This window comes from Sturnira hondurensis, unplaced genomic scaffold (assembly GCF_014824575.4).
Source record: "Sturnira hondurensis isolate 20B ecotype Veracruz unplaced genomic scaffold, ASM1482457v3 Scaffold0008196, whole genome shotgun sequence".
NCBI lineage: Eukaryota > Metazoa > Chordata > Mammalia > Chiroptera > Phyllostomidae > Sturnira > Sturnira hondurensis.
In genome coordinates, this window is record NW_028080827.1 from 11,761,772 (window position 1) to 11,905,950 (window position 144,179).

The 144,179-nt window shown below is 40.0% G+C and overlaps 1 protein-coding gene across 1 annotated transcript; it reads right to left on the reverse strand.

The window, feature by feature from the left end:
• Window positions 1-10,313: 10,313 nt before the first annotated feature.
• On the reverse strand, window positions 10,314-107,667 carry ALDH1A2 (aldehyde dehydrogenase 1 family member A2). Its single transcript, XM_037053982.1, has 13 exons — window positions 107,024-107,667; window positions 66,625-66,729; window positions 66,353-66,493; window positions 63,310-63,439; window positions 51,292-51,353; window positions 49,147-49,275; window positions 48,907-49,020; window positions 23,023-23,125; window positions 20,931-21,115; window positions 19,432-19,596; window positions 18,672-18,829; window positions 18,283-18,357; window positions 10,314-12,140 (listed from the first exon to the last, which is right to left on the reverse strand). The coding sequence occupies exons 1-13, from the start codon at window positions 107,138-107,140 to the stop codon at window positions 12,068-12,070; spliced, it is 1,557 nt and encodes a 518-aa protein (XP_036909877.1). The 5' UTR covers window positions 107,141-107,667; the 3' UTR covers window positions 10,314-12,067.
• Between the last annotated feature and the right edge of the window lie 36,512 nt (window positions 107,668-144,179).

Here is a 144,179-nt window from a genome sequence, read left to right on the forward strand (position 1 = left end):
TCCCCTTGGATTCCAGCAGAGCAGCTTCACATCACTTGCCAGCCTGGGACGCTAGGGAAGCCTTGATGGGAATCAGGAACTTAAGGTCACAGAGCAAAGGAAAAGTGGATCCTGGTGTTGAGTTTATCTTCAAGAGCATGGCCCCTCCACCTCTCTGTGAGGTCCATTCAGAATTTCAGAGGAGAGCAGCATAGTGGTGCCCACCTGCTGTCTCAGATTCCCCGTCGCCATCCTCTCCCTCCCTGCCAGCACCTCACTGTTTGTTACCCCCCTGACTGATAGATGTGTTCCCCTTGCGGCTGATTCCAGGTACTTCTTTTGTTGCTTACACCTGCACGTTTCTTTATTCCCTAGAAGCTACTGTGCTGGAGGGAGTCAGTAGGACTTGTGTTAAGTAAGGTTCTGCGCTTTGAGTATGACTTCAAATGTTCTAGCTGTGTGCCCCCAGGCAAGTACAAAAATGCCCGATATGTGGTGGGCTTTCATAACAAATCATAATGCTCTCAATCTCTGATCCTGACCCTATATTGGGCCTTCTAAAATCCTTTTTTTTGGAAGTGGGAAGGTATTTAAAAATGCAAATGACACCTTCTCGATAAAATTTTTCCCAAACTAGCCCCAGACCCTGCTCCCCTGTCCAAATTGATCACTTCCTTCCTCAGCCTTCCCACTGTAGCTTTTCCAAGTTCAGCACTCACAACGTTAGAGTGGTTTATTTGTTTCCCTGTCCCCTCCGTTAGACTGTGAGCTCCAGAGGCCCAACACACCTCACTCTCTAGGTCTCTGAGAACCTGGTGCCGACATTGAACATGGGGAGATCATCCTGCTGCAAGTATGAAGCGGGAGTGGGGCTGGGTTTGGGGAGGGAAAGTTGGTACCAGTGAGCAGAGAGGGGGAACAATGTGAAATGGGTGAGCTGGGGCTGGAGGAGGAGATGTATGGAAAGTGGAGAGCAGTAATGGAGATGTGTGGTGGGACGGAGGCTGAGGATTGGGGTCCCATCGCCTGCACCGATGCTCTGCCTGAATGCTGGGAGAAGTCTGGGCTGCAGCTCTGCACTGCCTCTCAAACCCCTTTGCCATCAACGAAATGAGATTCCTCATGCATCTCGCTCAGGCAGGAACAATGTAACGTGAAGACACTGCATGAATGAGGCACCAGCATGAGGAGAGGAAGTTGGCCCTGAGTGCCTGCAGTCAGCACACAGCTGGGACCAGAACCCAGGTGCCTGGACTCCTGCTAGGCCCCCTCTCGCCACATAGGGCCACCCCCACAGGGTCTCTAAAGGGAGGAACGTGGATTTTAAGTAACCCAAAGGAATGCTTCGTAGGATCACACACAAAGCCCAGATTCACGGCCAGCTCCGAGGCCAGCCAATTGGATGTTGAGAAACAGGAAACAACCAAGCTATGAAGTAAACTGACCCAAGTGTTGAAAAGATAATTTGTCCAAAACCTGGCCTGTGGTGAAGCTTCACTGTTATTTATTAGCTGAGGGCAGGAGTATGTGGAAAAGAAGGTTGCTTCGACCATTACTAGACGATCTTTAAGGCCATTACTGACTCGAGTATCAGGAATGAAGACTCTTTGCTCTCTCACATTTCCAGCTCCTTTTCTGAGAAGGTTTTATTGATATGTAATTGGTCAGCTTTGGGAAACAATCTCTGAGTTGTGGCACTTCTGATGCCACAAAGGACAGGGAGAGGAGGCAAAGACGCAATACCCATGGTGAAGTTCACACCTCTCCAGGGGCCAGGGGCCAGAGAGGCCTGTTTTCTTTTGCCAAGCTTCCTTCTAAGACCCGGCTCTGGGCTTGCACAGTCACGCATCCAGCTATCCTGACCCCTGCCAGGGGGCCACTCCGAGTGCAGAAGCCCTTCCTGACACAGTGCCACACCAAGGGGAGAAGTCAGCTATCTGCCCCCTCTGTAGACCAGAGAGGTTCTGGGGGTGAATGCACCACAGCCCTCCAGCCCGGATGAGCAGTGGCCCTCAACAAGACAATGGCAACAGCAAAACAGGCTGGTTGCCTTGGCACCTGGAGCGGAAAGCTAGGGGCACTATGTATCGGAGCTGCTGTCGTTGCCCAAACACTCTGTGAGGCATAGTTTTGACGTCTCTAAGCCACTGTTCCCTCATCTTCAGGACCAGAAAACTCTAGAGCAGACACCCAAACACCTATCTTGAGATCAGATGCAGCACAACCACTTGGGCTACGTGCCAAAAACGTCGATGACCCCTTTGGAAAGAGACCAAGAAACTGATACTGGGTCTGCTCGGTAAAGTGGGTCTGCTCAGACGGCGTGAATGACTGGGGTTGAGGACAAGGTGTCGGAAGGAAATCTTCCAATATACAAACACTCTTCTTTCTTTTGGCTTTTGAATTTTGAGCCTAGAGCATGTCATTGACTATTCAAAAAAACTAAAATAATTCATATTTAAAATAAGATGAATCACAAACATAGTGATCACACCCAGCCCAGTTGAATCAAAATATCCAGACAGGAAATGAGGCAGTGTTTTTAACCAATTCTCTAAAGTGACTCTGATACCAGGTTCACAGACCCCTGCCTGCCCTTGAGGACAACACCGCCCTCCCTACAAGGAAAGCTCTTTTACAGATAAGCAAACTGACCTCTGAGGGGTCCAAGTCCCACTCTTGCTTAGAAACAGAACAGAAAAGCTACTAAAACCTGGGTTTCCAGTGCCCAGATCCCCCAACCATGCTATTCTCTCCTTTTCCCCGCTGCGGCTCCCAGAAGGCTCCCCTCTCCATTCTGCAGAAGGACTTCCCTTGTCTCGGGTCACTTGCCCTGCAAACCCTGCTTTCTTCAAGCTAATCTGGGAAACTGGGCGATGATGTGTTTAGTGGGTACTGATGGGTTAACGGGCTCTGTTAAAAGACACTGCTTCCACCCTTCTGGAAACATGTGCAATTAGTGACTGGGTTTTACTCCTGTTAAGTAATATGGGGGATTCAAGACAACAATTTCCCCTAAATTCTATCCCAGGAGGCAAAGGAGAAAAAGCTTTGGACTAACCTGTGGAACTCATTTCTCTTTTTGGATTATTTTCTCTACCTATAAAATGAGAGCATTGGAGAAAATAATTGTAAAGGTACTCTTTAACTCTAAATATTCTATTTTATAATCCCTAACTCTGTCTTTTCCGTTTCAATGTATATTTTCCATGGTAGGCACTGGAAGATTCCGTTGTCCTTCGGAAAAGAGTTCCTGGTGACCCACACACGGATCTCCGTGCAGCTCTGAGCCCCAGCAGCGCGGTGGTCGCCACTTCAGGGTTAGGCGGGAGGGGAAGGAACCCATTCAGTGCAAACGTCAGCCTTGGTCACAAGAAAGAAGAAGAGCTTGGGATTCACTGCAAGAAACCGAAACCAAGTGAGAGTTTACGGTGGAAAAAAGCCTTTTGGAACTGAAGAGGACCCAGCACAGGAGATGTGTGCCCAACACCCCAGGCTTTCCTTTCGGGGTTGGGAGGGCCTGGCTCAGCGTGTGCGGTGGCCTGCAGAACGTTTCCCTCCCAAGCCTGGACCTTCCCGCCTCCTCAGCGGAGGGCACGGATGTGAGATTCAAACCCATGTAGGAGCACCTCTGCTGAAGTCTGAACGACCTTCAAAATAGGAAAGAATTTAATTGGAGGCTATGGGAACCTGTCTCCTAGAGCAGGGATTTAAAGGTTACCAAAACATTTCTGAACAATGTGTTGAATAGACAAGACTAAAACTGTCATTTAGTTTTCTGAAAAGAATTCCTGACAGGCTTATTTATTACAAAGCCCTTGATATCACTGAGGGTAAGTGGGGGGAAAAAAGACAAGTGTTTCCAATATGTATGTGGCTTTGTGCATTCGATTATTTGTTATCTTTGAGAAGAAAAAGGGAAAAAAAGCCGGATCAGAATCCCGGGTCATCATGCACCAAGCCAAACACTCGTGATAAAATCAGAGTGGTTTTATTTTCCCCAGGTTTTTTAAGGTTATTGATTCTTCTTGTGGGCAAGCCTTGTAACTGGGTTGTAAGAATAACAATTGCTTGTGGGAATGAAACAGGACAAAGACGACAGATGCAGGTGTCCTGAGCATTTTTAAGCGTTGCTCTCTGTGGTCCCTCGGGTTAGGCTGATTTTACCAGACCCCTGCCTGGGAGAGTGTTCCTATTTTCAACATCCAGGCCAGAGCAGCCCTGCCCCTCCGAAAGGGCCGAGAGCTTGCGGATGGCCACCCTCTGTAGCTCTGGGGAGAGCAGGCGCCTTTCTAGAATGTGCCTTCTCCAGGGGTGTTATGGCCCCCTTTCTGAGAGTCTCTACCGGGCTTCAGTTTAAATATTCAAACCAGGGAAGTGACTCCCCCACTAGGCAAAAAGGCTACCATGTTCTTGGACCGAGGTAACAACAATAACACAATAAAACAATAACCTCAACACCACTAACATCTATCTGGTAAAGTGGCAAAACCCCTCTTTTAAGTTAGCATTTCTCTCCCTCACCAATTCGCCCTGTATTACTTCTTCTTTATTCGTACGAGGGCCAGGACATCTTCTGGGTGAAGAGATCTCTAACACTCAGTGACTCCGAAGAACAGACGGGGCACAGACCTGGGATCGGTCATCGTCCTTCCAATCTCCCAGCATTCACAGGAGTTCCTGGCTCCAGTCCGCTAAGACAACCTCTGTTGCTATTAATTTATTTTCCAATTACAGTGACATATAATATGGTAGTCATTTCAGGTGTACAATGTAGTGATTAGACATTTGTGTGTCTCAAGGCGAGGCTGCCCTGGTAGGTCTAGTGCCCCTCTGGCACCGAATGTGGTCACCCCGGTACTGTTGACTATATGCCTTCTGCTGTACTTCCCATCCCCGTGACTGTTCTGTAACTACCGACTTGTACTTGCTCATCCCTTTACCTTTGTCACCCAGCCCCCTAACCTCTCTTCCTTCTGACAACCATCGGTCTGTTCTCTCTAGCTATGAGTCTGTTTCTGTTTTGTTTGTTCATTTATATTGTTTTTAAAGATTCCGCATGTAAGTGAGATCATCCAGGATTTGTCTTTGTCTGACTTATTTCACTCAGTGTAGTGCTGTCTAGGTTCATCCACGTTGTTGCAAATGTAAGGCCACCTTAATGAAGGTGTCCTGCCTGGCTTCTGTCTGCATGGGAACCCAAAGCCACACATGTGCTAGTCCAACCCCCAGGGAATGTGAGATTTACAACCCCTGTGTGACTACAGCTCTAGTGAACAATGATTTATTTATTCATTTTTATTAATTGCTACCATATTACTGAGCTCTTACCATGGGAATGATTACGCACGTTACACACAGTTTCTTATTCTACTCTCATGACAACTGTGTGAGGGAGGTCATTTTATCACCCCATTTTACCGGTGAGGAAAACTGAGGGTTTGAATGGCTCATTTTCCAAGGGCACACACACAGCTACTGGACAGTGAAATACTCTCAAATTCTGCTCCTTTGTCCATTGGGGAAGGTCTTTATGTTCCTAACAGGTTTCTCTTTCTGGAATTAGTGTGTCAGATCTGAACTTAAAAGACATGTGACGGGTGGACAACCCTATACACACACGGTCCCCGGCCTTTGCCTGACAAACCCCTGCCCCCATGCCCCCTTGGCAGGGCAAAGCACTTTTTAGCACACACAGTTACGGGCTGGGAGGGGACATTGCTTCAGGCTCTGAGACTGTTTGTGGCCATTACACCTCCCTCAGAGCCACTAGGGAGCATGAGCTAATTGTATTAACAAGTGACATCTGGAATTTATTCAATTTTACACGAATCCTGTGTTGTTTATGAATGAACCTAACTTGGGAAATGGAGACTGGGATCTCAGCTGTTTAACAAACAGACCCTGCCCATGGGTTTGCTGACCTCTGGCTAGGGAAGGACCGTGGGTTCTCGTTCATTGCGACTTGGCTATCCCCATGGAAGGCTCGAGGGTTCCTACTCTAGCTTACTAAACAAGAGAAACAGAAAAGCTCTATAGGATCCTTCTATAAATTGGACATAGCTGCATGGAATCGAAAACAGAGGGGTCTTGACAGTGTCCTGAAATCACTGTTTGGCTCCAGACGGGGCAGAGGTTGGAGGGATTCTATTCTCGGCAGCCCTGGACTGCTTAGGCTGGTGAGCTTTTTATCCTGTTCAGAGTATAAAATATGAAACCAGATGCCCATCATGACGAACAGAGTGCAGACACTGTGTTGTAGATGAAATGAGGCAACTGAAGCCTGTTTGATAAATAACATCTATTTCATATGAAAGGGAAAAAGGACAGGGACCAGCTCTTGAGAAACAAACAACAAAAGCAGAGCCTGAAGACCTTGAAACCATTACGAGGCGCTCATGCTTCCGCAGGAGTGGGGCCCAGGCCACGCTGGTTTCAGGTTCCCCTTCGCTACAGAGATAAATGGCCAGCGGAAACATTATCCGAGCAGTTTCACATCAAAGGCTAAATGGCAAGCTGATCTTCCTTTTAACCTGGCCAATGACCAAGTGAGAATTAGACAATGTACATGCTTAGGAAAGAGGGCTTCGGGCTGTTCCAGAGTGGATTTCCTGTGCTCCCATTCCATTCAGTCTCCACTGAGGAGAACTTGCTGTGTGAGACACTCAGGGTGGATGACAGCCGGATGGAGCCTTCGGGTCTTGTAACCACCCCACAGGGTGTCTGGAAGGCGTGTTGGATAAACAGGACCTAGGGAAGCATGGGAGCTGCATTCATCCCCCCTACCCCTAGCTGTCTCGAGGAATTCTGGTGGGGTCCACCTCACTGGGAACCCACAGGAAACCTACGCTGGAGAGTCAGGGTCTACCTGATGGCCGCAAAGCTGGGGGAGAAACAATGAATTCTCATGTCCTACAGACTGACCAGCAAAGCAACAGGATCATTTGGTTTTTACTTTTTGTAGTTGTCTAGAGCTGAGTGTGTGCAGCATGATGTCACAGACCAGCTGGAGAAATGTGTCGACCATGACGTGTATTGATCCTCACACAACTTTGTGAGGTAGGCAGGGCAGAAACGAGCATCGTGATCCCACGGAGGAAGCGGAGGCCCACTGAAGTTAAGTGACACACGGCTTGTAAATGGCCAGTAAGGGACTCCAAGTGAGGACTTCTGATCACCTTTCTGACCCCCTGATGCAGTGTGCTTGTCACTGTGCCACAGTGCTAGTCAGCTACCTCTGTGGGTGAAGTCATTTCTTCTGGATTACGGACTGAGAGGACGTGGGAAAGGTTCTGTGTTATTCTTCCATAAACTGCATGTCAGCGCCTGGCGAGGCGTTTTACAGTGAGACAGCAAAGAAAGCCCCTGACTCTTGGCTGTGAGTGATCACATTAAGCTCCGAGCTTTACAAGGGTGGGAGCTGCGCCTGGCTCCCAGCACCTGTATCCCAGCTCCTGTGCCAGCACCTGCAGAGTGAACATTTGTGGAGGGAGGGAAGGGGAGACGAAGCAAAGGCAGGAGGAAGGTTACGTTCTTAGGATCACTGATCTGCTCTTCCCTCATCAGATAAGAAGAGTGATGGAACTTTGTAGAATCTGTGTTTCAGCCTCATTCTGGCTGCATTAGTTTCCAAACTTTGTTCTTTCTTTTAAAAACCCCACTTTTAATTCATATAATTTTTTGTTTGTATTGTTCCTGTTATATTTTAAGCATTCCTGTGACTGACTTTAAATATTTCTGGGATATCAGTCAACCAAAAGAAAAAACCCTAGAAAAGCACTGAATGACTGTATAAATACATATTACTGGCAATAAGCACTTCTGTTCTGATCGCAGCTGCACCCCTTCCCCAGCCAAGAAGGCAGCCCACACGGCATGCACAAATTCTGTGTAAAGATTTTTTTCTCCCGCAGTCTCTCTCTCTCTCCTCCTGACACCTTTCTGAATTCTACTCACTCTTCAACACTTATTCCAAAGTGATTTCCCTCCTCCCTGACCTCAGCCAGCTAATCCAGCTCTAGTTTCTTCTAACATAATGTGGCATGCATTAATTGTGAGTTCATGTCCTTTCTTGCCATGGGGCTCTGAGGTGAGTACTGGTGTATTGCAGAGGCATTTGCACCATGGCTCTGGGGCGGCTGTTGCTGAGATGGTGCAGCCCTGTAAAAGCCTCCTGGCTCAGCTAAAGCACGCTCATGGTGGTGGTTGCTGGCACCTCCCTCAGCCAACAGACACCAGCAGGCTCTACTTCCTAACTGAACAAACTCAGAATCTCCTAAAGCAGGGTCTTCCCAGATCATCCCCATTCCCTCCACCTCTTCGCTGCCCGCCCTCCTGAGCTCTCTCCTGGGTGTCTGTGGGGCACAGCTGACGTGACTTCCTCCAATCTCTCTCACTACAGCCTCCATTTCTTTTGCTCCGCTCCCTCTCCTTGGCCCTGGTTTTGGCTTTACGCTTGCACTGAGCCATCCCTTTTCTGCTCACACCGTAGCCCGGTCAACTGGGCCTGGTTCCAATCCCTGTCTCTAAATGCCCACTGGGGATTTCTCTCTGGGTGTCTCTCTTACCACTCTCAAATTCACATGTGCAAAGCCTGAAGGTGACAATCTCTCCCCAAAAGTTTGTTCCACATTTCAACTTCTGTGGCAGTGGACCTGCCATCTCTCACTCAGCTGGACCTGAATGCTCACTCATTTAGTTTTCATTCTTTCAAACTCTTCCATCAAATTCTGGCGATTTCTCCACTGGTTTGTATCCTTCCTTTCCATCCCCACAACCCAAGCAAGCATTCCACCAAATCAGTCCTTTTCTCTTTCCATCTGCTCCGCTCCACACCAGAGTACTCTGGCCACTGCTTCATCACTCTCCAGCTCAGAATTCACTGGAGACACCCTGTATTCTGTGACATGGACATGGACCAGCAGCTGACCCCACAGTCCTCTGCAAGCTGACCAACTGCCAGCTCAGGACGCCTGCGCCAACCAGTCTCTCTCCTCACGATCACATAAAGGTGCCTTGGCCTCACCTCTAGCTTTGCAGCTTACTCCTTTTAACCTGAAATGCCTTCTTCTTGCTCCCTGGCCTATTGAAATTACATCCCTTTCAGTTCAAAATCAACCTCTTCTACTAACTTCTCTTCGTTCTCTTTTCCTGTTTTATCACAGACCAATAGATTCTCTTTCTGTTGTTTAGTTCTACATTATAATATTCTTTCCCTTTATTAGTTAAAGTGTCATGGAAAAGAATAAAATCATCAGTATGAGTGCTCTGAGGATGTTGGGGAGAAAAGGTGCAATGGATGTCTCCGGGGTTAAATATATAGTGCTGATGACAAATAACCAGTGTCTCTGTTTCATTTATGACATTTGTAACGCTGCCTTCATCTTCCTTCATGTCAAAATCACAAAGGGATAAAGTCTGAGGAGCTTTGTGCTTTGAGGAAGAATGTATCTCTACCTTATTCCAATTCCTGCTACAAAGAAGCTCTACAAAGGCACCCACCCAAAGGACTTTTAAATGAGTAGTGTGTGCTCATCTCCTTCTCCCTTCATTCCTGAACATGAGGGAGATCCGCAGGAAGTCCACCTCTCACATAGGGAGTTGAATCCAGCAGCCCGGGGACCACCCTCCCCACCCTACACACACACCATCTGCTCCCCTGAGGGACGCAATGTAGCAGTTGGACCACTGAGTCCCACTGCTCAGGAATACGTGTCTCCAAGTCCGGTTTCCTCTGTGGCCAAGTCATCGGTTTTTGTTCTTGTCTCACTGGACAGGACCTGGATGGAGCTTCCAAGGGTTGGGAGACGGGGATGTGCAGGTCTAAAGGGTGGACACCACTCCCCCAAAGCTCAACTCTGAGAATACTGTGAGAGCAAATAAGCTGTAGCTGGTTGTGCAGTCACCCCATAGCTTCCTCTTTACAGCTAAGTATTACAGCAAAAATACTAAGGTTGTCAGCTTTGACTTCATTTTGTTTTGGTAAATAAAAGCGAAGCCACCGCTAAATGCCATCAGCAATGTCTGCTCTCACTGTGCAGCCCCTGTTTGGGAGGAACAGGCCTCCCAAACTCTGCTACAGTTATTTTGAGTGAAAATGGTCATTTCATGGGTTTCATTGATTGTTATAAAACTGTATGCATACACAGTTTTTAAATACTGTCAGAAAATAAGGGTCTCGTCCACCTTACTGCGCTCTGTAAGAACATTCTCCCAGGCTTGTGCTCCCTCCCTGGAGAGGGCAACACAGCAGATCACCCATCACTGAGAGAAGGGCTCAGATGTGCTTGGTATGATGCAGAGACTCAGACACACAGCCAAACAGTCCCAAGGAGTACACAATATAAATGCTTTATTGCTAGCACAGAGGTTTCTTTTTAAGTAAATTAAAAGAAATAAATCTTCATTTTCACATTCTATATTGCAGTTCGAAGGTAACTAGCTGGTTAATGGATATGTTCACTTGGACACACACTATAAGGGGTCAGCATGACATTCACATGGAAAAATTCAGATGTGTGGCATCTCTCAAGGCATCAGGCCACTGAACGCACTGTCGTCTATAAGTAACAGCAAGTGGAGATTCCTTCAAAACGTTGTGAATAGACAAGGGTTAGAAACAGACAACCAGTATGGTTAGAAGGCAGAAAACAGTTAACTACAGAAGGCTATATACGTGTTGCACATCTTCCATACACTCTAGGTTAGGTTTGGCACTTTTAAATAAATGACCTTCCTTTTGGTTAGAGATCGAATTGGATTCGGCGGCTGGGGAGAGGGAGCAGGGAAAGACAGCTGACACTGCTCCCATCACACTGGCAGGTTCACTGGGAAGAAGAGGGGTGTGGGGGTGGGAGGAGAGGGAGCCAGCCTGCTTGTCACCTCCCCTCCGGAGGGCGGAGGCAAGACGGGTGTGCGCAGAAGCCACTGCCCGCTGCGGAGCAGCTCTGACAAGACGTGGCAGTTGTGGCACACTGGGACTCGGCAAATGGAAATGAAAACCTCTGGGCTTGGCCAGATTTTCCAAGGTTATTGCCAGTGGAATTGGGGCATTTTAAGGTATAATAGACCAAAGAAACACCCACAGCACTGGGAGTAGCAGATGTTGGTGCAGCGGGGACGGGTGGGGCAGATGAAGCTGTGGATCCGAATGCAGAGATAATTCACTTAGTTAAAAATTGTCAGAGTATTGCAAACGAAATTATTTCTACAAGGCACACAGCATTACCTTTTTCCAAATCCTCAAGCTTACTCAGATTGTTTTTTGGTTGATTTTAATTATAAGATTTGGAGACGATCTCATTAATCTATAAAAACAACCCACCCCCTTACTTATTCTGGAACCAGGAAGGAATGCAATGGCTGTTCATGCGCGCATGCGCACACCTCCAAAACACGCAGCAAACACGGAAGCTGCGAACCAGACATGATCTCTGCAGCTCTGGCTTCCTGGTCTTTCCCTCGTATTATTTATGGATGTAACCAGATTGCGTCTGGAGTATCCCAAGTTCTTAGTTACTTCCTAGTGTATCTGCAGCATACCAGCTTCTGGCATTTTCAGTCTGGCCTGGATCTAACTAAAACCATTTCATGTTTTGCTTTGAAGAAATGGATAACATGAAACGGTAATTTGGCAGCAAACCCTTGGAAAATTGTTCCCGGCCCAAACATCTGCCCCAAATGAGCTCAGCCAAGGTCTCCTTGGGGGAGCAGAGGATGAGAAGGGAAAGCCTGGAAGGGGGAAATGAAGACAATGGAAAGGCGACCTTTCCTTACCGGAAAGTTTTCTGTGACAAAAGGCATCAGAGAGTACAGCTCTCTGATTCATCAGAAAGAGGACTGGATGCGCCCTTGCCCCTTACCTTTGTCCCAGTATTTGGTGTCATAAGGTGACCCCTTACAGAGTGCCAAGAAACCGTGCCCACTGGTTTGCTTTAGCTATGCAGTGACTGGCCCAGCCTACTTGTCATCATCTGAATCTTTAAATAAAGACTGAGTATCAACTTTGGATTCCTGAGAGCTGGGCCCCACAGGGAAAGCAGAGAGGGAGGGTCGTGCAGGCAGGCCTCCACCTTCCTTCTTGGCCTTCTTAGGAGTTCTTCTGGGGGATCTTGACCGTCACAGTCTTAACTTCAGAGTACTCTCGCAAACCGAATTCTCCCCTGAAAAGCAGAAAGACAGTGTCAGACACCGGAGGCCCGAGCGGTCTGACCTGAGCAACGGTAAGAGTCCCGAGAAGGTGCAGGTCCTGTGGGTTCATGTAAAAATCCCTAATGGAAGCGCTGCCGTTATCTGAGAGGCTGGAAAAGCTGTTATCTTATGAACAGTCGCTGTTTCTTAAACGTAAAGGATGATTTTCCTTCACAATATTGCACAGAAAGGCCACAATTCCCACCTACTCAGAGAAACAGGCCCAGAGGTTTGCCTAGGCTAGCAGTCACCCAGAAACGCTGGCTGTGCCTGCATGGGCACCACGGTGAGCGGGAGACCCTGGCCTCGAACACTGGGCTGAGCTCCCGCCCCAGGCAAACTGGCAACTCAGGGCCAAGTGTGCTCTCCTCTTCACGAACCTGGTCCTGCCACCGGACACTCAGGACGCACTGGTGCTCTGCGGGAGAGCTGGTCAACTCAGAAAACCCTGAGATTCCCAGGCTACAAGGTGTCTCAGTTTGGGATTTGAAATTCCTTCTCATAGGTCCTTAGACTGAATAAATGTAAATGAACACTGAAAGGCCTACCTCACAAGAGCAGAAATCACCTGAAATGCCTTAAAAACAATCCTGAATAAACAACTGTCCACAGCACTCACAGTAGTCAAAATGACTGATGGAAAAAGAATTGGGAAGCGCTAGTAACCTGCTCCCCCCACTCCCCATCCCAGACTCTCCTTTGGCCATTTTCCTTCCTGGCTCTCTGAGGCCTCTGGGATCTTGCTTATAGAGGAAGGATTGTCCATTCATTTGGTAAACAAACATAATTGAGCTATTACTATGGGCAGCACTCTTCTGGGTTGGGCAAAGGAGAAACTAAATAATGGGTCCCAGCCTCTGAGGAGCTTGCAGGTGGTTGGGCTGAGACAGAGGGACTGGGAGCCGGGTCACCTGTCTAGGTGGCTACAGCAGACTGGGGCAGCCCTTCCCAGCTCTCTGGACATCTCATGGCATTTCCCAGCCACTGTTTTGAGGATGCTGGGGTGCACTACAACCTTGTGGCTACGATGCTCTTTTTCTCCATTTTCTCTTCTCTAGGCCCTTTCATTTTTACCTCTCTTTAATTGCTTTTTCCCTTTTCTCTACTTCACTATAAAATCAAATATGTCCTATTTATTCTTTAAAATACTTGAATTTATTTCCCTTTCTAGTCTGTAAAGTCACTCTTCCATGAAGCTTTTCCTGAAGCAGCTCCCCTTCTCTGTGTTTGCAGAGCACTGTGGACCCTCCTCTACCCCTGCCTGTCACACTGGGGGCCGCTTGCCCATGTTGTCTCCCCCACGGACTTGAATCTCACTGCCCAAGCTTTCTGCCCCCCATGAAGCCTCAAGCACAACCTGTAGCGTCAGGCTCACAGAGGGCACTTGACAACTGTGCAAGGGAGGGAGGGAGGGAGGCTTCTTCCCATGCTGGCTTCCTTAGTTCTACCCTACTGACATACCATCTCTGCTAGGAAAAATGTAGCAAAAGAGCACTTGGAGGTGTTTTTGAGTAAGAAAGGATTAAGAGAGGCTGCCTTTTAAAACAGTCCTGTATAAAGAATAGGAAGTTAACAACACTGGGCTTCGCCATGCAGGCCTGCTGTAAAGGATTCCTTCCGCTTCCGTCCAGGAATCCCCGCATCCCTGCACAAGGCTCCAGTCCTCTGCCAGCAGGTCCTCTGAGCACCAGAGGCACCTGAGTTGACATGCCTGCTGCTGCCAGGACATCAGAGGGTTGCCAAGGAGTGACTGGGATGAGCGTGCTGCTCTTTCTCCGGCATTGGCCACTTTGTTTACAGGAATAAGAGGAATGAATTTGGAATAACCTCACTTGGTATTCCATTTCCTCATTAGCTCTATCCAGGCTCTGAGTTTCTATTATCAGCTCCACTTTGGCTCTCTCTGTACTTTTTCCTGACCTTGGGCAATTCTGAATGTGTCTCTTCATCACAGATATCATTTGCCTCCTGTTTGAAGTGGGGTTACTCCCCTCTTGTTTCCTGGCTTGTGCTCACACTTGGGGTAGACCCTGAACCACTTTCCTCCTGCTCAGATCTCCGGCAAGGTTGTGAGAAGTGTAAGGACTCTACAGGGTCGGAAGTCTACAGAAAGCAGACAGGAGCCCACAGAAAGTGAGCAGGGCTACTTCTAAGTGTGACTGTTGGATCCTGCCATCTTTAGGCACAAAAGCAAGGGGAATCCTGTTGGACTGGAGGTGCTCCCAGTGGGGGTCCCAGGCAGCCATCTGCCACCTCGGCCTGCTCTGAGACAGGAGTGGACTCAAGTGCGCCACAGAAAAGAACACTGCCCAAGGACCCAGGGCATCAGAGAAAGCCAGTGAGAGGTCCCAGGGCAATGGACACAGAGCAGAAAAAATACTGGAGCAGGGGGTCGGCAGACAGGACTGGCACCTGGGCTCTGCCATTCACGGGCTGTCTGACTCCAGCGAAGTCACCCCCATCCTCTTGGTACCCCCCCTCCCCTCTCAGGCCGTACCCCTGAACATCAGCACACCTAAGTACCACCCATGAAGCTTGCTTCAGGTATAGATTCCTGAACACCACACCAAAGATTCGGTTTCTCTAGGTCCAGGAGGAACCGTGAGACCCTGACACAGGTGTCAGTGGCTCGCCCTTTGAGAAACACAGCTGTGAGGTCTCTGAAGGCCTGAAGTTCAGGCTCCAGCCATTTTGCCATTTCATTCCAAGGTCTTTCTCTCAAATCTACTTAAATTCAAGTTAATCCAATGAAATTCTATAGTACATCCAGTTCCACAAAGAGGAACTCCACTACCACCTGAAAGGCAGATACATTATTATTAATGTGTCCCAATGTCTTTTCCTGGTCGCCTCATAGCTAGACACAGGTACACTTAGAAGCCTATTCGTGTTTCTCAGCCAGGCTAAGTTATATTCCTTAAGATGACCCAAACCTGGCTTACCCACAGATAAAGTAAGGTGTTAGATTGTGGTATCTCTCAGCCAGTCGTCTAAGTAAATCAGTCACACTCACTTAATAACCAAATAGGGATTTCTGCTTAGGGTGTGTCTTTCCCTGCCTCTTTCTTTGGCTCACAGCAGCATTTCTCAGAGCAGGGTCCCCAGACCACCTGCATCAGAATGATTCCAGAGACTTGTTTAAAAATGCAGATCCTGGGCCCTAGCCCAGATCTGCTAAATCAGAACCTCTGAGAGTGGGTCCCCAGATAGACACGCTTAGCAAAGCCCTCTTCTAGACCGCAGGGGACTTTCTGTGCAATGCATACCATGCAGGAGCACATATGCACAATACACGTGTGCACACCTGTGATCTTGAGATGCCCTTATTTAGAGTATCCTAATAATGCTTCTCATCTTCAAAGCTTGTGTCCTTCATTTTTAAATGCTAAGGTTCACAGCTTTCTATTCCCTTGATTGTGACACACATTTTATAGCTTGGGCTCAGAGGAGCCTAAATGAGGAGGGGAAAGGATGGGACAAGTGAAACAGACAGAATTAGCTGAACAGGCAGAACTGAGAGAAACGCAGCCCAAGTCTCTGACCCCAGGAGTCAGGGGCCAGCTCATCAGGTAACCTGTAGAGGGCAGCCCTCTCCACAGGCTGTCTCTGGAGGGGATCTCAGAGGCTCCCCAACCTTCTGAGGAGCTTATTTCTAGAAAGTGCTATTTTCTGTCCCTGTTCCTCTTAGAGGTGGGCAGGGAGATGTCAGGGACCAAAGCTGCGTGGAGTCTGTAGGCCATGAGAGAAACAATTTCTTCTACGTGCTGTGTGAAGGGGAGTTTCTTGGATTATATTACATGAGAAAAAAGAGTGGGGGCCCAGATAAGGCAGGTTCTTTATGTGAAGGGTTTTCTGCCACTCCCGGTTATTCAAGGAAGAGAAAACATATATTTGGGGGCAAGTGAGGACAAAAAAGCACACAACATAGACAAGATGAAGTGAGTCTGTTTCCTGATTGTCCTCTAACCACCCTGGGAAGGCCAAATCACTGTAGCGCCTACAAGACAAGTCAAGAGGCTGTTCTTCAGTATCTCAGGCTGCTGTTCTGGGTGGTTTTGACACAGCCAAACGGTCACCTGGGCCATCTTCCTAGACAAGGGGAATGTTTCTGACAGGCACGGGCTAGACTTGGACTATGTCACAGCCCAAGTCAAGGCAGGAGGCTTGACCGTGATGAAGGACCAGAGCAAGCCTGGGGTCAGGAGCTATCAACCAGCACTTATCTATTACGAGTATATTTTATGCCCAGGATTCATCCTGTGAGTGACTGCAACAGGGAAGGTGATGTGAGCAGCACTTCCAGAACCAAGGCTTGCTCCAACCCAGGGACCGGGGGAGCACAAGTACACTGGCAGGAAATGAAAGGACAAGGTGAATACAGTGTGACAAGTGGAAGAAAAGTAAGGCCATGTGCCAGTTAAGAAGAGATACCTGGAGTGTATGAAGACTCTATAAAAGCTGAGGAATATCAATAACTGAGCAAACAGGATCCAGGTTGGTTCTGGCTGTAAAGCAAGTGAGAGGCACTGAAGGGCAGAAGCAGAGGTTCAAGCACAAGCATCATGCTTCCCACACAGCATATGCTTAGGACCTGTTAGCAGACTGACTATAAACTATGCATCTGCTCTAAAAAAATGCATTCAGTAATGGCAGAAAGAAAGGGCAGGGAATATGTTTCCTCTTGTGAGTCACAGGATTTAGAAAACATAGATCCAACTCCTTTCAAAATAAAGGAAAAACATTTAGGGATTGAGAGGGTGGGTGTCAGCTCAAGAAGGCCCCAGGTGTCATTAATCCTTTGAGTGCCGCTCAAAAAGTCCATTCATACATGAAGCCTGAAAATAAAGTCCCTCTTAAGTCTAGATTTCCTCTGCCACAGTCCCCTTTTTCAGGCCCTTAACATTGCAGGACCCTGCCCGATCCTGTCCCTGCAGCTTCCTTGGTCTGTGTATTATGGGAACCAAGTGCATTTGGAGTCACTGAAACCTATGTTAAAATCTCAGATCTGCCTCTTACAGGCTGCATGACTTAGGCAAAGTATGTAACCCTTTTAACTCTTAGGTCTTCCTCTGAACTATGTGTAATATAAAGGTAAGTATTTATCCTATAGTATCATTGTGAAAATCAAATCAGACAATGTTAGGAGAGAAGTTGGCATAAAGCAAAACACAGATCAGGCATTTAATTAATGGCATCGTTATTGTTATTGCAAATTACTTCTGGTGGGTCTTCCTCCTATAATCTCTGCCAAAACATCCTCTACATGCCAGAAATCTTGGCCTTAAAACCTCTGGGGTCTCCTCAGCTCCCACAGAATGCCCCTTAAAGCCTTTTGATATTGGGTTGAAACCCCTCATTCATCCCATGGCCTTATGCTGCATTCCCACGCTCACAGAACCTACAGGTGCTAAGCAAGTAACCGCAGTGAGTGAATCACGTACGTGTAAATAAATGACGACCACCATTCAGGCCCCGAAACCAACAGGAAGGGTGGGGAAAAGACGAACTGCAGAGCTCACACAGCAGCAGGTCTGCTATCCAGGATGAAAATGAGTGAGGGATGTGGATTTTATTCAGAGCCTCCTTATTTTTGAATTGCAGGTTAAGATTTTTAAACGTGAGTCAAGACATAACATCTCTGCAGGCCAGCTTTGTCCCTGGGCTAGCGTAGCGGTTGGTGACCTGTGTTTTAAGTACACCAAACTCTCCTTTGTTCCTGACTATTCTATGTTTGTTGTTCCTTCACGCCTTTGTTCTTGCTATTCTCTCTGCCTCAAACGCCTGCTCCTAAAAAACTGGTACGTTATTTTCTCTGTGAAGTCTACTCTGACCCCATCAGGCAAAATTAATTGGTTTGCCTTATAAGAGGTTTGACAGACTTCTCTAGCAGCCCTTGTTATATGGAATTATTGCTACGTTAACTTTTCTCCATTGCTGCCTAAGGTAAGAGAATTGTGTTTGTTGTTCATCTTTGTAACATGCACAGCACAGTGCTTGGCTTACAATGATATATGTTTAACTGAATGTTTGTTTAATGAATGAATAAGAGAACGAAAGCAATCCTTTGTGCTGCTATTCACAATCCCCTTTTCATCAGCAACTTTGGACACTTACATTTCTCTTCCATTTCCAGACATCTTGAATCCCCCAAAGGGGCTCTGGGCATTTAAGGCATTGTAACAATTGATCCTGAAAGACAAAAACAGTAATGCTGTTAGTGTGGATTCTGCTTGCACAGAAATGATCCCACAGGCATGATACCTTTTGTAAGTTTTAGTTTTTCTTTCTTTTTTTCCCAGATGAAAAATTTATAATTTACTTTGATTTCCTTATCTGTCCAGGAAAGACTGCACCACCCCTCAGGGTGAGGTCTAGTTGCATTTGGTCTCCCCAAACTCCCAGAAGCTATGTGTGTACTTTACCCAGGCTCTGGAGAATTACGAGGCCCCGACACCACCCATGGGATGTGTTATGACCAGAACAATGGCACAGACTGATCTTACCAAACAGTCCCAGCCTGCATCGCAGAAGATACCGTGAGGGCCTTGTTGATGTCATTGGTGAAGACAGCCGCCACAAGTCCAAAGTCAGAGTTATTGGCTCTTTCGATAACTTCATCCATAGTCTTAAACCTCAGAATTTCCTGAACGGGGCCAAAGATCTGTAACAAAGTAGTTCGATCCAACATGGTCACTTTGCCGTTCCTTCACCGGCTTTCCACATTTCAAAGCATGTGTTCTCTGCCTTTCTTATGTAAATAATGTTTAAGTTTAGCAGCACAAAACTGTCAAATATCCCAAACTTTCCCAGAATAAGATTACATGGGAGTCTATCCTTTGAGTTTAATACCCCCACGGCCCAGCCTCCCAGGCATCCATTAATTCCACGGGGTGCACTGCAGCTGCGTGCCCTTGAGCCCCAGGCAGGACAGGAAGGACAACTCCTGCTGCAGGCTCATCAGCACTGTTCCTGCATGAACTCGAAGATGAGAGCATGTTTTTTCTGTCCTGGTTAACAGCCCGGTGACCCACCGACTGCCTATTCTGACGTTTTTTTTGGCTAATAACAATTGCAATCAGACAGCATGTCACCCAGCTTTCCTTCCTTTTTTTTCTTGAAACAAAGTTTTTCATAGCCATGTTTATTGCTATAGTACAATGCACACAAAACAGAAATCATTTTAACTCCGATACCATTTACTAGAAATGCTCCAAAAACCATCCTAAGAAAATGCGGCTTTTGTTAGGACCCCGTATTTGATACCTCCTCCTTGGCAATGCGCATGTCATCGGTGACGTTGGAGAACACCGTGGGTTCGATGAAAAACCCTTTCCGGCCCAGCCCTTTGCCGCCACATTCCAGCTTGGCGCCCTCAGCCACACCACTCTGGATGAGTTCCAGGATCTTGTTGTACTGTTTCTTATCGATCTACAGAAAAAATTATTTAATGACTCCAAGTAAAACCTTCTATGAAAAAGGAAATAAGCATGTTCTCAAGAATCATTTGTGATTTTTTTCAAAGCTTCCTAGGCAAATCATATGAAATACTGTTACTTAAAATATTTTTGACCCATGAAAAATGGCAATTCTTTATCATTCAAACTAACATACCAAGAATTCCAATAAATGAACAGTTCTCTAAGTGAAAAACACCAGTTGAAGATTTAAACATTTCTAAATGATGGAGATATTGGTGAACTGATTATTCTCTTTGTGGGGAAAAACTGACCTCCATAACCAAGTGAAAAGTTTCACAAGTTGTACCAATACTAAAAGGACAAAAGCAACAGATGAGCTAATGCGCAACCTCTTTACATGGATCCTGCTGAGGTCAATTTTTAATGGAACTACTATCTCTTTAGAGGAAAGGGTTAAGTTTAAAGAGTGGGGGCTAGCCTCCTACTCCATAAAATGAGGTCAGTATTCTTTCCATAAGTTATAGGTCTATCACTCAATTATTATGGTAAATAATATAAAAACTTACATTCACCTGAGTTTGAAATGCTCGGCAAGAATGTCAGTCTTCTCTCAAATGGCCCTAAAACTTAGGAAGTGTTGTTTCTCACTAGAAAAACTCAGGCTCTAGGGATCCAGATGAGATCTGGTCCACGTATTCCTTTAAACATTCTCAGATTTTCTCTACAGTTTAAAACCAGAATGCCTTCTGGAAATGCACCCTGATGACTGTGCTGAAGAGCGCAGGCTGAGGGGACTTTCGTGGCCTCCCCACCCCACCACAGTGCACGAAGCACTGAGTAGGAGACACCTGTACAGCACAGGAAGGTAGACAGCCCTTCACGGCCTGTTCACAACCTGCAAATGATCTCCCAGGTGGCCTGGGGTGGTGGAGAGGATCCTCTGCAGCTGGAAAAAGAATGACTGGCTTCTGTGGGTGAGAGGGCCCACCTCCCTGACCTTGGCATCCGCAGGGATGTCTGAGGCCCAGTGGTTGCGGCTGTGTCTGGCCACTAACGTCAAGATCCACCCTGTCATGACTAGGTCTACAAAGACCAACTTACTTCCTAAATTCAGAGTATCCTAAGGTAACCCTAATCCTTTAGTTTTTCAGAAATAAAATTTAGAAATGGAAAGAGAATTGTAAGCTGTAAGCAATGCCTCACTGGCTACACTTCCAGTGAGGTAGAGGAGTACAGAGGCAGTGGGAAAAAGAAAGATGGTGCTTTGCTGGCTCCCACTTGAGTGTCCGCTTTCTGTGCTCACCAGGATTGAGTAAAGAAAGGAAATGCTTGTGATTGCTCTACCTGGGGTCCCTGCTCAGTGGTGGGGTCAAAAGGACTCCCCACTGTGCGTCTCTTGGCCCGCTCCACACTTCTTCTCACGAACTCCTCGTAGATGGACTCCTCCACAAAGATGCGAGACCCCGCAGTGCAGCACTGGCCTTGGTTGAAGAACACACCCTGGTGAGCCTGCTCCACAGCATAGTCCACTACGAGAGGAAACAGTCATGTTCTCACGCTGCTGCACCTGGGGAGGGCCCTGGTTAGAGAGCCACCTCTCTGCCCTCTCCAAAGGCCCAGGTACCATGTCCTGCTCACTGCAGAGCACACGAGTAACAGGGCTGAGAATGTGACTTAGTTCCGGTTCTAACGAGACCCGGATGTTACTCGCTATGTTAACATGGACATCTTCACTTCTTTGAATCTCTTTCTTCTTCTGTAAAAAAAGGATGGGAGCACATCATCTGTAACAGGAGTCTCAAGCCCCAATATTCAGAGGGCCTGGGCAGATAACGTAATGCTGTGAATCTGCCAGGTAGTGAAACAGTGTGATGGAGGCTCAGAAGGAAAACCACTACACTTGGCTGTTGCTGTGCATATATATAAGCCCATGGTTGCCAGATTTCCAATTTTAAGACAGAAATCAATATTTTAATGTATAGTTTTTTAAGCACTGTGTAATATTTTGACATATAAATGTGGTTATACCCAGCATTTGGCCTATGATGGCCAATGTGCAACCCTAATCTGTAAGGCCTTGTTACTGTTATTTCCTTTCTTCCTTCCTTTTTTTATTGATCCAGAGAAAGGGGAAGAGAGGGAGAAAGAGAAGGAGACAGAAACATCGATGTGGGAAAGAAACATGGATCAGCTGCCTCTTGCACACACCCCAACCAGGGACTGAACCTGCAACCCCGGCATGTGCGACTGGGAACTGACCTCCTGACCTTTCAGTCTATGGGACGATGCCTAACCAACTGAGCCACACCTGCCAGGCTGTGGCTGTTGTGTTTACTTAGTATTTTGGTGAACTGATCTATAACAGCAATGCCTTTTGTTTGAAGCTATTAAATTTCTTCTATATTCACATGAAATTGCATAATAGCACATGATAACTTACATTTTCATCTCTTATACTTCAAGATAATATTAATAAGCATGGTGTGTGCTAGTTGCTAAATGACTGACTGACTCAATCCATCAACATCATGTCAATGAGGCGCCTATTCCTCAGGAGGATTTAGGCATAAGAATTCTTATCCCCTTGACAACTAGTATAAAGCTGAAGCTGAACTCTGCAAATTCCAAACTGGGGCTGGAAACCAGGAAATCTGCTTTCTGTTCTCTCCAGTGGTGAAATCAGGGAAACAGCTCTGCCTGGCAGGATGTGAAGAAGAAAAAGGATGACTGAAAGAGATGTGGGAATTTCATTCCCTGGGAAGTTTTTCAAAACAGAGAGACCACACCTGTGCAGAGTGAACTAGACAGCATCCTGCCTGGAGACATGGGGTTTCCTAGGTTACTGCCTCCAGCCTCCCTGAAGTCCTACTGCCAAGGCGTAATCACCTCCAATTTAGGTCTATTCATACAGAACTGACCATGGTGTGTGGTCAGCCTGACCGAAAGTCATGGGAACAACAGAAAGGACTTGGAATGACTAAACAGAGAAGGGGGTGTGCATCTGGGAAAATGTTGGCAGGGCCAGTAAAGGAGAATTTTTTTAATGATCCACTAGGCACACTTGAGAAGTTTCCGGTTTCTTGAACCCGGGCAGGGAGGTTATATTTCAGGTGTTCAGATGCTTAAAGCTGGTCTTTGTTGGTCTTTGCACTTCAGAGCACTCACCCGGCCTTCACTCCTCTACCCTCATCTACATCACCACACCGTTCAAATGGCTTAGTGCCGCCTAGAAAATGAACCCCATTCAGTTCCCAATTGACGTGTCCTTTCCCAATATTGAACTATTTCCCCCTTAGAATGAAGGGTCCATATTCTTCTTCTGGAATGTTCCTTAGTTTCGGAGATCTTTTTCCTAGTGTCCTGTCAAAAGTAGAGATATGAGAGAGTGCCAAAGGACAGTGTGCTGGAACATGTGTGAGACTTGTGGTTGACTTACAATCGGCATCTGCAAAAATAATATTGGGACTTTTGCCTCCAAGTTCCAGAGTTACTCGCTTCAAATTGCTTCTTCCAGCTGCTTCTTGGATAAGCTTTCCGACCTGAAAGGAAATGGAGAGAGGTTTTGCACAGTGTGCAGTTGAGATGGTCAATGGCCAGAGCCAGTCTGGGGAAACAGCGGCATGCAGCACTAATGGATCCTGCAAAGCAAACCCACCTACTGGAGGACCCGGGAACAGCTCCTGTGGTCAACCCGTGTGGACCAGATATAAGTCATTGCCTCAGTGACTGTTAGTGCTGTTAGCTTCTTCAGAGGCTGCCTCAGCTAAAAAGAGCTCTCTTGTCCAAGAAGAGACCCTCCCCTGGGTGTCCCACACCCACCCACTGATGATGGCAGGGGTCTTGGGGCCCCACCCTTTCGGCCCACCACAAGACAACTCTGAGACCACATATGTTCCACCAGCCCACACGTGGTTGGCTGAGGTCATCAGGCCTGTACTGCAGCTCGATTTCCCATGTCCATTCCCCTTCAGCAGAGAAATCTAGTGAGTGGTCTGCATGCCAAAGGCATCTCAGAGACGTCTCCTGGAGAACCTGACCACTAACCAAGGGCTGCTCCACCGGAGGGCAGAGGCCATTTTATGGAAAACGCTGAGCCACTGTGGAGACCAGATAGGCAGTTTGCTCTTGAGATGAAAAGTGCTACTTGTGCCTGAATCCTACCAAAAGTTAAGTATTTTAAAAGTCCAGTGAAGAGAAATGCTGAATTTCCCCACCCCCTGTTGAGATCCTCTGGTAGGACTAATCATTCCCCAGGCAATATAGAGTCGTGGTTAAGAGAAAAGGCTCTGGAGCTTGAATTTTTTTTAATTTTACTGATTCTACCACTTACTGTTTGATCTTGAGAAATTTATTTAGCTTCTCTGAGCCTCAGAGTTCCCTCCTTTGTAAATGAAGCTAAAAATAGTGTCCACCTCAGTATTTAGTTGTCCTGGGGATTGACTGATTCAAGATATATGGCCCTTATAACCAGACCTGGCACACAGTGACTACACATGTTAACCACATGAAGGTACGAGAAGCCAGAACGCTTCTTCCTCCAACTTCCATGCAGAGAAAGGGAGGCGATGGTAAGGGGAGGTACCCAGACCTTCTATAGCAGGTCTCATCTTGCATCTCCGAACTGTTTCAGGCAACACTGAGGAAACTGTTTCTCTGACTTCCCCCTCAGTCTCCAGTACTACTCATTAGCTACGTTAACTGCTTTGTGTTTTTATTAGAACCCGATCCCATGGCTAGAAATTTTAGAAAATATACTCTTATTCTGAGGAAACCTAACTTTGAGGTAAAATTAGCATCTCTTAGTTTGCAGAACAATGTTACTTACCAAGGGGTTGAGACACACTAACATCTGACCCGAAAGATGAATGGGCAGATGTCAACCCACCAGCTACACTGCCTCCTCCCTCCCTTGCCAGTTCCTCTCTCTTCTACCACAAGGTAAACTCCCTAAGAAGACAGGCTAGCAGAGGCCTTGTTCTCAAACATGCTCTCTCTCTTTCAAGAAGAAAATACATGAACACAAAGGAAAGGAGAATCTGGCCCTCTGTTCTGCCAAGAGAATGTCAACCAGGTGAAAATTGTGACTGTAGCCTAAGACCCATAGTGACGGAGGGAAACCAGCACTTACAGGCAGCTAGGGCAACACTACCATGGCACATCCCCAAGAAAGCTGTGTCTACGACCACCTATTCTGAGGAATCTTAGTGTATGTGTGTAGTGTTCTCTGCCCTGAAAAAAACACATTAATTGATGGGGACTCCCGGTCAAGATGGAGGCATACCTAGATACACTCTGCCTCCTCGCACAACCAAAAGAACAACAACAGATTTAAAAAGAAAAAAACAACCAGAACATCCAGAAAACCAAACTTCATGGAAGTCTATAAAGCAAGGAGTTAAAGAAGAAACATTCATTCAGACTGATAGGAGGGGTGGAGATGGGCAGCCTGGGAAGAAAGGACTCCCAGCAAGGTGGCGGCTGGAAGACTGGGCAGGTGAGGTGGTGGTTGGTAAACTGGGTAGTCCCATGTTTGCGTGTGGATAAACTGGGAGGAACAACTGGGGAGTGAGACAGACCATGCAACCAAGGGTTCCAGGATGGGGAAATTTACCCTCAAAACTGCACTGCAGTGGGAGAAACTCCCAGATTCACAGGAGAGTTCTTTGGAGAGACCCACAGAGTCCTAGACTGTACACAAACCCACTCACCTGGGAATCAGCATCAGAAGGGCTCAGTTTGCTTGTGGATAGCAGAGGAAATGACTGAAAGCTGGCAGAAAGCTGAGCAAGCACCACTGTTCCCTCTCAGACCCCTCCCCCACATAGAGCACCATAACCCAGGGATGTGGGTTGCCCTGCCCTGGAGAATACCTAAGGCTCCATCCACCCCTTACTACATAACAGGTGCACCAAAACAAAAAAAAAGTGACCCAAATGAAAGAACAGAGCAAAGCTCCAAAAAAATACAACTAAGTGACATAGCCTACCTATCAGATGCAGAGTTCGAAACACTGGTAATCAGGATGCTCACAGAAATGGTTGAGTATGGTTGCAAAATAGAAGAAGAAGTACAGGGCATAAAAAGAGAAATAAAGGAAAATACACAGGGAACCAACAGTGAAGGGAAGGAAACCTGGACTCAAATCAACAATTTGGAGCAGAAAGAAGAAATAAACATTCAACCAGAACAGTATGAAGAAACAAGAATTCAAAAAAAAAAAATGAGGACAGGCTTAGGAACCTCCAGGACATCTTTAAACATTCCAGCATCCAAATCATAGGGGTGCCAGAAGGAGAAGAGGGAGAGCAAGAAATTGAAAACTTATTTAAAAAAAACTGAAGGAAAACTTCCCCAGTCTGGCAAAGAATGTCCAGGAAGCTCAGAGAATCCCAAAGAAGTTGGGCCCAAGGAAACACACACCAAGGCACATCATAATTACATTACCCAAGGTTAAAAATAAGAAAAGAATCTTAAAAGCATCAAGAGGAAAGAAGACAGTTACCTACAAGGAAATTCCCATAGGACCATCAGCTGATTTCTCAAAAGAAACCTTGCAGGCAAGAAGGGGCTGGAAAAAAGTATTCCAAGTCATGAAAGACAAGGACCTACATCCACGATTACTCCATCCAGCAAGGCTATCATTTAGAATAGAAGGACAGATAAAGTGCTTCCCAGATAAGGTCAAGTTAAAGGAGTTAATCATCACCAAGCCCTTATTATATGAAATGTTAAAGAGACTTAGATCTAAGAAAAAGAAGGTGATCGTAAATATGAACAGTAAAATGACACAAACTAACAACTATCAACAACCAAACCTAAAAAAACAAAACCAAAAATGAACTAAGCAAACAACTAGAACAATAACAGAATCACAAAAATGGAGATCACATGGAAGGCTATCAGCAGGGATGGGAAGGGGAGAATGAGGGAAAAGGTACAGGGAATAAGAAGCACAAATGGTAGGCACAAAATACACAGGGAAGTTAAGAATAGTATGGGAAATGTAGACGCCAAAGAACGTATATGTACAACACATGGACATGAACTAAAGGGAGGGGGAATGAGGGCAGGGGTTGGTAAAGGGAGAGAAATAAAGGGGGCAAAAATGGGACAACTGTAATAGCATAATCAATAAAATATATTTTTAAAAAATTGATGAGGCCCTGGCTGGTGTAGCTCAGTGGACTGAGCACAGGCCTGCGAACCAGAGGATCACAGTTTGATTCCCAGTCAGGGCACATGCCTGGGTTGCAGGCTGGTTCCCTGCAGGCCAACTCCCAGCAGGGGATGCACAAAAGGCAACCATACACTGATGTTTCTCTACCTCTCCCCTTCCCCTTTAAAGATACATAAATAAATAAAATCTTAAAAAAAATTGATGAGAACTCATTTTAAAGTCTAGCAAGATAAATGCTTTCTCAAAGGTGATAATCCCTGGAAGTCCTGAACATTATTATTCATTGTATTCAAAAACTAGTATCAAACTAAAAATTTTTGCACAGCAAAGGAAATAATCGGCAAAATGAAAAAAGACAACTAGTATTTATTGAGTTGATCTGTACCAGACATTTATATGCATTCACTCATTTAAGGCTCTCAAAAAACATTAAAAAGTAGGTACTATCTCATTTTAAAGGTGAGCAAAGTCAAGAGTTAGAAGTCAATGGATATTAGCAGGTTACCCAGCTGGTTCCAAGCAGAACCTGTCAGACTCTGTGCAGGCTGAATTGAGAACACAAGTGTGAGCTCACTCCCTCTCCTTCCCTCCCTCCCAAGATTCTTCCCTTGGCACCTTCCTTTCTTACATACTGAACACCTGATATGTATGTCATACCACCAACACCTCATCCTTGAACTCCAAACTAATTTCAAAGTGAGGAGAAACATCACCTTTTGTAGACATAAATGATGATCACAAATCAGTCAGAAAGATATTCTGCCTTCAGACAGACATTTAAAAAATAAGAAGTGAGAAGAAATCGCAGATTTTATACATTGCAAAATGTGCAAACATGTAATAAACGTTTGGAGTTGGTAAAGAGAGTGTTGGCCCTGGTGGCATTGTATTTCTGTTAGCCCTACCCCCTGACCTTCCTCGAACCCTCTATGGGCTGATACGTATATCCACTAGGAATGTTGTCCAGTGATTATTTTCATGGCTACAGTAATGATACAAAAATCTTGCTCAGTCTGTGGACATCAGAGAAGAATACTTAAGAATAATTTTTCCCATATCAGCACTTTGCCAGCTTTTCCTTAGAAACCACATTTGTGCTAAACACTGCAAAGTAAATCTCAGATGAACAATGAATGCCTTTCATTTTCATCTTCGGAGGAAGGTCAAGTTGCACCCAGTCTCAAGAAAGAATTGGATATGTTAGGTGATGGGAGAACCACTTCCATTTGGAGTAGCCTCAGGACAGGACACTCTGAAAAGCCTGATTTCACCAATCTCCTTCATTCAACACATGCTTCTGGTTCTCCTACTGTATGCTGGGTGCAATTTGGGCACAGTCCCTCAGTGACAAGCAACTCACAGCTAAGAGGACTCCATGCAAACCCAGCAGGTGCTCAGTAAGTGCAGTTTTGCAGTCGCCTTAGAGGAAAATATGGGTCTGGTTAATATTAGATCTAAACAGATGAAATTATGGTTTTGTAGCACTTCATTATGACCCAGAGTCAGACCACTCTAGGCCCTACCCATTAAATTGGGCTAGGATGCAACAATCTTCATTAATTACGGAATCAGGCACTATGTGCCTTCCCATGACATTCTCAGTTTCCAGGTCAGACTCTCGTTGGAGAATATATTACTACTCATGAATTCTCCCTGCCAGTGGAGCAAGGCTAAGTGACCCCAAACGGAGGCATGCCTCATTATCATTATCATGAGGGGGAGAGGTGATGGGAAGGAGAGCAGATGCAAATCCAAAGTAAGTAACTGTTAATAGGAAAGAGTAATATTTAAAAGCAATGAGTTCTAGTGAGAAATGACTCTGTGTCTGCTTGTAAAACATGGCAGGTCCTATGCAAACTATCACTTATACAAACACTATGCAAACATTTCCCAAATTAAAACCTATGGGGTCAAAAAGTCTAAGGACAAACGAAACAACAGGCATCAAACAACTGCACCAAACAACAGCCTGGGATTCACTGGGCCATCTTAAGTGGAAATGTAATAGGTGGGATTCCTTGGGGACACGTGCTACACTGGTCATACTGAACCCCCTAATACAACTCATGGTTAGAAGATGAAAGTGCCTGGTGAGATGAACATCTGACTGGACCTTCAGGTCTTCTGAGCAGTTACAAGTCAAGTCAACAGGGATGGACTTAATAAAACCAAGCCCTATTCTGATCAAACAGGTTGATCTGTAAGATAAAACAAATAAACATACAGTTTGGGAAACATACAGTAAGTGCATATAGATTAAACAAGAGAAAGGAATAGAGACCAAATTTAGAATTCAACATTATTTATTCCCCAATCAGCAAAGATTTCACAATATACCCTTATTATACCTCCTGCCCTATCTCTGACAAGCCAGCTAATTATAACCATGATCTGGCTTATGGACTATCATTTAGCCCATAGGAGTCGGAAGACCTAGGTACCACAAACGCTGGCTTGGCTCCTAACACATAACCCATCTTCAGTTTGGGAAAGCCACTTCTGCTCCTTGGGCCTCAGTTTCTTCATCTGATGAACAAAGGCACAAGCCAAACACTCCATCTGTCCCTCAGGCATCTGGTTTGTTGGGGTTAAACAAAGGCACAGAGGGCTCCTGGGGCCTCTGCTCACTCTGGGAGTCAGTCCACAATTCTGCATCTTCTAGCCTCATGGAGCAGTCCTTTCATAGAAGCACCACTGAATGGTAGAAAAATCTGCTCTTTTTTTAGTTTCTCACATACAGCTCATCATGAAAAAGTGACAGTGCTCCCGTCATGTGGTTTCCTAACTTTGCACTCCCTTCGAAGTCTCTCAGCTGTATCTACGAACCCCAAACAGGCAAGGGCAGGGAACTGGGGCTACCCCACACATCACAGAACTGGGCTAATTCTCAGCAGGAATGTTGGCACAGACCAACTCTGACTCCCATCCTAGTTTTGAACAGTCTTCAAGACTGATATCAGAAGTATCCCTGGACCAGCCAGAACATACCGGAATCGTGCTCACGGCAATGCAACAGGCTGGAAATGCAGCCTGGCACTTTGCATGGAAAGTGATTAGTTACACAGGATTAAAGAGAACACTGATTGCTTTCCACACCTTGCATTCGAGGCTATTTCCCCCTGAACAGAGTTTCTAAAGTTGGGTAAAATTTTACTTTTTGTTAATTAACTACCCATACAAGGATGAATTTATTCTCAAAGATACTTCTTTTTCTTAATTAGTTAATTATGTACATTAGGGTGAATCACCCCAGAGATACTCCACTTTTTTTATAAATAGAAAAATCTGTAGTCAAGATCTCAATATACTGGTTGAAGACGCCTGCTTTCCACAATATATTTTCATTTCTTAAAGGCCAAACAGATTGACTCTATTCTTCTACCTTCCTCTCCTTTCTTAATTTTCATTGTTGTGCTCACTGCTTCCCACTATGATGGAAACAGAAATGCCAAACGTGTGTATTATCGGATATTGCTTGTCTCTCTGAAATACTCAGCAATAACAGTCCAAATCCATCTGCTTACATTTCCACCAGAAAGTAACAGGACCATGGCATCTAAGTAGGTCCTTAAGTTGTAATAGCAATTCCAGAACTATACTGTGAAATTCAGATTACGAAAACCAATATAGCCACTAATTACAATCCAGCCTCTTTCCTACTAATCCCAGCACCATACACCCATTACTCCAGCCACATAAAACCTCTGGCCCCTCCCAGAATATGCTGGTCTCTGCATAAGCTGTTTCATCTGAAATGACTTTCCTCCTCTTGTTTACTTGATAAGCTGATTTTTTTCAGACCTACCTCTGTCACCTCACCCAAAAAGCTTCCCAGACCCACCCTCCCCGCGGGGTTTGGTGCCCCAGCTCCGCTGCCTGATCCCACGTAACCAACACACTGTTTTTGTTTAACAGCTGTCTTCCCCTGCGGGCTGACTTTGTGGCGGAGAGACTATACACACACACACAGTTTTCAACAACATTTGGTGAGCCAGTGGGCCTGAACATGACAGCTGCTCCTGAGGTCTCTGGAAGTCAGAGAACAAGAAGTCATCAGAGAAACAGAAGGGAGAGACTGGAACACGGGATGCTACTTCCAAGGCTTAGTTTTGCCCCAACTAGCAGCATGGTTTTTAGCTTTCCTCTTCTTCCCTTTGGCTTAAACGTCTGCATTGTTAATGAAGGCATGGCGTTGGGGTTCTGATTCCACACTGGAGTTCCCACGACTTAAAAGCTTTTTCGATGTCTGGGCCGTACACAGAGATTCTGATCTTCGCCCGGAGTGGGGCACTCAGGTGTGGGTATTATTTTTTAATTCCCAAGAACATTTCAATGTGCTGCCAGGGTTAAGAACCATGACATTAAGGATTCTTTAAGGGCATTTCTCAAATGCTGTCTCTAACCTTTCATTGTTGGTTCTATTTTCTAACTGTTTAACATGATTGTTTATTGAGCACCAATTGTCTGCTGCTTGTTCTCACAAACATTATATAATCTTCATGACAACCTTGTGAGGCAAGAATCATTACCTCATTTTAGAGCTGAAAAACAAATCGAAACAAAACAAACAAACCACAACCCAGAGAGGTCAAGAAATGACTTGCTGACAGGCGCCCAGCGAGTGTCAGAGCCAAGAGTGGCCTCTGAGGCCCTCACCAAGCCTCAGGCTCTTCGCCCCACGACTGCTTCCCTCTGTGGTTCCCACTTCTCTTCTCCAGATGTTCTCCTGGAGGCTAGGACCCCTCTGCTACAATCAGAATTCTGATAGCTAAACACACTACCCACAGCTCATAGACACTCTACATCTCCTGCCCTGCATGCCTAGCCGTTCTTCTGTTACACATGACTCTCCCTTCCTATTTCAGATACATTTTTAAAAATCAAGTTTGGATTTTTTTCAAGAAGTCTGGTGAGTAATGCTCAAGTCAAAGGTACTTCCTGTGAGTCCCACTAACTAGGTGAACTGCAGGGTGCACATCATAGGGCCTATTCATGCTCGGCCTGAGCTCTGAGGGGAGAAACCTGCATACACGCAAGGAATGAGACTGCGGCAGAGACTGCGGCACACTTTCTCTCATTCTCCAGTACTCAAGTTTAGATCACAGTATTAAAAGAAAGCCAATGATTTAAAGACTGTATATCCAATGTACTGACACATCAAACTGGCATATTTGATTCAAATGCTGGATATTTAATACGATACAACCTTAGAAAGAGGCCCATTTGCTGTTTTAAAAAAGTAGCTAAAACTGGAGCACACTGCTTCCCCACCTACACAGAGGGAGAGGCTGCACAGAGGAGAGACTGACCTGATTCACTCCTCCCGCAGCGGAGAGGGCGTCCGTACCATGCACTTAGGAAATGAAAGGAGAGCCCCAGCTGCGTAAATTAGAATCAGTGATAATACAGCTGTTAGCTACAAACATTTGTTTGGCATGAATCAATCTGGACTCTCCTGTAGTTTGCTTTGATGGTCTCTCTACTATCTTGTTGACTAATGATGAAATCATGGTTTGTTAATCTAACTGAATAAAGAAAACACCATACAAGGCAAAATGCAAACTGTTCTCCTATACTTCACTGAGGTTGTTTATTGACTCTGTGTTTGTTAGAGCCCTTTCATAGTCACTTATTAAATATTTACATGTATTGCCTATGCATTTAGCTGCATAAGTAGAAATTAATTCTGTCTTTAATCTGAGTAACTTTGTTTGCTTTTTAAAGGCCTTTTGCTAAAGTAAATGGAAAGCAGCCACCTGAAATAAGCTTCTTGTTGCTCACTGTTACGGACATCTTGTGATGGACCAATAGGTCCCCTTCCCCTAGAGTATCATATGAGGGGCCACGTTTAAATCCACACTTAAGTGACATGTTCCCCCTGAAAACATCTCTACAATTTCCCAAGTAGCCTACAAAATTAAGAAAGGACAGATGGATAAAGAAGTCAAAAATACATAAGCTGAAAAGGGATTTGAGGATTATGTGATCATTTGATTGGCTTGGGAAAGTTGTCCCTCTGACACCATTAATGTGGATAATTATGGGTTGGCTTTCGTATTCTAGACAAATGCTTCTCCCTTGGGCCCCCTATTGTTTGTCAGTGATACCATTCCAGAGAAGAAACTAAGAGATATTCCAGAGGCCACAGGATTGGTTCTCATCCAAGTGAATGTAAGCCTCTCTAGAGAGGGAAATATCAAATGTAGACTCTGTCAGAAAACTTTAGCTGAAACTTCCTCTATTCACACTGCTATATGCCACCTCACTGTGTGAATAGTCCCAACAGCAAAACACTTCATAGGATCACCTTCCACCTCATTCTCTTTGTCAAATTTTCTCTTTTCTCTTTTTCTATAAGTTCCCCCATTTAATACCTGTATCTTTGAAGATTGCATATTTAGTTTTTACTGTTCTTCTTAGTGAAGATAAAAATTCCTCTATTATATTATATAAAGCTCCAGTGAGCTTTATATAATACAATACATTATACACTTATTAGAATGGCTAAAATCAAAGACCAACCATACGAAATGCTGGCAAGTGTGTGAGGAGCTGGAAGTCTTATACATTGCTGCTATTAATGCAAACTGGTTCACTTGCTTTGGAAAACAATTTTGCAGTTTCTTAACCTAATATGATCTAGCCCTTTCATTCCCAGATTTTTGCCCAAGCAAAAAGGACATGTACACACAAATTTGTACATGAAATATTCTTAGGAGCTTTTATTTGTTGTAGTCCCAACCCAGAAACAATCTGAATGTCCTAAATGTCCATCAACAGGTTATTGGATAAACAAATTGTGATATAGCCATAAAATGGAATGCTACCTAGCAAAGAAAGAAATGAAGGAATGAAGTATTAATACACACAACAACATGGATAGATCGTAAAACAGTAGTATAAATAAAATGATTGAATAATTAAATTTTAAAATAATTAGAGCTGAAAAGGAAAGAGAACAAGTGAGGAGGGGGGAAAGAAACAAAGAAAATCAAAAGATGGTGAAGATAAAGAACATATCAGAGGCCAATAAAAGATATGATTGGAACTAAAAGGAGGCAGCATTTGAGAGTATGAATCTAAACAAGAATAAAGTGTTGTCCTCATTATAGAAGTTAGCCAGTTCTCATTCATCTGCACAGAAGGTGGAACAAAATCACTGAGCTAAGGACTCACTAAGTAGGTGGGAAGGGAGGTCATTTCTGGCAAGAGAAATAGTATTTGCAAAGTCACAGAACTGTGAGGAGGGATGGCAAGCAGTGTGATAAAGCTACATAGCAGGAGAGGGTGCAAGGGCAAGATCACGAATCAACTTGTCTGCTGCCTTGAGGAATCTCCACATCCATCTAGAGGTGTCTACTCTGCAGTTAGTCATAGAAGTCTGGAGCTCAAAAGAGGGGCTAATAACAACAAGTGAGCTATTTCAGGGAAATATTCTAAATGAAATATTAGTGTTGACTTACTCATTGATTACTTTCATATTGGTAAATAAAAAATTTATTTGTAAAAAATTGTTTTTACCAATATTGGTAAAAAAAATCAAACAGATTGATCAGGTTACTTCAGGTGGAAAATCTTCTATACTGATGGTTTTATACAGAAGAGAGTTGGAGGAAAAAATAGTAGTTAATTTGTTTAGAAACCAATAGTTAGACAGAAATAAACTTTGGACCTTGTCTTAGGAATAGTGCTTTTATGCAGATAAGAACTGAGTGACCAAAATTTGCTTATAGGAAGAAAATCTTACCAGCTAAGCCTAGAAGATAAAAATTTCTATAAATTTGTCAGAATTTTCTACAAATCTCTTTCCTTCATTCAACAGCCCCTCCACATACTGGGGCTGAGGACATAATGGTGCCGTGCAGTGGCATTAGGTATGTGCTAAACCTATGAAATTCTCTGGGGAACACACCTGGAGCACAGAAGAAGTAGAGAAGAGAGAGAGAAATAAGCCCATGAAGAACTCAGTTCTATTTAGCAAGAATCAATGCTATGCTCATATACTGAGTGAAGCCCTGAGTTGTTACATTTGTAAATTGAGGAGTGACTTAAGGATATTTTCTCCAGTGCTCAGCACACAGAAGGAAATCAATGGGATGAAACAGGAATCTTAGTTCTAAGTTCTAAAATGATCAGTCATCTCTCTTTTGGAGCCAGCCAGCCCGTGAGTGCCCTTCTGGGTTCTCAAGCTGCCCCAGTGCACAAGGGGCAGGGGCATGGGAAAATGTAATCAACTACACACAGACTGCAAAGTGGCAAAGAACTGCTTGTTCATGAGGTGTGGCTTGTTTAGAAACAAGCCTGAGAACTTGACAATTGCACTGTGTGAGAGCCTCTCTCTGAGAAATACAGTCAAAGCAGAACTGCTCACATGGCAATGAGTTCCCTGTGTTCAGTCGGCTGTTTTCCCAGATCACCAATACTGTATATATAGTTTCACAGTATGTCTAAACTTTGGGCAATATTTGTAAACGTTTAATAAAATGCTGGCATTTTTTCTTGTTTCTTTGTTAAGTGGTTTAAGGATGTAGGGAACGCTTTGGAGCATGTTTTCGCTTTGCTAAACTGATTTTGAATTAATTTCTTCTTTCCTTCAGGTGCTTGGGTGAGAGATTACTGGTAGAATGGAGACTACAGACACAGCAGACAACATGAGTGGTATCTATCAGTTTTCATTTTACTTTAGCACAGATTAATAAACTCAGAGCTGTAGTTTGTTTTTTTTTTCCTTAAATGGGCCTGGAAATGTATGACCCAACTACTTAAATTGCATATGAACTAGTGGTTCTTGAATGTTAATGAACACAACAATCACTAAAAACCCTTAATAAAATCAGAATTCCTGGACCCCACTTCCAAAGGTTCTGAGAAGATCCTGGGTGATGCCAAGAAATCTGCATTTCAATAAGCCCCCCTCACCAGCTCCACCCCCTCTCCATCACTGTAGGTGCGGTAGTCCTCGAACGGTAGTCCTCGAACAACTATGGGAAAAAATGGTGACGACATTACACTTTACTGCAAAGGAGTATCTCCCCACCCTAGACTTCAGTTCTGGCAAACTCAGTGGAAGGAGCGGCCCCCTAGCCTAGGCCATAGCAGAATCATAAGCGAGTTTCTTAATAGCTTCGGAGTGTCCTCATCCAGCACCATCTCTAAACCCAGCACTCTATACCACTTAAAGCGAAGGGTTCCAGTCAGTTTATACAAGCAAGCACCTGGGCAAGCTTCCAAAAAGTGAAAGAGAAGAGCAAAAACAGAAACAAAAAAACCCAAACATTTACTAGAAGACAGAAATATTTGTAAAATATTTATAAAAGCTATAAAACAAACAAAAGGAAAGTAAAACTGCTAGAGGCAGGCAGGAATTAGGTTTTGATAGACATATTCTTTACAAATGGAAGTTTCAAATTCAGCTAATATTTACTGAGTTTTTATAATGTGCCAAGCAACAGAACTGGAACTTTCAAATACATTACCTCAATTAATCCACAAGTAATCCTACAAGGACTTATTCAGAGCCTCACTTAATGGATGAAGAAATGAGAGATTGAAAAAATTAAATAATTTGCCAAGGTCCCAAAGCAGGAGAGATGTGTGTGATCCAAGGTCAGTTGAATCCAACCCCCTTCTATTATTACACCACACTTTCCTAAGCATAAATTGTTCTATAAATTTCACTTAAAAATAAACAAACAACAATAACAGCTGATGTTTACTGACACTTTGCTAAGAACCAGGCCCTGTTCTAAACACTGGAGATAGCCTAGCTTATTTCATCCTCACAATCCATGAATTAGGTATAATCACCCCTTATCTATAGACAGAAAAGCTGAAAACCGGAAAAATTAAATATTAATAACATGTACGGTGAACAAGTCCACACAATCATCGTAGAAGTTTGAATTATGTCTAAAGTTCTGACAAATACGACATAATTAATCTTGACTACTTTTAGTATAATTTGAAGATGGTGTTTTGGAATTTTTTATTGAAAAAGTGATGATTTCCTCTATTTTTTTTAAATAGAAGAGTATGGTGTGATGCAACATTCTTTTAAGCTTCATTTGTGCAAAAAAATAAAGAGCTCTTTATTTTTCTTTAGTAGCCTCTAAATAAAGGATTAAAAAAATTAAGCTGAACTACATTAAAGCTCTTAACTTCCTAAATTCATTAAAATTCTATGAGGTCTTTGTTGATAATTAGATTGATAATTAACTGTTCAGCTCGGTTATGATAAGCCACTTGTAGATGAAAATTAACTTGGCCTGAATGTAGGTGAGAGTAATACAAATTTGAGGATTATAAAATAATTTAAAACACAGCTATGGGGGAAAACCTGATATTTTACCTAAGTTTTGCACAATTTCATGTCCCTTAAATATTAAATACTTTTGCTACAACACTGGGATTACGTGTGTAGCCATCACTGAACACCTGGGGTCCAGTGCTGGCTCAGTCTACCAAGTGTCCGGGGCACTAGGAAATCAGACACACATTAACTCCTCAACATGCCCCATCTGTCATGATTTAGGTCCTTAAGGCTTTTCCCCCCAACCTCTATAAGGCTTTTTACTTCCAGAAGGAATTTTTAAGAATATACACTGTGTCAATATCCAATCTACAGCTCTGGAATTCAAATGGCTGTTAAACGTGGAGCTGCCTGAAATGACAAAAAATGAAAACTGCATTTGTTATTAAGAGGCAACAGTGAAACCTAATCTCCCATTCCAGCCAAATATGTATCCAGCTTTTTGACAGTGCTGGTCCTTAACATCAGACAAGGGAACTGATTCTGAGAATTGAGGGATACCAGTATTTATTGATTACCTCCCAATATCAAGCAACATATTACTCACAAGCCCGCTCCCCCCTGCTGGGGTTCCTCCAAGTCCTTTTGGCATTTTGGTTCCCACATCTCTACAACTTCATTTTCTCCAAAGAGAAAAAGAAATAGATCTATACTTTCCAACTTGTGAGTATTAACAACTGTAGAATTAAAGAAGCAGAATTATCTTTTTCCTAAATATTGTTATCTTTGCATGAAGTAGCTTTTCATTTAAATTTAAATATCTTCAGCTAGCAATACCTCTCCTTAATGCGCAGATACATTTGAAAAGCACGTTGAGCAAGAGAATTTTTGTTTTAGCCTTGATCTTAGAAAACATTTTCAAAATCAGAAAATTTTTAAGTAAAGTGGTGAAGTATTTTTCTCTTCCTTCACATTCCCATACACACTACACAATATTACCAGTAGTTAATGTTCACAGTATCTAATATTCACTCACCTGCATTAGACTGAATTACACAAATAAATTCTCTAAGATCTAGCATAGTATTTGATATTTAATAAGTGCTCAATAATGTTTGTGAAATTGACTCTCGATAGTTTAGGTTTAAAGCTTTAGGTCCTATATTGCAGAATATCAGATGGGAGCATAATATAGAGATTAAAATTTAAAGATGCAATTTAAAATAAATTTTAGGGGAAAACTGAGTTAAAATGGTAACCCTTCAGAATCAGATACCTGTGGCCATATTTTGAACAAACATGTTCCAATGGGAGATTATGCTTCCTAAATACCCAGTTTGCTATGCGACTCTTGGTTTTTAATGGCGTCCTCCTCCTAGGGGAGGGCGCACAGCCTCTCTGCAGAGAGGCAGTGCAGCACTGTGATTTGGAGCACGGCTCTCCAAATCACAAATCTCTGATTTGGGTATGACTCTCTCAGACCTACAACTTACAGCATGTGACCACAGGCTAGTAACCGAACCTCTCCCAAGCTCACCTGGAAAGATGCAGCGAGATGATATATGCAAAGCACTTAACAGGTATTTGGCATGCAGTAAGTGCTCAATCAATATTGGCTATTAATAACCACAATTAAAGCCTTAAATGCTTTTTTTAAATCACCCATTTAATAGCTTTATTGAGATATAATTCATATCCCATAAAAGCCCCTTCTACACATACAATTCAGTGGTTTTTGGTATATTCAGAGAACTATGTGACAGACTGTCACTATTACTGCAATCCAATTCCAGAACATTTCATTGCTCCAAAAATAAACTCCATATCTATTAGCAGTCCTTCCCGTTCTCCCCTTGTTTCAGCCTCGGGCAACCACTAATGTTCTTACTGTCTATAAATTTGCCTATTCTGGACATTCCCTATAAATAGGATCATATAATATGTGGTCTTTTATTACTGGTTTCTTTCATTTGGCATAATGTTTTAAAAGTTCATCTATGTTGCAGAATGTATGATTACTTCATTCCTTTTTTATGGCTGATTGATATCCTAATGTATGGATATAGATATACTACAATCTGTTTATCAACTACCATTTGATGGACATGTGGGGCATTTGTAGTTTTTGGCAATTAAGAATAACATTTCTGTAAAAGTTTCCATGTGGTGTTAAGATTTTGTCAAATGCTTTTTTCCACGTATGGAGATGGTTGTGTGATTTTTGTCCTTTATTCTACCAAGATGGAGTATTACACTGATTTCTGGATGTTAAACCAACATTGTATTCTTGGGATAAATATTACTTGGTCATGGGGTATAATCCTTTTTATATGTCATTGAATTCTGTTTGCTGGCATTTTTGTGTCTATAATTAACACAGAATATTGATGTATAGTTTTCATGTAATATCTTTGTTGAAAAGGGCTCTACACTTGAACCTTCATTTTTTAACCAAGAATTCTTTTCAGAGGCTTGACTTACAGCATCTTACTTTCAAGTTCATCTGCCGCCCCATCCCCTTCCCAATACCCACTCTGTCCTACTAAGAGCTTCTATACTCTCCAGCCTCTAGTTGTTTACTAATACTGCTCCTTTTCCCCCAGTTCACTCTACACATCCATACTCTGTGGGACTCATCTCAAATCCCTTTTTCTCTTTAAGCCTTGACAGACCATCCAATCCCCCAGAAACTCTCCCTTTCTGGGATGCTGATGTCATATTACAAACTAACATTTGGTTATTACTTACAGTATACAAAACTCATATTTCATTTAGTTTTCATAACCCTGAGAAATTTATGTACTTTCTATAAGCCAATTTTGTACAGAATCAGGTGACTGGTCCGTAATTGTGTAGCTACAAAGTGAAAGAGATTAAACCTTAAGCTTTTGGCGGTAGGAAGAAAGAAAAGAAAAGTGCTCTATTTGATGTATCGCCTTCCAGCTCTGGACTAAGCATCTATTTCTCAGATTCAGTCTTTCCTCCATGCAGCTAACGCATATCTATAAAGCATGTTGACTACACAGCCTGCACTACTTGAGCTAGTGAGAAGAACGCCTGCAGAGCAGACTCTGGAGAGATGACTACTCTGCCCCCAATTCCCCTACATGACCCAAAACTGCTGAAACTAAAGCTAAAAAAATCAATACTAAACTGATAAGCAAACTAGCTCACCCAAAGAGATTAAAAATAGGTTACTTATTGGACAAGGTGTTTTATTTTATTGTTATATTATCTTTATTGTATATTTTCCACTACTATTTACCTTCTCTATACCTTCTTCCACCTCTACCCATCCCCCTTCCTAAGGTATTGTAGGTATTTAGTACCTTATAATACTACGGTATTTTAAAGTACTCTATACCAAACCAATCAAAGACTTTGCTGAATCTAAATGTCTTTAGAGTTGTATTCTTAAGACTTTAATTACATAAACTGAAGTAAATAAATTTGTAACCTCATTGACTATATGAGTAAATCTCATCCAGTATGAGTCAATAATAAACCATGAGGGTAAGTAATTACCTGAAACCTAGAGAAAGAAATCAAAGAATAATATCAAAAGTAATAAAACAATGCAATAGGTCTTCTGCTTCTGGTCATTGTGGAGTAAATGGCAATGGGCTTGCTCTTTCACTGTGAACAACTGGAAAAGTAGATGAATTTCTTTCTTCAAACGGGACATCAAGCAATATGGGACTGTAATTCCAAAGATAAGAGAAACAAATAAAGAAAGACAGTTCTGCCAAAAGACTTCCTAGATTGCACCATGAGGTAGCTGAGGTGGATAAAATGTAAAGAGCTTAGTACCAGCAGGAATGAGGTCCAGAAATCTGTGTCGGAGTCCCCTTGAGTCTCTAGCTAAAAGCTAAGCAGGGAATACATAGGGTGAGGCTCTATGAGACTAGATAAAAAACAAAGACCAGGACTTCCAGCCAAGATGGAGGCACAGGTAGACTCACTGGGTCTCCTCACACAACCAAAAGAAGGACAACAACAAATTTAAAAACAAAAACCAACCAGACTGACAGAAAATCGAACTGTATGGAAGTCTGACAACCAAGGAGTTAAAGAAGAAACATCCATCCAGACTGGTAGGGGGGTGGAGATGGGCAGCCAGGTAGAGAGGATGCAAGGCAAGGCTGGCAGACCCAGCAAGGTGGCAGATTGCAGACTGGACAGTCCCAAATTTGCGTGCAGATAAACTGGAAGAAACAACTGAGGAACAAGACAGATGGCGCAACCCAGGATTCCAGCATGAGGAAATAAAGTCTCAAACTTCTGACTAAAAACACCTGTGGGGGTTGAGGCAGCAGCAGGAGAAACTCTCAGCCTCACAGGAGAGTTCGTTGGAGAGACCCACAGGGTCCTAGAACCCACTGAGAATCAGCACCCAAGTTGATTGTGGGTAGCAGGGGAAGTGACTGAAAGCCAGCAGAGAGCTGTGCAAGCAGCACTGTTCCCTCTCAAACCCCTCCCCCACATACAGAGCCACAACTCAGTGATATGGGCTGCCCCGCCCTAGTGAACACCTAAGGCTCTGCCCCTTACTAGTAACAGATGCTGGAGGAAAAGCAAGAAATTGAAAACTTATTTGAAAAAATAGTGAAGGAAAACTTTCCCAATCTGGCAAAGGAAATAGACTTCCAGGAACTCTAAGGGATTTGTCTAAGAAAGAGAAGGTAAAAATATGAAGAGTAAAATGATAACAAGCTCACAGCTATTACCAAACAAACCTAAAAAAAAACACTAAGCAAATAACTAGAACAGGAACAGAATCACAGAAATGGAGACCACATGTAGAGTTATCCGCAAGGGAGGGGATAGAGGGGGGAAAGGTATAGAGAATAAGTAGCAGAAATGGTAGCTAAAAAATAGACAGGGGGAAGTTAAGAATAGTATAGGAAATGTAGAAAGCAAAGAACTTATATGTACAACCCACGAACATGAACCAAAGGTAGGGAATGTAGGTGGGAGGGTGTGTGCAGGACAGACTGAAATACGGGGGTGGGGGGAATGGAAAAACTGTAATAGGATAATCAATAAAATATATTTAAAAAAAACAAAAACAAAAACCAGGGAGTCTGTATGCTGAATAATTCCCAGAGCTCACGCGGAGCTGGGAGACATTTGAGTTCTGACCAGCAGGAATGGAAAACACCTTGTTGAACACTGGGAGCATTCAGCAGAAACACTGGAAGGATCTCAACTTAGTAATCTTAGTAAATTTTTGTGTTAGTAAAAGATAAACTAGTCCTAACAAAGTTTAAAATTAGGTGTCATAAAAGTCAAGTTGTACTTAATCACTTGTTAGGGGAGAAAAACCCTAGCACCCTTTAAAGAATAACAACAAAACTGATTTCTGGTCAAAATGGAGGTATAGGTAGATATACTTTGCCTCCTTGCACAACCATAGAAAGAATTACAAATAGACTTCAAAACAAATAACACCAAGAACCATCAGAAAATGGAGCTATATGGAAGTCCATAAACCAAGGATTTAAAGAAGTCACATTCATCCAAATGGGTAGGAGGGGTGGAGTAATGGAGATGGGCAGAGACGGGTGGAGACATGGTTGTGGTAGCAGAACAGATGATCACACATTCATGTGTGGTGAATAAAAATTGGGAGGGATGCCTTGTGAACAAGTGAGTCCCGCTCCAGGCCAGACTGCATAGCCTAGGGTCCCAGTGCTGGGGAGATAAATCCCCATAACTTCTGGCTATAAAAACCAGTGGGGGTGGGGCAGGGGCAGAAACTGCTATATTTTCAGGACACTTAGCTTAAAGGGGCCAGCACAGACTCAGAACATACTCGAATTCATCTACTCTGGGACTGACCACTAAGACAACAGCTGGAAGAGTACCAGCTGCATACAAGGAGTGGGTGAAGTGACTAGAAATGGAGTAAGTGCAGGCAAACTTCCAGAAGCGAGGCAGCAGCACTGTCCCCTCTCTGAGTCCTTCCTACACACAGAGCCACAAAGCAGTGAAGCGTTGCCCCACCTTGGTGATTCCCTAATCCTCTGCCCCACACAATCTGCAGGTGCCTCTTCTACCATAGGCCATGCTACTAAGACCTGGAGTCAAAGCAGCTCTACCTAACACACAGAAACAGACACAGGGAGGCTGCCAAATTGAGGAGACAAAGAAATACAACTTAAATGAAAGAACAGAACAAAACCCCATAAAAATGGCTACATGAAATGGAGATAGCCAACCCATCAGATGCAGAGTTCAAAACACTGGTGATCAGGAAGCTCAAAGAATTCATTGAGTACAACAACAACATAAGGGAAGAAGGGAAGGTTACACAAAATGAAATAAAGAAAAATCTACAGAGAACCATCAATGGAGAGGATGAAGCCAGAATTCAAATCAACAATTTGGAACACAAGGAAGAAATAAGCATTCAACCAGAACAGCAAGAAGAAAAAAATTTAAAAAAAAAAACAAGTATAGTACCAATATCCAAATAACAGGAATGCCAGAAGGAGAAGAGGAAGAGTGAGAAACTGAAAAGCTATTTGAAAAAATAATGAAAGAAAACCTGCCTAATTTGACAAAGGGAATGGGCATACAAGTCCAGGAAGCACAGAGTCCCAAACTAGTTGGACCCAAACAGGACCACACCTGAACACATCATAATTAAAATGCTAAAAGTTAACGATAAAGAGAAAATCTTAAAAGCAGCAAGAGAAAAGCAGAGAGTTACCTACAAACAGGTTCCCACAAGACTACCAGCTAATTTCTCAAAAGAAAATTTGCAGGCAAAAAGTACTGGCAGGAAGTATTCAAGTGAATACTTGGATGAAAAGCAGGGACCTACGATGTAGATTACTCTAGCCAGCAAAGCTATCATTTAGAATGGGAGGGCAGATAAAGTGCTACCCAGACAAGGGTAAGCTAAAGGAGTTCATCATCATCAAGTATTTATTATATGAAATGTGCAAGGATATATTATAGAAAAAGAAGATGAAACTTATGAACATTAAAATGGCAACAAATTCACACCTATCAACAACTGAATATAAAAAAACAAACTAAGCAAAACAACCAGAACAGGAACAGAATCGTGGATATAGAGATCATCTGGAGGGTTATCAGCAGGGAGGGGGATAGGAGAGGGTGGGGGAAAAGGTGGGGAGATTAAAAAGCATAACTGGGTAGGTACAAAATAGACAGGAGGATGTTAAGAATAGTATAGAAAATGGAGAAACCAAAGAACTTATACGTATGGCCCATGGACATGAACTAAGTGAGGGGATTACTGGAGGAAAGGAGGTACCAGGAGGAAAAGGGCCAAGGGGGAAAAATTGGGACAACTGTAACAGCATAATCAATAAAATATATTTTTAAAAAAGAACAAAATCACATGTTCAATAATGTAACTGTCACAATGTACATGAAAAAAGAATATAGATATGCAGGAAATAATGGCCAAAGTTTTCCAAATTTGGTGAAAACTATAAACTCGTATATCCGCCTATAAACTCACAGCCTCAAGAATTTTCAATGAATCTCAATTAGTAAAAAATGAAAAACTAAATTTCACAGAACCATGTTGTAATAAAATTGTTGAAAACCAGTAAAATAGAATATCTTAAAAGCAACCAGAGAACAAACTTTATGTACTGTAAAACAAAAATGAGAATGCTAACTTTTCATTAAAAATAGTGTAAGTAAAAAAAAACCCAGAATGACAAGTAGAAAAAAATCAATCAATAGGATATTTAAATGAAACCATGTCAATAATTCATTAAATATTAGACAACCAAAAATGGACACAGAAGAGTCATATTGTATGATTCCACTTGTATGAAATTTTAGAATGGACAAAATTAATACAAAGAAGTGCTAGCTGCCTGGGACCAAGGGTGTCAGCCACAAACAGACATGAGAAGTCTTTTTAAGTTATGGAAAAATTCTGTATCTTAATCTGGATGATGGTTACATTAGTGTATACATATGGTACTTAAATGTGTGCATTTTGTTGTATGTAAATCAAACTTCAAAAAAGTCTTTTTAAAAGTTAAAAATATACGTTAAATGTCAAAACAGAGTTTTGAATCCAAGCAGCCTGGAAACACTATGCCTGCTGTGTCTGGTCTGCCCTGAAAAACCAGATCACCCATTCAATTAAGTTTCCAATACACGATATTGTGACTTTTAAAAAAAGGCACTCAGTTTTTAGACTGAAATATCCTTGGACAAAGAAGTTAAATGCCTAGAATTTAATTTACCCAGATTTGTGCAAGGCCAGGAAGTGATGAAGGTGACAAGACAAACTAGAGTTACACCATGTTCTTAAGTGAGGAGCCGATCTTGTAGAGAAAGCACTTACCCTCAGCTCAGTACAGACAGGTAATGCAACACCAATCCAAATGCCAATGCAGATGTTTTGGGAAGAAAAGGTGATTAGAAAATGGATTTGAAATTTTATCCGAAAGAATGGGCATGAAGAGCCAAAAGTTTCTGAAAAACCAAATAGCAAGGTATCTTGCCTACCACATTGCAACACATCTTTTAAAAACTAGTAATTAAAGCAATCTGGCACTAGTGAAAGAACAGACAGATAAAATTTTGAGTCTCAAAGCAGAAATGTGTGCTTATAGAAACTTATCATATAAGGTTAATGTTTTATTCAAATGAGCTGCAAAGGGGGACATCATTTAATATATGATGTGGAAATAACTGAACACTCATTTAGAAGAAATAAACGTAGGCCTCATCTTTCATTTTCATTAAAACAAATTCCAACCAGATTAAAGACTTAAACAAAAACAAAACTATAAAGGTACTGAAAGAAAATGTTAAGGACCATTTGTATAATCTTGAAGAGATTGCTTTAAAGATGATAGAAAACCCAGAAGCCATTAAGAGAAAGACTTGTGCATGACAAGCCCATTTTTTACAAAAATCAGAAAGCAAAGAACAAACTGGGAATATTTGCAAATTCCAAAACAAAAAGAAGACTGATATACTTAATACATAAAGAGAGTGTAAAAACAAAACCATCACTCTGATGCATTCTTGGTGATAAGCAAGTTAATATATAATTATTTGTTTTGCAAATCCACTTCTAATCCATAGCCAACGGAATAACATATGTGTGTGTGCATGCTTGCATGTACATATTTGGATCTCCAAGAATTTTTATTTCAATAGTCTGTGTTATAGGGGAAATGATGAAAAAAATATGAAGTGTACATGAATGAGGATTGAACTATGACACACTGATGCAAGAATATTCCATTCAGCTATCAAAAAGAGAGAAGGTGATCTACAGAGACTGACTTACAAAGTTTGGTATCTCAATTTATATATTATGATCCCATTTTTATTAGAGAATATTATACAGTCCAAGCCTCTCAACCGATTGAAGCAGGACCACTAGTTGGTTAACGGAAAAAAGGCTGAAGTATGGGAAGATACTTTAAGAACTTCATTCTAGTTTTAAAAATATGTACATTCATTCTCCAGTCTTTGGATACAGGACCAAGGACTTTTCTTTAATTATGGGTCCACCCTGTCCTCTCTGATTAAACCATACCCTTAGAATAGTGTTTACAATTTCTAGTTTCAGTTTCTTTAGAATGGAGTGAGGACTTAAAAACATTTGCAAAGCGATCCAGGTGCATGCTCTAACTAGATTTATATTTTTTATCCAACCTTTCACAATTGCCTTGCTCACTCTATATTGATTGTAGTTTTTGTTGGCATCTAGCCCTTAGCAAATCCTTTCAAAGCATTAGATTTAATTTAAATAGGAACAATAATTCTCTTTTATGCTCACATTTTGGTTTACATGTTTCACTGGAATTTCCAAAGCAGTACTACTAAAATAAAAGATTTGGAAACAAGCAAGTTAACTCTTAACAAACATAAAGCATAATAATCTGTAACTATAAATTAACACTCGGGCTTATTAATCTCTTATGAAATATCTTAACATAAGTCATTTTAACTAAGTATTATTAACCGTATATAATCAAGTCCAGAGACCTGTGCTGTCCAACATAGAACACTTGAAAAGGTGAAATGTGAATTGAGATGTGCTGTAAATGTAAAATATGTACCAGTTTTGGGAACTTCATATTGAAAAAAGAATACTGATCATAATTTGAAATGATATTTGAAATGAATTTTATATCGATCATAATTTGAAATGATAATATGGAAATGCCAAATTAAATAAAATGTATTACTAAAATTAATTCACTCAAATTTTTTAATGTGGCTAATAGCCAACTTTAAATTACAAATGTTGTAATTTATTCTATTTCTATTAGGTAGCACTGTTCTAAACCTGCGGACAGCCTTTGTCCATGACGATGGCGTCTGTGAAGTTCCACTTGACAAAGTGGTTTAGATTCTCTTTTTTTATCACCTGTGTTTCTTCAACCCAAGACATGCTGGATAACATTTTGTGAGAACCCTCTCTAAGCGGACTTGTGACTCCGTATCAGGGATCAGTAAACTACAGCTCAGGGGCTAACTTTGGCCTGCTGCCTATTTAGTATAGCCTACAAGCTAACAATAGTTTTTGTGTTTTTAAATGGTTGGGGGAAAACAAAAGAAGATTATTATTTTTGTGAGGCATAAAAAATATATGAAATTCAAATTTCAGTGTCTTTCCAAAAATGCTTTCTGAGCCTGTGGCCATGCTCAGTTCATGCAATACTTACGGCTACTCAGTGTCACAGGGGCGTAGGTAAATAGCTGCATCAGAGACCATGTTGCCTGCAAAGTCTACACTATTTAATTACCTGACCTTACAGAGAAAAGCTTGCTGACCATGCCTTTATATCATCCCTTATGACCCATCTGCATAGTTAGCTGCCGATTGCTTCTGCAGGATCTGGTTTCCACCAAATAGGAAGAACGCTTCCCATTTTCACCCCTACCAGAGATTAGTTTAATTCCCAGCTCTTTAATTTGCTTCTGCCATACTGTTTGTGAGTCAAGAAAGTGTTCAGAGGCCCGGTCATTGGAAATTCTCTTCTGAAATAGTTTTTTTTGTGTGTTTTTTAAAAATATATATATTTTATTGATTATACCATTACAGTTGTTCTATTCCCCCCTTCATTCCTCTCCACCCTGCACACCCCCTCCCCCACCATTCTCCCCCCTTAGTTTATAACCACGTCTCAAGTTCTTTAGATTCTGTATTTCCCCTACTATTCTTGCCCTCCCCCTATCTATTTTCTACCTACCCTCTGTGCTATTTTCTGTACCTTCTCCCCCCTTCTCCTCCTCCCACTCCCCTGTTGCTAACCTTCCATGTGTTCTTCATTTCTATGGTTCCACTCCTGATCTAGCTGTCCTCTTGGTTTGCTTTTGTTTCAGGTGTGGTTGTTAATAACTGTGAGTTTGCTGTCCTTTCACTGTTCATAGTTTTATCTTCTTTTTCTTATATAAGTCCCTTTAGCATTTCATATAATAAGGGCTTGGTGATGATGAACTCCTTGAACTTGACCTTATCTAAGAAGCACTTTATCTGTCCTTCCATTCTAAATGAAAACTTTGCTGGATAAAGCAATCTTGGCTGTAGGTCTTTGGATTTCATGACTTGGAATAGTTTTTTAAATTTGTTTTTACCTCTGTGTTCCTTTTATTCAAAAGATAGTAGGGTTTTGTTTATTTTTCTGGGACAGGTTTTACACAGATGGAATCATAAGAGAGATTGGAGACCTGTGGCAGCAGTGGTCAATGTGGGCCTTGACTTTGAGATTCGCCAGTGTTCTGGCTATGATACCAATGCTGCCCTTTGAGGGCTTGAGTGCTCACGGCTCTTTCAGTGTCCAACCTCTGAGTAACATCTTCGGTTTTCCTTTAAACCCTCTACCCATCTGCCGAACTGCTCCTCAACCCACAGTTTCCCAGGTACCTACCTCAGTAGACCCTGTGAACGCAATCTTGTCTATGCCAATGTGAGAAGCTATTGCTGCCCCAGCTGTTGGCCCATATCCTGGCAAAATATTGATGACTCCTGGTGGAAAGCCAGCCTAACAAAACAGAATTGGAGGAAACGTGGCTTGTGAGAGGTGAAGAAGCACATTAAATCAGATCTGCTCCAGTGGGCCCCAATTGCACGGGGAGTGGGGGTCACTCCTGAAGGCGGTTTCTCTTACCTCCTTGATGAGGGCTCCCATGTAGAGTGCGCTGAGTGGTGTTTGCTCTGCTGGTTTAATAACTACTGTATTGCCACAGCACAGAGCTGGAGCAATTTTCCAGGCAAACATCAGCAGGGGGAAGTTCCACTGAAAGGAAAAACTCAAGGTTGATAGATGGAAAAATATCCTCCACTACTTTGTTTTCAAGCTGTGACTTCTCAGATTTCTCAGACTAGTCTGCAACATAAATCTTGTCCCACCACAAAGTGTAGATGTTTGGATTTTTAAATTACTTCATTAAGAATAAAATAGGACTGACCTTGAAAATCCAAATTACTATATTCCAACTACCAAGCAAAAGAAATCACACGATGAAAAGGGAGCCTTTGTTTTTTCTTTGTTTTGTTTTTGGTTTTTCATTGCTGTTATTTTATATGTTTTTTAAAACTAGACTTTGGTTCCAGTAAGTTCTTGTGTTTGAAAACTTTTTCTTGCCTTGGTGATTTTTACACCAGGAATTTCAGACTGATATGAAAGCTCTTCAGTGTGAAAGAACTAGAAGAGAAAATTCCAATCGTGAATTATATTTGTTAATGCACATAATTTGTCGTGGTAATCACTTTTCTTTACCTACATGTATTATCACAAAAACATGATTATAAAATAAAGTGTATTCTTATTTTTTGAGCATGCAGAAATTTTAGTTTGCTTCCTTCTTACTACAAAAATAAGCTAATGGACACTAAAAAATACATGTGAGTATCTGAATTTGGGGCCAAAAACGGTTTAAACTAATTTTTTAAAGGGTATTAAGCTGGTATTGTCATACGCACAGGCATGAGCCTCAGGACTATCAGGTGTCGTTGATAATTTCATTAAGAAAGAAAACAGAAATCCTGGTCCCCTGGCTTCAGCCCCTGACCACAATGTGTTTCTGCCTGAAGCATCTCAGCTGCCATCCTTGAAAGATTCTCACTGGCCCTGGCAAGCTTGCAAAAATATACAAGTGTCTTGCCTTCACCAAACACCCAATTTCTTTTCCCCTTAGTTGTTTATAAACTTGGGAGTCCACAGTGATGTTTTAATTCCATCTACAGTATATAAATCTTGGAGTGCGGTAATTGAGCTGGAGCTGGTTGACAAGCAGCTCTCATCCTGTCAGTGAAGGCTGCAGCTCCCCGAGTCTGGGAAGGGCAAGAAGAGCAGGTTTCAGTTCCTGCAATTAAGGTGACAGACCTCACCCCTCCTCTGATCCAAGTCGGGTTTCTCTGGATGGTGTGGGAGCTGAAGAACTTAAACCAAACCAGTCATTTTCCATTTTCACTCTCTAATAAATTTCACAGTAACCCAGAGTCTGTAGATCATGGAAAGAACATCAATACCTCCCAAAAATCTTTGCCCCCCCCCAAAACCAAAGATTATCTTAACTCATTCTCCTATATTTTGAAAAAAAGAAAGCTTCTTGTCTACAGCATAAGAATTTAGTTTGAGCCTCCCCTGAAATCCGTGCCAGAACGACTAGCTAGTGCTCTCGGAAGATGTGATGATGTTTTGTACAGTGCCAAGGCCGTGTATGGGGGGTGGGGGGGAGAGAAGACAATGTTTAATGTTCCAATCCAAACACTAAGCACTACATCTATTTCCCTTTACAAGACACACAACAGCCCGGCATGGTTTCAATTATGACCGTGACGTTAATGGTACTGCTGTGTCTTCTGTAGAGTCTTCTATCTAGATTCTTGTGAAAAGAAACAGTGGGAAAGAATGAGATTAAAAGGCTATATAAAACAATATGCCTGGAAAGATGGTGAGTCACAGTTTTAAAAAATAAACAAGCAAATATAACAAAGCATTAATTTTCCATAAGCCAAATGGACATCCATAACCAAGGGCAGGTTATTAATACATTGGGCTTGGCTTTGCTTATTTTAATCATGAGAATTCCATGACTTGAGAACTCAACTCCTGGTAACAGAGCTGAAACCCTATTAACCTGTTCAAATAAGCATTTGCAGGGAGGCTGTTAAAGATGTGTCAACAACACGAGCTCAGTTTTTTCCCCCAGTAATGGAAAACACACATCGCTGAGATCCATGTTTTATGTATCTTTAAGAGAACTGGCTCAAATGAAAATAAATATGAGACCCAAGGAGATACACTCACTGGGATGATCTGTCCACACACTCCAATGGGTTCATGTCTTGTAAAGGTAAAATAGTCTCCATCTGAAAGAAATAAGCAGGGTCACTACCAGAGAATTCAGATTAGAAGAAAAAATGCAAAGACAGAACTTGGGTGGCAGCAAAAAAAAACAGAAATGAAGTTGAAAACACATCCTACTCAACCATGCACAAAAGCTGGTAGAAGAGCTATTACTTGGCATAAAGTATCTCCAGATACGGTTCCCAGACACCCAGAGTATTGACCTCTTCAGGAAAAATAAAGGACAGGTTGAGGACACTAGAAGCTGTCCTGGGGAGGGAGCTGGAAACTGGAAAATAACTCATTACTAAATGTTATGATAGTTGCATGTAGAACAGTTATTTGATTTAAAAACTGATGTACCTCAAAAATTTAAATAACTTTCTGAAGTATTAATAAATTAAGTAAAATACTAGTGAGTAAAGTTAAAATTCTATGCAACTGGAAAAGGTGAGGAGTAGAAGTAGGATCTATTCATAGCTCAGTCTAGGTGTCGAATACATTTCCTGGAGGAAGCAGGCACATGTTGGCCAATTTCGAGAAGGCAAAAGTCCACTTCAAAGCACATTCCAACAATAACCCAACACCTCCACCCTCAAATGAGCCATGGAAATGAGGATGATTTAATAATTTTGTTGTCCTTATAGAAACAAAAGGCAATTGGAATAATTATCCAGGAAAACCAAACCAAATTATTCTTTAGGAAAATGTCATTGTATTTATCCAAATTATTTTCAGTGCCTGGTTGAAATAACCAAAGAAAGAATGGCTCATTTTTATCACAGAGCCTTTCATTTCTGGTCCTGGGCAAAGTCTTTGTTTTTTCCCAATTGCCAACCTTTGGCCCCACCACTGATATTTGCTGTCTCTCTTAAAAGCCTTCCCCCTGGGAAAGCGAAGATGCTGAGCTAATGCTCATGAAGAGCATTACTTCTAGGGACAGGTAAGGCTGCAGGTGGGGGCAAAGTATGCGGGTTGAAGGAAGGGAAATGATTGCCTCTCAGCACACCTGTATCACTAATATTTATCAAACAAAATTGTTTTAAATTCAAAATTAAACACTTTAAAATAAAGGTTTCTCTCTTTCTCCTGAACCTCTTCCCAGAATTAATAGCTACCTTACTGGTGCATCTTTTCAAAAAAACTTTTTTTTCATATACAAGTATATGTAGCATTCTTCCCCTGCCCTTTTTAATACAAATGACATCATATTGTTCACAGTCTTCCATATTTTGTTTTTTCCCCACTTTTTTCATGTAAATCTAACATATTTAACTGCTGAATGTTATTCCACTGGGTCAATAATGGTCCTTCTTATAAAATAACCTGAAGGACACAGAAAATGCTTTCAGTTTAGACCATTATACATAATGCTGTAAACACTATCATATTATACATCTTTCTGTGTGCAGACTTTTTTTCATAGTTGTCAGAATTTTCATACATGTCATTCTTTACAACAACGTCAATTATTGCCCTTCTTCAATTTATAAATCTCCATAAAGGTTGTATTTTTTATATTAATTAAAGAAAAAAGTGAAGGCAAAATCTCAAAAAACTGTTTTCATGAGGAACTGAACTCAACTCCATAACTGTGTCCCAAAAGAAAATGAGTTATGGGGAATGAAAATTTTCCTGAGTAAACTGTTCACTGAGAAAGGAACTGAAAAATCTACTGTCCCTGCAGTTCCTCTAAGTAGTTAATAAAGAAGTGCAGGGTATTGTGCTGCTTGAACTCCTTCTGACAGAGCATTGAGTGGAAGAGATAAAGAAACGGCCTAGATCTTGAACTGGATCTTTCTCATCTGGTCAGTACAAGAAGATTCTGGACACCACAGTCTGATCTTGGGTGCCTGGCAAACAAAGGAACTGTGTCTTCTGCACGCACCCTTGTCCAGGGCTAAAGGCCCCTCAGAGGTCCTTCACAGCTACTATGACCCCACTCCAAATCCCACCATGCTTCTAGACTAAAGTTACCTGTAGACAGATTGCTTAAGGGCCATCTTTATAATTTCTGCTATATCCAAGTATAACTTACTCTATTACTTACTTAATAATTTTTAAATCAGTTCATCCTTTAAAAATTGTAAATGGCTATATGTTAGCCTCACCATAAAGAAAATCTATGAAACTACTGATTTCATGAGTTAGCAATATTTTATTCTAATTTCTTCAAACCTGTGATTAAAATAATAAATGTTCACAAGTTTATTATATACAGTCATCTTGCATGCTACCAGCACCACATGGAACGCTACATTGTGCTTCTCAAATTTCAATGTGTATACAGAGTACCTGGTAGTCTTGTTACAATGCAGAGTCCAAATCAGTAAGTCTGGGGTGGGACCCGACACTTCCCATTCTTACAAGCTCCAGGTGATGCTGGCGCTTCCAATCCACAGATCACACTCTGTGTGGTGAGGTTCAAAGGAACCAAGAGGCTAAAGGGGAGTCCATAGGTATCGCAATGACCTATAGTCACTTTACAGTAACTGACTTCATTTCCATTTATTTTTTGCCTCTGTGCTAACTCTACCAATTTGCCTGAAAGGAGTTTGAAGTGGAGGAGAATCTGATTAATGTTTTTAATACTTTTAAAATATCCAAAATTTATAAAGAACTTACAAAACTTAATACCCAAAAAATCCAATTGGTATTGGATTTTTTAAATCCAATGGGCAAGGGACCTTAATAGACAGACACTTATCCAGAAACCACATACAGATGGCCAACAGACATATGAAAAGATGCTCAACATCACTAATCATCAGGGAAATGTAAACTAAAGCCACACTGATATATCACCTCACACCTATCAGAATGGCTACCATCAATAAATCAACAAGCGCTGGTGTAGATGTGGAGAAAGGGGAACCCTTGTACGCTGTTGGTGGGAATGCAGACTGGGGCAGCCACTGTGGAGAGCAGTAAGGAGATACCTCAAAAAATTCAAAATGAATCTGCTCTTTGATGCAGCGAACCCACTTCAGGGAATAAAGGTCTGTCCAGTAGGTACCCAGCCATGTAATATGAAAAACAGAGACATTCATTGAGGAAGATGCAAGATACAAGAAACCTTGTACATAGGACTATGACACCTCGGTGTCCTTCAAAGGACAGTTTGGGGCCTCACACAGTTCTCCCAGTCGCCATCAGCTGCCCCACTGCATTTTCCTGAATCTCATCTACTGTCTGAAATCTCTCCCCTTTCAGAGGTGATTTAGTTTGGGGAAAAGCCAGAAGTCATAGGGCACCAAATCTAGGCTGTAAGGGGGCTGAGTCACCTGGGTGATATAATGTTTCACCAAAAACCTCCGCATGAGGCGTGATGAGTTTGTATTATGTATCAATACATAAACATGGGCCCACTGTCGTCATGAAACTGCCAATCACCCATTGTCCATAGCTGTGGCCTTCTGAATCATCTGAACAGTTTCCACAGAGGAATGTTCAAGGTTAACACAAAATGTGATGTAGATTCGTTGCTCTACTCAGTCATTTTGAATGCCATGGCCACACAGTACACATGCTCATGCACCAGCATCTACCACCCCCACTGACTAGTACAGTGAAGTGGTCATTGTTCATACATGTGCACTCCAGCCCACTCTTCTTGGCTGCCAGGTTACCTCAATGTCACACAAACTATTCTCATTATGTTAATAATGGCTGGACTTTTTCTGGACAGACCTTGTATATCCGAAGAAACTTAAAACACTAATTGGAAAGAACATAAGCGCCCCTATGCTCACGGCAGCATTATTTACAATCACCAAGAGATGGAAGCAGCCTAAGTGTCCAGCAGTAGATGAGTGGATAAAACAACTATGGGACATCCACACAATGGAATACCACTCAACTGTAAAAAAGAAAAAAATTCGCCCTCTGTGACAACATGGATAGAGCTGGAGAACATTATGCAAGTCAGAAAAAGCCAAATGGAGAACATTATGCAAGTCAAAAAAACAAGCCAGTCAGAAAAAGACAAATATCATATGATTTCACTCCTATGTGGAATCTAATGAACTAACAAGCAAAATAGAGACAGACTCATAGAGAGCAGGAATGACAACTATGCATGTGGGGAGGTTAGAGGATGGAAGGATCAAGCTAAAGGAAACAGGACTCATGAACACAGACAACAGTGTGATAATTGTGGGGGGAGGAGGGCATAAGGGGGCTAAATGGTAACAGAAATAATACAATAAAAATTTAAAATTAAATTAAAAAATAAAAACTATATATATATTTCTATAGAACCTTACAAAATATTTTACCATTCTTAATAGTTAATGCTCAAAAGAATTCTTTGAGAAAAAATAAGAGTGACTGTTATCACATTTTATAAATAGAGAAAATATGGCACAGATACGTTAAGTTCAGAGTCATGTAACCAGTTAAGTTGTGACTCTCGGACTTGAATCTGGGTCACCAGACTTCAGGTTCATTACCCTTAGAAACATATTAAAGACTCTTTTTTGAGTAAGGTGCTGGATTTAGGTGGATATCATAAGTTACAGAATCACTATTAGATCAATGAGGAGTGCAAATGGGGTAAATGACAGCTCTTTTGTGAAAGGTGAAGAGGACTCTTTAACGATCTGACATGTGGACACAGAGAACTCACATAAACTCCAGTATGTTAAGTTATAAAGGGAACACTGTAGAGCAACACCCCCTTTCTTCAAGTTGGGGAACACGAGACAGCCTCTCTCCCCTCTTCATCTCGGCAGAGTTGACTCAAAGAGGCAACAGTGTTACTTTCTCTCTCTCCCTTCTATACTTAAGATGATATATAATGAGTACTCTTTTTGGCCAGAAGAAAAATTACAACCCATTTTCCCAACTTTTATGTTAGCAATGCTCTCCAAATACGGCAAGAAGACTTCAAAAGTTGTTCCCTTCATTTCTTGAGCTTTGTGCTATTAAGCCCATCAACCTGATGTAGAAAAAGAAACCTGTACCCAAACACAGGCATTCCACCTGGAGCTATGATGGTCTTAGGTCTTCTTACCAAATACGAAGCAGAGAGAGCTCAGACTCAGTGTGAAAGGACTGCATTCGAGGAGGATGTCAAAAAAAATGTTCTCAATACCATAGTCTGAGCCAACACGTTAGAACATAAATAACTATGATGGAGAAAGGTAAAGAAAAATGAGATACCAAAAGAGAAATATGAAATCATATGTGTAGGACTTTCTATCTCTCTACCTCTTACTCATTTCACTCAAGAAAGTGAAAAATCACAGAGTAACAGCTACTGCTGTTACAGGAGTTTAAGACACACCCGGAAACACTCTCTGATGTGTTTTTATACCCCAGTGTCTACACCTCATGAGGAATATAAATTTCTTACAACTAAATACTTTTTCATACCATGAATTTGGTTGAGTTATGGATCAAATTTTACTGAATATTCGTAGACTGAGCCATGTCTAGAATTATATTAAGAAAACTCTTTTTCCCTAGAATAGAATGAGCTTCTGCTCTTTTTGTGAAATACGGTTGAGCTGCTGTGCTATGTTCTTTGATGGGGAGGTTGTCAAATTACACAGAAGAGACAGAAAGTATTTAGTCAACTAGAATAATTTAATTATTTAGATTATTCATTAAAGGTAAGCATTACTTTTTAGAGCAGATTTTATAGTTGTTTAAAAAAGATTTTTGACAGAATTTTTGTTCTCACAATAGCTAACACTGGCACATTCTATAAAAAAACTAGACCGAGTATAATTGGGTAATATGCACAATCAGTGAAATCAGAAAAATCTCAAATGTGCCAGAAACTGAGGAGAAATTTATCCGAAATGGACCTGAAGGACTAGCTCTCAATTACAATATTAAGAGTATTTCCAGAACTGCAGCTTATTTTATATACCTAGGCACACTAAAAATGAGTTTATTTGATAGCATGAAAATCTGTAACACAATTCAGTGAATGGAAGGCCCTCTTCCGATCTCTAATCTGTACAGAGAATTACCTCTTGGGGAGATAGAGACCCTTCTGATTACTCCAGGATTAAACAATTACACCAGCTACACCCAACTTTCCATTATGCTCCCCCTTACAGATTCCTACATATTGTGACCCTGAAACAGGCCTTGTTGAACATTATACAGTTATAATGATAAACTATAAACACCTCCACAAACACAAACTTTACATTACAGGGGAGTGGCAAAAAATGGAACTTATTTATAAAAAAACTGTGTATTTATTTTCACATGTTTAAACTTCAGTCACCTTCAAAGTACTCTGCATTTGATGCAATACACCTATGGAGACGTTTTTCCCACTGCTTAAAACAGTTTTTGAACTTGTCGATTTTGATGCCTTTTAGAGTTTCTGCTGCTTTTTGTTTCACTTCTTTCACATTGGCAAAATGTTTCCCTTTGAAAACTTCTTTCATCCAGGGAAACAAATAAAAAAGTAGCTCCGGGTGAGACCGGGAAATAGGGAGGGTGGAGCACAGGGGTCATGCTGTTTTTGGTCAAAACTGCTGAACACTCAGCGCGGTGTGGACAGGTACACTTGTAAATCACCCATCGTGAAATGGGCAAATGCATTAAGAGAGTCTTAAAAAAAACCCACACAACAACACAGCCTCTCTCTGCCAGGACACTGATACACATGTATTCCTAGAACACTCACCTAGCAGGGGAAGCCTGTACTACCAGGGGCCTGCCCTCTAGAAGATAATTCTGTTTTCGGGAAGGTCACCCCTCCTACACTACTTTTCTGGACTTCAGTCTCTTTGCATGAAAAATGATGGCACTGCCCTTAGGAATCCCTGAGGTCTTTTTCAGCCTTAAACCCCTCAAAAAGGTTATGTACAAAACAGACTTCATTGACTTCCTGTCAATTCAGGTCCCACTAACTAGGCTGGGTTCTTCTTAGGTGGGCAGAGCAAATAGCTCCTCACTCTCAGTGAACATAAGATCTCACCACATGCATTCTTTGCTGACAATACTAAACTACATCTAGTTGTTGAAGGCGAAACCTTAGGATCTGAGTCAATGTCTGAGCATTTTAACCTATTTTTTAGTTTAGCAGGTAAAACTGAAAAGGGATGGAAGCAGATAAATAATTACACATGACCAAGGCAGTTTTTTACCTTTTGTATAAGCTAGTGTATCATAAAGCCATTTTTATGTTGGAATTCGGCTTAAAGCACGAACTGTATTTTTCTCTGCTTACATATCACAAAATCAATCAAATTAACAGTAGTTACAGAGGAAAAGCATATGTAAATCAATTAACGTCCATTTCTCCCTCCATTAATTGCAAACAAGCTTTGATCCTTCCTCCATCATTAGGAGTTTGTGAATAAAAGAGGGGCTAAAAACTTTGATATCGGCTGAAAATAATCAAAATGGGGAAAATAATACTTTGCCTGCTGGGCTGCTATGAGTTTAGAGATAATATAATGAGTGCAAATAAAGTGTTCAATAAATCACAGCTATGGTTATTATTTATCATCATAATTAGGAGATGCCATAGTAAAAGGGTTAGAGCGTAGGACGTATGGTCAGAAACAAGGGCTCCAGTGAGTACCATGGCAGGAAATAATGGGCAGTGCTGTAAGGGGAACAGCGTCAAGGCCCTCGTGAATCAGACTGATACTGCCCGATGCTGTGATGACATCCAACTGTGGGGCTGAAGGGGGGTGTGATGGAGAGGAAAGGGGAAAGCCCTCCAGTCAGGACAAGGAGCAGCTGTCCAACGGTTGGCTCAAAAGGGGTCATGCCATAACCCTTTTCTCCTCTTCCCAAATATTCCAGAGGGAGGCTACCATACAGGGGGAGGTGGGGAAAGCAGTTACTTGCTCTCTCCAATTGATTATCCATCATGTAATCAAAGTGCTCTTTCTAAAATGCAATTTCAATCAAGGCATTCATCTATGGTATTTAAAATAATTCATGGCTCCCCACTGCTGTGGAATAAAACTTGTTGCATAGTTTATCCAGCGCCAGAGCCCCGCTGTCTTCTACATATATCTGGCTGTACTTTTAGACCCACTACCACACTCCACTCTGCTCCCTCCATTCTCTGCACAGACAGGTACTGTCACTACCTGTGATTGCCCAATCTCCTTCTTCACTTACCTATCCTTCAGTTATCATCTTGTATATCTCACCTCCTTCCCCAGGAAGGCTTAATACTGGATGTGATTGCCTCTTCTGTGAAGTTCCATTGAATTTCATGCTTCCATATCTGAATAAGCCATACTACATTGAAATTACCTGCCTACTATTGACTTTCCTTACTAATCTATAAGCATTTCACTTCCTCACCTTTTAGCCCCAATGCTTAACAAAGGACCTGAAACATAGCAGGTGCTCAAAAAAATCTGTTGAATGGATTAACATGTTCAACGACACAAGTGAAAGACTAGAGGCTGAAGCTGACATCTGGTAGAGAAGGTGAAGGAAGACTCTTCCCACTCCATGGTAGTTTGCCTGCCTCTCTAAATGGGAAGGAGTGAAACAGACAACAGCATCATTCTTCCCACTCTTTTTGGTTCTTATCTTTCAGTGTCAGAGGTGCTAAGCTGGATGAACCATGGAGTATGATTCAGTGTAACAAAACAGCCTTATATTTTAAATTTATAAGAAGCTTTCAGCTCTATTTTTATCAGTGACCAAATGGAACTGTGCTTTTCATCTCTCTATTTCCCCTAGGAACAATGGTTTAGTATTCACTAATTCTGTGTCTACACCAACTTTATGGAACTACCATGAATAATAAGAATCAACTGTATATAAATCTAACAATCTGCAGAGAGTTAAAGACTTCACCAGGGTGACTGGCTCCTTCCCCTTCCTGCCCTGCTGAAATGGTGTCCAGAAGAAGAGGGTCTACAGTGGCTAGGCGGGAAGAGGCCTGGGTTTGAATGTCAGGCCTGACTAGCCATGTGACCTTGCACAAGACACTAAACCCTTGCTGTCTCACTTTCTTACCTGTAAAATGGGTATAATATCTTTTAAAACCCAACCTATCTCACAGGAAAACACACACAATCACAAAGATCCTGTATATGAAAGAACATTTTATACTCTGAAGTGTTATGCAAATATAAAGTACATTATTCCTTTGTGTTGTAATTCCAAACAAAAAACTAAGGTGTTTCACAGGACAATGCATGTAACACAATGAAGACTTCATGGTTAAAGGCTAACAGCTTTCTTATATTCCAGGTTTCATTGGAAAATAAGCAAGAATGCAGATACAGAACCAAGCTCATATTAAATTATAAAGTTAAAAATGACAAACACAAATGGATTATTAAGAATAAATAACGGAATGATGATGACCCCTCTTTTTCCTGATCTTCTCCTATAATCCCCCTGGTTTAGTCCAACAACATTCACTAAGCTCTATCCTAGCCAGAGAGGTCAGGGGCTGAATTCAGAGGAGACCACAGGCAAGCCCAAGTACACTTAAACCTGGAACAAAGAGGAAAGCGGCCAGGTTCACATTTGCTTCCATTTGCTTGAGGTCACAGAGATAGCTCTCACATCCCAAATCCCCACACTCCTAGGAGCTCAGCCTATGTACATATATGACCCTAAAGAGATTCTCTTCCTGGTATCCCTCTAAATGCACTTTAAGAAAAACTGGGGTGACGCAAAATTACTTAGCATTTAAAAAAATTCCTCACTTTTTTTCCTTCACAGGCTGAACACCAGTTTTTGAGTCAGGGTGGTTTAGAAATGGCAACTGTAAAAGCTGTTTCTAAGTCCTGTATTTCGAACTCCAAGATCAACATCCTCAGGATCTCCAAAGAGCAACAGAGGAAAACAGGGAAGCAATGGACTAGCCACTTCTACTGCCAGAGAAAGTTACGGTAAAGCATCGACCACTATCAGAGACTTCAATAATCTTTTATTTAATCAGGGTCTTCTCCCCTAAAGACGCAAATGAAAACCAAGGCATTGTTAGGCCAACTGGAGATTTATGCATAGAGCCTTCTGTTCCACCTTAGTCCTAAGATATTTGTAAAACATTTCAGTAGATATTTATATGATTGAAACACATATTTGCTGTTCTAATAGTGAAACAGCAATTGGAGTGAGAGCAAAAAGGGGCCTTTGATCTTGTTAATTTACCTTTCTGCACTGAAGTGGGGAGGCCAACCCAGAAAGGCTGACAGGTATGCTGTCTGTGAAAAGGTTTTAAATCCCAGGTCCTCCAACAGGTTTGCGCAAGCCACACAGTGACTCTGCCTCACCTAGACCCTTCCCAAATCCTGCAGGTGGTGCTGGAGAACAGTGGTTCTGTAATATTCCTAGAGCCAGGACTGAACTAAGATTCTGACCCTCCCTAAGGGTATTCTTCTCCATCCTTCTTAGTCTGCTGAACAAGTGAAACCTCTAGATAGCGGGAAGAGTGCCTGCAATTCAAAGCTCATTTTCTAAAGACTAACATGCCACACGTCACCATTACTCATGGACGCAATTTTAAAATAGTTCTTTGAAGTCTCGTCTCTGTTCTCTACTCCTACCGTGACACCTTCTCTTCTTGCTCCATGCCTGAGTCAGGTGACACAGCAGTCACCTGCTTGGTGCTGCTCTCGACGCTCCCCCTGCTACTCAGGGAGAAGACCTGCAGCCTAGGCATCACCTGGCAGCTGGTTAGGAAACCAGAATCTTGGGCCCTACCCCAGGCCTAGTCAATCAAAACCAAGTGGAGGTGGGGTGGAGATGGCTGGAGTGGGAGGAGAGTGGTGGGGGGTAAATGCAGACAACTATACTTAAACAGTAAAATCATTTAAAAAATAAAATTATTATTTGGAAAAAAAAGAAACTGCACTTGAAGAAGACTACAGGTGTACATACACATAATAAAGTTGAGAACTGCTCTCAGCCATCTAAAACGATCAGCCAACCGTCCCCTTTTTTACAGCAATCCCCTTCAGTCTCTCTCAAGTTGCCGGCACTACTTCTCACTCTTCCTAGTATGTGCAGGGAAAGCAGGCTGTTTTCTGGAGAACCCAGGTAGAGTACCTGGCATGTCACTCAGCAGCATCCAAGAGCCTCTCAGTGAACATTTTTTCTTTCCTTGTATCTACTCACCACTCCAAATATCCACAGAGCTCGTTTAGTCCGTCTCTTTCCTGTCATGGTATCTCTTCCTCCCATTACGTAAAATGGACCTTCTAGTGAAGAGGGTCACCAGGCTCTAACGTTAAAATTTTGGCTCTACAACTTATTTGCTGGGTTATTTAGAAAGACTACCTAACTCGTCTAGGCCTCCTGTCAGAGGGGGCATTTACAGGAGTGCCTTCCCTCTGGGGTGCTACGCAAGCACTCAACATGGTATTAGCTATCCCTAATATTCACACTTAGATCAAGAACTTTCCACCAACTAACTTAGTTTAGATGTTTTCCCTCTTCTCTAAAGGAATACAGCACTGATAGGCTAAGCCATGCAACTTACAAACATGTGTCAGGATGGTGGTTGTTTTTATAGATTGTAAAAGGAATTTGTGGTCAATATAGAAAAATCTTTTTTCAAAAGAAATACATCATCCATAATTTCACCCCCAAGAGAAAACAACTGTTAACATATTTCCCTCCAAACAAGTAGATCTTACGTTTCAGGAGGGAAAGAACTAAATTTTAATCTTCTCAAAATTTCCCTTGACTTCCCAGGCCCAAGGCCTCGCCACCCTGGCAGAACGTCCCCTAGCACAGTGCTAAGCACTCAGCAGCTGACAAACACATACCTACCCCTTGGGCTGACTGACGTATCCACCAATACACGTGGCCTGATCCTGCACTGATATGTGAACTGTCTACATAAAAAACCGGGGACATCATCCTAGTGATGTAAATTGTTTGGCTCTTTGTCAGGTTCAGACAGCTTAAATATGCTCATATCTGTGTTCTCTGCGACTGCTGTTTGTGCTTGGTGGTAAAAGTATGTTTCTGGTGGAGTCTCATGTTTCTTTCTCAACATATTCAGATTTTACATACCTACAGGAATGGTCATCCCATGAATTTTATCAGCCCAGCCTGCGTAATAGCGAAGGGTTTTGATGACGCCCTGCAAATCCACATAAAAAGCTTGCAGGAATGGTTTGCCACCATTGAGGGATTCCATGGTCTGCAGGGGAAAAAAGAGAGAACTTTTCAGTGCTTAATAATTTCTGGAGCAGAAGATTAAAAAAAGGCAAGAGAATAGAGATGAATATGATCAGTGACTCGTGTACTTGGTCAACTCTGATTTCTCAAACACAAAGATTTTCGTGCTGCCAGCTTCGCTTAGTTTCCAGTGGAAACCACGTGAATACATGTGTGCACGGTCTTGTGCCCGTGTTTCCAGCAGTCACTAACCAAATACATAAACACAAGATTTCTTCAACTGATGAGGAAGAAACACTCTTTGTCAAACCAGCTTCGGTTATATTAATGATCAGAGCTTCTGGGGTCTTTTTCAGAGTCTACATCAGAATCTGAATCCATAAGGAAGAACAGGGATATGGGCTTTTATGCAACTGATGAGAATATAAAATGTTTTCAACAGCTGCCAAGACCCCTGCTGAGAAATGGAACAGCCATGGTTCACAGTGGTTTATTTATTGCCACCAAATAAACAAGATCTCCTCTAGGGAAGCTCAGATTTTAACAACTTGAGGATTGTTTTTTGGTAAATATTTATGTTAACAACCATTATCTATTAAGAATGAAGTGTCTGGTTCATTTAATAAACATAGAGGCATTAAGCAGTTTCAGATTATACATGTGATTTTAATCACCTTTCTAAAGTGGTAAAATTGGTAACAAAAAAAGCATTGCAAATGAACACAGTGAAATGAGAAGAGTATTTTGACTTGAGAAATATTAAAGGTGTTACAAGCTGAACTAATGAAATAAAAACTGTTTGCAATCTCATGTCCTTCTCTACAAGGATGTTTTAGAACACATTATGGTGGGAAAACTCAGTGCTCACAAAACTAAAGTTAAAATATTCTCCATTCAATGACATGAAAATACTATAATTTACAGTACAATTTATCCACTTACTATGTGTACAAGATGAGACTCATTCTAAAATACCATGCTACAATATTTACCACTGTATATATCACTGTAAAATACCATGCTACAATATTTATCACTGTATATATCACTGTAAAATACCATGCTACACTGTATTTATCACTGTAAAATACCATGCTACAATATTCATCACTGTATAGCACTTTTTAGAACATTTACATGTTCATGAGACAGGCATTACATTCTCCATGTCCAGCATTGGATCACCTACACAGTAGAGTGGAATACCAAAGTGGCGTGGTAACTCAAATCTGGGCCACCTAAACAGTCCCCGTGAGCTGCTGACACCAGCCACATCCCCCTGAGAGTTGCCAGCATAGGTTTATTTTCAATTGTGCTGCCCTGAATATGGTATTGGCTTCAGTTTTTTAGTCAGGAGCTCCCCTACATTCCAAAGACTACTTCTTATTAAAACTCTCTCCTGTGATGACTTGGTCATGCTTAAAGTGCATTTAAAAGTAAGAATTCCATTTGAGTGCCATCACAATGAGACACATGTCGGAAAAAGAATGGCACTTGAATTTTACGACATGAAAATATAATTATAAAAGTGAACTATTACATTATCATCTAGTACATTTTGTTAATCTGGTGTTGTAAACATTGTAGGTATTTAACCCAATCAAACTGACGCTTATAGGCCATCAATGTACCTCCCACTTATCATTTATGTGCCAGACACTGTGTTAGAAGTTTTTTTAAAAGTAAAATACAATTTTCAGTCTCAAAGAAATCATAATCCAGTGAAGAGACAACCATATAGACTAGCATTCCCCAAGGTATTCCAAAGAATTCAGTTTTGCATGATATTGCTAGGTTAGTCAAAAATATATAATATTGAGGCTTACAATCCTCAAGTTGTAAGTTTGAGAAACATTGGGTAGGGCTTTTCAGAGGCTTTAATATGCTTGGTGTCCTATTAATTTCCCAGAAGGGGCCATTTCACCGTGAAACACCTTTTTCACAATATGTATAAATACATCCTTGAAGTACCGGATTAGAATATGTTTTTATAGACAAATAAATATTACATATACCTAGAGTTCCAAACCATCTCCATAAGGGATTCATTTCTATTCCCATATTCGGGACAGACCCCTAGGGGTGAGGGTTAGGAGGGAGGAGCCCTGGCAGAAGTGACCCTGAGGAAGGGAACTGATGCCTCCCCCTCCCAAAGCAAGTCCGCAGTGACCTGCTTTCCCAAGCACACGGAGCGGGGGGGGGGGGGGGTGTAGTATTCATGGTTTGAATGCCCCGACTAAACAGAGATGCCCCAAATGTTAACTGATCAACTCTGGGTCATCTGTATGAAGTTCCCTCGTGTGCAGAACAGACATTCCCTAATGGTTCCAGCTTTGAAAAAGTCTGTATTCTCCAACAAAACTTTTACTTTAAAAACAGCAGAAACAACAAAAAACCATTGCGAGAGGGAAAGTTCCTCATGTGAAAAAAGGACTGTTTTGGTGCGGGAGAGTCGCTGAAGATGCCAGAAGCACCAAGGGAGCGGAAGTGCACCACAAGTGGGCATCACGCCCTGTGCTTCTGAAGGTTTCTTCTCAGTCAGGAGGGGTTCGTTCCAGGGATGGAAAAATGGTCCTTTCTGATTCTAAAGAGAATCGTTTGGTGTTGGTTTTCTGCAGAGAGCACGAGGAATCTCCTGCTGCTTAACTGTGTGGTTTTGTTTGTAAAGGTGGGAAGAAGGCAGGAAGGTCCTTACCAGTCACGGGAAGATACAGTTTTGTTCTTCAAAATTCAGTAAGAAGAGACACTCAGCTGGTCCTCCACTTCCCCTACCTGACCGCAAAAGCCAAATGTCTCTCATTTTTTCATGTATATTATGTACTCCTTCGCTTGTTCCCAGGTCTGCTTCACATCACATTTTCAGAAAGATGAAGTAATCTAAATTTCAGTGGAAAAGTAAATTTGGGGTAAAGAAAATGGTTTTTAGGCTACTTACTGCAAGAACGGCCCTGTCTCGTTCCACCAAGTCTGCAAGCTTATCCAACAGACGTCCTCGTTCTGAAGCATCCATCCTTCTCCACACCGAACCCAGAGAGAAGGCCAGGCGGGCTGCCTGCACCGCTTTGTCTATGTCTGCCTGTTAGAGACAAAGAGGCACAACTGAGGGGAGACAACACTCCAAATAAAGGAGAACAATCTGCTCTCACAAAAAAAGTGGTACAATCTAGAAAGCAATTTCATAGGAATTTTTTTTTTCTAAGGACATACCTTGTCTGCTTCTTGGACTTCACACACCTGTTCTCCTGTGGCTGGATTATAGACAGGAAACATTCTTCCACTCTCAGAGTTCTGCCACTCATTGTTAATAAAAATCTAAAGGAGCAGACAGAGAACAGGATCTGTGAGACAGGTGACAGGAAGCCTGTCAAAGGCAAACTGTTATGGAAGTATCATGGTAGTCATACTTATTCTACATGCTTGTTCATATACAATTAAAGTACAGAATTTGAAGAGTTCTAAGAGACCCTTATACAGCCAAGCTTCACCCCTAATTCAGGAATTTCCTCTATAATATTTTTTACCTCAATATCATCCAAAGATTAAATATAGTTAACCTAAAAATATGTATTTAGTGAACCTGCCAGCCAGTGAGAGAGCCAAATAAGAAGGAAAGAACAGAGAAACATACAAAACATGCACTGAGACTGAGAAAATATTTATTGATTGTCCACACTCTAGCCAATACCTGTAAGGGGTAAATCACGGATTAAACCAACAGTGATCAGACCTTAGATCCTAGTTTCTCTGAAGAGGCCTAAGTGTCTTCACAAGGGGAACGTGAAGGCTGCTGGAAAAAGCATTTACTGAACTCACAGTCAGACCTGACCTGAGCAATGGCTCTGACCAAACTAGTGAATCCAACAAATTACAAGTTAAATCCCAGTTAGAGTCCATGCTCTTTGCTGGGTAGGCTATATGGCTTAGCAAAGGGAAAAGGGCTACAACTTTCAAACTGTTCTCTCTAGGCTTTCTTAAAAGCCTTGGTTGCCTTATATAAAAAATGAAGACTTTAATAAAATGGCATAGAGACCAATGATTTAGAAAATTAGGTCAATTTCTCAGAAGATTTGTACAACATGAGTTCAAAGAGAAGGGAAAATATAGACAAAGAAATTTTAGCATTCATATTGATATTAAGAAATTCAAACTCATAATTTTAGACTACACAAGCTCAAAGAATACACAGAGATATTTTACTCTATAAACTTATGGCATGAAAATGAAAATTTCTGAACTTAAGAGTCAGTCAGTCAGCCAGCCAGCCAACTCAGAACAAATACAACCACAGGCTGATTTGTTATCACCTGCCATTTTAATAACCACAGATGAGGCTGAATGGGCATACAGATACAATTTCAAATATTATGTTCCAGATTATTTCAAAGCTTTCCTTTTTTCCTGGACTTGATATAACAATGAGTTTGACTGAAGAAGTTTTCTTTTCCTGAAGGTTTTTTAAGATAAGGAAAAAAAAGACCTTAACTCTGTATAGCGCTTAATACAAATGTCTTAAGCACAAACACAATGAGCTTTCAATTTCATACATTTTATAGTTTTAATATGTAATTTATAAACATACTTAACATAATACATTCATTTATTCAGTACATACTTAGCTACCTCTGGCCACAGGAGTGGACAGAGGACTGGAGTCCCAGCCTTCCAGGCAGAGTCCCACAGTCTCTAGTTGTTCAGTAACTGCAGCAGCCTCACGGCAGGCTTTGATCATCTCCACAAAAAAGTGAGAAAACTGACAGGCCAAGAAGTTAAGAGTCCTAAGAAGCAGGTTCTTACAGTGGCTCTGACTCAAAGTCTATTGCCCTTTCCACTCTACCACGTTTTTCAGGATTGCTCAGCTCGAAGAAACACAACTAGTTACTTAATGTCTAAACCTAAATCAGAGCTCCGGTCCTTGCACTCCTGGTCTAATTCTCTATGCACTCCATTTAACTATTTCCCAACAGTTCACAGCTCATCATATCTAGATTCACATCTAGAATATTACCAAGGTTATGGAACAAGGGATCTTGCCAATATTCCTTATTTCTTTTATCCACTACTTAATCTTAATCTTTGGAATATCATCACAATCCAATTTTAGTTTTTAAGCTTCTTTGTTGAGCAGTTCTAACTATTTATAAGAACTGATATTTCATGACATTGTTTCTTAGAGGTCTTCCAAAGATTAAAGAAAAATTACTTATTTTAATAGAATAAAACTGATTTTCTTACTATTATCATTTAGGTTCATTGATCATTTTATAAATCTAAGATATATTATGGAATCTTAGTAATCTTTTCCTAGCTCTCGAAATATTTTGCTATTTCATTGTCCTAGAAACTATTTAATCATCATTCATCAATTATTTCCAACTATGCTTAAAAAAGTCCTAAAATAATAAGGAAGCAAAAAATTACTAGACAAGAATAAATAAACACATCACCACTATTTCATCACCTCTGATTTTGTTATTGTATTGTCCAAAGTAATGCATCATCTTTCAAAAGGACATTTGTAAGAAGTCTGAAGACAGATTTTAGTCATATTCTTTTCAGCTTTCACTAAACACAGTTAAGAATTAAAATTTTTTCATTTCCGTCCATAATGGGAAAAAGAAGAAAATTATCAAAGACATTTCACAATTGTTGGATGAGTCAGAAGATGAAAGCAGACAGCCAGAAACACTAGATTAACTGAATGAGCAAAACCTTGGACTGAATCTTTAGGATAAATAAATAAATTTTCTAAATTAAAAAATCAAAGAGCAAATAATATTTTTATAAACACAAAAAAAGAAATATGATATTCTAACCAGTCATTCATCTGGAAGGATTTAATCATGAATTATTTTGTAACGAGAACATGGAGCATCTTGTTTTGAAAAAAGGATATGTGATGACAATTTTATCTTTCACGAGATGTGTGGGTAAAAAATTACTTGCTATGATTCATAAATGGACAATTGCTGAAGCTAGGTTTATATACAAAGGTGATTTGAAGGGCAGATATGTAAAAATATAAAAGTTCACTAGACTGATCAGTCTAATTTATGGTTATAAAACTAAAACCAAAAATGTTTTTGTAATTATGAAACAAAAAGATGGCCATCCTCTTTTCTATGAAATTAGGAGCCTTCAAACTTTTCAATACTGTCACATTGTGACAATGCACATGCAAGAAAACAAGGAATAGTAAGTTATAATCTATCAGAAATGTGTTTAAAATCTGGAATCAGCATTTATGAGATTAGTATTTCCTGTTTCATACAAGAAGACTGATGAACACACAGGCACACTTGAGGGCACTGCCTATTAGAGGTACACATATGTCTCTAAAACCAGAAAAATACATAAGAAGATGTGGTTCACTCTGTTTCAATTCCTGTTTTGTTGTTTTTACTGTATATTTATTTACTTCTATAAATTTTTCATAAAGTAATTTATAATTTTAAAAATATAAAGAGTCCATGGTCCCAAGTGGTAAATGTGATGACTATTTTTCCTGGTACGATAAAGATTAAAATATTTTATATTTTTACCTTGTTACTATTTTTGTAGACCCAGTCATATAGTATGACAACTAAAAAGTGTGTACTGACAACATTGGTGGCACACAGGATAGCAGACACTTCTACAATACTTGAAGGTTTTCAGCTTCTCTGGGCTATTTGAACATTCTGAATGCTGTCTAAAGTGATCTCTGACCAGGGCTCCTTGGAGAAACAGTTCATCTCAGGGGCTGTAGCGGGGAAGCACAAAGTAATCCTGGGCTATTGTGGTGCCAGAACGTGTGGTACATGTTCAAAAACTGATGGGACACATCAAGAGGACACAGGAGCCAACATGAGGGGGCTCCCAAAGGCCAATACTGGGATCATTTAAACAATGAAACAAGTAATAATATTAATGATTTATTATTCACAGAATGAAAAATGCATCCAATACTCCATACTGATGTAAAAATTTTAACGAATAACTAAATAAATTAAGAATAACTAAATAAATAAGGAAAAGCTCTTCTTCACAGTAGAATTCCAACTAACGGCAGTGAAGGAATAACAGAATTAGAGCATCACTATTTGTCAAACACAACAGTTACAATTGCTTGAGGCAAAAATCACAACAGATGGTAAACTCAGTGGGCAAAAGTATAATGAAAATTCAAGTGTTTATGTAGTCTCAAAACTATCTCCCCTCAAGATACTTACTAATTACAAAGGGAAAAATAGTCACTGTACATTGAAGAAAATTGGCAGACAGCACCTTAATCAGATGATCAAAGTTAGTGTCACCAGTGATGGGACAAATTGATATCATGTGCTCCTTATATGATCTCCTAAGGGAACAGAACTTTCTGTGATATTCTTCCTCAAAAGGCATCACCTGAATTTAATCATGAAGAAATTATCAGGTAAATCCAAATTGAGGCACATGGTACAAAATAAGTGGTCTTAATTTTTCACTTTTTTAAAGTGCCAATGTCATGAAAGACAAAGAAAGCCTAAAAAAACTGTTCCAAAGTAAAGGACACTAATGATACATAAAAACAAATGAATCATGTAACTGTGGATTGGCTCCCGAACCAGAAAAAAAGTACATTATTGGGACAATTGGTGGGATTTAAATAAGGTCTTTGTATTAGACAGGGTAAATGGCACATAGGAATTCTTTGCACTATTTTTGAAACTTTTAAAATTAAATGTGAAATTATTTCAAAATAAAAAGTGGAAGGAAGTAAAAGGTTTAGAGTTGCCCTGGTGCCTACCTCTCATACCTCAAATGATGAAAACAAATTCATTAAATGAAGAATGAGGACATTACACCTTTCTTTTCACAAGTTTGTCATTAAATGTGAGTTTATGGCAAATAAAATCATTCAAGCTCTGCTTTAAAATATGGCCCAATGCTGCCAAAATTATTCTTTTTAAATTTACAAATTATTTCAATTCAAATACTTGTTAATAACTGTATGAGAAACTAAAAACTCTGCTTTGCATTAACTGAATTTCAGAATAAGTATCAGGAAGGCGTAGCTTTTTCTACTTTGGAACTCTCTGAAAGTAAAGGTGTCTGACTCTAGCTAAGTTATTTCAGCTTGTTCAGTGTCTTCATTTGTAAAATATGCAAAGATCAACATACAACATTATATAATTCTGTGGTGCGCTAATCACAAGCAAAAGAGCAAATGATCCATAAAAGAAAGTCCTTGGTCTGCTCTACGTTTCTAAGAGAAACAGATGAATTTGCTTATAAACCTAACTTTTTTCTATGGTTGTGAAGAACTGCCCATTGACATTTTTTAATTTAATTCTTGTTCAAGTACAGCTTTCTGTCTTATATTCCCAACCCTGCCCGCCCCCTGCCCCGTGCTCCCCGCCTCCCTCCCATTTCCGCCCCCCACCCTTAGTTATTGTCCATGTGTCCTTTATACTTGTTCATGTGAGTCCATCCCCTTTTCCCCCATGATTCTCTCCCCTTTCCCCTCTGGACCCTGTCAGCCTGTTCCATATTTGAGTGTCATTGGTCATATTTTGCTTGTTTGTTTGTTTTGTTTAGGTTCCTGTTAACGGTGATATCATATTGCCCATTGACATTTTATAGGTTGCTATTGGTATAAAAGGACATAACAAATGTGGTGGGCACTTGGTTAATGTTAACTGGAATGTAATGTCTTGTGGAAGAGGCTGTGAATCATTCTCTAACACCTTTCCTAATGTAATTAGAAACATAATACCTCCCACACCAAAATAAAATCTGAAACACTCTAAAGAATGAAGAATATATTTGGGCAGTTGAGTTTTCTTGTACAAAATAATATATGTAATGTAAATGTGAGTTATCACTCATCATATTAAAAGACATAATGAACACACTATTCAAGCACTAGAATGTCATAAATATCACTGAAGCTACTTGTGTGTTTCTTCCTTATCCTATCCTCCTGCTTGACCCTGGTTGACCCACTTTCCCACTAGAGGTATCCACTATCCTGAATTTTTAATTTCTTTATTCTTAGTTATAGGTTTTCTTTTTCTTGTCTTTATGAATTAATTATTAGGTAGGCATTTTTCAATGTACTATATCAATCTTGTGAAATGCATTGTTCAGATCATCTTGATCTTTATTAACACTTTTTGTTTGTCTTACTGATAATTGAGAAAGCTGCGTTGAAGTCTCTCACTTTAGATTTGTCAGTATATCCCTTAGCTTCATTATTTTTGTCTTTGTAAATTTCAAGTGAATATAAGTTTGTAACTATTAAGATTCTCTGGTAAAACAGAACCATTTATCGATACAAGTGACCCTCTTCATTACTGATTAAGGTTTGTTTCTTAAAACCTATTTTGTTTAACATTAGTAAAAAGCTAATTAGTAAAAAACTTAGCTAAGTTTTTCTGTAGTATTTTCCTAATATAGCTTTTCCATCTTTTTACTCTTAATTACATTTTCATTTTTATATGTCTCTTTAAACAATGAATGACTAGATTTTATTTTATTCAATATGAAAATTTCTGTCCTTTAACTGGCAAGTTTAATACATTTACATTTATTGTGATCATATTTATTATGATATTTGGACTTGATGCTTTCTATTTGTCTTGCTTTATTTTACTTCCTGTTTTTTCTTGTCTCTTCTTTCAAGTTAATGTTTGCCATTGTTCATTTTACAATTCAATTTTCCCCTCATGTTGGTTTGGAAGTTGTACACTATATTTCTATTCTTTCACTGGTTGTCCAATATATTTTATCATGTATATTTAACAACTTGAAGTCTAAAGTTAATATATGTCTTAACATCCCTCCCAAACAATTACCGGGTACTTAGAACCTAGATCTAATTTCTTTCTCCAAGAATTTGTTATAAAGTTATTTATACAAAAATTTTCAAAGAAGTTTTTCTTTTATTCTCAAGATTCTTTAAAATTTCATTTAGGAAAGATTTATTGGGGATCAAATTTCAAGTCTGAACATATATTTTTGCACCCTCATTCCCAAAAAGATTCTTCCCAGAAGACAATTACTTTCTCACACTATGTTGAGGACATTATTCCAATATTTTCTATCCTGCAATAGTGTTTTTAAGAAGTCTGCTGTAAGTCCTTAATCATCATCTTTGTTGATAACCTGCCTTTTCTTTCTTTTTTATTTTGCAGGTTTCCTTGTATAGTTTGTAATGACTGAGTACTACTTATTTTTTGTCTAATTCTTAATGAAAGAGACTATTCATTCCTCTACTAAATACAGATATACAATGTAATTTTCAACTACAAAATGTTGACATATTTTTCATGAAATACATTTGCACACAAAGATTTTTTTCTTGTAATGTGGTTTCAAGATACATGTAATGTTTAAAGAAAACTTTGAATTTCTAGGTTAGTAGACTGTATAATGTTTATATATAAAGAAAACATGCCAGGGGACTTCTGGCCAAGATGGAGGTGTAGGTAGATACATGTAGCCTCCTCACACAAACAAAAGAACAACAACAAATTTAAATACAAGAAACAACCAAAACTGCCAGAAAATTGAACTGTATGGAAGTGCAACAATCAAGGAGTTAAAGAAGAAACATTCATCCAGACTGGTAGGAAAGGCAGAGGTAGGCAGCTGGGACAGAGAGGATGAATGGCAAGGTGGAAGCTGGCAGACCTGGTGGTCTGACATTTGAGATGGATAAACCTGGAGGAACAACTAGGGAGCAAAACAGACCATGCAACCGAGGGTTCCAGCAAAAGGAAATAAAGCTTTAAAACCTCTGGCTGTAAAAACCTGTAGGGGTTGAACAAGCAGGAGAATCTCCCAGCCTCATAGGAGAGTCTGCTGGAGAGACACCATTTATCCCTGTTTATCCTCTTCTACCTCCTTGCATCCCCCCCTCTTCCCTTTCCCTCTGGTAATCACCATACTGTTGTCTGTGGCTACAAGGTTTTTTAAAATCCCTTCCTATTTTCACCCAGTTCTCCAATCCCCTCCCCTAAACCTCTGTCAAAAACTTATCTTTCTACTCTCTCCATCTTTTTTCCTTTTTCAGAATGTCATATAATTGGAATCATACAGTAGGTAAACTTTTTAAAACTAGCTCCTTTCACTTAGCAATTTTTATGTAAGCTTCCTCCATGTTTCTTCATGGCTTGCTAGTTCACTTTTTGAATTCTGAATAATATTCCACTGTATGAATATACTACAGTTGGTTTATTCATTCACTTTCTGAAGGACATTTTGGCTGCTTCCAGTTTGGGGAAATTATGACTAAAGTAGCTATTAACAGTAATGTGCAGGTTTTTTATTAATACAAAATTTCAACTCATTTAGGTAAATGCCTAGGAGAGTGATTGCTATATCACACAGTAGGACTATTCTTAGCTCTGTAATAAAATGCCACACTGTCTTCCAAAGTGAGCATACCCACTCTGTAAAGAATTCCCACCAGCAAAGAATAAGAGCTCTTGTTGCTTCCCATCCTCATCAGCATTTGGTATTGCAAATTTTTTGGATTTTAGCCATTCTAATAGGTGCACAGTGGCATCTCATTTTAGTTTGGAATTTCCTAATAACATATGATGTTGAGAATCTTCTCACATGCTTATTTACTGTCTAAATATCTTCTCTGGTGAGGTGTCTGAGATCTTTTGTCCATTTTTTAAAGTGAGTTGTTTGGTTTTTCAGTGTTGAATTTTAAAAAGTTCTTTATATATTTTGGATACACGTGCTTCATCAGATACGTGTTTTGCAAATATTTTCCCCAGTTTGTGGCTTGTCTTTTCATTCTCTTTCAGTGTTTTTAAAGATCAAAAAGCTTTTTTTAAGTCCAATATATAAATTTTTCCTTTCATGGAGTATGTTTTTGGTGTTCTATCTAAAAATTCACTGCCAAACCCAAGGTCATCTATATTTTCTCCTATTATCTTTTAAGAGTTTTATAGTTTTGCATTTAACATTTAGGTATATGGTCCACTTTGAGTTAATTTTTGTGGAATGTGTAAAATCAGCATCTAGATTCATTTTTTGCATGTAAGTGTCTAGTTGTTCTGGCATCATTTGTTAAAAAGACCATCTTTTTTCCATTATTGCCTTTGCTCCCTTGTCAAAGATCATTTGACTATATTTGCATGAGTTTATTTCTGGGGTCTCTCTTCTACTGACTTATTTGTTTATTCTTTTGCCAATAACACAATGTATTGATTGCTGTGACTTCACAGTAGGTTTTGAAGCTGAGTACCATCAATCATATAACTTTCTTCTTCTCAACATTGTGTTGATTCTTTAGGGTCTTTGCCTCTCCATATAAACCTGAGAATTGGATTGTTTATATCCACAAAACAACTTTTCAGAATCTTGATTGATATTGTATTGAATCTATATAGCAATTTGAAAATAACTAGATCTTAACAATATTGAGTCTTCTTATCCATTAAATATAAGCTCTCTTTTGACTTATTTCATCAGTTTCATAGTTTTCCTCATAAAGATCACATACATGTTTTGTTAAATACCAGAGATTTATACCTAAGTATTTTTCTTTTTGTGGCAGTGTAAATAATATTTTTCTATATTTCAGATTCCAATTATTCATTGCTGGTATATAAGAAAACAAATGACTTTTGAATATTAACCTTATATCCTACAACCTTACTATAATCATTATAAGTTCCAAGAGATTTTGGGGGGAGAGAGAGTGTTGTTTTTGGGGGGGCAGTTGGTAAACTCTTAGGAATTTTCTACCTAGATTATCATGTCATCTGCAAACAAAGGCAGTTTTATTTCTTCCTTCCCAGTCTGTGTGCCTTTCATTTTATTTTATTTTCTTATTGCATTAGCTAAGACTTCCAGTACAGTGTTAAAGAGGAGTGGCAAGAGGAAACATCTTGCCTTGTTCTCAAATGAAAGTATCTAATTTATCATCATTAAGTACAATGTTAGCTATAGGTTTTATGTAGATGTAGAAGAAGTTCCCCACTATTTCTACTTTGCTAAGATTTTTTAAATGTGCCTGGGTATTGGATTTTGTGAAATGTTTTTTCTGTATGTATAGATATTATGTAATTTTTCTTCATTAGCCTGTTGATGTGACAGATTATCATAACTGATTTTTGAATATGAACCAGTGTTGTATAACCAAAATAAATTCCACTTGGTTTGGTATATAATACTTTTTATACATTGTTGGATTTTATTTGCTCATATTTTTTAGTATTTTTTCATTTATGTTAATAACAAGCAAAGGCCGATAGTCTTCCTTTCTTAATTTTGGTATTAGAGTAATGCTGGCTTCATGGAATGATTCAGGAAATGTTGCTTCTGCTCTTTTTTTCTGGAAGAGATTGTAGAGAATTGGTATGTTTGATGGACATCACTGGTGAAACCAGCTGGACTTGGTACTTTCCTTTTTTGGAAGAGTTCTATGAATTACTGATTCAATTTGTAAAACATATACACCTATCTTGGCTTAGTCAATATGGGTCTCCACTCTCAGATCCCACCAACAACTAATCTTTTCCTTCTGGTCTCTTAGGTTAACCTCCTAAGAAGGGCCTCTGATTTGGTTCCTAAACATCTTTTCCAACCAGTCAACAGCTTTAATTTAAATGGCTGCCCTTGGGTCCTAATGTCTGGAAACAGAAAAAAGGAAATCATGTAGACATTTTGAGTACATTTAAGGGTCAAGTCCTGGATCAAGAGACTTCTTTTCAAGAGAACTAGAAGAGAACTAGTAGAGAGGGAGGCAACAGGTAGTGAATATCTCAGGAATGGTGCTACTTTGATAGGTGTTGGGATTTTAAAGACTTCTTGGTAATGCCTTTGTTTTGGTATAACAGTAATGCTGGTCTCAAAGAGTAAGCTGATAAGTATTCTCTCTTCTTCAATTTTTTGGAAGAGTTTGTGCAGAAGTGACTTTTTTTCCCCTTAAACATTTGATAGACTTCACTAGTAAAGCATCTGGGCCTGGATTTTTTCTTTGTAAGAACATTTTTTTAGCTACAAATTTAGTTTCTTTAACAGATATAGGGCTATTCCAGTTATCTATTTCTCCTTTTGGTAGAATCTTGGTAGAATGTGTCATTCAAGAAATTGTGCCCTGGCTGGTGTAGCTTAGTGGATTGAGCGCAGGCCTGCAAACCAGACGATCGTGGTTCTATTCCCAGTCAGGACACATGCCTGGGTTGCAGGCCAGTTCCCGGCAGGGGCCAGTTCCCGGCAGGGGCCAGTTCCTGGCAGGGGATGCACGAGAAGCAACCATACATTGATGTTTCTCTTCCTCTCTCCTTCCTTTCCCCTCTAAAGATAAATAAATAAAATATTTTTTTAAAAAAGAAATTGCCCCATTAGTTATCAAGTTTGTGGGCACTGAGTTGTTCTTAATATCTTTTTATTATCCTTTTAATATTTATCAAAGCAGTAGTGATGGCTTCTTTTTAAATTGTGATATTGTAATTTGTTTCTTCTCTTTTTTTCTCTTCACTAACCAGTCTAAATGTTTACCCATTTTATCTATCTTTTCAAAGAACCAGCCTATGGTTTCACTTACTTTCTCTTTTGATTTCCTATTTTCAATCTCATTGATTTCTGCTACAAGCTTTAATGATTTTTTTCTGCTTGCTTTAGGTTTCCATTGTTCTTCACTTTTGTTTTGCAAGGTAGAAGTTAGACTACTTATAATATATGAATTCAATGCTATAATTGTCGCTCTAAATACTGCTTTCACTGTATGCCCTAAATTTTGATAAGTTGTACTTTCATTTAGTAAAATATTTTAAATATCTCTTGGCTTATTTTTTTGATCCATGTGTAAGTTAAAAATATATTGTTAATCTCCAAATATTTGGAGTTTTTTCCAGGTATCTTTCTGTTATCAATCTCTAGTCTAATTCTGTTATAGTCTGAGAGTACTTTTTTCTATAATTTGTACTCTTCTGAATTTGTTAAAGTCTATTTTATGGCCCAGAATATTGCTGAATGCTCTATGTAGACTTGTGAAAAATGTGTATTCTTGAATGGCGGTTTACTTTGCCATTCTGAGAACTGGTATGGGCATTTGTTTCTAGAGAAAACCTAGCTTTTGCATCTTCTTTCAGCTCCCTGATTCATTTTTAGATCACTGTTCTTTCAATCAATCAATACATTAAAAATAATGTATGCAATAATAGATGCTCCCACTATTTCTACTTAATGCTGCAATAGTATTTTATATTCTACTATGTAATACAGCAAGAAAAAGAAATGAAAGCCCAAAAGATTGAAAATAAAATAACATGGTTTTTATATTCAGATGACATGATTGTAAAGAAATTGCTAAGAAATCTAAAAAAATTATTAGAAGTATAAATTTAACAAAGCCCCAGAATACAAGAGTAATATACTAGTAACAAATCACTAGAAGGTAAAATTTAAATGCATATATTTATACACATGCACTAAGTCTTCCAAGATCTAGTGCATGTGACAGAGGGATCCTTTAGACTAGAAAATATAATTTACTTAAATGCCAGATGTGGAAACCCTGGATGCAACTTTTGGCAGCCAGTAACTATTAACCTTCTAAATTATGCAAATTGAAGAACAATAATCTAAAAGCAGAGACTAAGGAAGAATTATGACTTAGTTACAATGCAACCAATACATAAAAGTCAGGGACCTGAAAAATTCTTTCCTACATCCTCCTTTGTGAAACAGGCTAATAGAACAATAATAGCGAGTTGGAACTAAGAGAGGAAGGAATAGCTGAGCAGAAATTTGATTTCACAGAAAAATTTGCAAAATGTTTATTAAACGACTATTCTAAACAGAGTTGTTTGTAGGTACCACTGAAAATCCTATCCTGAAGCTGATAATCATGTTTCAAAGGCAAGATTACTTTCAGGAAAGTTAAATAATGCGAGACACTCTATGATTTAGTGCCAAGATGAATGGTAGAGATAAGCATTGCAGGAGCACTTTTGAGAGAAGGAAAATATCGGTGTGGGCTGACATGTCAGAACACTTCAGGGAAACAAGAAATAATGAAGGAGTATGACCTGGGGTAGGGAATGGCTAAGTTAGGAGAAAGAAACTCTATCCCTAATAAAAATGATACAGCTGGCCTGATCAGCCCTGCTTCCTTAACTTTAACCCCTCTGTGAAGATTATCTGATAGCCTGCTTTAAGGAGTGTGACAGAGAAAGAAGATATTCAAAGTGTAGCTTCTCTTCTTCCCTCCACAAAGTCCCAGACCCTTACCAGGAGGCTCAGTGGTGGAGTTGCCCGTGTCCTGGTCACTAGCCTCTACCACAGCACCGACCTCAGAGCGAGCAGGGTGGCTTCAAGCAAGCAGAGCCCAGAAATCATGAAAATCTAGACTCAGAGTATATAGATCAAACATTCATAAAGCTGGTCAAACAGTCATAGAAAGAAAGACACTAGGAAAAAGAAAAATTTTAACATGTTATAAATTAACCACATTAAGAAAGAGCAGTGATTAAAGGGAATGAAAAATACTATAGAAGAAAGAGGAAGAGGATACTTTTAAAAGACAAGAAAAATGAATGTTGAAAAACTGTTAGAAAACAAATACTTATTTTTTAAGTAATATAGCTCTGTTAAAATAGAAGAAACTGAGAAAATAAGCCTTACATATCTCATATTGAGAAAGGATGACTTGAGAAGGGAACCAAAGATGAAGGGAGGTGTATGTTTCCCATTAAAGTTCACATATTCAATATTTTGTGCTATTCAGTGCTAAATAACTAGCGTTTTTATCATCATGAAAATACTGTCAGAAAAAGCATTAAAGCAAGACCAGCTAAAAAAACATATATAGCCTGCAGCATATACCCACAGACCATCAGAATCCTGCTAGTCACAGAAATGTATTATGCTCTTAGTCAATTTCCACATGTTCCTAGTATCCCTACACAACAGAAAAGGAACCATACTGTAGGGGAAGAGTAGTATTCCTTGGGTAGCATAATCCTGATATTCATAAGCATATATACTTGGGCCAAAAGGTTCTCAGAAATCATGCAAAGAATTGCGGAAATAAAGACAAGAAATCCCTGGCAATCAGGAGGGACTTTTTTGTTTCACAAAGTCTAGTCTAAACACAGCTGAACTCATGAGGATACGTCTCTGAAGATAATGGGGTTTCCATGGTCTTTTCCTATTAACACCCTCCCTTCCCTTCTTCCCTTCCTTTCTTTTCTCCTTCAGCAGTTTTTACTGAGTGCCTACTCTCTCCTACGCATTGTACTTGCTAGTGTCTCCTCAGATTTCTGTATGTTCTTTCCTCTCCAGGCTGAGCGAATTATGACTTTCAGGCTAAATATACCTGCCTGTATCCAGCACATGACCCCAGGAGTACAAGAGGGCTAAAGGGGCTCCTATGCCAGTCTTTCCAAAGCAAAGGCTTCTGCTTCCATGTAGAACATCAAAAGACCCCCACATAATTTTGTAAGACAAAAAGTAGTTCCCATGACTGGTTCACTTGTGGGAAACAGGGTTAGCTAAAACAAACTCCACTACATGTCATCAGGGCACCAACCTATTTACTGCCCCATGATTCCTACATCTCAGATGTTAGCAGTTTTAGGAAAAGTAGTAAGAAAGTCAACTGGTCTGAACAGCCTTGACCAAGTCATGTTGAATTATGGCATTTGTTACTCTGTTGAAGCAACATGGCATTAAAGCCAAGTACACACCAATGTCAGTTGTGACATGTTCCCACAGTGGAAGGAACTATACATGCCATCAGTGCTGTGGCAGAAGGCAATGGGAATTGCTACTGGTAATGGTTAATGTTCATTTCTTCCTGTTCCACTTTCTATAAACAAGGTAATGCCTATACAAGCTCATTACTGTAAACTGAGCACATTTAAATTGGCAGTAAAACTAGAGTATTTACTCTAGTGCACATATAAAGTGCCTCATCCAATGTTTTGGAAATGTTTCAAGTTTTGAAACCAAGCAGCTGGCAGCTTTACAAGCCAAACCTTACACTTAAATCACTCACTCTGGAAAGTTTTTTGGTGTCCCGTGTCAGGTAGTACCATTCAGCAGACATTCATTCCCCGACCCCTTGGATTCTTTTGTAATAAATTTGCATTCACGGGGTCTTATAATTCTTCCAGCACCACAGACTCCGATGTCTGTTGATTAAATGTATATATCCCATGCATTTAATCTGACTTTCATTACGGCCACTTCGTAAAAACGCCACAGACTGGACAAGCGATGACACATAGCAAGAAGCTGGAATCCCTGCAAAGCCTCAGATTAGGGTTTTTTTTTCTCCTTCTTTATTAATAGTGACCATTTTGTGGCCTAGCTCTAAATCAGCAAAAGTATTTGACAGCAAATGTTCCTATCTATGGATTATATATAACCTGTCCTAAACACCAGATGAAAAAAGGATAACCCCAGGAAAGGGAGGGCTTGCTTCATGTAAATCATGTTACAAATTGGACAACACCCAGAGAGCTCATTGTTCAACCTCAATTGTGAAGGCCATTCCCATTTACTATTCCCCTAGAATCGATGTTAATTAAGGCAGACTGAGGCCATAAATCAGCCTGGGAGTTTTACAATGTAATTCAGCATTAAGCATATATATTTATATTAAAAGTAACTGATTAACCACTAGAATTTTTTTAGAAGTTGCTGAGGCCATTTTTTTATAATGAAGACATGTCACCTTTCATTTCTGCGAAGAGAGAAAATAAAAGAAATATTATCTTCTAAAAAGGCGTATTAAAGCTAGTTAAGTGACTTGCAGCACTGACTATTAGGGGAATGAAAAGAGAGAGGGACAAGAAAAAAGGAGGCAAGAGTTACATGTGAAAGGAGAGGCAGTTAGCATCTTTATTATATCCCCCTAGACATCACTCATTTTCCCTTTATTTACAATAATTTCTTACCCACCTATTATATGTCAGACACTATACCAGGAACTAAGGGATAGAGAAATAAGTAAGCATCAGCCCTTGTCCTTGAAATAAGCATTCAGCACTGTAGTGGGGAAGACCAATACAATACAGCTCCAATAATATGATGTGGCCACAACAGCTAAAAGTATTGAATGTGTACTATGACTATGCTACAAAGATAACCTATTTTATAAAACTAATAGGTAATTTTTGTGACACAGAGAAATCCAGCCAAGAACCACACCTGCCTGACAGGAGGGGAGGTGAAGTGCTTGTTTTCTAGTCTTGGCTTCTCACTATATGTTCCCAACTTCCCCAAACCTGCTTCTTTGTCTACGAGGGAACCAAACTTGGTAACCAAAGACGGGCACTTGTGATACAAATCTTTTGTTCAGCCCCTTGACAGACATGGATAATTGATCACAACACTTCCCTGCTGAACTTCTGAAACTGTCTTCCCTCCCTCCTTCCCTCCCTCCCTCCCCCACTTCCCTTTTTTTAAAATAGTGCTTTAGAAAGCTACTACCAGCTAAATGGAAGATGTTCTACCTAAAGAATTCCTGGTTCTAATACTGAGTATCTAAGGTACTATCTAGATAGCACATGTGGCCACTAGTGGATGCTCAATAAGATAGTTTATCAGAAGTCCCGAGACATCACTGTAGGTTTGTCTTGCTCCTTCTGCAAGTGCATGTTGAAGTTCCATAAACATTTGACTAACACATCTCTGTCGCCTTAGCAGTCTGTCCTCTGGATTCAACAGTGTCTGCCTCTTTTTCCAATTATGCCTACCACTTGATCAAGTAACTCATATAGTAGAAAGATACCATTTGAAAAACGAGGAATTAAGCTGGAAAACAGACACTTTAAAACCTATGCAAAGTAACCACCGAGAACTGAAAACCTGCCACCTCCCCCCACCCAAAACAAAATTGGTTTTAGTTTCTACTTTTGAAACCAAATAGTGTATCAAGATCGTACTTTAACAGCCAAGCCTTCTGAAAACAGGATTTTTAAGTGCACTAATAAACAAATATCTTTTATTTGGTCTAAATATAGTGGAGGCCACTTTGGTTAGGAAGAAACAGATTCACAGAATTGCAAGGTGCCTTCGATGTAACCTATGCAAATGGAAAGTGTTATACAAGCTTGTCAAAAATCCGGTGACTTGCACAAGGTCACCCACCCCCTTAACGGGAGAATAGGGGCTAAAAGCCATATATCCTGATCCCCATCCCAGCACTTTTCCTAAATTTAATTGTCTCTGCTGTTTCCTTCGAAAGCAGATGTGATGGTTGGCCAGGGACTCTGAGCAATCCTCACCACATCTCTTTCACAATGTCTCCTAAAAATTATTCAGCATAGGGAAGTTTGCTCGAGTCCCTTTTTTCTTCAGCACAATCAACACACATGACTGCAAAATAACTTTTCATTTCCTTTCTTGAAAGCGAATGTGTCAGGGAAGCAGTGATTTACATTCCTAATGTGATTCTGTTTAGAGGTGAGGTCCCAGGACATGTGCTGCAGGCTTCCCAGGTGTAGAAGCAGGAACTTCTGCCAGAGGGCAAACAGAAGCCAGGCTATTGTGATCCTCATATAGAAAATTATTTTCCTAGGCATATTTAAGAACAGTTTTGTGCTCTTACAACCACAGGGCTATAGTTGCAGGACTGAAGAAAAGGGATTTCAAAACCTATCCTAATGACTTTTCACAAGAGGATTGGTTTCAGACGAACAGAGGAAAAAGGGAATGGCCAACCTTGACTGATTTAAGAACTGCTCATAATTGCACTGTATCAAAGTGATTCCTTTTTCATATGTTCCTTTCTCTGTAGATTCCAGTTACCCAAGGCTGAATAAGAAAAGGGCATCGAATGCCAAAGTCTTCATAAAATGATCACAGATGTTTGGCTCACAGTTTCCTCCAGCTAAGGGAATTAAAATAAAAATTCAGAATGGCACTTTATTAAGACACTCCACACAGGTATTTGGAGAAAAAAACCTCCAAAGGAGGAAATTGTGAGTACAATTTCCTTCTATAAATGTTTCATAGGATCCTAGATTCTGGGCACCTGGAAAGGAAACATCATATATTCTCCATCTGATAAATTTTATTTACTTCCTGGTCAACTTTTAAGAATTCTAACAAGGGCAATACTCTACTCAGCAAAGGCTTTCTCTCAAACACAAGTGTTCCTTGCCAAACCTGAAAGGAAAAGTTGTAGACATCTCACAGTGTCCAAGAGAGGTGGTCTGAAATATAGAGTATATGGAAATAATTGACTTCTGGCCAAGATGGTGGCATAGGTAGATACGCTCTGCTCCTCACACAACCAAAAGAAGGACAACAACAACTTAAAAACAAAAAACAACCAGAAATGCCAGAAAATAGAACTATATGAAAGTCCAACAATCAAGGAGTTAAAGAAAAAACATTCATCCAGACCAGTAGGAGGGGAGGAGACAGGCAGCTGGGGCACAGAGCAGAAGCAGCAAGGCAGCGAACCAGTGGGTGAGGTGCTGTCTGGTGGACCAGGAGTCCTACATGTGTGTGTAGATAAACCCAGAGGAACAACTAGGGACCAAGACAGACTGTGCAGCCAGTTCCATTGTGGGAAACCAAAGCCTCCAAACCTCTGGCTGTAAAAATCTGTGGTATTTGCAATGGTGGAAGAAACTTGCAGCCTCACAGTAGAGTTTGTTGGAGTCCTAGAATGTACACAAATGCACCCACCTAGAAATCAGCACCAGAAGGGCCCAATTTGCTTGTGGGAAGCAAGGGAGGTGACTGAAAGCGGGACAAGAGCCAAGTAAGTGACACTGTTGCCTCTCTGACCCCTTCACGACACACAGCACCACAACTCAACAGTGAGGATTGCCCTACCCTTAGTTATTCACTAAGGCTCTGCCCCTTACAACCTAACAGCTGTGCAGAGACAAAGAAACATGGCCCAAATGAAAGAACAGATCAAAATTCCAGAAAAAGAACTAAGCAATGAGGAGCCAACCTATCGGATCCAGAGTTTAAAACACTGGTAATCAGGATGCTCACAGAAATGGTTCAGTACAGACACAAAATAAAGGAAAGAAGTGAAGGCTATACAAAATGAAATAAAGAAAAACATACAGTGAAACAACGGTAAAGGGAGGGAAACTGGGACTTAAATCAATGATTTGGAGAAGGAAGAAATAAACATTCAACCAGAACAGAATGAAGAAACAAGAATTCAAAAAATGAGGCGAGGCTTAGGAACCTGTTTAAAGAGGCAGCTTTAAACATTCCAACATCTGAATCATAAGGGTGTCAGAAGGAGAAGAAGAAGAGCAAGAAATTGAAAACTTATCTGAAAAAATAGTGAAGGAAAACTTCCCATTCTGGTGAAAGAACTAGACCTGGAAGTCCAAGAAGCTCAGAGAATTCCAAAGAAATTGGACCCAAAGAGGAGCATACCAAGACACATCATCACCAAGTTACCCAAGATTAAAGGTAAAAAGAGAGAATCTTAAAAGTAGCAAGAGAAAAAGAGACACTTACCTACAAAGAAGTTCCCCTAAGACTATCAGCTTATTTCTGATGAAAAGAAGCCTTATAGGCAATAAGGGGTTGGAAAGAAGTATTCCAAGTCATGAAAGGCAAGGACCTACATCCAAGATTACTTTATCCAGCAAAGATATCATTTAGAATGGAAGGGTAGATAAAGTGCTTCCCAGAAAAGGGCAAGTTAAAGGAGTTCATCATCACCAAGCCCTTATTATATGAAATGTTAAAGGGACTTACCTGTGAAAAAGAAGATGATCAAAACTATGAACAATAACTCAGAGGGCATGAAAGCCCTGAGCCCTTTTCCTACACCTTGCTCTGTATGTCTCTTCCATCTGGCTGTTCCTGCATTATATCCTTTCACAACAAAGTGGCAATCTGATTATTAAAATGTTTTTCTGAGTTCTGTGAGCTGCCCTAGTGAATTCAATTGAATCCAGGGAGGGAGTCGTGAGAATCTCTGATGTACAGTAGTTGGTCAGTAGCAAAGGTGACAACCTGCACTTGCTTATGGCCAAGTGAAGTGTGGAGGACAATCTTTGGGACTGAGCCCTTCACCTGTGGAATCTGATGTTATCTCCAGGTAGACAGCCTCAGAGATGCATTGAGTTGAATCACAGGGCACTCAGCTGGTGTTGGAATTTTGCTAGTTGTGAGGGAAAAACCCACACTTTGGAACTGGGTGCAGAACCCTAACAAACATGTACTCCAAGCAACTACACATGGTAGAATCTTATACATAATTTGTAATAACCTGTGTCAAACATAAATTTCTGCTAAAAATTCAAAGGATACATTTTAATGATGTTTCTTGCAAATGTGTAATAGATTATGTGAGCACTCACACAGCAAAAAGAACATAATTGTGTGACTATACCCAGAGTAACATTTATTATGCACTATGTCAAACATCAGATTGCAATGTGTTAAGCATCAATTTATCCTAAAATTGTTCAATAATGAATAAAAAATGTGATTTGGCTTCTTAAAAAAAAAAACTATGAACAATAAAATGAAAACAAACTACCACCAACAACAACCAAACCTAAAAAAAAAAAACTAAGCAAACAACTACAAAGGAACAGAATCACAGAAATGGAGACCACATAGAGGGTTATCAGTGTGGAGGGAAAGAGGGAAGAATGGGGGAAAAGGTACAGGGAATAAGAAGCAAAATTGGTAGATACAAAATAGACAGGGTGAGGTTAAGAATAGTATAGGAAATGGAGAAGCTGAAGAACTTACATGTACAACCCACGGATATGAACTAAATAGGAGGAATGTTGGAGGGGTGGGTACAGGGCCAAGGGGAATGAAGGGGAGAAGAAAATGGGACAAGTATAATAGCATAATCAATAAAAATACAGTACTTAAAAATAGGACAAAGGAAATATAAATAGAGTATATGGTTGTATCCCTTGATTAAAACAATAAAGATCATAAAGGTGAGCTTTTTGAAAGCCAATTCAAGGTGACTGAGCTCATTTATACAATTTTTCTTCAAAAGAGACCATCAGGATAACAAAGTAACATGCAAGTCTATTCTCCCCAAGACCAGTGTAGAGACTGAAGTTGTTTTAATTTATTCAATCACGAAAGTTCAATGTTATGAGGGTTATGTCTATGCACGAAAAATAAATTAGAGAAATAAAGAAATTCACTGAGGACTGAGGTGATAAATTTTGCATGTATTCCTTAAATTCCTTACAGAACAAACTAGAATGGAAATGCTAGAGTTGAAAGATCACCATTTAAATACCAGTCTGCTTTTACCACCTGTGAGGTCCTGAAGGGTCTTAGACTCTCAAACTCTGAGCTTTGGGTCCTTCTCTGTAAAGGCTCAGGGGGCTAAAGGCCTATCTATCTACCTCACCACGCTGTTGTACAATTAAGGGGATAATATGATAATGTGCCTAGGCTTTGCTGGCTAAAATGGAAGTTTCTTCCTTTCCCAAGTTTCTTAGAGAAAGATCTCTTGTTGGCAGGGGGATATAAGGGGATTAAAGGGTAATGGAAAAAAATGCAATGAAGATTTGTTTTAAAATGACAAAAAAGGTAAGAGTTTTAATTTTTCTAAAAAGGAAAGAAAGAAAGCTCTCCTGGCTTCCTCGAATCCCCCCCCCCGCCATTATAACATGTAATCAGTGTTCAAAAGACAAAATAAATCATCGTACTGGGGAAAGAAGTGAAGATGAGATGAGGAATTCAGATTGGCTGCTAACCGGGATCCAATTCATCTACATTCATTTAAATTGTTTTGTAAATCTTAGCAGTTGCTTGGATTAAGATTCAAAACAATGAAGTTTAGCCTGCAGGCCAAGCCACACCGCTTGGCCACTTTTGCAGTCAGAGATAATCCAGGACAAGTCAGGCTCGCCACACTCTTTGGCCCCTAGCAAGGTAGCCATGACCATAGAGAGAGGTTGCCATGAATTTCTAACTGGGGAATCTAAATCCCTGAGGGATTCTCACAGCAGCAGGCATTAGTAGGAGTTAGGTGTAGATAATTTCCTACTCTAAATGAATCTCTGACATAAAGCTGCCATGTTTTATTTCAGTAATAAAATATTTTGTTATTTTAATAGTAAACATTTCAAATGACTTGTATGAAACCCTGCAGTAGATTGTACCTTGGAGAGTTGAATTTTACTCACCTTGCCACAAAACTGGTTTTGGTTCGTCAAAAAAGAGTACCAGATAGCAAATCGATAACCACACTGATTTATTTACAGAAAAATGTTCATTTTAAGCAAGCAGTACAAATAAGTATTTTGAGGACTTGTCATATGTTAGTTATCTCCTTTTACATGATTGATCCATTGTTTCTACAGATGTACTTTAAAGAGATTTCTGTACAACAAAGAACAAACAGCACTATCATTTAACTATATAAAATCAAATTTATATTGCTATGAAAATAATTGTGTTGATGATAACCTCAGCATGCTACTCTGCAAAGCAGCATATAATTGAATATTATAATAAAAGATAATAAAGGTATTTTTAACTTGAATGAAAAAATCCCCACCTTATTTTACTTCTAATTAAAGAGGTTACCTATATAAAGTAAAATAATGAGCTAATGATCAGATCAGTGATGGAGGGTGGGTCTTCCTACTGATATATCTAGGTATTCAGAGGAAAAGTGGTTCTGTTGACTTCCATTCTTCACTCTGCTTCACGCCAAAACATCTGGCTAAAAAGTGAAAAAACACCCAAATGGCATTGTATAGGAAAACACCTTGATGATTGATTGCATTTTTTACTTTAAAGTCAATGTTTTGATATTATAAAGATGTGGCCTTTGTTCAGTAGATGTAATCTTTTACTGGTAAAAACCATGGTTTTACAAAGCTTGCTTTGACAAAGACTAAAATATTAAATCTAATTTTGATAAATTAACAGTTTTATATAATGGACCCAATATTGTATGCTCTGAACCCCACTTGTCCTGAGTGACAGGCTGAAAAGCAGGAAAAAAGAAAAAACTTCATTACAAAGGGCCGCAATCCAGAATTTCAAAGTATGTAGATAGCACAAGGTCAAAAGAAATAAGAAACTAGAAGCAACATTTTAAAACAGCTTTAACATATTAATCTAAAGTGAGTGTGCCAGAGTATTTTAAAATAAATGTTGTATGCCAATCCATCACACTAATGTGCAATGATTACACAAATGGTGTTGATGTTGTAAGCAGAAATAAGTCAAAACATCAGCAGTTAGGCAGCAAAGATCTACCCAGCTCCTATCATATACATTTAACCTCAAGCTCTGTTTCTGAAAGTGAAAGGACACTGATGAGAGTACAGAGACAAAAGGTCATTAGTCATGTTGCTCAGAGGACAGTTTAGTTTGGCCAGCCTTTCGGGGGACAAATACACTGGGAGGGGAGGGGAGGTGGTGGGGCCTGGCCTTATTCTCAGAATGAGGCTCCTTGGATCATTCAGATTAAAGGGCTCTGGGGGTAATTCTAGGGACCTGCGATACAAATTAGGGCAGACCTAGTGTGCCATTTGATTGAGGATTCCAAGAGTTGTGGCCAGATATCTCTACCCCAGAGCTAGAGTGTCTGATTCTCCCAGTCTCCCTTAGTCACGTGACCGGGTTTGATTGGCACCTAGCTTGAATCTCATGGAGGTCTTTTGGGTCTTCTTTAACCACAAAGGTGGGCAAAGGTGTCCTGAAATCAAGTTCTGCCTCCTTGTTGCTTTATATAATTTTTTTTTAATTTTATTTTATTTTAAATATTTTATTTATTTATTTTTAGAGAGAGGAAGGGAGGAAGAGCGAGAGGGAGAGAAACATTAATGCGTGGTTGACTCTCACACACCCCCAACTGGGGACCTAGCCTGCAACGCAGGCATGTGCCCTGACTGGGAATCAAACCAGTCAGATTTGCGACCCTTTGCTTTATATAATTCTTAATGGGTCAAATTCCTATGTGTATGAAGATTACTACATGGTGTGACTTGGGTGTGTCATTTAAACTTTCTGTGGCTCAAATTTCTCATCTGTAAAATAAGATAAAACCACCTCATCCAGTGGTCACAAGGATTACATAAGGTACATATTTAAATACCGAAAAAACTGGCATCCTGTGCACTCAGACTCTTAACTGATTCTAATTCTGAATGCAAGCAACCAATTCAAAGCAATTAATGCTGGTAAAAAGCTAGTCACCCCATGTACTGTGTTTGCTTATTCATCATTTATTTTCTCTCTACCACTGGTAACTAAGACCTGACTGCCAAACCATCAGAGACACACGAGGCAAAAACATGGGGGGAGAAGGTTAGGATTTGTGAAGACCATCCAACACACTAAGTGGTCTCGCCCTGAATTTCTGATTGCTCCTTTCTGCTGACTGCCAAGAAGACAGGCTAAAGCGGGCTGGTTCAAAGATACCAGAGTGGCCTGGCCGTGAGAGGTCTGAGCAGGCTCTGTGGGAAATGGGTTCTGAGAAGAGGAAATTCAGGGAAGGGGCTTTAGGCTCTCTCCTTCCAGTCTTAAGAAAGCCGAACATAACATGATTTCTTTTTGTCTTCGGCTTGGAAACAAATGTTCCTTTGCCTATCGTCCCTGGGTTTAATTAGTCTTCTGTCTTTCTCAGAATTCAGCCTGTTCATTTGCAAATCGAAGACATCAGAAAGGCTAGTGAGTGTGGGTGTGGGTGTTGGGGGGGTGGGGCAGGGGCAGAGGCTGAAGTGTTTATTTTCAAAGCCACAGGGGTCCCCATTTGAAAAAGCACCCAGCTTATCTCAATGTTTTTGTTTGTATGATTTTGAATTAAAAGGTTGGAGCAATTCATTTAGGAGATTAAGCTGTCTTTACAATGGGCCTAGTTGACTTATTTATTCACTGGTACTGCTAGGGTTAAAAAAAAAGCCCACTACACTGCATTATTCAAGTGCAACAATTTTAAGAGATTCCTTTGGTCTTTCATCGTATTGCCAATTAATTTTTCATTAAAATCATGTTGATTTGCTGATCACAAATAAAATTCACAAACCATGTGTGTTAACAGTTTAGGGTTGCCAGTTTTAGCAAATAAAAATACAGAATGCCCAGTTAAATATAAATTTCAGAAAAAAACAGTGAATTAAATTTCAATATTAAGTATGTCACAAATCACTTGCAAATCATGGGGAATACTTATGTTTTTAAAGTATTTATTATTTTCCTAACATTCAAATTTAACTAAATGCTGTGCATTTTATTTGCAATCCCACCAGGTCTTTGTGGATGTCTCCACGCACCAAGGATGCCAAGTGAAAACTAGGAGAAATTCCATTTCATTATTATACTTAAATTTGCTCCCTGCAGAGCTGAAGTACTTCAGCAGTCAAAGCAATTCCCAGTTTATAAACAGATAAACTGATCCTTCAGGGAATCAAGCAAATTTTGACTACAAGATGAGATATGGTTCTAAAAACCAAAGCCCATCCATTTATGGTAATTAATTCCATTTATGGCCATCTCATTTAGAAAAGAAAAAAATCCGAAAAAGATCATTGGTATCATTCATTGAATTAGAAGTTCAGGGCATTAACTACCATATTTACATGCCAGTACCATCTTTCATTTATGTTACAAAGCAAACATCCTGTCCAAAGAGGAGCTGAAACACCCGGATGTACATCCTAAGGTTGAAGAGGCCTTTGAACCAATAAATAAGTGATCTCTCCACAGAAGACTACACATTTGTTTGTCACAGTAACAAAAAGCCAGCTGAATTTTATGTAGCACAATTATTTTCATGTATATGTTAATATAGTTAAATGAGAAGACAGAATGTTCAATTGTTTTTCTATTAAAGTTAAAATTTTTGCCTTTGACTCAAATCTTAGCAAATATTTTCAAACAATTATACCCATTTTGTCCTTAAATGATTAAATTCTTCCTCTTTGTTCTTGGTCAGTACAACTATGCAGAAGAGGTCTATGAGTTACCTTCCCTTGCCCCAGAAAATACATTGTAATAGTTGTAGTAATTTATTCCCAAAGCCCGAGCTAATAAATTGTGATGATGAACTTACAGAGTCAATTTCATCAACTTAAAGTCACATCTAATATTTAGGAAGAAAGGGTTTTTTTTCTTGGTTTTTTTTTTTTGGTAGACCTCAAAGGACTTTAATTTTTCTTTCTTCTTTTTCTTAAATCGGCACCTTCCCGGAAAAGGAAAAGGAAAAAGGAGACATCAAGTGAAAAGCTCAAATTAAGCTTCAAATATTCGGTCAAGAAATGCCTATTTGCCATTTAAATAAAATATTAGAGAAATCTTACTAGGACTTGATTTTGAAATAAACCTCACGTTGGCGGTAAGTCTTGCTAAGAAATGCCACTGAAAGCTGCCACTTGACCCGGAATTCCTTTACAAGAAAAACTAGCCATAACTACATGTGAGACCTGTATGAGAAACTGCCGGAATGTGAACTTCATTTGCAGTGGCCCCATATGGCCTGATCACTCTCCCTGGCATGATAAATCACTGGCAGAACCCTTACCTTCCTACGTTTGATCTCTGCTCAGCAAGATGTGGTTTTGATGTGAAGAACTCCAGATCTCTTAGGTCAGAGACAAATAGCAGTGGCACTGACCTGCAAAGTGCTAAGTCTCTATTAGACTCAAGTGAAAAGCCATAAGCTTCTGACAAGTTTCCTCTGCACGGAGTTTACCGGACCCGCCGTGGTTTTCAGAGCTCAGGCTAACTGAAAAGCTGCTGACACGGGTTGGAAGGAAAGTGCCAACAAACCTCTTCTTTTTACTTCTACTGCCAAGTATTAAAATCAATTTTCTCTACAATTTAAGGACAAATTCTCTTGGGAGTCACTGGCCTAATTTCTAGTCCCGTAAGTCTTTAGCAAAAACAAAAATTTTTATGTCCAGCGGACCATTATAACACTCCTAAATTAAATTACTCACAAATATATAAGGAGAATCATTAACAGATTTCTGTGGACCACTCTTTGGTAATTTTAAAGACATCCTTGGGATCCCATGATGGGACATTATCAAACATACAAGTTATTTATGAGTAAAAATAAAAATAAAGACCTGAAATGAACCTAAAAAGACAAATCTGAAAGGCTTCTTGCAAAAAGAGTTGGTGTGTTCAGATGTGATTTGTCACTATAAAAAAACTGCAAAATCTTTCCAAAAATTGTAAGATTATGATTGGTGTGAATTTTAGTTGGCTGAAATAATGAGGAGTTCCAAGAAAGCGAAAAGTGTGCTATCATTTCAGCAGCTCCGTTATTTCAATAGCCATCCCTTTAGACCACTCACAGTCAGAGGCACTCATGAAAAAGCCTCCCATTAGCGCTCTGTAGAACTGAGTCAGTGACTTGGCAAGTGATCATTAAAAGCAAAATGTTTGGTTGCTTTTTCCACTAAATGTAGTTTCTCTACCCATATTTGTGCATATGCATCCATGCCAAATACTGAACGACACTCTCTCTCCTTAATTCAGATCATCAAGAGTCCCAAAGTCTCTCTGTTTTGTGTACTTCTTTTCTAAGCACAGTCTTTTTCTGTTGGAATTCCTGACAATGATATCAGAATGTGGACAAACCTCATTAGTCTCCTGCTGTTTACAGGACAGGATTTATGCTCAATGTGCTGAACACAATGTCACACATCACTAAAGGGACAGAACTACCACCCAGGCTCCAATCTGAGAAATTTTTCACTCAGTGCAAACTATCAGCATGGAGAAGCATGAAAGAGCAATTACAGCCAACACATGTAGTCTTTTAAGTGTACACCAATAAATACCCATTTGTGAAGGTTAATTTAATGCAACCCAGGGTGTTATCTGGAATAGTATATGTCACCAATTCAATCCATTAAGTAATTACTAAATTCTCAAGAGGGCTCACAGAAGTCAAATGTGGTTATTCCAGGTTCACTGCCTCTGGTCTCCCGAAGGACCATTTAGGACCACAGCCGGACAAGGGACTACAAAGGTTCCCAGGCATAACTAACCATTTAATGAAAACAGATAATGAGTGTAACCAGGGACTGAGAGTCGTCAAGAGCCTGTCCTGAGAGAAGCAAATGAGAAGACAAGTGTGTAAAAATAGAAAAGGAGATGGGAAAGATAAGGAGGGGTAAGTTAGAGAAGTACAGGAGAAAGAGAAATGTGTTCTCTCTAGAAGTGAAGACAGAAATCTGGACAGTCTAAAACCTGGCTTAAAGAAGACAGTTTGTCAGCAGTTTCTTTAGAAAGGATTTTTGAGCCATTTCCAATGAAACATTAATTACACATCCCAATCACCACCACCCTCAGTCACTGAAACTCTGTGAAAGTTTGGATATTGCACGAATTTCTGGGGACCACTCTCTATTTCTCTATTCTGCATCCCCACTAGGCTGCAAGTTATAAACAGATCTGACAGTGGCTGAGCCTCGGTGGAAAACAATTGTTCACGAAGGGTAATGTGGAAGATAACCACCCAACTCCCTGACAAGTGTTTCTCCCTAAAGATGATGGCTTATGGAATTATGGCTTACAGTGGGAGAAGAAACACTAGAAAGAATGTGAAATATATTGACTTTCATCTGTCTTACATATCCTAGCTCCCAAGTGAATCCAATAACCATAACAAAGAAAAGCACTTTTTGAATAAAAAAACAAACAAGCAGGTGTTATTAAGGGCCATGTGTGACTACCCAATCAGCAAGAATCTAAAAACACATTTCTTTATCATAGCCTAAAGAATCGCACCTACCCAGGTGACTCATAGCTGAAGTGTTGATTACATCAATACTTTTTATGCTTTGAATGCGCATTCTTGTCTTTATGTCAGGTTGAAATTGTTGCTAATGATAGCTATGAGAATATCAATGAGAATTAAGTTTGGAATTTGAAGTCAGAGAGCTGAGTTTGGGATTAGCGTGCAAAAACACTCAGGAGAACTTTAAACTAAGCTCAGTATTTATTGCCTTTGTTGTGGTTCTTGTGCCAGTTCATACTGTTATAAAAAGGAAAGGAAGAGGATTATTTGATCCTGGAATTGCTACCTACCAGCTACTGAGCCTGAAAGAATTATTTAGTGTTAATATGCTTGATTTTCTCATTTATAAAATGGGGAGGTTACCACAGATCCCCATCAGAGGACTGCCACAATTATTAAATGTAAGCATATGCAAAAAGCACTTTGGATATTATAGTACTAATAATATAAGCTGTAGCGATTAGTAGCTATTAGTGATAATAAAATACAACAAGTATTCATTCAACAAACATTTCCTAAACATTTACAGTATGTGGCACTAAGATAGATGCTTCAGAAATACCAAGATGAATAGGCATTTATAATCTAATACAGTTTATGAATAGGGAGTTACCCAGAAAATATAATGCAAGGCAAAAATTGTACCACAAGGAGTGGTACAAACAAGTAATATGGGCATTCGAAGAATATAGGTTCACCCTAAAAAAAGTGTGGGGCCAACTCTATTAGTTATTACATAAGTACTATGCAGTGGAGGGCTAGATTCAGTTTTAGGGTTGGAAAATTTCATTCTACAGTAGCTTCTTCAGAGTCATAGGCACACGTGCACAGATCAAAAAGCTCACGAAATACAAACACAAAGATGAATGTACAACACCAGCTTTGAGTATAAGCACAAAAATTTTAAACACTAACAAAATACAAAGTAACGTTATTTTCAGGCCTGGTGCTAAGGAATAATTTAAATTCTCTAAATGAACAGGATTAAACAGAGTACTGAATCAGTTATTCAAGAAACAGTTTTTACTATGAGAAATTCTTTTTCACATTATATTCATTGTCATCTCTGTAGTTTTCTCCAGTCCTAAAGACAAACAGCACACAGTGAGAAATTTGTCTGTTTACCAGGTAATGGGCCTTCAAAAACTAGTGGGCACTCGGGGTGGGAACACAACAGAGACAACATTTGCGCACTTACTCTGTTCCAGATAATATAAGATAAACAGAGAAGTTAGCCTTGGCATGAAAAGTCATAATGATCATGTACCCCAGAGTTTCTACAATGATTCCTTAAAGGAAGGTTTATGGAATGCACTGCTGTTCTTAGTCTAGGGAAATCAACTAAAAGCATCCACAAACAGAGGACTGGTTTCTGATATTATTCCATTATGGACAAGACCAAGCTTGGAGGAAAACCATATTCTGGACCTCTTAATCTTATTCCAAAATGGCATAGAATACAATTTTGAAAAATTCTTGACACATTAATATCATTTGGCTTTCCTTTATGTTACATCATATGCACTTAAGACTTATCTATGTTCTTATACATAAACAAGTACCAATTAGACCAAATGCAAAAAGTAAAAATTTTAATAATAAAAATAAACTTTGAGAAGACTATCGAGATGAATATCTTGAAAAACTTGGAATAAGAATGGATTTCTTAAACAAGACACCAAATGCACTAAACATTTTTAAGACAGAAAAATTCTCCATTTGCATTTAAAACTATATGACAATTACACCAAAAAAAAAAGAAAGAGAAGAAAAGGCATAGGGGAAGAAAATGTTAACACAGTATATTATTGTTAAAGGATTATAATCCTGAATATATAAAAATTGCTACAAGTCAGGAAAAGCACACACCTACACAAACAGAAATTAGCAAATGATAGACTGGCCAAAGGAAGAAAGTCAAGTGGCCAAACAAATAAATATAGGAGAAGATGCTCAACCTCACAAGAAATCAATGAAACGCAAATTAAAACGTCAATGAGATAACATTATACTCATCAAATTGGCAAAATTTAGTAAGTATGACAACTCTAAGCATAGGTGAGGATGCAGAGTAATGCAAAGTTGGATATACTGCTGGCGGCAGTGGAAACTGCTATGGCTGTATTGAACAGGAATTTGGCAATCTGTAATTAAGCTGCAGGTACACACACCCCAGGAGCCAGCAGTATCACTTCTGAGCATGTATCCTAAAAGGTCTTTCACACAAGTACACAAGGATATATGGTTGGGAACGTTTAATGCAGCATTATTATAACAGTAAAATGCTGCAAATATCTTAAATGTCAATAGTAGAAGAATTAGAAGTTGTGATATATATATTCAAGAAACGGATACCATACAACAATGACAATAAATTAATCACAAGTACATGGAATTTTGAAGACATTAACCAAACAAATCAAATTGCAGATGGATATATACACCATACTACCATTTATATAAAAAGATTTAACGTGCAAAACGATAGTACATATTATTTGTGAATACATGTACATACAGCTGTGGGAAAGATAAGAGGAAGGTAGAGAGGAAAACTGGAGTTCACAAAGGAAGTTTCAGTATATTTCTTTTTTAAAAAAATTAGAAGTAAATCTTGAAAAATGTTAACTAACAAATCTGGGTGTAGGTATATGTGTGTTATATTACTGTCTATCATCTTCTGTATGATTAAAGTATTTCCTTTCCCATCAAGTATGTCTAACAATACAATATGCTGGTATCTGCTGAGCCTCAAACATCTCTTTTCCTTCCAAATCTTCATGGTGCTTAAATGCACTCGTCCCAAGCATTTAGCATCTTCCATCATGCACCACAGTTATTTGCGTACAGGTCCTCATCCCATGTCCAAATTCGAATCCTCTTCCGCCACCTTAGGGCACAGTCCACACCCGTGTATCTTCATGCCAGACAGTGACTAATAGTGCTTTGTATACAAGAGGCCCTAATAAGTGAATAACGAATGAATAAATTCAGGGAAGCAAATGGGTAGCTCTGTTGTAGTTAAAAATTAAAATGACCCTGAGATAATACAATTAGATATAACCTTCCCTGTGAAAATCAAGTTACATCGGTATGTCGGGTATCAGACTCCAAAACACAAATGAGGCAGAATTCACTGATTTCAAGCTGGCTAGGCAATTTAACCAGTCTCATACTGGTTTCTGATCTCCTCACAAAAAGGATTCAGTGAGGAAGTCCAGTTTTCACACCAAGGGAAATGAGACTTTTTGTTCTTTGGATTTCATAATTATGTAGATTTCATAATTTTGCCTTCCCAGGCAAGGGAGTATTTCCCCTCTTCCTCCCCACCCTAAACTTTCCACCAGTACTCACACCTCAACCCACAGATCTGGTGTGTGTTTTGATGCTGGGGGTTGGGGAGGAGGACAATAGTTTATTTTTGCTTATTAGTGGGCTTACTAAATCCACCATATTTTGCCAGATCCACTAATGGGCAGTATGTGGGAAGAGCCACAAAACCTATACCATTTTTGGACTCAGGTTCATCTTTAAGAAAACCCTAGAAGGGTTGAGGGGAGGTCGAAGAAGGTATAGGGGGGACAAATGGTGATGAAAGGAGATCTGACGTGGGGTGGTGAACACACAATATACAGATGGTATATTATAGAATTGTACACCTGAACTGTACTGTGCCATATATAACCATACGATATAATTTATATAGTACATAGTATATATAGTATACTTATATAATACTTTGTACTATATAGAACTGTACGATATGATTTTATTCACGAACACCACCCCAATAAATTCTATAAAAATAAAATGAAAAATAAATATATTTCATATGTTGCTTGTATATTTATATTTATTAATAAATAAATTTATTTAAATTATAAAACGAAAAAAGAAAACCCTAGATGTGACCTGAGGCAAAAAAAATCCTAAGAATCATTGGCTCCGAAATCAGAAGACTTAGCCTAGACAAATCAAAATTTTGTGTGAGACTGCACAAAAACACAATCTTTTAATCATTTTGAAAGTTTTCCCTATGTGTTATAATCGAGACTGGAATGTGTTTGGTACCCATGATACCCTAAACTCTGCTAAATAAGAGAAAGGGGGTTGCAGGTTCGGCTGGACAACTCGTTTTATCTTCCCAGAGACCCGGGCATAACGAAGCTGCTACTTTGGCTCTCCAAAGGTGTGATGAGGAAGGGAAATGGAGCAGACAACCACTCCTGTTGGTAACCAAGCTGCACTGGAAGAAAAGGAAAGCTTCCTTCTTTGATAAAAATTAGGATGTTCACCCACGAAACTCTAATTTCCGGTCACATTCTACGGAGGCCAACAAACCCCTGTGGTTAGCCCCAGGGAAGTTTCGGTGAGAGCCCAGCGAAAGTCTAGATGGTGGAAGCACCCAATTTTACTCCACCTGGAATTTTCAAAGTCTGGAAGTGTTTCCAAGTCATGTGACACGACAGCGGCTTGCTGTAAATAAAGTCATTTACAGTTAAGATTTTAAAGGGAAACAATTTGAACATAACTTGGGCCAAAAACCGAGCAATACAGAAATGCAATAGAGAAGAAATTCCCCATGAATAATCTCATATATCTGAAAGGTAAAATGGAATAGAGCTCAACGGATATGTCTCAAAAAGCAACTGAAAATTAATCAAGGTGACATCATAGCAATCCCTTCTATATGCATTAGTCTTGGTGTTTGAAGGGAAATGATTGACTTTGAAGTGACTCGTTAGATCAAATAAAGAAATTAAAGAAATGCTAGGTCTTTCAAAATAATCACTGCATGGTGTTTTTACTTTCTAGAAGCTGAAGTGCCCCAAAATTGGGCAGTTAGGACTATTGAAAGTCTTCAGTTTTAAATTATATAACTTAATATACCTTCCCATTTCCAAATAGCATCCTCCTCCTGAGAATGTCCTCATGCACTGCCATCCTTCTTAGATTTATGCCCCAATGACTTGGCAACATCTTTGTCCAAATTACTTAAAAAGTACCAGAATGGCTCTTTGTAATCTGACATTCAGGCCCAGGCAGTTGGGTATACTGAGGCATATTAATGCTGAATTTCAGCACAACTGTCAGATCCCTACTTTGATTATTAAAATACAGTTATGCACTGCTTAACAACAGGGGCGCCTTTCTGAAAAATGATTATTAGACAATTTTGATTTTGTGTGAACATTGTAGAGTGAGTTTACACAAACCTACATGGTATATAGCCTACTACTGTAATGCATGTCTTTCTTTCTTTATTTATTTATTTATTGTTGTTCAAGTACAGTTGTCTCCTCTTTCCTGCCACCACTTTCCTCCTCTCCACCCACCCTACCTCCCCACCCATCCCCACCTCCCACCCTCAATCCTTCCTTCTTTGGCTTTGTTCATAGGTCCTTTATACATGTTCTTTGATGACCCTTCCACTTCGTTCCCCCATTATCCCCCTCCCCCCTGCCCTCTGGTTACTGTCAGTTTGTTCTTTATTTCAATGTCTCTGGTTATATTTTGCTTGCTTGTTTGTTTTGTTGATGAGATTCCACTTATAAGTGAGCTCATATGATATTTGTCCCTCACCACATGGGTTATTTCACTTAGCATAATGCTCTCCAGATCCATCCATGTCATTATGAAGGGTAGGAGCTCCTTCTTTCTTTCTGTTGCATAGTATTCCGTTGTGTAAATGTACCATAGTTTTTCCAGTTGATGTACAACAGTATATTAGTTTCAGGTGTACAACATAGTGATTAGACATTTATATCCCTTAGGAAGTGACTACCCAGATAAGTCTAGTACCCACTTGACAGCAAACATAGATATTACAATATTACTGACTATATTCCCTATGCTGTACTTTACTTCTATATGACTGGTATGCAGAAGATTTGTTCACACCAGCATCACCACAAACACATGAGTAATTATAGTTTAAGCCCTGTCCATTGGCTTTTTAAAAATAATTCAAGTGCCTGATTTAAGCTGTGATTACTGAAGCATCCACTTTAAAGAGGCGTCCTCTTCTTGTAAGGCTACCTGGAGTGCACACAACGTCAGTCACATGACTGGATAAAGAGTCAACCCACCTCTCACTTAGACTCCTTTGTTTTAGAGATCTTGGTTGATTAAGATAACTGACCATTTTAGGCTATCCGTGTTTTTTTTCATATTTCCATGCTTAAGTTCCCACTGTTACGTTTTAAATTCACCAACAAGGAGTGACCCCATGTGAAATTCTAAGCCATGCACTCTTTCCTCAGGACCTCATTGTGCCCTAGGGAATGAGGGGAGCTCCCAGGGCCACATGAGTGCCCCCAGGCATTTCCAGCTGATAGCGTGACTGTGGACAGGCTGAAATGGCACAAAACAGTAATGCCTTTGGCTACAACATCACTAGGAGATTGGAATTTTTCAGCTCCATTTTAATCTTACAGGACCACTGTAGTAAGTGCTGTCCCTCGCTGACCTAACCACCATTATGTGGCTGGGAAACGGATTTGGTGACTTTTTAGTAAAGATGAGACTTTGGCAGGGAAACCTCCAAAGGATCCCCTTTATGGAAAGTCCAGTGTAAACATACACACTATGAGGAATATTAAAACTCTTACGATTAATAGAAATACTAAACAATGCAGTGGTCTGTTTGGAAAACTTTATTGATCATACAATTCTGATCTTTCTTAATGGGACTCCATTAATTTGGAACTACAAATGTAACCATCGCTTTATAAAAATGAAATGGAATTAGCCCTTAGCTAACTGTCATTATATGCCATTTACTTTCACACACTTGCTTATTTAGTCCTGACAACAACCCTGTCAGGCAGATACTGCTAACTCATTGTTGACAAATGTAGAGATTGACATCCAGTGAAGAAGCCCCCCTGAGAAGAAGAGGCCATCCATAACTGTTCACATAGCTAATTAAGCACATACCTGACCAAGATTTGAAAAAAGGCCTATTTTAACTCAGAGCTTTTCTTTTTCTAAGTCAAGGGCTTAAAAATTTTTCTAAAATGTGGGCCATATGGTCTCTATTGAATTGTAGTCCAAAAGCAGCTGTAGACAATATGGAACTAAACGACTGTGGCTGCATTCCAATAAAACTTTATTTACAAAATTAGGCAGACAGTGTGCAGTTTGCTAACCCCTGCAAGCTGTCACTAAGATAACTAAAAGGACAAAAAATGTCCATCAGTATTTGTGTTCCCTTATCCAACTGAGAAAGACTTGAGAGAGAACTCTGTATGCTGGTATTTGAGATGTTTTTAATTTGGTCGCAGTAAATCATCCTGCTTGTCTAAGACCAATTACACATGCCTGGCTCCTCTTCAGCCTTGCTACAAGGAAATGAGATCTCACAGAACAGGCTCCCTACAGAACCTTCTACCCTCAAATCAAAAAACTAATTCCTCATTTCATAGGGAAAAAAGAACAAAAGTGCCTCAGCACATGACGATTCCATTTGGTAACATCAGCCCATACAGTAGAAGGCACCAGGGCAGGCAGGACCCCAGGAGAAAGACCTAATTCAAGTCTCACAATGAAGTTGGTCAACTTCCCTGGGTTAAATGGAGATGATACAAATATCAAAAGGCTGTGCAATTTCAAAAAAAGTATTTTTTTGAAAATGTAGGGTCCCCTCTAAATACAAAGAGTGATTAATAATTTCTGATCAAGAGAATCTTGATTAGATGCTTGGAAGTCACTAGACCCACTCCATCTCATAAGAAATGATCCCTGGGATAGACAACAATCTTGCCCCAGACATAAAAACCATAGAAACATCAAAAATAGTAATTTGAAGTCAGGGAATCAAAAATCACAAAAGGTATCTCTTTCCTAAGAGACACAGACCAATCCACAGTCTCTCCATGTTTGCAACAGACGAAACACAAAAAATAAAAATTTAGTATCTCTCTACACCTCTCAAAAAAGTATGTGACCACTGGAAAAAACAAAGACCATAGTGAGGAAAGCTCTCTCAATTTTTAAAAGTCAAGGCCAAGGTCTTACTTATCAATGATCCCTACTTCTTCCTACTCCCTCTCTGCCAAAAGTTATTGCACGAACCCTAAAATTATATATAAAATATAACCCATACATAATATAATTATACATATATATATATATATATATATATGCTAGGTAAACTATTAGACCCTATAAACAAGCTAAGTATTCTAAGTATTATTCTCATTATGGTTATTTTACATTGATAACTGAACCATCACCAGCCTGACAATTTTGGGCATTCACTGCTTCTAATGAGACCCTCAGCCCCTCGAAGGTAGATGCTTACACAGCCCAGTTAGCACAATGGACAGCACAGTTGTTAAAAACATAGCCACTCAAATATCCTTTGAACTGAATCGAAACTGTTTTCTCCAGAAAGCAGATGTTCAATAAAAATTGTTAATTGAATAAAAGAATAAATAATAGTAATCCCAATGCACATTAGCTCTGATTATCAGTTGACTGCCTTTTATTTTCTCCCTTCTAGTTTAGTAGGCCAATAACCCATAAAGGCCCCCCTTCCTCCCTCTATTCTAACTCCCAACACTACTACATGCTGGAGTAAAACAACACTTTATGTTATGTTATTATCAGTTATGGGTGTAAACTTGCAGTGAAAAAATGATCAACAGAGAAAGAGCACAAGGCGTGTGTGTGCATAGTGGGGTAGTGGAATGGGGGGAACAGAGGAACTAGTAGAACCAGGAGAGATGACAAGAGACAATGAAGCAGGTAAGGGTTGCATTAAGATGGAAAGTTTCCAAAGACCTGGGAATCTGGGAAAGACCTCTGCAGTTCCAAGCAGTCAGTGAAGTACTAGACTTGATTTTACAATGTGTGTACTCCTGTGATATACTCAGCTACACAAAGATCCTGAAAACCAGACTGATAAAACAGAAACAACTCAGAGCATCTTTAATTTATAAAAGCATAGCTAAAAGCAAGCAGACGCCTACAGTAGCTGCTAAGCATTCCTCTTAGGATACAAGCAAGACAGTATACATTCCTTCTGCCTCGAAGTAGTCCACTCACTCCTTCATGCTGATGCTGTTATCACTCTTTCTTGACTAACACAGTCTTTTTGTTTGTTTATTTTACATATTCCTTAATAAAAAGTCACTTTTAAAACGTGAGGTCTAGCTTGCTTTATGGGGGAAATGAAAACAGACATATTCCAAAGACGCTGTTGCCATTGATCATTAGTCTAACGGGGGTAGTGGACCTTAAAGAGGTAAGCTTATTTTTGAAACTAAATGTAATTGCCTGAAAGTCAATACATACAAAACCAGAAGGTTAGCCCTTTCAAGATCCTTGGAGATTGAACTTTAATTTGGGGGCATTTCCACAGGACCTTTGACAAACAAAGGCATCCACTTTTGTTTTCTAATTATCTCCCCATTCGCCTTTTATTTTTAAAATGCAAAATAGTTTTAGAAGAGAATAATGAAGAAAAAACAGAAAAATACCAGAGCATAGTGAAAAGTTTTCTCAATGCATGCTACTTGAAATTCTCAGTAGTAGCTTTATGTTGCTCCCCAAAACATATTTAAAAATCCTATAGCATAGCCTTCACTAAGGATGTATTTGTTTAACAAGACAAAAACGATTAAGGATCATCTAAATATGTCTTATACCATTTTCTGACACAGATATTGTTGTGTTTTTCCTATGCCTTATTTAACAAGCCCTCCAGCATAATAATGTTTTAGTCACTAATTACCCTTTTAGGGCTAATTCCTTGTGAGTGTGGTATCACTGTTCTAAAGGTCTTACTGTCCATTCTACCTTGTTCATTCTTCTGCTTAGAACTGCTAATATAATTTCCTTCACTTCTAATCGTAAGTGAATTTTAAAACACTCTCCACCAATCTTCTTTTCCTTTTCAGTAAATCCACACTCGCCCTTACCCTTGGCTGCTAAAAAAGCAGCTTCTGCTCCACATTGTAAAAGCTGCCTGACCACAACGCTTGGGTCAGAAAATTTAAAATTCTCACTAAAGAGCTGAGGAGGAAAGGTGCTGGGAACGTTCACAGATATCTGATTTTACAAGGTTTCGTGAAAAGAGATCACCTTTAGATTAGTATTACTTAGTGTTTATGAGGGTTGTTTGTCAAGCCAAAAATAAGGTGCCTCCTCCCCACAAATTAAAGAATCAAGTTACAATCCATTATTTCATTTCTGATTGTTTTTCTTTGTAATAAGTGGGAAAGTGGATACTGGATAAAAGTCTCCCCTGAGCGAAAAGACTCCACATTAAAGACTTCAATTAGCTATAAATCAGTTGTCTTTCCTACTGAGGAGAACAAGAGGAAAAAAGAGAGCAGGAGTAGTTAGAAAAAAAAAGAACTGGAAGAGCTTCCGAATTAAATTCCGAGATACCCACTGCATACCTAAAACTTCTTTCAGGGCTGTGAAGGAAATCAGATCAAAACTAAGATTAAAATCAAACCCTCCCCGATTTGAGGATTAGGTCCCCTCTCACAAGTAGATCTTGCATCTTAATAACTTTCAAGTGAGGCTACAGAGGTTAGGGACCCTCATAAAGAAAAACTTTTCTGCTGCAGGCTTTCCCTGCTTGGTCCTGAAACCCCGAGATGTGCCACACATTGGCACTATTGTTGTGCAAACAATGCCTAAGTGGCTGTAACCATTAACGACCTCTCATTAAAAGGGCTTTCAAAAATTTGTCACACCATCTAAAAGAGCTAACAGGTACATCAAATTCATCTAAATCAGCATTCAAAACACAGATCACCCTGATTTTGTAACCTAAAGCTCAATGTAAGTAAAATTTTAATATTCTGATGTTGGGTTTTTTTGTATTTCTTTCAAGCATTAAGTCAGAACCAAACAATTTACTTCTCGACAAAATTTAGTTTATCTTGTAATAAGCATGATGGAAAACAACTTTAACCATACTGTGTGTGCTCAGTGAATGTTTAAGTTAATCGGGAGAAGTTTAGGGTGGAGATCGACGGGAAGAAACAAAATCAAACAAAAAAACTGTAAAATGAACTCCAAGAAACAGGACTTTAAACCCCATCTCCCTGGCCCCAAATGATATAACATTATAAATCCCCCATATGAGTAATTAATAATAAAATTTTTCTATGTAAAATTGATGAAAAGAAAGTAAATTTGATTTATATTAGGTAGCGAACACATATTCTTTCTTTAATGTGGTGGGAAAAAATCCTACTTGGCAAACCCAAGATGTCAGAGTTCGTTACAAAGCATATATATATTTTTCAGTTCAAAAGCGAACCTGTTAATTTGCACAAATAAAAAGACCTTCCAAGTTTTCCAGGAAAACTGCCACTGCCTACAAAATTCGAATGCAATGCTGACATTGGATCCACTGTACTCGCGGCAGCCAGGTTTCCATGAAATTTGTGCAGGCAGCCAGACCGCGGCGTGTCTTGACAATTCCTACGGGAAAGCCGCTGCGCACCGTCGGAACTTCCGAGGACCTGGGCGGGACGGGCAGCTAACGGGCCCCCAAACGCGGAGGGCCGACAGGAGTCAGCCACGCTGCGCGGCCAACCAGGCGGGACACCCTCCTCTCCGGTTTGAGGAGTCAGTGCGGTGCCGCCGCCTTCCCCGCAGCGGTCCAGCGGTCGGGACCCCGGGAAACGCCTCGGAAGGCAGTGGCAGATGCGGTTTGTTGAAAAAACCGTTGACGGCAACCCTCAGCGCCACGCTGAGTAGTAGTGCTGAATCCCCGAGGTGTTCCAAGACACCTTCGGAACTTCAAAGGCCCCAGCCCCGAAAACGGGGCGTCCCCTCTGCGGCACGGAGATGACAGGCTGGCCCAGGCGACCCTGACCCCCAGCCCTGTCAGGCTATCCTCGCCCCCTAACAGGCAGAGGAAGTAAGGAAGGTTCTAGAAGGTCTCCGTGTACGGCGACTTACCTTCGTGTACTTGATTTCGAGGTTGAGCGTGGGCGACGGCAAAAGGTGCAGGGACGCCATGAGGGCGGCAGGATCGGCCTTCACCTCACCTGGCATCTCGATCTTGCTGGAAGTCATGGTGGAGGGCCGGGGTGTCGCTGGCCCTGCGGAGCGGGCTGTGCGGGCTGTGCGGGAGGTGCGCGCTGTCCGCGGTCCGGGGGCGCGCTCGCCTGTATATAGGCAGGTGTCAAGCTGGGGCTCTTCTTATTGGACGTGAGGGCCGAGGCGCGGGGGTTGGTCCATCCTACCTAGGACGCCGAGGCACCCTCGGATTTACATAAAGCCAGCCGTCCGCCCGCGCGCTCGTTCCGCGCCCACGGTCAAGTGCGTACCGCACTGCCGGCCGCCGCGGGAACCGGCCCACGCCCACGCCGCCGTCCTCGACGGCCGAACCGCGAACCTGCGGCGCAGCCGCACGGGACTCGGAAAGCGGAGCCGGCCTCACTCTAGCCGGGACGGCGTCCGCGGGAGACGCACCTTTCCCGATGGGAGGCGCGGGTCGTGGCCCCGGAAGCGGGACGGGAGGAGACTGGCGGAGGCCCCCGAACGGGAGGGGGTTGCCGCTCACGCGTAGCCGAGAACGGGACCCGCGGTCCCGGGGCCCTCTAATCTTGTCTGAGGGACAAGCCCGGGACGCAGCTGCATGGGGCGCAGAGATCCCTTCCCACCCGCGTCCCGGGACCTTCCAAACCCCGGTTGTCTTTTTCTCCCGGGGACCAGGGAGGGGGCGCCCTCAGCTCTCCTTCCCCGGGGCAGGGACGCAGAGTCTTTTGCAACGACCTCCGCACACACCCACTCCCCACAGCCGAACCCGAGGTTCGCCTTGGCTGCTGGGTCAGGGACGCGTAACGAGGAGTGCGAGTCCCCCGCCTTACACTCAAAATGAGTATCCCTAGAGCCCCGTGACTGCGAGCGTCCCTGGGCAGGCTTCTCCCGCCCAGCTGCTGCCCTCTGCCGACCGGGACCGCCCCAGGCTGTCTGAACAGTGCCTGGAGGAGATGGGGTCTTGGTCTTCACATGTTAATACTTGGAAGTTTCATTCACTCTAATCTTTTTTCTCGGATCCATACTTCCAACCCGTATGCTCCTCACCCCCAAACACACAAAGATACACTTGTTTTTGCTTTTTTTTGTTCTTCAGGCTAACAGTTATCTCGCCAGACATCGGGCTCCTCACTTAACTTCCTCTTTGGGGTCAGCTTCCATATTTACACACCCTATTTTAACTGTTTCCATAGCCCTCAAAGGCCTTATTCTAGTTTGTGGGAGCCTAAAGGTCAGCATGTAAGTGTCCATCAAGAACCCAAAGATGCCATACTAGAATGGATTTAGGGCTCAGTGGTCTAAATCTGGAGTTCAAATAAAAAGACCTCTATAGGTCACTTCCCCTCCTCACTCCCATCGTAAGCCTGACAGGGGCCTACTACTTATTATCTTAAGTACAATTTTCAGAGCCTTTAGTACCCCATTTCTTTGGATGTAAAGTGTCAGCCAGAAAAGATCTTGCCTTAAATACTTCAGTACCAAAAACTGTCTAATGCTTGGTTCTTGGATGCTAAACAACAATAGAAATAGACAAAAAATATTTCATTTTACTATTAGGTGTATAGAAATAACTTTTAGCTTAAAGTATACACCAAGGTTATCTGAATGGATTGTTTTCATGGAGTTGCTAGGGACCTCAGCTTGGGCGGTTGAGAGATCTTGACTCACAAGGGATCTCTATGCTCAAATACTGTGCCTTAATAACAGTATATGCTCAGGAGATACACTTAAAAATTTTCTTAGTCCCACCAGGACATCTTTTCATTACTTTGTAGAGAGAAAGGAAAGGAGAAAAAGAAACATCAATGTGCAAGGGAAGTGTCTATTGGTTGCCTCCGGAGGTGCCTGACTGGGGATTGTGTGCACCCAGACCAGGCATCAAACCTGAAACCTAGGCATGTGCCCCGACCAGGAACTGAACCCACAACCCTTCAGCTGCCAGACGAGTCTCCAACCAACTGAGCCACACTGGCCAGGTCTCATGAGATACTTTTATTAAAGCCTATGGGTTAGAGATACAACTGAGGAATAAAAAAGAACAGTCTTAGAATTAGTTAGGGAGAGAGGGAGAAGGTAGCAGCAAGGGAAATAAATCAACAATGCTGGTAAAGCAATTCTGCAAACGTATTTTGAGTGCTTTCCAACCCAAGGCAAGATGCTGGAGGCTGGGTTACAAACAAGAGAGACATCCCTTACCATATGTGAGCTTGAAACCCTTCCCCCCGAGAGGGAGATCACTGACTATGGGAGGTTGTGGGGAAAAGTTACAAATGAGCATCAACAACACCATCAGGGTGCCCCACCATGGGGGAGGCCATCTGGGCCTTGAAGAAGAGGTGAGACTTCAACGAGGGAGGAAAGGACAGTAAAGGCAGAAGAATCCACAAGAACAAAGGCATAGAGATGTGAGAATACTTCTTAGGAGACATCAGTGTGGCTGGAGGAGCAGCAGACGAGGCGGGCAAGGCAGAACTCAAGACTGTAGAGACCTTAATTCTTGAGACACTGAGAAACCACCCAAGGATTCCAAGGAGAAGAGGAAAGTCTATAAAAATTAAACTGATAAATGAATATTGTCAAGAGAGACTATCACAGACTAAAAACTAGTGATTTCTATTTTTTCTCAGAACATAAGGTGGGGTTGTTCATCTTTGACCCATTTCTTGCTTGCTAACTCCAGTTCTATCACCAGGGCTGGAAAATCTCTCCCAAAGAAGGAAGTGTGTGATGGGATTATTAGCATTTGTTACTCAGTGTGGTAGAGCAAATTAAGAGATTCCCTTCTTCTCCAGACAGGAGAATGAGGATCCCTTGGCTTCTCATAACTATCTCCGAAAGATCTAGTACAGTGGCTGATGGCAGGCTGGTTTCAACTGTTCCCTAAGGGCTGCTTCTCTGTGAGACTTGCTCTCCAACTAGGTAGTGAAGTGATCAGCACAGGGACTGTATCTTCTATTTCATTTGTGCCTTCCCTCAATTCCTAAAACAGCATGCAGCACATAGGAACTATTTAATAAGAATTTTTATTGAGTGGTATGAGCAAAAGACAGAACACATTTCCCATGGCCCTGTTTGTCTACTTTTCTATATACTCTCTAAGAAACGTTTTCTCTTCCTGACCTTAGATTTCATTTTGTTTTGCCGCATCTTTCACTAGAAACCAGGGATGTCAAACTCATTTTCACTGGAGGCCACATCAGCCTCATGGTTGCCTTCCAAGGGCCGAATGTAATGTTAGGCCTGTATAAATGTAACTACTCCTTAACTAGGAGCAAGGAGCTCTGCGCTGTCACGGGGTAGAAACAAGGTGCCAGGTTGGATAAAAGAAGGTGGAGGGCCGGATTCAGCCTGCAGGCCTTGCGTTTGCCACCTGTGTTATAAACCTGATCATAGATTTTTAAGAATATTTTTCTTCATAGAATCATCCTCTGAAAAAAAATTTCCCCCTGTCTTCAGCTCATTTGTTTTCCAGCCAAGCTCTTTAATTCAAGATGGGGACAGTGTATGACTTCTCGGCTTCTGTCCATAGGATTTATTCTTCTGTTACTTACTTGTAAGGCTGCCATAACATCTCTTCTCACATTATTATTCTTCCCTCCCCTTCTTTCTTGTATCATCTCGTTTTGTTATCTTCTTGTTTCCTCTATAGATTTCAAAATGATGAACGTGGCAGTCTTTCCCACAACTACCTTCAGGTTGATCATATTCTGAATTTCAGTCTTTTCCCTGATTTGGTTAAGAAACATTTTTACCCACCCTTATGTTTCCTTCTTCCACTCCCCGCCAATCTGACTATTTATTGTTTACGACACATATTGGTTGGAACCTCTGTGCAAGGGAATGTAAGCTGCAGCATGCTCTGTTTCCTTGTGAATATAGTTCATTAGACCTGCAGGAGCCAGTATTCTGGGCTTGTAGAGGAGAAAAATAAATTCTTGCCTTATATTTCCTCACCTAATTACTAGAATGCAAAATTTTAATTTTAAGCCATCAGTTTTATGGGACATTTGACTTTAAGGTATAAAACCATAGCAATTTAGGCTTCTTTTTAGTTTTTCGTTGAGGAGGAAAAAATATTTGTTATTTGAGAAACATGTTGTAGAAATTAATGAGGAAACTGAATGGAACATAAAAATTCCTCCCCCCTTCCCCAAAAGGAATACTTTCGATTTTGACAGTAACCAAATGCCTACCTTGAACTCCAAGCTTCCACGATCAGGGGCTATTTCAACCTCAGGTAGCCCTGCTTAATGGCTTTCCTGTTCCCATCACTAACCGTGATGACAGCCTACCTTTTCCAACAGATACACTTGCATTTTAATTTATCTGCAAAAATAAATCACACGTGATAGCATTTTTCTCTTCTAACTGAATTAGTTCCTTAAATGTCTCTAAGTCTAATGATTTGAAAGGGGCACATTGTTTGAAATATTTTTTAAAAATTAGGGCCCTTGGGTTGTATGCAGAATGAGTGCTTATTTCAGATACGTGTCTCCTAATGATCTCATTCATCTCAGATGGAATAGACTGGGCTACTTTATGTGAAATGTTTCCTGAAAAACTTGAACAGGAAAGCTTAATGCATGGCATATTTATGGAGAAGTGGTATTTAATTTATTAACAAAAGCTTGTGTAGAGGTTTACATATTTCCATCCAGAAATGCTTAATGAAGTATTTTGTACTCATTATGAAAACTTCTATGAAAAAATTCACTTATATTTTTATATAATGTGAATATTAACTTTTTATTTGGGATCTAAATGCTCATTTAATTTTCTTTTTCCTTTCAACATCTTCAAGAAAAGAGGCTGAGATTGTGGCCTTTAAGAACCATAAAAATTCAGTGCATATTAAGTCCCTTATGCCCCTGTCACTGTAGTCCAGGAAAAGGCGTATTTGTGGTTGCAAGGAGTAGATTTCTCATTGTTCATGACTCCAAAATCATGTTTTGATACAAAATACAGTTCTTTCCTTTTAAAATATATCCTCCATCTTTTGGGAACCTCAGGAGACTATTTTAAAAGTGGAAACTGGTTTCGTCTTTGTTGTAAAGCCCAGTTCCACCTTGTATATGTTTAAAGGCTTCAGTCTTGCTGCAGAGATGAGCTCAGTACCGTAGCAATAATCACACGTGAGCGGCATAGGGAAAAATTAAAAACCTAGCTGTGCCCCCTCTTCTGACAGACCTGAGGAAAAAGGGCATTAGCTCCCCCTGCAGTTCATGGTATGTATGTGCAAGTGATATTATTTAAAAAGCAGTAACTTGAGTTTAATGTTTTTATCTGCTACTGATGAGAAATCTTTGGAGTTGTTACATTTTTAATTTGAATTACTCTGGAGAAAAGTATCTCAGAATGCAGACTAACTTTAGACTACAAATAGTTTAAGAGAGGAACTTGCATTGAAAGAGAGGGTCTTCAGAAGTCAGAAGACCTTTGACTTCTAAGAAAAGAATGATAGTGTCCATTTGCCTATTCACCGTAGAAAGTGAAGTGGTTATAACACTGTAGTCTTGCTCACAGAGCATGCACTGTCCCAGAGCAAGTCACGTGGATGCGTCTCAGATCGAAAGCAACTGTTTTTATCACGGTAGGTCAGGAAGTGTTACTAATAGGCAAGCTCGAGAATCTTGTATTTTCTCACCTAAATAAGTGCTTGGGGTGTAACTAAGTTAAATTTTCTCCTTTTTTGCAGTTCCTTGGTTTTCATTTCTCTTTTTAATTGAAAATTCTTTATATCCACACATATCTCTTGGTTGTTACTACTTACTTTCGGACTCTCCCTTTTTTAAAATGTAGTTTATTGATTATGCTATTATGGTTGTCCCATTTCACCCCCTTCACTCTCCTCTACCCTGCAAACCCCCTCCCACCCACATTCCCCCCTTTGGTTCATGTTTATGTGTCATACTTATAAGCTCTTTAGCTTCTACATTACCATATTATTCTTACCCTCCCCCTGTCTATTTTCTACCTACCATCTATGCTACTTATTCTCTCCCATTCTTAAACATAAACTTCTTTCAAAGTCTTTCTGTCCTTATATATAGTCATTCATCCAAAGGGTCTCTGGGCATAAGAAATTCTCACAGGAACTTGGGTGATATTTGGGACAGGGATTCACACTCATGTTCACTAGAAAACCAGACTGTTTCCCTCTTTTACCTGGTGGAATGAGCCACAGAAAACATAATGAAGAACACTACAGCTGTCTTGATAACAGAGAGGAAATGGCCAGCCTCCTTGTCAAACTACAGGGGAGGGGTCTTTTGCTTCAGGCATACATCTTCCCCTTTTCAAAGTATCTGTGATGCCCTGACTGCTGTTGCTAAACCTGGATTTTTTTTTCTCCCTCTATCCATCAAATAGCTTAGAACAAATACTATTGCTTACTGATGATATGTTGTGAGCCAAGCACCAACGTAAAATGTGAAGAGCAAAAATGAAGTCTGCGGAATAACAGTAACCATATATGTAAATTTGTTCAGGGGTCACAAGGAAGGAAAGAAGTCAGAATATGCAACGCATGGTGAAAATGAAAGAGGATTCATACAGGAGACAACCTGTTCACAAAAAGTTTCGTCGGGGCTTACTAGGGACTTTATACCCCTCCTAGGCGCAGCGTGAGCAGGGGAGGAGGCACAAGTAAGGCACAGGGTATAAAGATAACATTGTTCAAAACAGGTCTCTACAAAGAACTCCTTTGACCTTTTTTTTTAGGTATAAAGATAACTAATGTTATCCATTAAGTTTAACTATTTGTAAAATTGGAATTCCCAAAAGCCTATGCTTGGAGCTGAGATTGCTTCCTACCTCCCAAGTCCAAATTAAATGTTCTCAGGCATAAGAGCCTTTGGTACAGACCTAGCCAAAAGGGAAAACAGAAGACTGACCAAGGCAGCTTGTTTCCCTTCCCCNCCCCCCCCCCCCCCCCCCCCCCGCTTAGGAAGAAAAGTGCATTAACTAGGACACTAGGTCATGTTTCTGATGCTTATATCCCTGGTCCAGGTTGATGTTGCCACTTTATTCCTGCTTATTTGGAGGGTCAGGTGTTCGTGGAAGATTCCAGTGGTTTTGCACCCAGCTTCCCATTATAGTCATTTAGGGACCTTTTAACAATGTGGATGCCTTGGTCCCCCCTCCAGAAATTTTAAATTGTCTAAGAAGAGGCCCAAGACACTGATATTTTTTTTAAAGATTTTATTTATTTATTTATCTTTAGAGGGGAAGGAGAGAGGGAGAGAAACATCAATGTATGGTTGCCTTTTGTGTGTCCCCTGCTGGGAGTTGGCCTGCAGGGAACTGGACTACAACCCAGGCATGTGCCCTGACTGGGAATCAAACCGTGATCCTCTGGTTCGCAGGCCCGCGCTCAATCCACTGAGCTACACCAGCCAGGGCCCTGACACTGATATTTTTAATAGGGTTTCCTGGTGCCTAAAAGACAGCCCAATTTGAGAATCACTGGTTCCCCACAGCAGGTTAACTCTGTGGGGCCACATGAGCCCACTCTGCAACCTCTGGACTGGGAAAGTGTGTTCCGTGCTTCCCACTTGGTAGTGCTCTTTGGTTCGCTATTTTTTAATTTACTATTTGAAAAACACATCCATCTCCAAATGGACTGACCTTTCCGCTAATGTATTTCACCTAAATTAACAGGCAATTAACTAATTTACATTGGACTTGTGCACTTTGCAGTTCACATTTATCACTTTCTTAAATGCTTGATCTGGTGTGCAGTTTAAATTTTTTATTATTACCCTTTAAATCTGAAGAAATGTCTTACATCTAATTAGCCAACTTACATATTCAATTAATAGATTCATTCATTATGGGCTAATGAATCTGGAGACCGCACTTAGGTGACATCTGCCTGGCAGTTGAAAGGATCAAGCTTTTCTTGTTGTGGAAAAAGAAAAGAGCCTGCTATGTGACCAAAATGGCTTGAACTTCGAGTTTTAACATTTCTGCATATTGCTAATGCCCTAAGGAGTTTTATCAACCTGCTAACATAGGAAAGACAATACGTTGTCCAGAGATGCTGCCTTACTAAGGAAAATGGGAATCAGAATAATGCACATCTGAAGGCACGTTTCCATGCAGAAACGTATAGGTCTAGTTTGTCATCTCTAATGATTGAGTTTTTCTAACCTGAGTTATTCGTACAGAACACTTGAGAAAATAAACTCAGTAAAAAAAATTAATATCACAAATTAAATAAAACCTTTCAGTTACTCTAATAAACTTTAGGATCATTCCAAATTCACTTGATTTTATAGACTTAGAGATATGGTCAGACATCTAGAGGTTTCAATACAAAGTTATATTGGGAATCTAGATAATTTAGGGAACTAAAATCAATTTTCACAATATTTTTAGTTATTAATACTCTGGCATTTTAGTTCTCTGTTATGAATAAGTAGAGGCATACTTTAGTAATGATGAAATAGTCATGAGTTTCAGAAAAGGTGGGTGAGAGCTAGAATTCACTTGAAAACTATTTTTAGCCATGGCAAGATTATGAGGAAAATAATCAGAAATCACTTCCAAAACATGTGAGATCTTCCCATCAAAGCTAGAATTGAACAAGTGACTTTTAACCTGTGTCTGCAGTGAGACAGTGAAAGTATTTTAAGGACATGTGTGTACTACATCATTGGGACATCACAAGGTTTTTTTCCACTTTATACTCTTTACATACAAGCAGACACTCAGATTATTAAAAGACCACATTTCTTATGTTCTTTCCAGTGCAAAGTCCCAATATCTTTGCTAGAGTAGCAAGTAAGCATATCAAATATCCTAAAAGTGAATTACTGAAGTATTCATATGTCTAATACTAATGACCTCTTACATGTCTCACAGTGGCTGGACTCCCAGAGGATATAAAAAAGAAAACTATAAGGTCTGGTTATACCTCGAAGAATTCGTAATTGGATGTTCATAAGGAAAATCTTCATAACTGACAACAAATATACCTAGATTTCATGTGTTCTGAGGGTGATTTGCCTTCGTCAGTATTAAAATAATGCTAATGTGAATAAATCTTCCTCGTGCTGCTCTCAGTAGAAGGAGCACAGGGAGAGAGAAAGAAGAAGGCCCCTGGTGTGGTCAGAAGAGCTGGAAGGAGAATATATAAGTGGTACCAGAGTAAGACAGAGGTAGAAAGCCCTGCAGTTACAAATAAAACAAAAGCAAGTTTAATAAAGAATTGTTAAGGAGCTGACTTTTGGTGACAGTAACCCAAAACATCTACTGTGGTAACTAACACTGTTCAGGTCTCAAGAAAAGGCTCTTTGTCATCTCTTGTTCTGTGTCCTGAAAACACAAGACAACACTGACTGCCAGAAGATGAGCGTGTCAATGCTCTCATCGTTCCAGTGCAGGGAGGATGTGAGCAGTGCACACACAGAGGTTGGATGAATTAACCTATCAAGTCCTCCTTCTCGGCATGAGTACAAAAAATTCTTCAAAAGTGGAAGTATTGTTTTCCAAGAGTGTCCAACAGCCATTTTCTTGATCTTCTTTGTGTTCCAACTGATAGTTTTTTAGGTAGTAACAAATTAACAAAATGGAAATGCAGAAGGTTAAAGATAAAGAGAGATTCTTAAAAGCAGTAAGAGAAGGACAGTTACCTGTAAGGGAGCTTTCATAAGACTATCAACTGATTTCTCAACGGAGTCATTTCAGGCCAGAAGGGGCTGGCACAAAATCCCTTGTGAAGAAAAGCAAGGACCTACAATGAATACTACTCTGCCCAACAAGCATATCACTTAAAAAGCTATACAAGAGACTCAAAGTAAAGGGATGGAAACAATATTTCACACAAATGAAAAAAATCTAAGGTGGCCATATTTATATTAGACAAAATAGGCTTTAACTCAAAGATGATGAGATAAGAGATATGGAAGAACATTACATAATAATAAAGGGGTCAGTACAATAAGAGGATATAACCTTGTAAACATTTACGCAACAAATATAGGAGCACCTAAATATATAAAGCAAATATTGGTGGTCATAAAGGGAGAGATCAATAGTAATACAGGCATAGAAACTGATTGACACCAATGAATAGACCTTTTAGACAGAAAATCAGTAAGAAGCTGTGGCTGATGTGGCTCAGTGGATTGAGTGCCGCCTGAGAACCAAAGGGTCACCTGCTCAACTCCCCATCAGGGCAAACGCCTGGGTTGCAGGCATAGGGGGCTCACCAGTAGGGGGCACTAGAGAGGCAACCACACATTGATATTTCTCTCCCTTTTGTTCTCCCTCCTTTCCCCTCTCCAAAAATAAATAAATAAAATCTTTTTTTTTTAAGAAGAAAATCAGCAAGAAAATAGCAACCTTGTATGACATACCATACCAAATGGACTTAACTGACATTTTCAGAACATTTCACCCCAAAGCAGCAGAATATACCATTTTCTCGAGTGCCCAGGGATCATTTTCAAGAACAGACTGCATATTAGGTCACCAAACAAATCTCAGTAAATCTTCTCTGACTAAAATAGTATGAAATTAAAAATCAATTACAAGGGAAAAAACTAAAAAAAAAAACTACAAGGAGGCTAAATAACATATTACTAAGCAAAAAATTGGTTAACAATGAATTAAATCAAGGAAGAAGTCACCATATACCTTGAGACAAGTGAAAATAAAAACACAACCTAAAATTTATGGGACACAGTGAAAGCAATCCTAAGAGGAAAATTCATAGTAATACAGGCCCACCTGAAGAAACAAGAAACACTTCAAATAGACAATCTAAACTTACACCTACGTAAACTAGAAAAAGAACAACAAAGGTCAAAGAAGGGCTTTGTGAGAAGAAGAAAGAAAATAATAAAGATCAGAACTGAAACAAATGAAATAATCTTTTTTAAAAAACCCAAAAGATCAATAAAACCAAGATCTGGTTCTTTGTAAAGATAAAAAAAGATTAATTAAACCTTTAACCAGAATCATCAAAGAGAGAGAGAAAGAGAACCCAAGTAAATAAAATTGGAAGGGAAAGAAGAGAAGTAACAACAGACACCAGAGAAATACAAAAGATAATAAGAAAATATTATTAAAAACTACATGTCAACAAACTGGACAATCTAGAAGAATTAATACATTCTTGGGAACTTTCCAAAAATGAATCAAGAAGAAACAGAAAAACTGAATGGACTGATTACAACCAATGAAATCAAAGAAATTTTAAAAAACCCTCCCAACAACTGTAAGTCTTGAACTGGAAGGCTTCACAGGTGAGTTTTACTAAACATTCAAAGAATAACTAACACCTATTCTTGTCAAACTATTCCAAAAATTTCAAGAAAAGGGGAGGCACTCGAGCTTATTTTATGAGGCCAGCACTATCCTGATTTCAAAACAATATAAAGACATTACAAAAAATTATAGGTTAACTTTCCTGATGAACATAGGTGCAAAGTCCTCAACAAAATATTAGCATACTGAATTCAGCAATACATTAAAAGGATTATACACCATGATGGAGTGAGATTTGAAATGCAAGGTTGGTACAATATTCTCAAATCAATTAACATGATACACCACATTAACAAAATAAAAAATAAAAATAAAATCAACAGATAACAAAATCTAGCATCCATTTATGATAAAAACTATCAGCAAAGTGAGAATAGGGGAGACCTACCTCACCATAATAAGAGGTAACAATGGCAAACCCACATCATATTCAATATGGAAAAACTAAAAGCTTTTCTCTTAAGATCAGCAACAAAACAGGGGTTTCCACTTTTACCACTCTTATTCAACATGTACAGGAAGTCCTAGCCACTGCAATCAAACAAGAAGCAATAAAAGGCATTCCAATTGGAAAGACAGAAATAAAACTGTCATTATTTGCAGATGATGTGATACTTTGTATGTAGAGAACCTTGAAGATTCCACCAAAAAACTACTAGACCGGGTAAACAAATTTAGTAAAGTAGTGTTATACAAAATAAAAAGTTAGACTCAGTTGCACTTTTATACACTATTAATAAACTATCAGAAAGAGAAATTATGAAAACAATTCAATTTATAATTACATCAAAAAGTCCTAGGAATAAATTTAACCAAGGAGGTAAAAGACCTGTGCTTGGAAAATTGTGAGACATTGAAGAAAGAAATTGAAGAAGACTAATAAATAGAAGCATATACCATGTTCATGAATATGAAGAATTAACATTGTTAAAATGTCTATACTACCCAAAGCACTCTAAAGATTCAATGCAATTTCTACCAAAACACCAATGGCATTTTTCACAGAACTAGAAAAATAATCCAATACTTTATGTGGAACAACAAAAGATCCCAAATACCCACAGTAATCTTGAGAAAGAAAAACAAAAAGGTATCTCACTACCTGATATCAAACTATACTAAAAGGCTATAATAATCAAAACAGCATGGTACTGGCATAAAAACAAACATATAGATCAGTGGAACAGATTAGAGAGACCAAAAGTAAACCCACTCCTAAATGGACAATTAATATCTGACAAACTAAACAAGAACATATATTAGGGTGAAGATAGTCTACTCAATAAACAATATTGGGAATTTTATATAGTTATGTGTAAAAAAAATGAAACTAGACCATCTTCTTATACCACATGCAAAAATAAAGCGCAAAATTTATTAAAGACTTAAATGTAAGACTTAAAACCATAAAAACCCTAGAGGAAAACATAGTAAAATTTTTGACATGTCTCTTTTCAATATTTTTGTCTCTTTTCATGTATTTTTTTCAATATATTCATGTCTCTTTTCATGTATTTTTTTCAATATATTTCATCAGGCTAGGGAAATAAAAGAAAAAATAAACAAATGGGACTACATCAAACTAAAACATTTTTGCACAGAAAAGGAAACCATCAACAAAATGAAAAGACAACCCACAGAATGGGAGAACATATTCAACAATGATACATCTGATAAGAGGTTAATATCCCAAATTTATAAAGTACTTATACAACTCAATACCAAAAACAAAACAAAAACAATCCAATTAAAATATAGGCAGAGGACCTGGGCAGATATTTTCCCAAAGAGGACATACAGATGACCAATAGACAGGTGAAAAGATGCTCAACATCACTAATTATCAGTGAAATGCAAATTCAGACTTGTATGAATGACAATCATCAATAATTCAATTAACAGATGTATTGGCGAGGATTGGAACAAAGGGCACCCTCGTGCACTGTTGGTGGAAATGCAGATTGGTGCAGCCCCTACTGAAAACAGTATGCATGTTCCTCAAAAAATTAAAAATGGAACTGCCTTATGAACCAGCAATTCCACTTCTGGGTCTATATCTGAAAAAACCCAAAACACTAATTTGAAAGAATATATGCACCATTATGTTTGTTGCAGCATTATTTGCAATAGACAAGCTATGGAAACAACCAAAGTGCCCATCAACGGATGAGTGGATAAAAAAATGGTGGTACATGTATATAACAAAATATTACTTGGCTATAAAAATCAACAAAATCTTACAATTTGAGACAGTGTGGATGACTTAGAGGGGATTATGCTAAGTGAAATAAGTCAGAGAAAGACAAATAAATCTAAAGAACAAAATTTCCTGAAGAAAATTTTCTAAAGAAACAGACTCATAGTCTGATGGTTATGGAAGGGGAGAGGTTGGGGTGAAACATTGATGAAATTTAAGTACAAATTGGTAGTTACAAAATAGTCACAGCAATGTTAAGTACAACATAGGAAATGTAGTCAGTAATGCTGTAACAATTATATGGTAGCAGGGAAACTGGGAATATGGAGGGAACACTGTAAATTACACTATTACCTAAACACTATGTTGTACACTTGAAACTAATACAAAATAATATTGAACATAAACTGTAATGGAAAAATAGTTACAAATATATTTGGTAAGATGTAATTATATTTTAATGGATTAATTTTATTTATTAATTTGATACACATTAATTTCTATTTGACCTTTTTGTTTTAATAGAAGATATAAAATATTTTAGAAAGTAATTTGTTTGAAAACATCTATGAAAAATATATTTTTAAAAGATTTTATTTATATTTAGAGAGAGGAGAGGAAGGGAGAAAGAGAGGGAAATATCAATGTGTGGTTGCCTCTCTCATGGCCCCTACTGGGGACCCGGCCCACAACCCGGGCATGTGCCCTGACTGGGAATGGAACTGGCGACCCTTTGGTTTGCAGGCCGGTCCTCAGTCCACTGAGCCACACCAGCCAGGGCCTATGAAAAATATTTTAATGTTTCTATGTTTATTTAATTCATTTTCTGATGAAATATATTCAAATTTGAACACTTTAAACATAATTTTTAAAGAACCTTTAAATCATTACTCTGAATATCAATAAATTATATGAAAATCTTGGCCATGACAATATTGTGATTTAATTGAAATCAAAGCAAAAGCTGCATTTTGTCAAATAAATTATAATTTATGAATATGCTTATCCTTATTTTATTTCTTACTCAAATATTGCTGGCACATCAACAGAACACTAGGATGTGCACACTAGTAAACCAAGAAACACTAATCTACTCCTGACTATTTCCTTACTCACTCTGCCAAGCCACTGAAAATGTTTCCTACTTTCTGTAGATAATATTCATGCTAATGTATGTCTTCATTGGAACACAACAGATTTTATATTAGGATATCAGCATTATTTTTTAAACTGCAAAAGGAAAACAATTCCAACTCTTCACCTATATTATAATGCTATTCTCAAAACTGTGGAATAAAGAATTAGGGCCACAGTTGAGCTAAATGAGTTGTGGTGTGAGTGAATTATGACTGTTACATTACATCTTCACAATTTAACAAAAACAACCACAACAGTGTTAGGAACAGGGAACTATTGAGATGTGTAAACCATCATCTCACATCAGGAGTTCTATGTTCGTTCAGGCCAGCAGGGAGCAGAGTGGGGATGTCGTGCTCTAACAGGTGTGCAGTGCTATAGAGAGAAGAGGAGAGAGTGGCTATGGGACTCAGAAGGATGGCACTTGGGCTGTGCCTACATTATAGGAGGACACGTAGGCAAGAGTAGCATGGTGCAGGAAGACTGGAGCAAAATTTGGAAAAGAAAGCAAAGTGTAACATACCTGTGTAAGAAGTAAGTCAGATGATAAGCTAAGAAATTGATTTAGTAGAATGAGGAGCTAGAGTAAGTCCTCCCCGCCCCTCTCTTTCCCTGCCCCCTTCTCCATCCTTGTTACACTGGGATATTATGTGAATTAGATGGTAGCAAGCCCTAGACATGTGGGATGTGTAATTTAATGCCATTCAACATTATAAGTAGCCAGGCAAGCAGGAAAAGTCCCAAAAAGGTTTGTGCGTGAATCGAAGGATTCCCAGGTGAGAAGAATTCCTAAGGCCATAGGAGGAGAAGGCAACATGATAAAAAGGAAAGGGTTGTGAGATGCCCAAAGGTGCTAAGAAAGAGTAGAAACTCACTCTCAGTGATGGAGCTACCATACCCTGAAAGGTATAGACTGGTCTATGTGTTAAACCAAGTTTTGTATCTTTCATCTCACTATCATTCCATTCCTCTTCTCTCCACCTTAATGCTATTATTGCCTTGGTTCTGGTCCTCTGCATCTCTTGAATAGTACATGTAGTTCTATCAAGTTCTACGTGAGTGAGAATGAATTTCAGTTAAAGTTAACTGATACAGATGAGTTCCTGTGAAGTGTGGGTGGGCCTGAAAGCTGAGTGGGGTGGGACCTCAGGGAATCACCAAGGCAAGGCGAACAGTGTGAGCCAGATTGATGGAGACTCAAACACAGCGCCTGCCTGCTGTCTCTTTTGGGGGAGGGCTCATCGAAGGAACACTGGCCTCTGCTGGAACTTGTCTGGGAGAAAGCTGCCCCCCAACTCCCATCCTGATGTCCAACTTCCCCATATGTCTCTGGTGTGTTTTAAGCTGATATGTGGGTGCTAGAACTTAGAGAGAGTGAGTGTGAGTAAGTCTATGTGCAGGCCCTTTAAGGGAACTGCCTGTGAGTCCAGAAGACCTCTGTTGCTCTGAGCCTCAATCCCCTCTGGTTTTTGCAGCCGGAAATTACAGAGACTTCTCTTGCTGGCTCTGGAACACTGGGCTGGGGTCCTGGTATGGGGCTGGGACTCAGGTAGCTCCTCAGGGAGGATCTCTGCAGCTGTGATACCCCTCTCAATTTTTATCTGACACGCATGGGTTTGGGACTAACCTGTTCTGCATCTCTGCCCCTCCTACCAGTTCCACTGTGACTTCTTTAGTTCCCTAGTTGTAGGATTTCCATTCAGCCAGATTTCAGGTGGTTCCAACGGATGGTTGTTTTGTAGCTTAGTTGTAAGCTTGATGTGGAAGCCCACACTTGCTGACATGGCACAACCTTATCCGAGCTGTCACTTGGGAAAGTTAATTATATAACTGTGTAGAAAAGAGAACATTTAGATCATTCATTCAAGTTCAATAAGGGAATTCAAGGCCGTCTAAGCCAGGCTTTTCTACACCCCCCTCATCACTTCTGAGTAGAATAGATTCCCAGGTTCCTCCCAGGCCTGCTGGATCAGCTTCCCAAGGAAGGGCCTGGGCTCCTGTGTGTTTAACAACTTGAGCTCTCCCCGAGCATTCTTATGCTCGGGCAGTTCGTGGAACGGTGATAAAACCCAACACACTTTACAACAGACGAGGAAACTCGGGTGCAGAGAGACACGCCAGTTGCAGAAGCACAGAAAATGAGGGCCCAGAACAGGATGAAGGGACTGGAAAGCAGGATAACTGTGAATGAGACTGCAGACTTCATGATAATCTTATCAGAGTATCCAGCCTAAGGTCCATCTGAGGTTCCCCGGATGGTGTGATCCTGGCAGGGAGGGGTTTTCACTTACTCCTGTGAAACCACAAGAGCAGCAGCCTGGGCAGCAGGGGCTGGAGGAGTCAGTGAGAGAGCAGGAGGAGGAGGAAGATCCTGAGCTGCCTTCTGCTGAGGAACCTGGGTCAGGCAGAACAAGGTACTGTACCCTGGCTTCTGTTTGTTCAGGGAACATTGAAGACAGCAAGATTTGCTTGAGGGCGAAACTGTGAGAGCAGCATTGCTCACGGATGTTCACAGACTTCCCTTGCTGTTTCTTTTCTCCCTCCTCAGTGGCTTTATCTCTTCATCCCTGCAGTGTGTCTCTGTGCTCAACCCCTACTTCCCTAGTTACAAACACAAGGCCCACCATCATCCATACTTTGACTGAGTCGGTGTTTGGCCTTGATGAGGCGTTAGTACCATCCAGTTTCCTCTTTCTCCCACCCCTACTCCCAGATGTGTGTGTGTGTATGGTATCCATTTTTCTTGTTCACAAATGTAAGGCTTTAAGTATTTCATCCAAAACAAGAAAAAGCTAAAGGAATGTATCATCACCAAACCAATATTACAAGATATGTTAAAGAAACTTCTTTAAGAAGAAGAATGGGGGGAATCTATGAATAAGAAAATACCACTAAGAAAAAAATCTCACGGACAAAGGCAAACACATAATAAAAGCAGTGGATCAGCCAACACTAAAGCTAGTACAAAGGTTAAAAGGCGAAACAGTGGGAGACCACATGTAATTACAACAGTAACATAAGGGATACACACAAACACACACACAAGAGGTGAAAATAATGACAAAAACATAAACATGGAGGGGTGAGTAAAATGGTAGTGATTATAGAATGTGTTTGAATCTAAGTGACCATCAACTTAAAATAGCTTAGTATATATGAAGTACATAGTAACCAAAAACCAAAAATCTGCAAAAGATACATAAGAAATAAAGAGAAAGGAATCCAAACTTAACACAACAGAAGGTCATCAACATAGAAGAAGAGAGTAGGAGAATAAGAAACCAGCAGAGAACTACAAAAACAATCTCAAAACAATTAGTGAAATGGCAATGACTACATACCTATCAACAATTTCTTTAAAGTAAATGGATTAAATGCTCCAATCAAAAAGCAAATGGATAAAGAAAAAGTGGTATATATAAAACATGGAATATTACTTGGCCATAAAAAAGAATGTCTTCCACAAGCAACCCAATTAAAAAGTGGGCAAAGGAGTTGAACAGACATTTCTCCAAGGAGGACATACAGAAGATCCAGAGACACATGAAAAGACACTCAATATTACTAGCTATCAGAGAGATGTAAATTAAAACCACAATGAGATGCCACTTTACACTGGTCAGAATAAATAAATAAATAAATAAATAAATAAATAAATAAAAAGGTTTTGGAAAATAAAAGGAGAACTGCAAAAGCAAAAGAATACTGGTTGGAAAAACTGAGTATTATTTTAAGAAACTTGAAGGCTGAATAGAAACATATACTTTAGTATGAACATAAAAAAATGTCTTCCATTTGCAAGAACATGGATGGACCTAGATAGTATTTTGCTAAGTAAAAGAAGAGAGACAGAGGTAGAAAAATACCATATAATTTCACTTATATGTGGAATCTAAAATACAAGATAAACAAGTAAGACAGAAGCAAACTCATAGAAAAAAAAACAAGAAGAGATCAACCACCACCCCATCTGATGGTTGCCACATGGGAGTGTGGGTGGGGGATTGGGTGAAAAAGGTAAAAGGATTAAGAAATACAGGTTGGCAGTTATAAAATAGTAATGGGAGTGTAAAGTACAGCTTAGAGAACACAGTCACTAATATTGTGATAGCCATACATGGTGTCAGGTGGGTACAAGATTTGCTGGGGGATCACTTTGTAAGTTAGACAAATGTTCAACCACTATTCTGTACACCTGAAACTAATACAATATTTAATGTTAATTATAATTGGATGTTAACAAATAAAAAAAGAAGTAAGGTATTTCAGACAATGATAGAAGTAAAATATGTATGTATTTGCAATAGCAGGTTTGGGGAGCCACCTTGTCTTTGAAATGATAAAGTTTTCCGAAGGTTGCCTAAAAGTTTTGTTGGGTCATTCAGCACACATTAGTGAGTGAGAATGTTGTGTTAATCACAGTGCTAAATATTTGGCATCTAGAAAAGATGAGGAGAAATGTGAATAAAGAACAAGGCTTGGCTTTTTTTTAGTTACTTTGAATTTGGAGATGATAAAAATTCAAACAGATAATTTTGTAAAACAGAAATATGCATAACACATATAGGAGCCCAGTGAAGAAAATATTGTAGTTAACATTCTTTGACCTGGGACAAGAAGGCTTTATAGAGATGCTGGAACTGATTTTGGACTGGAAGCATGAGGTTTTCTCTAGGGAGTTAATGGGGAGAAGGAAAGATATTCCAAGCATAATGACAACGTATACAAAGGTAAAGAAGCATAGAAAAGTTTGTCATGCTCATAGGAAAAAATGAAACAAAACAGAAGGTCAGTACGCAAAGTGTAGAATGAGTGGCAAGGAGTAGAGGGGAATGAAGAGGTAGGCTGGTGGTGAAGGGTCAGGTATGTAATGCAGCAGATTGTACTTTTAAATGTATATTTCACCCCACAGGATTTTGCATTCCTCTATCTAGAGGTGGGGTATCTGTTCCCTCTACTTGAACCTGAGCTATCTGTATATCCTTCCTGACCAATAGGATGTGGCCGGAGTGGTGCCCTGTGACTCATAAAGCTGGGTCATAGAAAACAATATGGATCCCGCCCAGTGTGTTTCCATCCCCCTCCTTCCTTCTCTTCCTTTTTCCCTTCCTCCCTCCCTGCCTTCCTCTTTCTCTCTGGACCCTTGTCTTCGGAGTTCAGCATGTTGTAAAGAAGGCTAGACCAAGTGGAAAAGCTAAGTTATGGGTGTTCTGGCCCCCAGTCCCAGCCAGCACCCAGGCAGCATTAGCCATCAGATGTGGAATGGATAGGGCTTCAGATGTTTTGGGCCAGTGAGTCTTGCGAGGCTCTTAACATCACAGAGCAGAAAGAAACCATCCCTGCTGTATTCTGCCTGAACTATCCACAGTAACCAGGAGTGACAACAAATGATTATTGCTGTTTTAAATCACTGGGTTTGGGGGTAATTTTTTATTTTTTTCCAAAATGGAACCCAATGTTAGTATGCTTTCCATTTTCCTTTCTTTTTTAAAAGATTTTATTTATTTATTTCCAGACAGAGGGGAAGGGAGCGAGAAAGAGAAGAAGAGAAACATCAGATGCGTAAGAGAAACACCCATCAGTTGCCTCTTGCATGTCCCCAACTGGGGACCTGGCCTCCAATCCAGGAATGTGCCCTGACTGGGAATCACACCATTGACTTTTCAGTGTGCAGGCTGACAACACTCAGTCCACTGAGTCACATCACCCAGGGTAGGACAATTTTTTTAATAGAGCAATAGCTAATGGGTATAGTCATGCCAAGAAGTTGCATTTTATCTTAACATCATGAACTTAAGTTGTGACATGCTCATGGATAAATGAAGGTATTTTCATCAGGGAAGTGACGTAATTGCAAAGGAGAAAGAAAGCCCTGGTGGCAAAATGAAAATAGGATAGTGGGGGAAGGGTGGCTCAGGGAAGATTGGAGGCTATGGCGCCTCTCCAAGACAGTGGGGATGGTAAGGCACAACGCCTTTCAATTTCTAGGAAAACTCTTTTGATTTTATTCAGTTTATTTAGGAACGTTCTTTTGTGTACCCAAAAGGTGAGAATCAGTAAGAACAGCAGAATACTTGAACTGATTCCCTCTTTCCCCTAACCCAGCCTTTCCTGTACTCTTTTAAGTCCAGATCTTAGGTCTTCAGAGTCTATTTCACTGGTACTTCCGTTCCTACTTAATGATGTCTGGATACTAACAGCACACTGCTACTTGGTACCTTCTCCTTGACAGTCTCATGGCCTGGAGTTTCTGTTGCCTCTAGCCCATCAGCATCAGGGTTCAGAGGAAACCTTAGTCCTGGGGTTTCATAAGGGGCATGGAAGGGCATGTTTGAGGGAAAGAGGATCTCAGCTGTTGGGGAGGTGGAATATGGTCTTTTTAACATAGGTGAGTATAATGATGATAATCATGATAAGATGAGCAAGTTAACATAGGGAACAGAGGCCACAGGCTCTACCTGTTTCCTCGGCTTCTAGATTAGGACACTGCTGATTAACAGCTGCCCCCACACTGCTCACCTACTGGATCAGAGCACTATAGACTGTAGATGAGACCTGTGACTAAACATCTGTCCCCTTCCTGCCCCCTCCCAATTTTCCAGGGTAAGAAATAGTGGAGACAAATGAAAAACTGGTCTCAGCCAGAGTTGACAGACATGTTGACCCTATATCATGGTTTTAAAGCCGCTCTGCCCTCCAAATAAGACCCACCATTTGGGACCAATCCCTCCCTCACCAACATCAGAGACCAGGAAGCCCCATCACTCCCCTTGCCCATAGTTGATAAAACCTCCACCTAGACCCCATCAGGGTCTCACTTCCTGAGTTCTCCCTCACTACCCTCCTTCTTGAGTGTGTGCTGTCACTTTAATAAATCTGCTGTGCTCTGCTGAGTCTCTCTCTCACTCTCAACCTGCCTTGCACAGGGACAAGAACCTGGACATTTTCACTTGGCCTCCCTATGAGCCCTCTGGCATCAACAAGACTTATATGATTTATGCTATTGTGTACTATTTGACACCAAAGGTGATTTTAAATAATACAGTAACAATATGTTCATAAATAAAAAGGATTTGGTTGTATAGTTTTTTTAATCCTTTGAGGATATTTTTAATTGATTTGAGAGAGAGAGAGAGAGAGAGAGAGAGAGAGAAATATCCATGTGAGAGAGAAACATTGATTGGTTGCCTCCCATATGCACCCCAACTGAGGATCCAACCCACAACCTAGTTATGTGCCCTGACCCAGGATTGAACTCTCAACCTTTTGGTGTATGGGGTGGCACTCCAACCAACTGAGCCCCCAGGGCCAGGGCTGGTTGTGTAGTTTTAAGTATACAATGCCATTCACCACTTGGAGCAAGACTTGTTAACTGTTGACAATTGCCTAGAATATGTGGAAGACAAACTGTTCCATGATATAATACTGATGGACCCCATGGGATAGACACTCAATATCTTAAAGATGTTTTTGTAGTCAATTTGCCGGAATTAGAATCCCGACAAAGGCCACATGTAGCATTTATTATGGATCTTAGGTTTCTTTCACATATTTTAAACTAGGTCTCAGTCTCTTGCATTTGTTTGTTTACTTTATGCCACTAATTTGTTAAAGAAAAAAAACATGCTCTGAGTGATATGGAATGGTTTACTGCCTGGACTCAGCTGCTGTACTGGGTTCATGGTACTGTTTAACTTCTTTCCCTAAATGCTATGTTTCCTGCCAACTGTTTGTTCCATCTCAAGGCTTGATTAGATTCATGTCCAAATTTTTAGACAAGAATATTTTATCAGTGGTGCTAGAGTTCACAGTCTTTTGAGTATAACTGATGTATTTTTAACTATTTTAAAATTAGTTTTAGAAATTTTTTTTGTGTGCTTAATCTCACATTTAATCAGAAAAATGTAAATTAAAATAATGTGACATTCTTGCCCTTCAAATTATCCATAATTGAAATGACTCATAATGTATGTTAATAAGGGTATGGAAGGCTAGATACTAATGCTGTATTGATGGGAATTTATGTTGGTGTAGTTTTTTAAAAAATAATTGTGGTATGAAATACATAAAATTTACCATTTTAACTGTGTTTAAGTGTACAGTTCAGCGTCATTAGAATATTTAAATTGTTACGCAACCATCACCACTATAACCTCCAGAACTTTTTATCATCCCGAACTGAAAGTCTTTATGCATTAAACACCAGAAATTTTCCTGCCACAAAACCAGGCATACCATAAGCTTGGTGGTAGTTCCATTTGTTTGACTACATTTGTTTGACTTAAGCTTACATTGCCACTGGCTGGTGTCTGTATTGGTTTGTTGTTGTTTTTCGTTTGTTCATAAAAGGCTATAACCTAGTATTTTGAGGGAAACTATGATGCCCCTCAATCTAGTGAATTAACTATTTCTAGAAGTCATTCACAGTTCGTTTCATACCCATGGATATTTCCTTCTAACTCATGTTGAGTCATCGTATATTTAAAACAATGAGTCATTGCCCCACATAGAATATGATAGAAATTATTCAGAAGATGACAATCATCTTCTATGTGGTCATGCCTTAAATTAAAAATAACTGAAGTTTCAGACTCTGGGTAATTCAGAATCCCCAAATAACTTTCCCCCACTTATCCAGATATTCTTTTGAAATATGGACTCAGTTCACATGATCCTCTCAAGTAATTTCACAGGGAAATATTTATTGACCCCTGCTTTAAATAGATCAAGTTTATGAGGTGCTAGAGCCATACAAAAGTAAGATACAGTTCTTATCCTTGGGAGTAAATTTGGTAGGGAAGATCATGAATACATAAATAGTTAAATGTAAAGTATGTGACATAAGAGTGACAGAAACAAAGCACATAAAAGTTAGTTTAGGAAGATTGTGGAAAAGTTTTCAGAAGCATTTGAAATAAACCTTGAAAATCCTGGTAGGATTTTTGGGTCCTTGAAAGATGGAGAAGAGTGAATTTAGCAAGAATGAATAAAGGAGAAAGTACATAGCATTAAAAGAGAAAAAAAAAGGAATTCTGCCTTGGCTGGTATAGCGCAGTGGATTGAGCACAGACTGTGAACCAAAGAGTCATGGGTTCAATTCCCAGTCAGGGCAGAATTCTTTCTGCAGGCCAGGTCCCCAGTGGGGGCCACATGAGAGGCAACCACACATTGATGTTTCTCTTTCTTCCCCTTTCTCTAAACATAAAATAAATAAAATCTTTAAAAAAAAGGAATTCTTGCTTTTTGAAACAGCATAGATATAACTGGGGAGTATTATGCTAAGTGAAATAAGCCTGTTGATAAAAGACAAATACCATATGATCTCACTTACAAGAGGAATCTAATGAACAAAATAAACTAATGAACAAAATAGAACAAGAGACATAAAATTATAGAATAGACTGACAGCTGTAAGAGTTTGTTTCAGGGGAGAGAGAAGGTAGGGATTGGTTAGAAAATGGTGAAGGGATTAGTCAAAGAACATGTATGGATGACCCATGGACACTGACAATTGTATGAGGATTGACTGTGAGAGTGGGGGGGGGCTGGGCAGAAGGGAGCAAAGAGGGTAAAACTGGGACAACTGTAGTAACATAAACAATAAAATATTTAAATTAAAAAAGAGAGAAAGCATCTAAAAATACAGAGTATTGGAATTGCTGGATATCTGAAATTACTGGTTTGCCTCTAGTTAAGGGGGTGAGACAGGAGATAGAAAGAAAACAGCAGATCAATACCACAAAGATTATTAAACACCAGCCTAAACTTACTTTCTTTCTTTCTTCCTTTTCTTTCTTCCTTTTCTTTCTTTCTTTCTTTCTTTCTTTCTTTCTTTCTTTCTTTCTTTCTTTCTTTCTTTCTCTCTATAACCATTAAAATAAGATAACATACAGTTGTGTCAAAAGAAATATGAAGGAAAGAAGCATTATTCACAATAACCAAAGAATGAAAATAACTTAAATATCTACCAGTTAGTGAATAGATAAGCAAATGTGGCGTGCCCATACAAGGCAATATTATTTGACCACAAATAGGAATAGAAGACTGATACATTATTGCAACATGAATGAACCTTGAAAACATACTAAGTGGAAGAAGCCTGTCATAAAGGATGACATGTATGATTCCATTTATATAAAAAGTTAAAGGGACTTATGTAAGAAAAAGAAGGTAGAAAACATGTATAGTAAAATGATAGCAAACTCACAGTTATTAACAACCACACGTATAACAAAAGCAAAAGCAAACTAAGCAAACAACCAGAACAGGAACAGAATAGCAGAAATGGAGATCACTTGCAGGGTTAGCAACAGGGGAGTGGGAAGAGAAGGTGGGGGAAAGGTACAGAGAATAAGTAGCATAGGTGGTAGGTAGAAAATAGACAGGGAGAGGGCAAGAATAGTATGGGAAATGTAGAAGCTAAAGAACTTGTGACACATGGACATGAACTAAAGGGGGGAAATGTGAGGGGAGGGGTGTGCAGGGCAGAGGGGAGTGAAGAGGGGAAAATGGGACAACTGTAATAGCATAATCAATAAAATATATTTAAAATATAAATGAAATAAAATGTCCAAAATAGACAAATCCAAAGAGATGGAAAGTGGATTGGTGGTTGCCTAGGGCTGAGGGGCAGGTGGGGGAGTTTGGGAAATGACAACTAAGGGGGGGGGGTTCTTTGGGGAGTAATGGAGTGTTCTAAAATGGATTGTGATGATCAGTGCATGACCCTGAATATATTTTAAAAACCACTGGATTATATAATTTATCTGAATGAATTGGATAATATGTGAATTGTATTTTAATCTAGTTGTTTAAGAAAAAAAGGCAAATACCATATGATCTCACCTTTAAGTGAAGCTAATCAACAAAACAAAGAGTCAAGCAAAATAGAACCAGAGACATTGAAATTAAGAACAAACTGACAGTAGCCAGAGGGGAGGTGGGAGGGGATAATGGGGGGAAAAGGGGGAAGGGTTTTCAGGAACATTTATAAAAGACACACAGACAAAACCAAGGGGATGTGGGATCAGGGAACGGAGGTGGGGATGGGTGGGGGTTGGGGGGAATGGTGGGGGCAAAATGCAGACAACTGTAATTGAACAACAGTAAAAATTTTTAAATAAAAATAATTAAATAAATAAAGTATAAATTGCATAAATGATTGAAAAGGCCAAATTGTTAAAGTGACCATAATTTCCAAAGCAATTTACAGGTTCAATAAAATTTTAAAGAAAAAAAGGGTGAAGGGAGTTATCCAGAGTATCAGTTTTGGTAGGAAGTTCAAAAACACTGAATACTAAGAAAAGGCTGTGGAATTTGGTGATTAAAAATTCACTGGCGACCTTTAAAAAGGGAACTTCTCTTCTGAAATCATGAGAGCAGAGTGAGTGGGTGAGGAGGAAGCAGAGACAGAGTTGTCTTTTAAGTTGGTCGTGAGGGTGAGGCCATGGGACATTACTCTTTGAACTTCCCCCTACTCAGCCTGAACATTTATTTTTAAAGTCTTCTCATTGATCTGCAAAGATCCCTTTTCCAAATAAGAGGGAAATTTGCTTCTTGCTCATCCTTGCCAACACCACAGTGGCGGCTTGTCACAGTACCATCACCACCTGCTTGTGTAGGACATGAAGGAGGCAGGATGGAATGTCACCTTGCTACTTGGCCCCTTGGAAACCCGCAGGGAATAATGAATGAAAACTGTGATGACAGCCATGTACTGAGGGAGCTTTATGTGTCTTTATTCCATCCTTTGCATTGAGGATGAAGCTTACTAAATTGGAAGGCATAGTTGCTTCAATTAATGGTGAGGACAATTTTCCACTCATTTCTGTTTGATTTCTGGCCATCTTCCAGGGCAGGTTGCTGAATTTTGGAGAATTAGCTGGCACCCACAGAAGTAGGTCTCACCCGTGCCTGGAGGATGTGCCCTGAGGGAGGATGTGTGTATTCATTTCCCATAGCTGCTAGAACAAATTACCACAAACTTATGGCTTAAAACAATATAAATTCATTATATTGCAGTTCTAGAAATCAGAAATCTTGAGCTAATCAGAGTAAACCAAAAAAAAAAGAAAGTGAGAGAAAAGGGATTAAAGCAATTAAAGAAGGAAAGAAAAAAGACAAAGGTAATATTTTCTCTATTTTAGACAGTCTCAAATATAAAACAAAAACAAGTTTTGGGAGATGACATTTAAAAAGTTCCTTCTGGAAATATATCCAAAGAAAAACATGAAACACTAATTCAAAAGAATATATGCACCCCTATGTTCATTGCAGCATTATTTACAATAGCCAAGATCTGGAAAGCCCAAGTGCCCATCAGTGGATGAGTGGATAAAAGAGCTGTGGTACATTTATGAAATGAAATACTACTCAGCCATAAAAAGAAGGCAATCTTACCTTTTGCAACAGCATGAATGGAGATTATCATGCTAAGTGAAATAAGCCAGTTAGAGAAAGACAAATACCATATGATCACACTTCTGTGTGAGATCTGATGAACAAATAGGAGTAGACTGGCAGCTGTCAGAGGAGAGGGCATTTGGGGGAAGGGACGAAAGACAGTGAAGGGATTAAGTGAAAAAACAAATAGGGCTCATGGACACAGGCAGCAGTTTGGTGATAGCCAGAGGGAAAGAGGGGTGGAGGTAGGTGGAGGTGGGTCGGGGGGATAAGTTGGTATAGAGAGAGACCTTGCTTTGGGCAATGGTCTTATGCTGCAGTGCACAGATGATGTTTTGTTCAGTTGTACACTTGAAACCTACATGGATTTGTGAGCCAGCATCACCCCAATAAATTGAATTTTAAAAGATGTATAAAAATAAATAAATAAATAACTGAATCTTCAAATTGAAGACCAGCAATTAAGCAGTAAAAATAATATAGAATGGTAAGTAGGGCATTTCAATTAATTAGGAAAGAATTGTGCAATCAAACATACAGAAAAAGAGAACTATACTTATATATACAGTATAAATATACAGTTAACTTAGTATTTATATAAAATATGTATGTTATATGTTGCATAAGTATGATGATATTACTTATGTAAGTGCATAGTAAGGTAGCCATACGCATATTTTACTATAGGTATTAATTTAAATGTGTACTTATATAAATATAAAATACTTCAATAGATTTATTTCTAAGTACACAGACATATAAAATACATACATGTAAGTACATGTTATCTTTAATTTTATGCATATAAAGATTTTATATATATCACATGTTGTGAGTATATGCCACCCAGAAACATAAGTATATGATGCAGATTAAGGGAGAGGGGTGGGGGGATAGCCTTCTTAAACTGGGCTCTCAAGGAAAGTATCTCTGGAAACGTGACATTGGGACTGAGAGCAGAGCAATGAGAAGGAAGCAGGGTCGGGGAAGAGGGTTTCAGGAAGAAGAACAGCATGTGTGAAGGCCTGTGGCAAGGAAGAGCTAGTGTGTTTATGTAACTAAAGGGAGGAAAGGGGAACCATAGAAGCAGAACAAACATGAACCTAAATGGAGCAGCAAATTTAGAAATTCTGAAAAACTTCTCAGGCAATCTGAAGTCTTATCTAGGGACAAGGCAAATGGATCAAAGCCTAAGTAAATTATGCTAATACTCATCATCAAAGCAGCATTACCAGAAATACAAGGTTCAAAATTAAACAGAAGGGCAAAAGGACAATTTACACAATTAGGTGCCTACTTGAATATTTTTTTTCCATAGAAAAACAGCTAGTGGAATCAAAAGTAATTATCTTGTTGCTGTTAGAGTCACTCCATCTGATTCAAAGCTTAGCACTACAAAAATGTGTGAATATCTTTGAATCTAGGTAAAGAATGAAAATTATTAGATGTTTTTAAAAGTTAAAATTTAGCCCTGGGCTAATTTGACATACTCAACAGCAATTACATATGAGCCCAGTTACAATGAATGAATTATGTGATAATAATAGTAAACCGTTAATGTTTACTATGTGCCAGGAATTTTATATGTATACCCACGACAGCATCCTTGTGGGGTACATACCATTATTATCTCAAGTTCATAGACAAGAAAACTGAGGCATAGCAAGTATAAATTACTTGCCCAGATTCACACAGTTGCTGAGTGGTGGACAGATTTGAACTCACAAGGTCAATGAGTAGAATCTGATTTATCTCTTAATCATTTCACTTTTAATTTGCTGTCCAGGAAGAATGACCCATTCCCCCAAACAACCACCACCATCAGCACAACTGCATTTCAGGACAGCAAAGTAGCTTTGGGGAGCTCTGGCTCCGAATTCAAACCACTTCCTCGCTCAGTGTCTTTGGGCAAATTACACAAATTCTCTAAATCTTGACTGTTGTAGAAACAGCTGTCAGAGGGGAGGGAGTAGGAGGGCTGAGTGGAAAAGCTGAAAAGATTAAGCAAAAAACAAAACAAAACCAAACAAAAAACCCTCATAGACACAGAAAACAGTATGTGACTATCAGAGGGAAAGGGGGTAGAAGGAGGTGGTAGATGGTAAACGGGGATAAATGCTGATGGAAGGAGACTTACTTGGGGTGGTGAACACACAATGCAACACACAGATGATATTATGGAACTGTACCCCTGAAACCTATATAATTTTATTGACTAATGTCACCCCAATAAATTCAATAAAACATATATACATGTATATATAAAACCTCCCCCAAAAGATACTATTACAGCATGCACAAAGCACTTAGCAGAAGTAAGTAATCAATGAGTGTTTGCTATTAAAAGTGCTAGCTGTTCAAATGACAGAACTGGTATTTGATCTCAAGTATTTGATCTAAGCACTTCACTTCATAAACGTGGGAATTGAAGCTCAACAAGTAAAACCTGTTCTTAAGGCCACAGAATTTGTTAGGCTTCTCATTTATTCATTCATTCTGGCATCTTACACTCACTGAATGAACACACGCTAAAATTTATTTTTACCTTTGTACATTAAATTTACTGGGGTGACACCTTTTATTGTCAGAAGGATACCTAAGTCCTTCTGACAATAAAATTATATTGGTTTCAAGTATACAATTCTAGATACATCATCTATATATTTATTCACAAAGATATATGCACCCCTACATTTATTGCAGCATTATCGATGGTAGCCAAGACATGGAAATGACCAGTGTCCTTTGATGGAGGATTGGATAAAGATGCGGTACATATATATGATGGAATACTACTCAGCCATCAGAACAGATGAAATACTGCCATTTGCAACAACCTGGATGGACCTTGAGAATATCATACTAAGCGAAATAAGTCAGACAGGAAAAGTTAAGAACCATATGATTTCACTCACATGTAGGCCATACAACTGAAAGACACACTTTTTTTTTAACTTAAAAAAAAAATAAAATCACCAGTTCAGAAAACCAGGCAAAGAAAAAAGTAGGAAAACAATTTTAACAATTGCCCAGGTCAAGAAATAGAAACTTTGCACCCCCTCAGCCCACCCAGGTGCTCCATCCTATACAGTCCCCGCCCTGCTCTGTCCTGACTTTCCTTCCTTGCGTTTGCTTTTGCCTTTGTGAACCAAGCATGCATGCCTAGATCCTGCTGTTCAATCTTGCTTTTTCTTTTGAACTTTTGATGTCTCTTTTATAAATCTATAGATTCCCCCTCAATTCCTTTCTTTTCCTTGTGATTTATCTGTTGAAGAAGTTTGTCATTCAACTTGTCTAGCTTCTCTAAGTCTGGATGTTATTAATCACATCTTCACAATGCTGTTCAATTTGTTTTTCTGGCCTGTGTTTTCTGCAAACTGACAGCTGGATCCGGAGACTGGACCCGACTCAAGTTCAATTTCTTTGGTACACTTCACACCTCCCTTGTGTCTTAAGTTTAATTTTCTTCCTGCAATATATTGAATCAAAATGCATAACTGAAACTGATTGTTGTAAATTGTTTAAAACTAATAAAATCCTGAGATCACATTAGTACTTATGCATGGTTCATAGCGAAAGATGCTTTCAGGGTTGCCCAGGCCAGGTTCCCCATAGGGATCATGCTATACACAACCACACATTCATGTTTCTCTCCCTCCCTTCCCTTCTCTAAAATAAATAAAAAACCTTTTTAAAAAACGGTTTTTTATTTATTGTTACAATTACTTTGTAGGAAAATAAATTACTACCACACTAAAAAAATTTATATGACATTGTGTTCTTTCATTAGGAGGCATATAATGCTTAATTTTTATTTATTATTTCATGTTAGCAACCTTTGTATCTCAATGCCTAGATCCATTCATTCATTGGGGGTTGCAAAGTTTTTGATATTCTAATTCTGTAATTTTGTTTTTGTGAATTAATTGGAATAGGTTTATAGAAAGACACTTTACCTTACTTATTTACCCAGTGGTATAGTTTATATAGGTGAGGAGAATAAATACTTGGCTTTTTTCCTTTTATTTACCCAGGTGTAAAGGTTTAAAGTGAGTGAATTAATTTGGGTGATAAATTTATTTTTTAAAAAGTCATTTTGAGCCTATGGATTTAAACATATTTGATGTAGTTTAATCCATTGCAATCTTTATGTTTACTGAGGCTCAAATTGTCCAATCTTTGCCAGTGGGAACCCCCTCAAGAGTTTACTCCTAAGTCCTTCTGACATATTCTAGTACTCTCTGATAGTATCCTTACTCTTTGGTATGTCAAGGTGGTCTTTGCTTCTCAGATGCACTTCCTGTCCCAGATCTGAAATCAGCCACTTCTCCAAAAGGCATTTATTTCTTTTAATGGAAAGTAGATTTTCAAAACCTCATCACTAGTAAGTTGGTCATTGTTTCTAGGACTTTTCAGTGAGTAGAAAGTATATATAATACATATATATGTATGTATGTATGTATGTATGTATACACATACATATACATACACACATACATGAACACATACATATTGATGTTTCCAATTCAGATTCAGGACTACAGAATTTTTACTTAATTCTTTTTTTAAAGATTTTATTTATTTTGTAGAGAGAGGAGAAGGGAGAGAGAGGGAAAAGAAGAGAAACAGAGCTGAGTGAGAGGAACATCAGTAGGTTGCCTCTTGTACCCTACTAACTGGGGACCTGGCCTGCAACCCAGGCATATGCCCTAACTAGGATTCGACCTGAGCACCTTTCAGTTCACAGGCTGGCACTCAATTCATTGAGCCATAGCAGCCAGGCCTAATTCTTTTATATGAATCTGTATACTCTATTTTTTATATAAAGAGTTTATTTATTTATTTTTAGAGGAGAATAGAGAGAGAAGGAGAAGGATAGAAACATCAGCAACCCCCAACTGGGGACTAAGCACACAACCTAGGCATGTGCCCTGACTGGGAATTGAACTAGCAACCTTCTGATCTTTGGGATGACACCCATCCCACTGAGCTATACCAGCCAGGGTGAATCTGTACTCTTTTTCACAATGAGAATCTTGGTTTTCAAGGACAGGAGGGATGATGAAATTAGAATCACAATATCCCATAACCACCCATTTGCTTTACCCTGACTTAAAATACTATAGTCTATTATTATCATTACCAATTATGATTACTGAAAATGTTTACAAAAAAGTGAGAAGCAACAGATTCCTTCCAAAAGATACCAGAGCAGGTGGAAACTGCACTCACCTCCTCCCATGATCATGTCAAAATTACAACTAAATTATAGAACAATCAACCTGTATAATCATCTGAAGATTAGCTAAACAGAAGCTGTGTAACTAGGGATAACCAAGAAGCCACATAACTAACACCAGTAGGAGGGGTGAAGATGCAAAATGGACTGGCCCTGCACCCACGTGTCGGAGCTAAGAATCCAGAGGGAAATTTCAGCTGCAGAGGTGCCCCCTGAGGGTCAAGGGGTTTCAGTCACACTTTGGGCTTCCCAGCCTGCCCAGAACACCAGTGATGACAAGAGGATAACATCTGCTTATGAAAATCAGTCGGTATTCCTTTTTATCATGTGAGACAGAAGACTGCTGGAAACCCAGAGGTCCTTTTAAAGGGACAATGCACAAACTCTCATTCACCCTGGGCTCCAGAGGAGGGACAATGGCTCCATGGGCATCAGAGTCACAGAGGGAGAGATTGAGTTGTGTGGCTTTGAGACAAGGGCTAGAGGGAGAGCCATTCCTGAGTCCTCCTCCCACATGACCCACATTAGGTGACATCTTTTCTGGGGTAAACCCTTTGCCCAGATGACATTAGCCTGGTGAGCTACAATAACTCCACCCTGATGACTCCATAAGGCCCCACCCTACTCAATTTGCATATAGCCTAAGGCTCTGTTGGCAGCAACTAGCCTGGGCCCACATTTCAGTCTGCATTAAAAATCCTCAAGAAGGACTTCTGGCCAAGATGAAGGCATAGGTGGAAACACTGTGCCCCCTCCCACAACTAAATTTAAAAACAGTGAAGTTTTAGAAACAAAAACAGAGCCAAAACAGTGAAAATTGAACTGTAGGGAAGTCCGACAACAACGAACCACTCAGTCAGACCGCCTCACAACCCATGCGACTGGGTTGCCCGGCCCTGGTGAACACCTAAGGCTCCACCCCTCATACATAACAGTGCAAACAGATAAAACATTATGACTCAAGAACAGCTCAAAGCCCCAGAGCCTATAATTCTAAGTGACCAAGAAATAGGCAACATTTCAGATGCATAGTTCAAAATACTGGTGATCAGGATGCTCACAGAATTGGTTGATTTTAGCCACATATTAGAGGAACATATGAAGGCTAAACTAATTGAAATGAAGGGAAATGCACAGGAAACCAACAGTGATGGAAAGGAAACTGGGACTCAAATCAAGAGAGTGGAGCAGGAGGAAGAAAGAAACAACCAAACAGAAAAGAAGGAAGAAACAAGAATTCAAAAAAAACCTGAGGAGAGGCTTAGGAACCTCCAGGACATCTTTAAATGTTCCAACACCAGAATTATAGGGGTACCAGAAGGGAAAGAGGAATAGCCATGAGTGGAAAACTTATCTGAACAAATAATAAAGGAGAACTTCCCCAGTCTGGCAAAGGAAATAGACTTCCAGGAAATCCAGAAAGCGCAGAGAGTCCCAAAGAAGTTGGACCCAAGAAGGAACACACCAAGGCACATCATAATTACATTAGCCAAGATTAAAATGAAGGAGAGAATTCTAGAAGCAGCAAGAGATAAGGATACAGTCACCTACAAAGGAGTGCCCATCAGACTGTCAGCCAATTTCTCAAAAGAGACGTTACAGGCAAGAAGGGACTGGAAAGAAGTATTTGAAGTCACAAAATCCAAAGACCTACAGCCAAGATTACTCTATCCAGCAAAGCTTTCATTTAGAATGGAAGGGCAGGTAAAGTGCTTCTCAGATAAGGTCAAATTCAAGGAGTTCATCATCACCAAACCCTTATTATATGAAATGTTAAAGGGACTTATATAAGAAAAATAAGATAAAAATATGAACAGTGAAAGGACAGCAAACTCACAGTTATTAACAACCACACCTAAAACAAAAGCAAACTAAGAGGACAGCTAGATTGGGAGCAGAACCATAGAAATGAAGAACACATGGAGGGTTAGCAACAGGGGAGTATGAGGAGGAGAAGGTACAGAGAATAAGTAGCATAGATGGTAGGTAGAAAATAGATAGGGGGGCAAGTATAGTAGGGGAAATGTAGAATCTAAAGAACTTGTGACACATGGACATGAATGAAAGGGGGGAATGGTGGGGGAGGGGTGTCTAGGGTGGTGGGGAGTGAAGGCGGGGAATGGGACAACTGTAATGGCATAATCAATAAAATATATTTTTTAAAAAACTCTCAAGAAATTCCAGCCAAGCTGTGGGATGCCAAAGACATACAGGAAGAAACTGGGTTGGGTGATGTCAGGATCAGGGCTATCTTCTGCATAGCCAACAGGCACTACCTTTCCTATGTTGAGTCCTCCTCACACACAACCAATTCTTAATCTGCACTAGCCTGGTAAAGTCTACTAGCTCCACTCTGATGACCCCCTGAGAACCCATCCCACCACAAAGGTTTGTAGGCCTCAAGATATGGCAACTGGCCTCACTGTACCCTGAGACTTTTGCTGAGTGACTGCAGACCAGCGCTATTGCCAAGTTCGAGTCTGTATTATTAACCTGGTGAACACCACTTGCACCACCCTGGTGATTCCCTGAGACCCCACTTCACCTAACTCATGTACCACCAAAGGCTCTTTAGTGACCAAGGCTTATGGGCAGCTGGCAAGCAGTGATGAATCTCAGGGTACCTTGGGACATTTGCTGACCTCCCCTAGGCCTTGTACTGGTGGCAGCCAGCCTCAGATTACAACTTGGTCCCTCCCATATGCACTTAGACACAGCACAGCCAGCTACCAACCACGGATTGCTCTGTAGCTCCTAACATGCAGACCCGGGCCAGTCGCAGGGAGCATCTGTTGTTGTCCTGCACAGGAGTCTTTTCCAAGAGATTCCAGGACCAACACTCCAAGTGCCTGCCTTCAGACCACAACAGGATACCACCCAATTAGCTCCATAGGCAGCACAATTTAACAAGAGGATATATGCACCTAACATAGGAGCACCTAAATAGATAAAGCAAATCCCGATTAACATAAAGGGAGAGATTAACAGTAACACAGTCATAGTAGGGTAATTTAACACTGCAGTGACACCAATGGATATATCTCCCAGACAAAAAAAAACAACACAGAAACAATGCCAGAAGGACTTAACTGATATTTTCATCTGAAAGCAGCAGAATATACATTCCATTTAAGAGCACATGAAGTATTTTTCAGGATGGACCACATGTTAGGCCACAAAACAAGTCTCAATGAATTTATGACAACTGAAATCATATTAAGCATTTCCGATCACATTGGTATAATACCAAAAAACAATTGCAAGAAAAAAATGAAAAACACACAAACCCATGGAGGCTAAATAACATGTTACTAAACAATGAATTTCTTGACAATGAATGAAATCAAGGAAGAAATCAAAAGATACCTTGAGAAAAATGAAAATGAAAGCAAAACGAACCTCTCTATCTGTATTAATCTGATCAATTGCTGTTGATATTGCTGATGTGATGGGGGTATTTTGGATGGTGTGGGTTTGATTTTCTGGGTAGTATTGCTTTGTTAACTAACAGCTGTAGAATATCACACAAGATGTGGCAGGGGTTGTGACTCCCAATCAGCCAGTGGGAAGGGAGAACCCACCAGTGAATGAACTATCAATAATCAAAACTCAAGTACAACAAGAGAGCCCACATAAACTGAATAAAAGACAACTCTAGAGCATCCTATCCAGGAGATCAAAGAGACTGCACCACGGAGTCCCACAGAACTCCTACCATAGAAGTCCACCCCATGAAGACAGGCAGACAAAGAAGAGCAACCTGAGACACAGGAGGAAAAAAGAAAGAGTCACCTAAAATGGGGAGACAAAGAAATAATTCCCATTCAAAAGGAAAGAGGAAATCTTCAGAAAAAGAGCCAAATGAAATTTAGACAAGCAATCTATCAGGCATAGAATTCAAAATAATAGTTATAAGGATACTCAAGGAACTCAGTACTACAGCAACATGAAAAAAGGACATAGAAACTATGAATAAGAACCAGGGAGAAATGAAGAATACAATATCTAAAATTAAAAATACACTAGAAGGTATTAAAACCAGGCTAGATGAAGCAGACAACTGAATCAGTGAGCTGGAAGACAAGGTAGAAAGAAATACCAAGTCAGAGCAGCAAAACGAAACAAAAGAAGACTCAAAAAGAATGAAGATAGTTTAAGGGAGCCTCAGTTCAACAAAGACTGTAACAGCATTTCCATTATTGGAATATCAGAAGGAGAAGAAAAGGAGCAAGGAATAAAACCTGTTTGAAAAAAATAATGAGAGAAAATTTCCCTAACATGGTGATGGAAAAAGTTATGCAAATTCAGGAAGCACAGAGTCTCCCAATCAAAATGAATGCAAAGAGGCCTACTCCAAGACACATCATAATTAAAATGGCAAAATTTAAAGAAAAAGAGGGAATCTTAAAAACAGCAAGAGAGAAATAGCTAGTAACATACAAAGGAGCTCTAATAAGGCTATCAACTGGTTTCTCAACAGAAACACTATGAACCAGAGGGATGGGTATGAAATATTCCAGATAATGAAAAGAAAGGACCTACAACCAAGACAACTCTACCCAGCAGGGTTCTCACTTAAAATGGAAGGCAAAATAAAGAGCTTCCCAGTCAACAGCAGGCTAAAAGAGTACATCATCACCAAACCAGCACTGCAAGAAATGCTAAAGGGACTGCTATAAAAAGGAGAAAAGAGAGAGAGAGAGAAACACAGGTACAGAAAAAATGAAAGTAAATGAATACCTATCAATAATAACCTTGCACATAAATTGATTAAATGTTTCAATCAAAAGATGTAAGGTAGCTGAATGGATAAGAAAATATGG

What these genes read in the sequence shown, in the direction of transcription:
- ALDH1A2 (XM_037053982.1), bottom strand. Translation starts at nt 107,140, where the DNA reads ATGACTTCCAGCAAGATCGAGATGCCAGGTGAGGTGAAGGCCGATCCT. An exon ending in TGGGATGACCATTCCTGTAG is followed by an intron (nt 51,354 to 63,309) that starts GTATGTAAAATC and finishes TATTTCTTTCAG; the next exon opens with ATGGAGACTATTTTACCTTT. An exon ending in TCTGGAAATGGAAGAGAAAT is followed by an intron (nt 12,141 to 18,282) that starts GTAAGTGTCCAA and finishes TCTGCTTTTCAG; the next exon opens with GGGAGAATTCGGTTTGCGAG.